This window comes from Passer montanus, unplaced genomic scaffold (genome assembly GCF_014805655.1).
Source record: "Passer montanus isolate IOZ18808 unplaced genomic scaffold, ASM1480565v1 scaffold17, whole genome shotgun sequence".
NCBI classification, from domain to species: Eukaryota; Metazoa; Chordata; class Aves; order Passeriformes; family Passeridae; genus Passer; species Passer montanus.
Window position 1 is genome coordinate 8,222,876 of NW_024364270.1, and position 119,534 is coordinate 8,342,409.

General features: G+C 35.0%; 1 protein-coding gene across 1 annotated transcript; it reads left to right on the forward strand.

The window, feature by feature from the left end:
• The first annotated feature begins 4,639 nt into the window (after positions 1 to 4,639).
• On the forward strand, positions 4,640 to 106,499 carry LRRIQ1 (leucine rich repeats and IQ motif containing 1). Its single transcript, XM_039704066.1, has 27 exons — positions 4,640 to 4,776; positions 5,236 to 5,398; positions 6,553 to 6,664; positions 7,608 to 7,678; positions 8,843 to 8,939; positions 9,627 to 9,832; positions 11,713 to 11,787; positions 11,965 to 13,167; positions 13,941 to 14,093; positions 15,269 to 15,419; positions 19,284 to 19,477; positions 20,413 to 20,540; positions 26,614 to 26,687; positions 26,987 to 27,080; positions 29,767 to 29,943; positions 36,164 to 36,640; positions 38,746 to 38,884; positions 41,355 to 41,474; positions 56,805 to 56,894; positions 57,604 to 57,728; positions 58,327 to 58,422; positions 58,763 to 58,848; positions 67,884 to 67,985; positions 87,672 to 87,795; positions 89,359 to 89,419; positions 94,261 to 94,381; positions 106,100 to 106,499. The coding sequence occupies exons 2-27, from the start codon at positions 5,270 to 5,272 to the stop codon at positions 106,237 to 106,239; spliced, it is 4,545 nt and encodes a 1,514-aa protein (XP_039560000.1). The 5' UTR covers positions 4,640 to 4,776; positions 5,236 to 5,269; the 3' UTR covers positions 106,240 to 106,499.
• Positions 106,500 to 119,534: the final 13,035 nt, after the last annotated feature.

Below are 119,534 nucleotides of genomic sequence, written 5' to 3' on the forward strand. Positions count from 1 at the left end.
ACTTATTTTTCTTAGGGAAAAAAAATAAAATATAGACACTATAGGAAAAAGGAATATCCATATGGAGAGGCCATATTCTTATTTATTCCACCCAAAATCCTCACCTAAAGGATCTATCATCTCATCAAATGCAGGTCAAATGCAGTCTGGTAAATGATATAAAGAAAATATGAATAGAGACAATTTGCTTCTCAGTGATTCATCTATAAGCTGTACACCAAGAGAAAGAAACAAATCAATTTCATAAATTATAACAATATCTAAATTGTAGATATAGTAATATTTTTTCTCCTGTTTTGATAATCATACCATGTAATGATGGAAAACATACTCCAGAGGGGAAAAAAAAAACCTTATAACCATGCAGCCCAATCCAATACTGCCACCTTGTGAAAAAAAAAAAAATCTATTACTTCTTCTGTCGATTACATAGAACCACACAACCTTAAAATAGTTTGGGTTGGAAGGGATGAGACCCTCTACTTCCAACACCCCTGCATGGACAGGATCACCTGTCACTAGACCAGGTTGCTCAAAGCTGCTTCCAGCCTGAATTTGAACACTTCCAGGGATGGGACATTTTTATTCTGCTATCATTTAAAACAAAAGAAAAATTCTATTTTTACTCAGAAAAAAACACTGAAAAAACCACTTTATTTGTTTCTGTCAAATAAAAGCCACAAGCCAAACGTCAAAAGCATGAGACACAGAGCCTGATGGGAAGGGGGAGAGGGAAGGCAAGGATTGTTTTTTTTAATTAAGAACATCTAAAAAAAAAAATTAAGCTGTTAAATAAGAAAAAGAAAACAGATTTCTTGCCAAGAAAATTCCACTGAAGATATATAAATAGCACTTTTGTATTTGTTTTTTATCTCTTATTTTAATTTTTTTTTGTTTTCGGTTTTGAATCACAGCTGAAAGTATAATCATATATTCAGTTCATTATGAAAAAAATATAAGTACTCTTATAAATCACACTGAAACTCCATTTCTCCAGATAATATTTTAGAAATTTTAAGAGTATTTTCAGATACATTGAACAAAAAATTAACAGCAGCAGTAGAAGCATCAAGATGGTGTATAGTCTCCATTGCCTCTGTTACACAATCATGTTTGTTCTGTGTACAAAACTGTACAAATACATGTTTGTTCTGTTTTGCTTTTGGTTTGGGTCTTTTTTATTTTAATCTGCTAAAGACATTTGGAAGCAGCATGTATTTTGGAAAATTTATATGGTAAGATTTATGTAGCCTGGCATACACTTGCTCTTCTATTCTAAGTGCACTTACTAAATAGTAAGGATAGCAGCTGAAACGAAGAGATGACAAATGTGAAGCTTCTGTAGTCAAAATTTGTCCTGCATTAACAACTTATTGTACATAGAAAACACATTACATATGTATCAAATTTCATTTTTTAGATGAAAATATTCAGCAAACACAAGCTTAGCCTGCCCTGTCTAGGTCCTCAGTGCCTGGATTATAAAACTTCTTCTGCTGCATTTCAGCACAAAGAAAGCTGTACTAAGTTTCTCAAACTAGCTCTGCAGTGGAGTGGAGTCAGTAATGGGGTCAACAATGCACCTTGTAAAACTACAGACTGTATGAGACAACAGGCTTTGCAATTTTCCTGGAGAAGCTTCACAACTTTTAACAGTCATTGAACTTTTTCTTGTTTTTCAACAGTAGAATCTATAAAAAAAAAAAGTGATGCAATTTTTTTAGGAAAAAATTCCTGAGCAGTTACATATTCAACCTGAAAACTGGAATCTGCAATAGTTCTCTTGTATTACCCATGGGGTTTCAAAGTTTTATTCTGAGAAATTTTAATAACAATTCAGTTCATCTTAAAATATTTACCTAAAAATTAAAAATATTATCCCTATAAATTAACTTACATTTCATACTGCATTGTTTCTACATAAGAAAATCCCTACCAGCATTGAATATTTCCATCCTACTTTATGAGAATGGTCAAGCAGTGATATATTTCTTCCTGAAGTCCAGCATAACCACATCCTTAGAATAGAGAAGTTTCCTTATGTTGCTCAGCCCTGACTTTCTCAAGACAGGCAACAGGTTTCAGCTCATTTTGATTCACTTCCTGTCATTCCATGCCATGCAACTGTTTTCCCTTCATTTGCAAATTCATGAAATGAAGAATTTTAGTTACAGCACAGCTCTGTTCACTCTACAGTTTTTGAATCGGTGCCAACATCTGATGGGGATCTCAGCAGCAACAACAAGCTACACTTAGGGTTTGTGTGAGGGTTCAGAGAGCTGCAGAACCTACAGCTTCAGGGACACTGGCAATCCAAAAGGATTTGCAAGGGCATCAGGGCATGGTGCCACAACTGAAAAATCCACACCTTTTAACCTGTGTAATCTATGGTGATGAGGATCTCTGCACAGTCCTAAATGTCTTTAGGATCCGAGTTAGGGTTAGTGTTGAGTGAGTCAAAGATCCTACAGCTCCAGGAACACCTGAGCTGTAAAGGCATGGCAAGGCAATCCCAGCATGGCCCCAACATTGCTGCTCCTACTTCTTTCTAAAATCAAGCACCCGTGGGGATTGGGACTTAAGGATTACTCTGAGGGTTAGGGCAATGTTTGGGGTTGGGGTTAGGGTTCAGTGAGTAAGAGAGCCTACAGCTCCAGGAACAGTATGGCTGTAACATGAATGGCAGTAGGGCATCAATACTGCTGCTCCTGCTTCTTTCTAAACTCCACCACCCACATGGATGGGGTTTTATTGTTAGGGTTAGTGTTGGGGTTAAGTTTAGGGTTTGGGTTAGGGTTAGGGCAAGGGTAAGAGTTAGTGTTAAGTTTAGCCTTAGGGTTGAGTGAGTAGTGATTTGACAAGTCTTCATTTCATTTGATAAAATTAAATCTTTCTATGATTCCTATGAAGCGTCTCTTTTATTTGCAAATTTTTTTGGTAAGACAGGACATGGTTTTTATTCAGTATGCGAACTGCATAACTGCACTACAAAAGAAGCATTAAGTGCACATTCAACCAGTGAATAAAGAGTTGATCACACTGAAAAGTTCACCAGTGATATGATTATATTAAAGGGTGGATTTCAAATGGAAGCATTTCAATTTTTTAATATTTCATTATCATGCTTATTCATAACACTGGTGAGAAAATGGTAATCAGTTGCCCTTGAAGCAAATATTTTTTGTTTAACACTCCTAAAGTGTTCAGAGAGGTACTCAGCTTATTCTAAGGACAGCAGATGGGAAAACCCCTACCACTTTTGGCAGATCTGTCCCGTTGCCCCCAAAATGCACATCTTCTATGCAAAACTTAAATTTATCTTTTAGCTCTTAATTTTTGTTATACCTATTTTTGCATCTTGGTATTCCTTATCAGACTCAGGGTTAGATGTGCTCCCTATAAACACACAAAAATGTTATTATCTGCACCATGCCTGATCTGTGTAATTTTTCTTAGACTGAATTCTATTTAGTCTCTAAATGTCTAAGTGGACATTTTCTCCAGCTTTTAATAACCAGTGAGGGACTTTTAAATTACTTTTAAAGTAATTTAAAGTCCCAGCGAGGAACCTTTCATCACAGACAGTTGTAGGACAAGGGAGCAGGTTTTAAGCTAGAAGAGGGCAGACTTTGGTTAGATGCTGCAAAGAAATTCTTTACACCACAAAGGGTGGTGAGGTTTGAAGAGAGGTTGCCCAGGGAAGCTGTGGGTGCCCCATCCCTGTGTTCAAGGCCAGGCTGGATGGGGCACTGAGCAACCTGCTCTGGTGGAAGGTGTCCCTGCCCATGGCAGGTCGTTTGGAAGAGATGATGTTGAGGGTTCCTTCCAACCCAAACCATTCTATGACACTGTGAATTTGTGTTTGTATTTACCTTCCTCTCACTTGTTTGGGTTTTTTTTTTTTAACTTCTAGTATTTGCTCCCTACCTGCAGCACGGGCAGGGCCATGCTGAGCCACTGGCCCCCTGCACCCGTGCCAGGCTGGCCATGCCACAGCGCAGTGCCCACCACGGCCGCAGTGCCAGCCAGCCCTTCTGAGCATCACCCAGCCCCAGCATGGGAAGACAGAAGGCATATCTGGTGTGTTTTCATAAACCACCTTTACTGTGGCTTTAGTATGCGTTTGTTTATATTTTTTTCCTGCTTAATTGCTCCTTGCAATTATTGTGAACACTAAATTCCAGTCTGTGACTTCAAAGAAAACCCCAAACACAAACATTTATATTTTTTTTCTGCTTAATTGCTCCTTGCAATTTATTGTGAACACTAAATTGTGAACACTAATTGTGAACACTAAATTCCAGTCTTCCTCCAGTGACTTCAAAGAAAACCCCAAACACAAACCAAAAGCAAAACGAAAAAACGAACCCAAAACCAAAATAAAAATACCCTCAAACAACAACCCCAAAACAAACAAACAAAACTACAAAAAAACCCCAAACCCCAGTATTAAAGAAAAAAACCCAAACAAAATCACGGAAAAGGGCGCTGCGAGGTGCTCGGCCTCACGCTGGGGGGCGCTGCCCAACGCCCCAAGGAACGCGAAACGGCAGCTCCTGGCGAAGTCTGGCTCCTCTCGCTGCCCGTCCGAGCCGCTGTTTCCCGTTGCCGTGGTGACGCTCCCGCGGTAGCGGCGCGGTGCGGGTCCCTCGTCCTCCCTCGGAGCTCCCCACCGTCCGCGGTGGGCGGGTGCGGAATTTCAGGGCGGAGGGGCGGCCGGTCTCCAGAGGCGTCCAGAAAGGCGGAGGCTCCGTGAGGTGCTCGACTGAACGACAGGTGAATGGGTACATGAAGTGGACGGGGGGGACCGGAGGACTGCGGGCGCTCTGAGCGCTGGACTACAACTCCCAGCATGCAAAGGGGCGGAGCCTCTCGCCTGTCAGGAAGCGGCCGTGGGCGGTGCTGCCCGTGGGCGCGGTGCCTTTCGGGAGATGTAGTTTCAGCCTGGATCCGCTTCTCGCTATTCCGGCAGGAATGTGCTCCGTGTGCCCGGTCTCCCGCTGCAAGAGCCGAACTCGCTGCCTCCCATTCCGCTAATGCAGGGGACAAGGGGTTTCGAAAGTGGGGAGGGAGGCTGTTTCCCCCTTGTATCCATCCACAAGTTGTTACCTCTCTAGGTTACATCATTTCTCACTGCTTTCTCTGTATCATTAAAACTTTTTATATTCTTATTTTGAGCACTCTTTTTATTTTGATTCATTGCTGTGTTGAAAGGTATTACTTTTTTTTGTGTAGCTTTCAAAACAGATAAGATCCTGTGGGAAGTAGAATGTCGGAAGATATTGAAGGAATTGAAAAAGAAGTAGAAATTGAATTAGGCAGAATCAGTGTTTCTTCGTTTGGAACAGATGAGGCTGACACAGAGGTATCAGAGGAGCCCTTGAGTGACAGTGAGTCTGTAAGTATTCAGTGAGGTAAATAAAAGTGTATTCAGTGAGCTAAAACTGCTTCTGGCATTGGAAATCCCGTTTGATGCGTGAACATTTCCCCGACACGCCTAAGCTGAGGCTTTGATCTGAACAGTAGTCTTGGTAGTATTGCTTCATGAAAAATGTAATAATAAGAGAGATGGATATCAGCATCCTGCTTGAGAAGATCAGACCTGGACATTTTGTTTTAGAATCCTCTGAAGCTGGAAGATTTGATGAGGTAGATTAAATATGGACGAATAAACTCATGATTCTTCACTGAAATCTGTATTTTAATCTTACAATAGCCTGGTTTAGGAGATTCCTTCTAAGATTTCCAGATACTAATTTTGTATAAAAATAGGTTCTTCAAGTCCTCTTTCTTAGATGATTTCTTATTTTTGAAAGTGGCTTTCCTAAGAAATAAAATCAATTATTTGGGTCCTTTTCTGCCATTTTAATCTTTCAGATTCATAGCATAGGGATTCGTTTGTAGGATTTTAGGGTTGATAATATTGATCATAAATCATGGTTCATATGGCATGGACAAAGGCAGTGATAAGTGGGTAAGCACTCACATGCTGAGCAATGTCAGCAATGTCCGCCACAATTTGCACATCTGAGAGAAGGCGGACCATTTTCCCAAAATCTTGACATTAAAGGCAGTCTTTTGAATAGAAAGTTTCTATGTAATAAAGAAAACTGAAGCATTGTTTCTACATGCATACTTTAAACATTAGTAAATTTAAAGTTTATTTATCCTGAAAAGAAAAAGATCCTGTACCTCACAAGTATTTGCTAATTGTTATCTTATCCTTTTTCTTTAATTTCTTGGTCCAACACAGTTATAAAAGCAGTAATTTAATGAAATGTGTTTCTGGAGAGAGTGCAAGATACTAAAATTTTATTAGAATGTAATTAAAATTGGAATTATTAATTGTTCAGTGGGTGGTAAGAAAATGAGAAGAGTATAGGAATTTGGAAAAATTTTGGTGGAAATTGCTGCTAAATCTCCATCGATGCTTTATAGGTGAATCCAAAACAAGTCTTTATTGTGTTATTTCAAGTATTTACCTATTTTGGTAAATACTAAAGCTGGTGAGACGAAAATGTAGAATATATGTCAAAGGTTGTGTTTTTCTAGATTTCAGGTGACTTGCCAGAATCAGTTCTCGCCTATTTAAACTTTATCAAGAGCAGCAATCAAGATGCTGAAAAGCTTATACTGCAGGACTTAGAAGATGAGCAAAGTAGAAGTAAGCATTAATCACAGTTAAAATGTCTGTACACCTCATATTGCGAGTGGACATTAGACTAACAACATCAATAAAATAATGCAAACTTTTAAGCAGAACAAGCAGTGAAACCTGTTCCATCAGCTTACGAATGAATGATGAAAATCTCTAGGAATAAAGCCATGCAATGCTATCTTCTTGAATTAACATCTGAGCAGAAATTAAACTTTTTAAAAAACTCATCTAATGCTAAAGAAGGCAAGTTGCAAGGTTAATCTCTGAGACAGAGCCCAGGCCAGACTCTTCATGGAAGTCTAAAATGAAGTCAGTAGGAGCTGAAATTCAGGGTTCAGGTACAACTGACTCCCACAGGATAAGTTTGAAGTCTACCTTGAGAGATGCCCAAGCTCTCATTGGATGAAATGACCATTAATTGGCAAGACAAATATTGCTGTCAGCTGTGTGACTGAAGCCAATCACAGTTTATGTGCCACTCCCTGTTCTATTAGTGTAATAGGCTTGGTGACTGGAAGTTCAGCATTGACTACAAATTTTGGTATCTGAGGAACATCCCTATATATTCTTTTTTTGTAATGCAAGTTACTCTTTTTCATTGTTTTGATACTTCTTTTCCAATTTTTGACCTATTTAGTACAAGTTCTACTGTATTTTTCTGCACAGAAAATGTTCTGCTGTGTTTCATTATGTGGAATTCTCTTTCATATTTGCTATCACTGTATTCTTACAGTATCATTGTGTCTGTTTCTGTTACACACATTTCCTTTTAATGGATATAAATGATTCCCATACATATTTAAGTAAAACTAGAGGAGAAGGAAAGGAAAAAAACCCCCTCTTTTATTTTAGTTTAAACAAATTGAGTCAATGAGTGTAGACCAAAACTGAGCACTCGTAAGGGATTTTCTCACTGTGAACTAAATGTTTTTTTTATTTTTTTCTTTAGATGACATCTATGAAGTAGTTTCTTGCCATCCTTCTGAATCGAATGAAGATTCAAAACAATTTAATGAAAAGGTATCTTTTGTTTATACATTATTTTTAGGGAATAAATTTCTTTTAAATAATCTAGATAACTTACCCTTGCTTTAGTGGCCTCCTAAGGAGATCTATAAATGTGTTCATTTGTTTTTCTGTAAGACAATCCATAAGGTATTAAGATGAGTTTCTATACAATTCTTTAGAATTAGGACATCAACTGCAATACACCATGTCTATAAGCTTTCAAATTTGAAATAAATTATCTGAGATATTGAGCACAAAAATCAACAAAATCAAACAAAACTGAATAATCCTTTATTGATAGTTGTTTGGAGAGCATTATCTTAATATTATGATAACACTTTTAAGCTTCTCTAATCTTATTTTTTATGATGATCAGGAAGATGTATTACTATTAATTTTTCTCCTAATATATTCCATTACTTTATAGAAAATATAAACATAGTAATCTCTTTCAAAGACAATTCAAGAGTTTTTCTATATTTTCATAGGATTTGACTGAATAGTTCGCTGAAGTTTTCTTAGAAAAATATAAAACTGTATTTAATTTATTCACTTTTAATTTGCTGCCTGGCTTTTATTAGTGAGCACTCTTGCAAACATGATTTTTTGTTCTCAAAAGACCATTGTTTAAAGCAGCACAATTACTTCATGTGACTTCAGCTGCATTACAAATATTAATATAGGCCCAAAGCATGTGATGAACAGATGATAAATGAGCAGGAATAGCTTACTTGCCAGTAAAGAACAATGAAATAAATATAGCAATCCTTGTGCCCATAGTATTATTTTGAAATAGTCTTCTTAAAAATTTGTTCTGTAACTAGTTCTTCCCCAGTGTGCATAACAGTATTCATGCATAAGTGCTTGGTTTCACAGAAAGTAAAATAAATCTCAAATGCAAGACATTCATTTTCCCAAGTCAAAATATTAAATGTATTTTAAAAAACATGTAGAAATATTATGTATTTTGCTAATACTACAATACTTGTTACTCTAGAAAACAGTAACTGATATGTTAGCATTATTCAATGTGTAAGGATTCTAGTCAGCAGTAAGTTTCACATTGTTGTACTTGTCATATGATAAAAAGCTTATCCTTGCTCTGGAAGATTTTTATAATGTTCTGCTTTTCAATTTTGTTTCTTGTTTTTTAATAACAATTTTAAACTATGTTAGATACTAGTTGGAGTTGAAAATGAAGACTTGCAGCTTGCTGCAACACCTGATTATAGTCAGTCCATCAGTGACTGCACTGATGACCACTTTCTTACAGGTAAGCAAGTACATTATTCATTTGGTTGAGTTGATCTTTAACATATAACTATTTCCTGCTTTTCTGTTGTCATAAGTATCATAGCATTTTTTTAAAGAATTTCACATTGCAGTATACAACAGGGCTTGATGGATTTGACATAAACAAACAATTTTGCCTTTATCTCATTTCAAGATCACAAAATCATCATAGAAATTAGTGTCAAAAAATACCACTTAAAAATGAAAGCTGCTCAGAGGCACTAAGTAGGTTCTGCTTTGGCCACAGATTTTTGCTGGTGTTTTTGTTTTTGAAATTTGGTTTGGAGTTTTTTTTTTGTGGTCACATTGGCTGAGAATGTTCCTTTGCCATGGCCTTTGGATGAGTTGGGCTGGAGCATATCAGTGCTAAAGCACTAAAAGCCACAGAAGACATCCTTTGCAATCCTGAATTGTACATTTTTAGAATACGCATAGTAGTTGCAGATTAGTAAGTGTGCAGAATAATAATAAGACATCTCTGATGGAAAGGACTTGTGCTGTAGTTCTGATTTCCTATATGTATTATATTATACATGTAGGAAATCAGATATATATTGCTGGCTATATAATCATAGGCTCTTTTTCTTGTCAAATACCTTAAGACTGTTTAATGTTCCCCAGTGCTTATTAGGAAATTAAATAAAATGTTTTCTTGGTTGATTAATAGCTGATCTTGAAATGAGCATAAGTCTTGCCCATCGTGAAGTAGAAGAACAGTACAGACGAGCACTTGAGCTTGAAGATGAAAAGATGAAAAAGTGGAAAGCTGAGAGAGAATCACGGGAAAAACAAAATGAAGAGGAGCATGCAAGAAGATTCCAGCATCTGCAGCAGTTTGAGGCTGAAAGAATAAAATTAGATCTTCTTCATAAGGTAATGAATGATATTAATCCAATCTGTTCTGGTCTAGACTATCTGAATTCTATCTCTGGTGTGAAAAGGACATTACTATCTCAAACTTCATGACTGTCCTAAACCCTATTTACTTGTGTTGCCAGTGAGTTGTAAAACGTATTTAAGTGTAGTCCATTGGCTTTTATGTGTTTACTATTTTAATCAATAGTGAATAAATTTGTTATGCTAAATTTTAAATTCTTCCTTAAGCTTTGCCTTTAAAAAGTTTTTATATTATTAAATCAGCCAAAGTACTGGAAATGAGAGTTGTGCTGAAATTAATCACAAATGAAAAATGGTCACTGTGTCCTAATAGAAAACACTTAGCTAAGTTGGACCTCCCACCTCAATTTCACATTTCAATGTTAAAATCTTAATAGAAGTAATCAGAGCTAAAATTATTCAGTTCAGCAATGCTGGTGCTGTTCTTCACTGGTAAAAGTTACAATACTTGCTCTCCCTACCTTTATCTGGGAAACTTACTCAGGCTTCATCTACTGAGTTCTGCCACAACAGATGGTTACTCAACACATTGGCTGGTTGCACTCTCAGACTATCTAGTCGTATTTTGCTATAGGGGGTGGAGCATCATAAAGGATAAAAGAGTGTAAGAACATGAAAAAAAATCACTCTCAGATATTATACTTGTGAGGCAACAGAATTCTATTATTTAGCCTAAATAAGTGTGTTTTGAAAGGTGCATTAACACTACATTTTCAGTTAATTAATTTGTGGCTTTCTGAAGAGGCGGGTGCTTTGGCAGCAGCAAGGTAATTCAACTCACCAGTAGTAAAGAAGGGCTTAGTAAATGAAAAGACCTTTGATCTCTGAAGGCCAGTTCAATGTCTGCTATAGCTCTCTTTTCAAAAGGTCAGAAAAACTGATAAGTCTTCTTGACTCTTTGCTGTCACAAAACATTTTTGGATGTAGGATGGCTTTCTCTAGAGAAAGATGGACATGGCTACGTTTAGGCACTTTGACACTCCTGTTGCAGGAAGGCTCCTTTTGGAGGTGACAAATAGAATCCAACTTTCACTGTTGCAGAAGGATCTACATGCCTGTCTCCTGCTGTCTGAACAGCAAGTTTCTGGATGCATGTGAAAAACAGTGCTTAGACACATGGGAGACGTTATGCTCCAAGCTGAAAGTGGTTGTTTATACTACTTCCTTCATATCCTCCATATTTGATTTGGTTGATATATCTTGGTTCCACCAGGAGTTATGTGGTTCTGAATTAGCCTGGATTTTAGTTATTTGTGTAACTAACTTTCTGGCTGCTAACTTATAGTCTGATTGAGGCTTTTGCCTGATTGAGGTTATACTGAGCAAGGGGGAAAATGCTATTTACTTACAAATAGTGAGAAACTAGAGTTGAACTTTCATTTTCCATTTAGAAGCAATTTCAGTCAGAAATTTTTTCTTAGCTTTACTGAACCAAATTCCCATTTGATGGATTTTAATATTATCAATACATACCAGTGCAATTAAAGAGAGATTGTACATGCTATTGTTCAGACATGTTTCTGTTTTCTGCCTGTACTTTGAATGGTTTGGTAACTAGTTTTCATCTTAGATGGTAGTACAGATCTTGGAGAGGAAGGTGGCAGCTGTTTGGGTCAGTACCTAGATGCTGACTTTCTGAAGGTATGCATCTCTCAGTGCATGACCAAATCTACATTACTGATGCAAGTGTCCTGTTGTTTATTTTGATCCACACATGGCTCAGTTTCTCATTTAAATTCAGGCATTCACAAAATTAGGTTGTTGGAAAGTCAAGAAGATGGGTGAGATTGGAGAGAGGATGTTTTTTGTCATTCTGGGTTTTGTACAATATTAATTTAAGTTAATTTGTTGTGCAGAAACGCCAGGCTGTAATGGAAGATGAGTTACAGAAAGAGAAGGAAGCTTGGAGACACAAAATTAGGCAACATGAGGTAAGGTTGTACAGTGAACTTTTGCCAAAAGACTGTGAGGTTACTGTTATATATTTGAGAATAAGTGTTATCGTGGAACGCTTAATATGCTAGATTCTGTTTATGAATGATGAATATGTGCCAATACCTGTCCCATTTTAAAAGTGAATGAAATCTATCCTAATTGTTTTGGCCTAGGAATTGATCATGAAGCTGCAGTTGCAAATGGAAGAGGAGAAAAAGGCCTTGGAAGAACAGAAAGCAAAAGAAAGACAGCAACTGGCTGAACAACAGAATATAGCAGCTGTGAAAATCCAAGCTAGATTTAGAGCATTTTTAGTTCGTAAAAAATATGCTCCCATTTTAAAACAATGGAAGTATGAAATGAGAAAGAAGCAAAAAATACTAGAGGAAATAGAGCAAGAAATGAAAGAAAGAGAGGAAAAACTGAACAGGCGAATGGAAGAAAACAGGTTAAAGAGAAAAGAGGAAAGAAAGAGGCAAGAAGAACTTGAAAGAAAACAATATTTGAAACAGGTGAGGAGGCGTGAGGAATATGAGAAAAAGAAGGAAAGCCTGAGACTGGAAAGAGAAAAACAAGTGCAAATAAGAAGAGAAGAACAAAGAAAATTAGAACAAAAGAGAGCAGAAGCTGTGATGAGTGAAAATGTAGAAAATAACATAGAAAACATAAAAAAGGATAATAAGACAGAAAATATGAAAGTAATTAGAGAAGAGAAGGAGGAACTAAATAAACAAGTAGAGGAACCAAAAGAAAAGCATGCTGAAATGATGGATGAAACAAATAATTGGATGATTCCAGCAGAAAGAAATTTGACACCAAGCGTGCTAGGCTCTGAGAAGGCACACCCTTCTCAAGTAAATAATGAAAACTTACACATTAATTCAGTAACACAAGTAGAACAAAATTACTCACAAACAAGTTATCTTGATAGAGTTTCAGATGGTTGTATTTCAAAGGATGAATCTCTTAACTTTGGTGCTAATGACATGGCAGAAAATAAGGCAAAATGTATATGCAGCAGCCCTCCAAATGTCCAACCAAATGCTAATAACAGAGAAACTAAAGATCAATTTTCTCATGGAACTATGAAGAAAACTTTATTTCTGAGGGAAAATGCTACTAAAGGAGTCAGAGACATCTGGGACAGTAATCACGATGTAGCAGATTCTCCTAGTAAAGTAATTTTTCCTGATGATATTGAGAAGAAGAGAATAAATTGGATGAACACATGCAAATCTTGGTCTAAAATATATGAAGAAAACCAAAGCAAGCAAGCAACTATAAGAAAACGACTAAGGAAAAGTTCATTTAGCAAGATGCCTCCACTAAGTACAGAAAAGATAATTCATAGTGGCCCTTGGAGTACCTTGCAACAGGTAACTATATGAAAGTTTGAGAATTAAACGGAAGACGTTCACTTTTTTTGTTATTGTCTGTTTTGGTATGTTGGCAGAATGCTGTCTATTGTTGGGCAGGCAATAGATATTTTAACTGTTCCTGTGCCCAGTGCAAAATAAGAGCAATGGCAATGACTGTTGAATTCCAGTGGTGTTGTGGAACAGACTGATATGGTATTAGTCTTCAGATGATTGATAATATTAACACTTTAAAAGGCAAGAGCTCTTACATTCTGCTAAATTAGCAAGGTTTTGCCTTTGTATAAAGGCCCACATTTCAGCTCCTGCTCCCTTTGGAGTTTTGAGAGGAGTAGTCTCTTCTAGAAACAAGATATTACTGATCAGCTTATAGATAGTGTTTTGCCATAAAGGACATCTCCTGGATGCCAGGACGTATTCTTCTTACCACTTATTAACTTATGGTATGCTTGCTCTGTGCTCTCATCTTGATATCCATTCTGAGATGGCCTACTAGCCTATACACACTTCTAGTCTGAGCAATTTTTCTCTGTTCTACACTCATTATTTATAATACTGTGACTATTGTTTTCATGCTAGCTTCTCCCATTGGACAGATCAAACCTATCATTGCCATTCTTTTCTATATGAAAAGATTACCATTAGTTGCTTGCATTAGTGGATTGTAGTTTTGTTCTCTTTTTGATCATAAAGAAAATTATCATAATATGATGTTGTGCAATGAATATTCAATATACAAGACGTTAGTTTTATTTATCAATAAATGCATGTAGGTCACAACGCTTACTCTTGAAGATTTGCCAGCTTGTAGCCTCTCGACCTTATCTGAGTGTTCAAACCTTCAAGTTTTGACGCTGAGGCGCTGTGGACTCGTTGCACTGGAAGGACTAAGTAGCTGCAAAGACCTGAAGTATATTAATGTGGAGGTACCAAGCATATTTGATTCTTTGTTATAACATGGGGAGAGCTGCCAGTTTTGTTCCTTAGTTGATTGTTCAGTTGTCCAACTGAATATGTAACTTTTAGCCTTAAGAGCATAGGAATAGCAACAAAATACTCCCAAATGTGAACGAAGTTATACGAGCAGATCTACAGTGCAAATAACAAAAAAAAGCATGCTGCAAATGATTCAACCTATACTAAGGAAATAGCAGGCTAAGATTAACATTAGTGTAGATCTTGGTTTCCTCAGTCTCTGATTGATGAGTGGACAGATGCTGTTCACCATAGAAGGTGTTCAGCTTGAGCAAGAATAGGTGGAAGGAAGAGTCCTTTGCCGCATAGACCTTGAATATTAATTAAAATTAGTAACATATATGCACAAGGAATAATCCATGTAGTGAGTTATACTAAGGGCCTAATGTTTAGGTATTTGCTACTGTGCAGTGTCTTACATGGCCCTGTTTTATGACTAAAGAGAACTTTTTCTCTGTAATGCATCTTTGTTCCAGAACTTGGCAATTTACATGAAACAGCTTTGTTCATATTTTTATTTTAATGTGTTTTAACAACACCATTTTCCAGATGAAAAGACCAAGCACAGCAAATAGTGAAAGAGAAATCTGAGGAAACATTATTAAAATGGCCTGGGGAAGGGGATTTAAAAAGCAGGATCCCTTGGAGGAAGAATCTTAGCTTAGAACAGTGTTAATGTTTGTGACTAAAGTACCTCTAAATGCAGACTTTTGCTATTAGTAAATAAGATTGCAGCAAATTGCAGCTGTCTTCATTAGCATCTAGTAAACATCATGTTTCTCTGCAGTTTGTAGCTCAGTCTCCCAGGGTTTTGGGAGGTAGGAAAATGTATATGGAAGAGACTGCTCTGTTCTTAACTTCTTCTTTATACTCTTTTTGTTTCAACTTCAGGCATTTTCAGAGCCAGAATGAAGCTCAAGATACATTCTTGTTCTATTTCAGCAGGACACAAAAGGTCATTTCTAGGACTCATCATTTTTTTTCCCAATGGAAAAATAAAGATGCCTTTACTCATAGATAAGAGTTTAGGATAAAAATAAGCAATGAAGGCAATCTGCTATATTTTACTTAGTTCTGCTACGTCACTTCAGATGCTATTTAATATTCTAATTTTCTTTTATTGCAGGAGAACAACATTCAGGTAATTGACTGTGCAAATCTGGAAAATCTCTGTATTCTCATTCTGAATAAGAACCGTCTTTCATCAGTTTGTGGCTTAGATGGATGCAAAAATCTTCAAAATCTTGAACTTTCCTACAATAGAATCACTCGAATTGGTAAGAAAATTATTCCAATTTGTATAAAAATATTTACATGGTTTATATTCAGAATTATACACCCCTTGGATTTAGAGCCAGTCAGCTGCTAAGCCCAAGGAGACAGACTTGGCAAAAAACCTGCATCTTAAAGCATGGCTTAGCTACTGCCATGTATTCCATCTAGCAGGTCATGTAACTATTGTCAGCCAAAGAGAATTAAAATCTTTCTGAAAAGGCCACTAACATTATCAGCGCTAAGTCAGCTGGAATATGAGAGCAGGCTGTGTTCAGCTTATCTACAGACATAATGAAAGCAAAGCCTAGCTAAGCAACTGCAGGGAGCTCCAGTGTGTTCCTGACTGACACAGTAAGTAGTTGTACAGAAATCATGTTGTCCATCTTGAGTCTGCTGAACAATAGGAAAATAATTTAAAACAATTATTAAGCTCATAGACTAAACAAATTCACATAAGACTTGTAAATAAGAAGTAGTTCCACTGTTAAATAACACTATGAACATGGATAATACAGTTCAGTGATAAATGGCAAGGGTGTAGCAAATAGAAAATGGGAAAGCTTAAAAAAATATTTGTAGATGTAGAGACTTTGATGAAGATATTATAAATATTTTTTGCTAATATGTATAAATGTTAGTACTCATGAAGAAAATTCTTAATACCTGAGAATAAAACTGCTGGGAAATCAGTGTTTACTGTAAAAGCATATCAGTACGAGGAACAATAAAATAAAATGGTTAAAAAGTTTCATCTGTATTTTTGTGACAAATAGTGCTTGATAAGATTCTTATTCAGATTGATCTAATTTGATAAAAATGCCTGCAAGATTCCTGTAAGAATGACATCGTTTTAGTGGATGACATTTAAGAATGTGGCATCCGTGTGGAGTGCGGTAACTTCATACAGGCCAAGCAGACTAAAATTCTCCAGTACTTTCTCTTTTGTGCAGTGCACTGCTACAATTACTGAGTCTCTAATGAATTTAAGTGGGTAAATAAATGTTCACAAAAGCCATAATCAAATGTGGGTTTTTTTCCTCTGGAATTGCTTTGAGGATTTTAGGTTAAAACAAATGCATAATACAGGATTTATTTCATATTGAGTAGTTGCACAGAATGCATAAAAATGGATTTGGGGGTTATAAAAAGTTAGCATATCACTCCCATCTGTAAATCTTGCAGGATGTCCCTTAGCAATTTTGGAAGCTCCAGTACTGTGTAGTAAAGCTTATTAACATTCGTAATATTTAAGTTTTAATTACTTATTCTAGGACATTTCTGGCATACTCTGATTTCTCTTTTTATTCTTTTCTCCCGTCATTGAAATATAACATCAGTAGGAGAAAAATTAGAGTTGCCAAATACCCCTTAAAAATAGCAGTAAGAGAAATAGTCTCAATTATGCTTTTTCCCTTACGAATACATGATCAAAAATTAAACAATTGCGACAGTAACACACCGAAGTGGAGTGCATATGTTTGTATTTTGAGGATGAATGCTTTGTTTAAAAATTTTCATGCACAAAGAAGTAGCATTTTGACTCAAATCCTCGAATATGATTCTGTAGGGTGTCTGCACTGCCATAGAGTGCTGGGTAAAATCCTGGAAGCTTGAGGAATAGCAATGCATAACCATGGTCATAAATGCTGCTTTCAATATACCCTTTTTAAGACAGCACAGAGAGGAATTTTTTTTTTTTCATCAGACACCTTTTTAGTTTTGGTTTTGTTGTTTGAGGGGTTTATTTTGGGGTGCTTCTTTCATTTTTATGTTCGCTGTCAACTTTCACTCTGTTGTTAGTTGTCTGTCACACATAGAAGTGACTTCAGAACTGCATCAATAGCTAAGAGTCCCTAGCTAGCAGACTTCAGCTGCCCTTTGCAAATTGCTGAGAACTTCCATAAAGGTTCTCCTTGAATCTTGCTGAAACCATGTATTTGTCAACAAAATGCTTTTCCTGTGGCTGCTATAACTTTTGTTTGTTGCATCGTACGTAAAACATACAATGTCTTCTGGAAATGTGACTTTCAGGCTTATATTTAATTTTGCATGTAGGCAGACGAACCAGTAAAATACCAAAGGTTTGTATTACATTATTCTCTCTTGTGTATTTTCTGTTGGACTGCATTGGATAATTCCAGAATGTTCTGAATGACATTCAGGTGAGGAATAATAAAAAAGTGCTTTGTGCAGCATGCAGAGAAGGAAACTTCCAGATTCTGTTTTACCTTCTTGCCTTTTCTTATTGTGTGTGCAGTCACTCTTCTTGGTCCCCCTCCAGGCTCATAGAGTGCTTTTAAAGTTTCCAGTACTGCTAAACATAAGGTAACTTAGGCTTAAGGTAACTTAAGCTGCTCTTAAGAGGAAGTCTTGGGAGCAAACACACGAAAACGTGAAAGTGTTTCTGAGACCACTAGATGGTGCTGGTTCCTTTTTTATTTTCATCCAAGCACGAAAGAAAAATATAGATAGGATCTTGCAGTCCGGGTATTATGTCATGGGCATGTTTGAAATTTTTCAGAATAATTAAAGATTTGTATATTTATTTGCTAAAGTACAGTTTTGAAGTTACATTATAAGACATGTGTGTTACATTTAAGATTATATCACTTTAATGTCACATAATTGTATTATTTTCACTAAATGTTTTCCATTTTTAAATTAAAATTATTGTAATGCCTATATTGGTAATTTTTTAAAAATTTACTGCTGTTTTTGTATTTAATGTTTTCTTCAGTTTTCTCCTTATTTTTAAGTCCTCTTCTGTAATCTCAGTACTCTATGGTGCAAACTGATCTCTGGTTTCATAATTTTTTATAAAATGAAATATATAATCATAAGGTTTTTTTCAGAGGACAGTCACAAAGAAATACACTATTGTGAGTCCAGCTCATTCAGATTCCTTTGGGCAACATATGAAATTTTGGGTGAGATAAAGATGAGACATAGTGTTCCCTCAAATAATCCTAAATTAACTAAATTATCTAAGAATACATGAAACAGATGTAAACTCAGAAATTCTTATTTTAGATCTGTTATGTGAAGGGTATCCCTTCAAAGGAATTTTTTACTACAGAGATACAGAAAAGTTGCTCAAACCTGTAGTGAGTTAGATGGATCAGTGCCATTGCATGTGTAAGACTATGGGAAGAGAATGGTAATTTTCTGTTGTAAGGATGATTTGGGTTACATTCTGTGAAAGAAACAAATGCTCATGGGAATCCCATTAGATTTCTTTTGTTGGTAGAGATTGCATGCTCTTTAATGTAGATGGCAGGAGTAAATTTGTTGAGAGTGGAATGGCTACAGTAGTATAGCTTTGTTCTTAAAGGCACTACATTTTCTTTATAAATTTTGTCGTTAAATTTATTTTTCCATAATTCCGTAAACAAGACTAATTTAAATAATAGTGATGAAACTGGCCTAAGTTTTCATATAATTTTTTTCTAACCTTGCTGATAAACTTAAAAAAAAAACTTTAAAAAATGAAATAATGAAAATTAACTTTTCAACATAGTGTTTTTATTCTGATGGATGATTTTAAGAAGGCTGTTAGCATTTCACAGCGTTCAGAGCAGTTGTAAAGTGGTTAAAGCATAGTAAGTATATTTTATCTCTATGAGAATGTTCTCTTCCAACAGAAGTACCAAAGTACTGTTTTTATTGCTTGATTAACAGGATCAGAGATTTGTGAACCATATTCGCTGTATATGTGATAGGGTCAAAACACTGTAATTAGTTTTAAGCCCTATACAGAAGTAATATTAATTGTTATGTCAGAGAATGCACAGAAAATTCAGAGTTTTCTTAGCACTTGAATGACAAGAGATTTTTATTTCATCGTGTCTCAAATCTTGAAATTTCAGGTGGTCTGGAGTCTCTGAAAAATCTTCAGCAATTAATTGTGGACCATAATCAGTTAATCAGCACAAAAGGTCTTTGTGAGGTACCTACTCTCATTCACCTAGACTGCTCTTTCAATCATCTTGCACAAGTTGAAGGCATTGAGAATTGTGGCCTACTTCAGGTTCTGAAGTTGCAAGGCAATAATCTCCAGGAGGTAAAAACTTTGACTTTAGTGGCTGTTGTACATACATCTTTGCTAAAAAAGTCATATTTTTAAGCATTCTGAGCATGTGCTCTTTGATTGGTGTGGGATGTTTCATGCTCTTAGGTAAGATTTTTTTCCCCCTTATCAGAGGGTGATTTTTCAAAGATACAAATGGCTAGCAGTTAATTGTTTTCTTACTCCCAAGTCCTTGAAAAATTGGACTCTCAGTGATTTTGGTTCTTCCTTCATTTATAGCATCTAGGTTTTTTTTCTAGTTATGATTCTGATTTTGTTTATAATGTAAGAAAATATTATTATTACTTACAGGCCCTGTTATAATAGTAAGATAATTATATCAGGCCAGTAATAATTATATAATTGCCATTATATATAAGTAATTGCTCCTTACTGTTACTTGTATCTAATGATAATATTATTACCACTCTGATGATAATCATGCTTATTCAATGTATGTTGATTCTCCAAAATTTGAAATTTGTGTTACAAATTTAAAATAGCAAAGTTGTTTGTTAAACTTATGCTTAATCATATTTACTAACATTTATTCTCCTATAAATTCAAGAGATGAAAAGCATTGTCAATAAGCAGCAAATAAAATAAATAATAATTAAAAAAATAAATAAACAAAAAGCATGAATAAAATAGTAAGGCTGTGACTCCTGGGCTCTTGAATTTCTTTTTCTTCTTTAATTATTTATATTGACTATTCAGGTGTGATAGAAGACATTAAAAAGTATTTATCACCTGATATCTAGAGATTATGTGTGACAATTGGTACATACATAATAAGGAAATGATACATATATCCAAAATGTCAATTTTTCTTGTATTTAGTAATGATTTATGAAAAGCATCTGGTAAGCATTCCATTGTTGTTTCTCTAATTTATGTTAGTCTTAAATAACCATCTCGTTTCTATTTAGCTTCCAAGACTGGAAAATCATGTTCTCTTAAGAGAACTATATTTGGATGACAATAGTATTTCTTCTATGAGAATGCTTTCTTCGTATTGGTTGCCTCTATTGCAGACTCTTTTGCTGTCTCAAAATAGGTAAGTAGGAAGCATTCTTTCTCTTACAGAACTGATCCAAAGGAATTTACTAACATAATACTTGTCTGAAAAGTATAATTCTCAGTATGGTTGAAATTTCACTATCTTTTTGGCATATTATTTAAAAGTAGAAATATGTGGTTGGCATGTAATTACATTGGCTACCTCTATCTAAGAAAATTTGAAACAGCATTAACTATGTAAATTAATTTGTTTCTCTTGGATATTATGTGAAAATAATTCTTGAGCATTGTGGCATTATTAAAACCATGGTGGGTTTCTTTCTTTCTTTAGCAATTGTTTCTAGAGTATGTCTGTCAAACTTCATATTTCACAGCTAGCTTATTCAAAACAGACTTTGAAGGCTAAGTTAAGGGCAAGTACTAGAGTTAGAAAGGCCAAATAAGAATGTTTTTTATTTTACATACATATGTTAATACCCTCCAAAACAAGTACATTTGCTTTAATTTTTCACTCTTATGGTTCTGTTTAAAAGGTATAAAATAAAGAAGAATCAAGACAAGCAGCATAAAACTGGATCATGCACTCAAGTACTCTGTAATTAGTTTTCTGTTTGTTTTCTAAAATAATCTATACATCTTTAGAGGTAGAATAACCAGATATCCTGGATTAAAAATCTTATTTTTCCCACTCCCCCCTTTTCTCTATTTAAATTCTGCTAAAAAAGAGATGAAACATTTATTACAGTTTACAATATGGTAATAGGAAAAATTAATTTTTTATTGCTATCCATTATTTTTCTATAATGTGATCATTTTTTTCCGAATAAGACTGATCTGAGCTTAACAATCAGAATACTGCATACCATATATGGAAATGCACTCTCAACGATTTACTTCACTCTCCTAGTAGTGAATAGATGTTTTTAAAGGGTGATTCATCTGCCATTTTTAGCTGCTTGCTTTGAGACTGATCATAGCCCAAAAGTGCCTGTTCATCTTCATTGACTAGTAAAAAAATGAGAATGACCACCTCACATGAATAGAAGAGTCCCATCCTATGTGACATTTAATTTGGCACAGCCAATTGTGTCTGGGAGCCTGTGGGAAAAAGGATGTGTAAGACTGAGTCCTGCTATTATAAGCAATGTCCTGCATGGGAATTGAATATGATTTAAGTATATACAACCTATATTTTTATATAACTTTTCAGGTTGTTTTCATAACATCTCTAATGAAGTACTATTCATGGAGACTCTTAGATGTAAATAAAATATCTACAGAATATAATCTCAAGTTTCTGATCAGGCTTCTAGGGTTTGGGATTTTTTGTTCCCTTATTAATTCTTCTAGAGTTTGGAGAAAGTGCTTCCTACCTGTGATTAAGCAAGAGCATTATATGTTAAGTGTTAGATTTTGAGTCACACTGCTTGATTTAATTCTTGTTTTTAGCTATTTTTTCTTTGTCCTCTTTAGCTTCTTTGTGGATAATGTGGCTCTATATTCTTGTAGTTTCCTCTTCTTCCTCCATTGTAGCTATCCTGTGTGTAATAAAGTGTTTACAAAACTCCTTGAACCTCTCACATGCTTGCTAGGGACTTGAGCTATCCCCAAGACCACAGTCTCAGGGATAGCTCAAATGAAGCCTCTGGATTTAGGTTGTGCTGGACTGGCTATGTAGATGTACTTACCTGTCCCATCATCTTAGAGTTTCAAAGTCCATTGTAGTACTTGCTCTGGTTTTCCAGTAGCCAAGCAGAGATGCAATGTTTGATCTGCTGGGTTTCTTTTGCTGGGCTGTGAGAAAAGACTTATTTTTGCATCAACAGACTGGATGTACTGAAAATAAGTACACATCTTGCCCCCAAACAATTCCCCTTCTTTCTGTGATGTATCTATAGCTTATGTGAAATCTTTGTGACAAACAGGACAAGATAGCCTTAAATCCATATTAAATGCCTTAAAATTCCTGGCATTTCAGTAGCCTGCTCTGTTACACTTACTTTATGTACACTTATAAGCAGCTCCATATGTGTGTGCTATAGCATAAGTAACTCGATGTCCTATAGAAACAATGAATGTAATGGAGTAAGCTGTTGAAAGAAAAGCTGTTTCTTTACTTTTATCCTACAGCCAGTGCAATTTTGTGAATTTTTTCCAAGTGTGCACTGAGTGCCATTTCCTCCTTACTGATTGCAGGAAGCCAATATAATGATAATGCTATGAATCTGTATTCTTTCTGAAAGTGAAGTACTGTGAAAAGAAAATTCTTACACTAATTTACAGGACATTTTTATTCCTGAGATGCTTTGTCTGCATCATAAACCAGAAATTATCAAAGGTAAAACTCCAAAAATTATTTGGTTTAATTTGTTTTAAACCTACAGTCTGACAAGCAACTAAAACAGGTAGTGATTAACTCCTTCAAATAGAAAAAAGCTATTTCATCACTGCTGCTTTTATTAACTTTTTTATTGTCGCTTTTATATACAAACCATATTCTTGGTCAATGCGTAATTGACCAAAGACAATGATGAATATCCTCTTGACTTGGTTTCTGCAGAGTTGGGACTATGAAGATCTGTGCTCTATTTTATAGCAGCTGAGGACACAACTGTCAAGTTAGTTTAAAAAAGGGACATATTCTTTTTTCTTCTGTTGTGGATAAGGATTTAGGTATAGGAGAAAACAGCCTTGTCCTTGTGTAAAATTAATAAATTTTTAATATGTGTTCAGAGTTCATGTGGCATTTATATTTACATGTAATCCCATTTAATTATGCAACTTACTAGTTAATGTCTTTTTCATTTAAAAGTTTTACAGTGAGATGCTAAACATGCTGTTCCGGTACCATTTTTTTCAACTTCAAAATAGACAGGATCCTTCCTAACATTTATATTTTAATGTGGTGTTAGTAAGACAAAGTTCTTTTTTCCTTGCTATTGCTTGCTTTTCACTAAGATAACCTGAGAGATAAAAATTTAATATTTACAAAAATGCAGTCATCTGCAAAAGTTCCTTTTTATTTTGGAAAAATGGTTTGGCCCAAATCAAATTTGTTGTGAACATGTTGCTCCCGTGTCTTTGCATCTAGGTGCATATTATTCCTAAAAAGCTTATATTAGAAATGCTAAAAACTTGGCTACATTCTTTCTTAGCATGCATTGTTCTCTCAAATTAAATATATATGGTATCTGTGTTTTTAACTGAACTTCTCAGATTATGAGAGTTGAACTCCTTGCAAGCCATGATGTTTTGAAAATTTGACCACTTTTCCAGAATTATCCTAACAAATCTAAATGTCATTGGATGTTGAAATAAGTCATTCATTAAAAAAGCTATACTGATATATAGTGGTTTTCTCCATCCTATCCTTACCACTCTAGATTTTTTAAAATAATTTTCAGTAATTCTTTGCTGGTGATAAGTTTATCTCTAAGTATGTGGGATCATGGATAATGTACTTGAAGTACTGTCTACTATAGTATTCAAGAAGCGAAGTGGGCTACCTGACAGATTTCCTATATTCTATATATTTGCTGCTTATAAATATGGTGATTATTGCAAACTGAACTGACTTTAATTTAAGGAATGAAAAAGCAACCTGGTCTTTGACTGAAGATCTAGATTATGATACATTTATTTTAGTTATTTTGCCCTGCTTTCTGCTAACTGCTTATTAACATCAATGCTAATTTTCCTGGGGAAATGCAGTTGCACAGGAGGATTTAGACTATCTTGAGCAGTAACTGCTATTCATGTTCAGAAACACAATCTTTATTTTCTGTGATGAATACTTGCAGCTATTCTTAAACCTTGTTTTCTGATATGGCCACATAAGCTACATAAACTCTATCTCTGACTGTTCTGCTAGCGCCTTAAATGGGAACAGAAAAAGGAAGCTATAGCTTGCTTTTTTGTGAATATCTTTTACTTTTGTGTCTTCTTTGTAATTTATATGTCTCTTATGCCCAGGGCTAATGTGACAAGGTCAAGTAGTATTAAGTTTTCAGTAATGTCCTTTGTCTTTCTGGTTTGAATTTTCTTAGGAAAAAAATTAACAAAGAATGTCGGTAAAGGGAAAGCTATAGAATGACCGAGAAATGTTTTAACTCTCATAATGCCAACGGCAGGCAAGGACAGTCCAGTAGACAATTTCTAATTCACCACAGCATATCTGATAAAGATCCAGAAAACTCATTATAAATAAAAACCCTGAGTTGTCTTTTGTCCCTTATGCATTTGTTTTCTGAATATATGAATCTATAGTCATGAAGTTTTGGTTTTTGCAGCCATACTATTAGCCAGTAATATCTATGATGATATTTGCTACAATATTAAATATACTTATGTACTATTGACTGATGATGAGAAACTAAAATGCTGAAATTTGTATTGCTATATAACAGATCTACATATAAGGCTAAGTGCTTTATAGAGTCAATACTTGTTCGTACTTGTTTGATTCCATGGAAAGCTTCCATAGCACAAAGGAAATAGAACTAAATAAGGTTAGAACCACGACGACTTCACAATGTAGTTTGAGAAAGAAATGGAAGTACAGTGGCACATACTCAGTTGTCTTTGCATCTGTTTCTCTGAATTTACTCTTAAAATGTTATGTTGTCATATAGAAATACTTCTCAACTGCATGTGGAAACTATTTTTTTTTCTGCTTTGAATTTGGTTGTATTTTCCAGGAGATTAAATAATATATAAGCAACATTTAGTTAATAATTAGTGCACCAAAGTAAAATTCAGCTCTGCCTTTCAAATGTAAAGCCTGTGCTGGACACACAACATAGTCGTACCTTTCAGCAACAAAGATACATTTTTGTCCCTCAATAATTTTGAGTACATTTCATTTTTTGTAGGGTCATATTTCTGACAAAAAGAATTCTGATTTATACCTTTCAAATAGTAGTTCCTTTCAAAGGAACTACACCCTCAGAAAATGCTATTTTCAGTTAAAACTAACAGTCAAAAACTGACCACATACAGTGCCATTTCTGTTACCATTCTCCTGTTGTACTAGGGCCTTGCCATTACAGGGATGTTACCTAAATGTGTATTTATTTAAAAAATATATAAGTGGTGTACCATGTGCTTAAACATTCTAGTTGTAGTTAATAATTGGGATTCTTTGCATCTTGATTTTTTCCCTTTTCCTCCCTCTTTCATAATCAATATAAACTAAGATAAACTTTAATCTGAAAGTTAATATTTGTCAATAGCCTGGCAGCTGGAAAAAACATTCGACATTCATTCTTGCATCAATGAAAGTTTGTAAGCAAAGAAATAACACTGAGCCTTAATCCTTTAGGAGTAGCTATAGCACACACCTTACAGCCCCAATCCCTTTGTACAGATGAATGTCAGCTCAGTTTCTTTACATTTACTCTTCAATACTGCCAACAAGAGTTCGTCCTGTTTGTAGTACTGCAGTCTGCAGCCTGCGTAGTTTTGCTGCATTATTGCTCAAGAAAAGCTCTGATAATCCAAGAAGAGCAATTCCATAACCAATTCCATAACTGTCTCAGTAATCAGCACCTATTTGACACAATCTGACAGAAGTAGTAAGATAGAGAGGAAGCACTAAAAATATATTACAGGATAGTGCATCCTTGACCTGTTGAAAAAGACATCCATGACAATGGTTATGCTAGATTTAGGATGTAGGAAGTAATGTGCTGATTGGAAGAGAGAAACAACCTGATAAGAAGTATGAGAAATAAGGAAAGAGGAAAGAAGCCAAGCAACTTTTATTTTTTCTGCTGAATTATGGTGCCTAAAGAAAAGCCAGCTGAGTCGCGTATTTTATAAATTTTATAAGACTTCAGATATTCAGCACTAAATTCGGGAAACAGAATGAAATATTTATCAGATAAAAAACTATTTATGAGAAAGTATTAAAATATGAAGTGCTGAGAAAATGAAGAAATATTTTTGGGTTAAAATTTCAGTAGTTAGTCCTCGCACCTTGGATAGATAAATGGGCATTTTCTTATATAAATAAGTAAATTATCATACCTGCAAAAGATTCTGGTGCCTTTCTGTTTATGAACTGCTGTTTAAATTTAATTTTTAAAATATCTTTTCTGGTTTGTTCTTAGATTAACTGACCTTGTGCCTTTAAATTCATTTGTATTTTTGGAAAAGCTAGATATCAAAAATAACTGCTTGTCAGGTGAGTTGTCTTAAAAAATAGAAACCCATTCTAATAATAATTTCTTAGTTGAATTATAAACTGATTTGAATGTGATTGTTCCCATGTATTTTGAAGACACATTTATGTCAAAAATATACAAATATTTTCCGAACATTAATGTTATAGATAATAATTAAAACTATACTATATAGATAGCAGTCTTGCTTTTAGGACTGCATGATGTTGGTACATTTTACTTTCATGTAAGCATTTATGGGAAATGGTTGTGCATGGTTCTCCATTCTGACATATTTCAGTTTCTTTCTACTATACTACAGATCTTAAAAATATCCATACATGGTTTTGTGGCTGCCATAAACTAAAGGAGTTGTCATTGAGTGGGAATCCTCTTCTCCAAGAAAAGAACTGGAGGTAAGAAAAATACTTTAATTTGCTAAATCAAGAAATCAAAATCAGACAACAGATTGTTTATGTATCTTAGTTAAATAGTAGAAGCACTCCCACATATAGTCTGAAGAGTCTCACTGCTGTGACAGTTCACATTGCACATAGCTGGTGAAGGGGTAGTATCTGTTAGAAGAAAAAGTCAGGATGAATGTTTGATTTTTTTCTCAGTAGTTGAAAATTAGCCTCTTTTATGCTTTTTCAAATTCCTTGTCTTTACATCAAAAATGTATAGCATTTATAATTATGGAAGAGATGTAAGAGTAATGCTGTCATTTGCCCTTCTTTATTGCCTGGAATAATGATTTGAAAAGTTAAAGAGCTAGTCCTGGAGATCATATCTCTCTATATCAAAAAATGAATAGGGTAGAAAAAAAACTTGACATACAAAATGATATGCAGTTACCCTGATTCCTGAAATGAGTAGTTACATAGTTTTGTAAACCATAGGAGTAAAATTGCAAATGAATAGGGTTTTTTTGTATAATTTGTTTGCATATTAGACGTAGTACTTGAGGTCTGGCCTCACTAGTGCCAAGTACAGGGGTATGATCACTGCCCTAGTCCTGCTGATCACACTAAAACCTAGAAAACCAAAACCACCCTTACATTTATATCTTCCATTTGACAATTATTGTACAAATTTAGGATTACTAATAAAAAGAAAAAACTCAACTATTTCAAACTTTTAGTTAGAAGTGTTTGACTAGTTTAAAAGATAGCTGGGCAAGTACATTCTTGATTGGTTTATGTGATTTTTTAAGGAACAGACTTATTTGCACCCTATGGTTCCTGCAGGTAGTTTCATTCATAAAATTCTGTGACTGTGACAGTGTTTTCAATTTCCATTTCTATTGTTTGAATTCCTACTCTTTTACAAACTAAGTGTTATTTCACTTCTAACCTAGAGGGGAAAGCTTTCTGAATTTCAATTTAGCTATGAGAACTGACACTTCAGGTTGCTTAGACCAATAGAGCTTTTATGATTAGACGAGAGATTAATTTGTCTAAAGGATTTAAAGTACGGGATACTATAAAATATGGATTTGCTGAATACAGCATTGACTGTAACTTCAGACAATATGTTCCAGTGAACTTTACATAACCCCTTGATACCAACAAAGGAATTAGTTGTAAAATTTCCCAATCGGTTTCGTACTTTCATGTCCAGCCAGCGATAACACCAACAAAAGTGAAGTAGTAAGAAATCTCTTTCTAAAAATTAAACCCTGAGATCCGTCTGAGCACTCCTAGGGGAATATGTTTCAATGCTGTAATGATTAATAGAGCCTCTTAAGTGACAGAATATTCACCAGGAAGTTTTCACTAAATGAAATATTGACTCAGCCCTCAACCAGGAGAAACTCATCTGGAAAAATGAGTGTTGAGATCCCACAGCTCAAAGAGACAGAACTTCCATCACTGATAAACTTTGATATGTCACTGTTTTGGTGTATTGCTATTCAACATCAGCTTTGACAATTTCTCTCTACGTGTTCAGGAACTGTTGCTTGAGATCCATAATTTTATTCCAAACATACTTGAGATGGCCTTAGCCTTCATTAATGGGCAGTGAAGAAAGAAAGTTTTCTGTGAAACTGATGTTCTATTCCCTTATTTGGAATATTATAACTTTGTGTGTTTTTAAACTTAGATTTTCTCTGATTTTAAACTTAGTGTATGCTGTCTGAGCTCAGTAGTAATCCTTTACCTTCACAGGGAATAGTCAGGCAGTTCCCAAATTTTGAAAACAATGCTATCTTTTTCAGTAATAGGGGGATTTACAGCCTACAATTGGTATTCTTTCAAGACTTCATGTTACTTAAAACTGAGTTAAGGAAAATATTGAGAGTTGATATAATTTTACAGTCTTCAAACTTTCAGCAACTTTGGTCTGTACAAGAAATATGTGAAACAAGATTGCAGTACCAGCTCACATCTCTTGGTAACATAAATGAAACCTCACTGATGATACATTTAAATTTATTTTTTTTTGGTTATTTAAGTTTGTTGTACGTATCTTTTGTTACATCAGTGGTCACAAGTGTCATTTTTCTAGCAAGGAAATTTCAACTTTGCACTCATTCCTTTCCCTGACCCAAATTCAGTATTTTTTTTCCCTGTCAAGCATACCAAATATCATATCAGTATATGTGGTATATGTGAATGATAAAGGGAGTAGAATTAGCAAGGTTTAGTATTTTGTGCCGTTTTAAAATTTAGGTTTTATGATGTTTCAACAAAATCAGACTGTATCTTAATCCTGTGACTTAGTTTGCCGTGTTGCCTACTAATCAAATGAATTACAGGTGCCTATGCATGAATGTGTCAAATTTTTCCATTAAGGTTTGTGTAGGTAAAATTCTCGCTCTAATGATTTGAGACTGGTGCCATTGTCTTTCTTGATGTCAGCATTTCATCAGTGTTCATTATGCTAATGAAGTATTAAGAAGTCTTGCTGTGTTCTGTGCTTTATTCTTTAGTTTAAATAGAAATTCTTAGTTAATATGTTAGCATATGAAATAAGGACAAGTACATGCAAACGTTTAGAAGACTATCTTCATGTTCTGTATTTTTATATGATTTTTATCAATAAAATGTGTGTTTTAGCATAATAATTTTTTTTTAATCTAATTAATCTTTTTTTCCTAAGGTCTTCCATGTTGAACGTCCTTCCTAGTTTACAGTTGCTTGATGGTGAAATCTTAACCCATCATAATTTACTCACAACTGAAAAAATCAAAGCATCTGAATTGGGAACTTTTCTGGAACTATGTCAAGTTCAAATTGAAGAAAATATTCAACTGAAAAAAAAGGCTGCTGAATTGGAGTACGTATTTATGTGAATATAAATTGCATTCAGAAATTTTTTTTTATGTATTGTTACTGAAGTTCTTGTTGGTGTATGGATTTTGCTTAGGGTTTTTTGCCTGGAAATGTATTAGGATAAGAAAGAGATTAGAATCAGTGACTTCAGAGCAAAGTTTGTTTTAGACAGATATTAAATTAGGAGGGTCTTGAGTTTTGTTTCTTTAAGTTTGAGAAAACAGGTGTCTCAAAACCTGCAGTTAGTAGTAGTTGAATGAATTCATACACACAGCATAGTTCAGTGCTATGCAGGAATTGTAGCTTAAATCCTGAAAGCTGGATAATCATATTAACATGATTTCCAACTTTAACTTAATCAAGTCTAATTTGGCTGTTGGTACAATATGCTCTATTTTTATTTCTGCATTTGTTTTCCATGTGTATGTAATTCACATTCTAAATAATTGCAAAAGATTTGACTGATTTGACTAATTCACTACCTTTTCTCTTAAAGTAGTGAATTAGATGGATCTGTTTACAGATGTTTAATTTTGTCATACCTGTTACCTTTACCACTATTACCATGGTTAGTTGTCCAGTAACATCAGTTTAGACCATGCAGATGGTAATTTATCACTTACACATGCTATGTTTTCATTTTTTGTAATATTTAAATATCTCAAACTTCTCATTTCTGTACTTTGTAATATTGCATGTTTTTTTCTTTCATAGTTCCTTTTAATTTCCTAGAAGGTTCACTAAATCATTATAGTGCTTTTAATATCCAACTTATGTTTTAATTTTTGGAAAAGTAGTTTTCTTCATTCTGTCAGGTACTGAACATTGGCCCAGAGCAGATGAAGCACATGCTGTTTTACAATGTTTTAGTTTAAACTTTGCCTTGCATACTTTGGTTGTTCAGGAAAAGTATGCACTTTTTTTTTTTTTAAGAATCTGGCTATTTTGTGTTTGCATGTAAGTCTATATATCCATGGTATCTTGTTACTAGCTAGCAGTTTATTACATTGTTGTATTATTGCTTAGTGAAAGCTGCAATAAAATCTTCATAGCTCAGAATCAGATTAAGTTGAAAAGAGGTTTGTATTAAGAATTAAATTGAAATTAGTTCAGAGAAGTTATATAGTGCATTTTTCTATGACAGATGTAAAATGTGTAAGTGGCTCCTAAAAGTCATATGTTTCTCCATTAAACCATCAAGATGTGTCTTCTCCACTTCTGTGATTTTTGGCTTCTGGTTTGCAGGTGGGAAGCTGATATTTCCTAATCTATTTACCATCCTGAAAAAGTGTTCTCTCCTTCCTTTTTCATAAAAGAAAATAAAGGGCTCCTTTTCTATGATTGAGAAAATTTTTCCATGTCTGATATTTAGACATTTCATCATTATCCTTTTGTAGAAAAAAAAGGCAGTTTATAATTAGGATATGGCTTGTGAGCAAACTGTAGTAATCTAAGGACCTAGACCTAACTTTCATATACATTTCTGCAGGATGGTACAAAATGAGAGGGAAAGATGATATTCCTAAAATTTAATTTAATTTTTTTTAGTCTACACGAATGGACATAAGAAAAATAAGAAACTTGTTGGGTCATCATACTCAGACCATTCATTAATTATGAACAGTATGAGGCTCATGCTACTTTCTGGAAGGTGACTTGTACTTCTGACGTCTTTTATCAAAGGCTGGGAGCAGGAGATGGAGTGCACACTTACTGTGCTTGCACACCACAAGTCTTCAAAGGCAACTGTTGAGGGGAGGGCTACCAGTCAGACACAGGCAAGATGGGAAGACAGGTCACCAGGAACCTTGTAAATTCAACAAGGACAAGTGCACAGTTCTTTACCGAGGAAGGAGGTAAAGAAAAGAGGCCTTCTGCCCACTCCCAGGCTACTTGCTGAGTGGAAGAGAGAAGGCCTTGTCTCTGTCCAAGCACTGTTCAGCAAAACGTTTTTGTATTATTGTTTTAGCAATACAGCTTTGGTCAAACAAATCTAAACAACAGCATTATATGGGCAGCTGCAATGGGAATTAATTCATTCCAGCCAGAGACAGTACAACTGGACGTGAGGAAAAGCCTTTTCAGGGTGGGACAGTGATGAATTGCAACAGGCTGCCCAGAGTGGTTGTACAGTCTTGTTCTTGGAGATTTCAAAGACCTGGCTGGATGAAAAACCTGAGCAGCCTGGTCTGCTTTGAGAGCTAATCCAGCTTTGAAGTAGAAGGTTGAAACAGAGACCTGAACCTGAGGTTCCTTCAATTGAGAATTTTTCTTATTTTATGTAAATTTTGCAAGAGAAGAGTTTGAAAGAGCCTGCAGATGTTTGAGAAGAACAGTAGTGGAAAGAGGTGATTATGTAAACATCTCTTCTTTCCTGAGTATATGGTTTTGGTGGGGGGAGGGCGGGGAGTGCAGAGGGAGAGTTGTGGATTTTTTAAGCTTTTGAGAATTCATTTGTGATCCTTTAAATGACTAAATGTGACATGATTGAAACATTTTGTATCAAATTTGGTCTTAAAATTAATTTCTTGTGTGTTAAAGCCATCTATCTTTTATTTTGACTGAAGTAAAATTTATGGATGACTTGAAAACCATTGCAAACTGCAGTTCATAAAAGGAACTCTAAACAACTTGTTTGTATGTAAGCCTTAGTGGCATAGCTATTATATGTACATATTGCAGTACTTTGACTGAATTAATGTTGCTAAACAACAGGCCAGCAATAGAGCAAACTTCTGTCTGTTTCACATCTTGCTAAGTTACGAGCCCCTGTAGGTGCGACCTCAAGTATGTAAGCTGCCAGAAGTAATCACTGCTTGCTTCCCTAATCTGTTTCATACACCAATGCTGCCCAGTTAAATTCTCTGTGCTGTTTCTTCCCAAAACTTCTCTGTTGTTGCCATGCTTAAGAATAAAACTGACTTTAAATTTTAATTTCTCTATTACACTAAATGTTTTCTGTCACATAACCTTTAGATGACTTGTAAAAAGTAATCGTGTACAAAAATATGATACCTCTGCTGCAGCAATTTGTTTTCAGCCATCAGATGTGCAGTTGTCTGGCTAGTGGAACTTGAACTTTATAAATACTGTATATATTTTACAGTGAAAATGACAGGAATTTCATAAATGGTGTTGCAAGGAGAGGCTATGTCAACAGTGACCTGTTTCATGTTTGTAAGGGACTTTGGTAAACTTAAATTGAACTTTGGTTCAACTTAAAGTTGAACATCAGTAATGATGCTTGTAGAAGTTTCCCTGAAAACTTTAGATTTTACCTCACACTATTGCAAACAAAAGCTCACATAAATTGAGGTGTACTGTTTGAATATTCCATGTATTATAATTCTGAAAGTCACAGTAGGGGAAAATATGATATTAAGCAAGGTTTTAACTAGCACACACTAGCATACGAAGGGGTAGAATATAAAGGACCAGGAGAAAACTGCCATTCCTGATGAGAACTGGCTTCTTTTTTCCAAGCCTGTCCTTTTTGCCTCTAAGAGATTTGTTCTGCTGACTTTTCCACACTTACTGTCTCGTTCTGACAAAATTATGCTCTTTGAATAACCAGGCAGCCATTGCGGGTATGATTGCAGTAGAAAATTCTAAAAAAAATGTGTTAGCTCTACAAGCAAGCCTCTGCCACCACTTTAAATTTCATAACTAGCAACATTTTGGCTGATTTAAACTCCACTGGAAGGCCTTTAGCATAAATAATTTGTCCTTTTCTGTACCTGTTAAATCAGCCTGTGCATGAATCTTTACGCATCCTAGGTGCAACCAGTGGGGTTTATTCCTTCCCTTCTCTACTCCTCCATTGCCAGACACTGCATGGGAATTGAGCAGGTTTGACACACGATCCCTGGTGACCACAAAATCATTCCCTGCCTGAATTTTTACTTCCTCAATCCTTCCATTTCTTCTTGACATATTCATAGCCACTGAAAGGATGAAACAGCTGCTTGAATACCCCTGCACCTGTCAAAGGGGAGGATTCACTGTTAGAATGGTTTGTTTTTCTTTCTTTCTGTTTTTGGTTTTTTGGTTTTTTTTACAATTAACAAGGACACTCAGGATTAAGATTTTCATAGGAATTTCTTTTCGCTCAATATATAAAACATTATGGGGTTATCTGCAATATTTAAATTTTCATAAACAAATAAACCAACAAAATAAGGAAAGGAAAGGAAAGGAAAGGAAAGGAAAGGAAAGGAAAGGAAAGGAAAGGAAAGGAAAGGAAAGGAAAGGAAAGGAAAGGAAGGATTTTTCTGATTTTTTCCTTTTTTTTTTTTATTCTTCCTAACATATTATTTTATGTGGAAATTTGGTAAGGATCGTGTACCAGACTTTTTTTTTTTTTTAAATACTTTAACTAATTCAATATATTTAACTAAAGAACTTAATTAATGCTTTAACTATTTTCTTTTAAAGTAATCATTATCCTTACTATGTAGCATGTTAGATCCTTAAACAAATTTATAGATTAGTTTAAATATTTTTAGGACTTGTATGTGTGGAATTAACAGGGGTAGGAGTAATATTTTAAAGTGGACAATCAAATTTACACAGTGAGTTGTGTGCTTAAGCTGTGTGGACCAATTTACCCATTCAGATTTTGTCCAATAGCACTGAAGTTGCACTAGCAGTGGAAGAGTTGGAATCCTTTTCACTCTTATAGGGTCTAATGGTTTATGTTCTTAAAAATCTAAAATGTTCACTGAGGATATAGTTTTAATGGTAGAGTCCCCAGAACTTTCTAAAAATCTAAAATGTTCTTAGTTGAACTTCACTGAGGATATAGTTTTAATGGTAGAGTCCCCAGAACTTTATAGAAATTTCACCTTTCCAGAATGATGAACAGGAAGGAAATTTCTGTTATTCTAACTATAATTTTAGGACCTAATTTTTCCAGACTAACAAGAAAATTGATCTTATTTCTACTTTTTCTCTTGGATTGCTGACCTAGAATTGACTTCATACTCCTCTGAAATTAACACCCTAATACAGATCTCTGCATCTATCTATACTATTAAAGGAAAATGTTTTCATGATCCCGGAACTACCTGCTACCTAGTAAAATGAACAAACACCATGCAAAGTACAGACAGCCATCTGAATCTCTAACAATTCGTTCATATTCACTCTTACTTGTCCTCATCATTTAGACAGTGTAACACAAAGAACTAATGAGTGCCAGACTTCTTAGATTGCTGTTGCTTCAGTCTAGCACTTTCCCTTATATTGATAAAAAGATCTGTACTTAGAAATTTGTCTTCCTGAATTTTCTTAAAGACAAAGACATTGTAGTTCATTGGTTTGAAACTAAGTTTGGGTTTTGTTGCTTTAGTTCTTATTTAAATTTTAAAATTATTGTTATTTTGATACGAGCTTTCATAGTTGCCAGATAAGATTGGATTGTTAAGGCAAATCTTGCCTCATATCTTCCAAAAATTTGGGCTTCACATGCCACTAACCACACAGAAAGTTAATAGTGAAATGCATGGTGTAATGGCTATTTTAAAAAAACTGAACACTTTCTCTTTTAGTTTGAAAATATAAACATACTGAAATAGTTTATTCTTTTTATTGATACTTTGGACTTTGAAGGCTCCTGTCATATGATGAAATTAATGCTCACATAATAATCACTACACAAATGTTTTATACTATTACAATCTCTATGAGCTAATGTGAGCAGTGACTTGAAGCTCCATTAGCCAAAATTTGTAAGTTTGAGGTGATGCTAGTGAGCAGCTAAAATATCATGCAGCACAGGACCACCTAAAATTCCCCAACTTTAGTTTGGTTTGCTTGCTTACCTCCTGGAGGGTCTACTTTGGCATCACTTTCTGAAGTTAAATGAGACTTCATTTCTAAGGGAACTTTATCTAGGCAGTCTTCTAAAATACAGATGCAAGAATAAATGATTTGTCACACAAAATAGCCATCAGCTAGTTTCACTTCAGAATCATCCTCTGGTAAGTAGGTAATTCAGAGTAAAATAAGAAATATGTGTGATTATAGTTTAAATATATCCAAAAAAAGCTAAAATTTGTTCGAATTCATAATTACTGAAACTGGATTTCCAATTGCAGTAATTGCTATTTGCTGTAAGGTTATGGAAATGTAAGTACACTTGAAAATACAAGCTATTTTAAAAATAGTAGAGGGAATTTTTTTAAAGCATTCTAACATATATGTAATTTATTTTTTTTTTTCAGAATTACCTCTTCTATTGATTCTGTAGTGGGACAATGCTGGTATTTTAATCAGTTGATGAAACTTAGTATTAAACATCGATATGTACATGAGTATGGTGAGCTAAACATTACTGACAGAGATGGACCAGAAGCACTTCAAAATCATTTAAAGCAAACAACCACTGGCTGCCTGCAGGAAAATAACCTCTTTATCATGGGTGTGACAGAAAATAAACATGTCTTGTTGGATCCTTCCAAAAGATGGATTACTACTGGCGATATTCAGGCCACATTCATTAACTCCTCCATACCTGTGCATCAGAAGGAAAATAGAGGAGATCAGAGAGTGAAGCAGAAGAGCACTGAATCTTGTATTAATTACAGTGGGGAGAGCAAAGGCAACAATAACATGTCAGGCCAACTCACATTGCAACAGTCAGTGATAGTAACAAGTGACATGGGAAGAAATCTCCAGCACTTTGAGAATGACACAGAGAGGTAAGAGAGGTGTCAGATTACTTTCAAATCGATTCTGTAGATAGACACTAGGAGTGAGGATTTTTTGTTTAAAACAGAGGCACAGAACTAAAATAATATTTTTAGCTTATTAGACAATAAAGAGTTATATTCAGGTGTTGCACACTAGGCTTCCATATTAATAATTAGCAATCCTTTGTGGTATGTCACATTTGGTATATTAGGATATAGATATTTACATACTTCAAATAACGTTAAGATCAGTTCAATGACACATACAGAGTTAGGAATGCAAATGACAAATGTTTTGCAGAAACTTTGGAGGAAATTAACTAGAAATTAATGTAAGGATATTTGCCAAAATTATTCATCAGACATTAAAGATTAATCTGTGTAAACTTTACAGTCAGTGCCATTTAGAAGGCAAGAAGAAAAAAATGCTTAAATCTACCATCCTAATCCCTTGATTTTGGCCAGTCTTCTGCTGTTGTGATGACTGAAGAGCTAATGGCCTGCCCTGCTTTTGGTACTTCTCCAACATGCTTTAACCTGCTTGTTAAAAGTAGAGGCAGGGATGAGAGGCCAGTTCAACTTGTTATGTGTCCCTAGATTTTCTCCTGCATGAAACAGACTGGTTTGTTACCTCTTTGGAATGTGTTTGCTGCTGATTTGTGTAGTTCTGGATGTACAGATAAGGGAAACAGAAGCTGATGTTTTTGCAGCAAATCTTCAAGAATTGAATTAAAATTTCTTAAGAATTCTGTTTCAAAAACAGATGTCTTGAGAACAGTATGAAAACCAAGCATGGTGGGTGTGCTTCTTTGAGATGTTTAGGCTTATGGTAAATAGGAAACTGCTTAGTAGGTATTTAAGGCACTAATAATTTGTCATAAAATTTATGATTAAGGAAGACCATGCAATTCATTATCCCCTCTCAGCAAGCTGAAAGCAAGAATACATTAGTCTATTGCATGAGATGAATACTTCAAAAAAATTTTTAAAAATAATTAATTTAGTTTTTTGATAATGTTTTGAATGAATTCTGGAAGTGTTTTTTGGAGAGTCCTCTTCAAAACAGAATGCAAACCATTTTTGTGTTTGTCTTGACCTCTGAAGCATGATTTTTTTTTTCTGACTAATAGTCCTCTATTTAAATAGATGCACTGCACAAGGAAAGGAATTATGTAAAGATTGGAAATTTAGATGTCTTTTCTTTAATGCACTATCCAATTGAAATTAGTATTTTAAGAAAACAATTCCAAGATAGTAAAGATATAAAGTCATAATGCATAGCTGACATTATACTTTTTCTCCATTAGTATTAATTAGTTGAACATATATTTAGAAATTGGAATCACTGAACAGGTCTAAATGGTCTGTACTTAGTTCTTGTTAAAAATGAGCAAATTAGAAAATTTACGCAAATAACCGGTGGTCAGAAGTCTTAATGGGTAAAAGCAGGCAGAAGATGAAATTGCACTTTCTCTGTTTTTCCTGTCTGCTCCATTGAAAATACCTGTGTCATTCAGTTTTCAGTATTTATCCCACTTTCATGCTTGGTGTTTGTTTTCTGTGGGTTTTTGTTTTGTTTGGTTGTTTTGGTTTGGTTTGGTTTTTGGGTTTTTTTTGTTTGTTTTTTTTTTTAATTTGGTTTTGGGGGGCTTTGGGTTTGGTTTTATTTTGGGGTTTTTTTTGGGTTTTGGGGGGTTTTTTTTTTTTTTTTTCTTTTCTTTATTTTTTTTTTCTTTGGTATGGTCAGTGGAAATAAAGGGACCCCTCCAGGTGTTTATTCAGTCATTGTTACACCAATTTTGCTCCTAATCCTCCCTTTGAGGACTCTTCCTCTACTGTGATTATTCATGAGGACTCTTCCTCTACTGTGATTATTCATGGAATAGAGCTCAGTGGAAATTAGTTCTTAGATAACTGGATTCAGAAGTTCTGTGATGTGAATATCCTCCAGTGAACACATATATCACATCTGGATTGTAATTTCTTGTTTAGTAGCACTTTTCATTTGTCTCAAAGAACAGTGCTATGTTTTATGGTTGAAGTTTGGCAGATATGGTAATCCAGTTGTATTGGTGAGGCTATGTGAATCATAAATGTATTCATTTCTCCTCGAGACTACATATGGAACCATCCTCAATCCAGTCCTTTTGGTGGCAGCACCATGCTCAGAGGAAAAATGACTGCAATAAAACAGAGAATCATCAGTTTGCAGAAGCTTTGAGACAGAAACATGAAGCTGCCACAGTAATCCAGGTTGGTTTGTGGTATTTTCTTATTTTGTAAGTTTAATAACAAAAAGAAGTCTTTCTAGATTTGTGTAAATGTCATCTTCTATCTGTTTTTCCTTATTATCTTATTAAGTTTTATAATTAAACATTTTGTTTTATTTAAGCAGCATACCCTTGGTGTTTCTAAAACAGATGCTTCTTTATGAAAAGCTTTATAGAAACATATTTTCCCTTTATAGAAAAATATTTTCCCTTTTTTCACCAAGTATTTACAGGAATTATTTTTATTTGATGTAATGCTAATATGCTTAAGAGATACTGTGCCCATGTTCTTACTGGGGCCTGTGTATGCTATGAAACTGATGGATGCTGTGTAACTCATGTTGTGTCTGTTATCTATATGACTAAATAATCTTCCTGTCTCTTCTATCGTACCAATCCATTTCTTTCCTTCTCTTCCCATCTCCAAAACCCAGGATTGCTTTATCTGTATTGTCCTTGGGAACAGACCATGGCCTAGGTGTCCTATGGTAGATACTGAGCTAATAACGGTTAAACTGAATGGGTTACGACAGGCAAGGGTTGAAGTCCACACCTTGACTCTGTTTAGCTTGGTAACCAGTATTTGCTTGCCAAGTTGACAAGGTTCATGGGGTTATTTCCTACATTTTGAAACAAGTCAACTCCGTCGATTTCATATTTCAAGCTAACTTGGAAACATTCCATAAAGTCTTATATACAAATTTCAAAAGTGACAAAGTGATTTAGAAGCAAAAATTTGTTATTGGACTATAATGTATAGCTAGCATATTAACAACTGATTTCCATAAACTTACTTAATCCATTTTTGAACTTGCTTATGTATCTGACCTCTACTATATATTATAGTGGTGCATTTGACAAATCTATATAATGATTAGCATGTGCTTCCTTTCATTTGTTTCAAACATGGTAATTCCAAAGAGAGTGTGAAAATAAAAGTGATCTATTATCTTCCGTGCATATTACAGATTCTTAGATCTGTCATACGTGCATCCTTATATCCACCTTTTGTAAATAAAATTTTAGTCTGTTTAGTCTCTTTGCACATTTCTCTGTAATTCTCTTTATTTTTTTGCTCCTGTCTGAACCTTTGCCATGATCTGTTACAATCTTTTTAAAGAAGCAACAAGAACTGAATTCCATAGGCAGATACAGAATGAATTTGTACCGTAAGAAAGTTTTTATTTTGTTTCTTAAAAACTACTGGATGTAATTTTTCTCTTTGATCATGGCTGAACACTGACCTGGTGCTTTCATAGATCTCTGTTAGCAGCTACTTCACAATTTCGCTTTCTGCATATATAATTAATATTGCTTTTCTCCTTTGAATCTGTAAAAGATAATTACCTTTGTTGAATGAAATATGTTTGTCATTTGATCACTCAGTAATATCAGGACATTTTATCTAAATGCTTATAAAGGTCTGTAGAAAAATAACAACAATGAAATTATAAGAAAGGAGTTCTAAAACTTTCAATAATTTTATAATTATCAGGAAATATGTGTGTAAAATAGTAACATTTTCAGTAATTTATGGGGTTAGACTTTTTCTAAAAATTAATAATCTAAATGTTAAACCAGATTAGGGGATTTACCCTTCTTATTTTAGTGCCTTCATTAGCTAGAGCCATTAAAGGTGTACAACAACACTTCTTTTATGACAGTGAGAATATTTTGCATGGTCTTTTAAACACTTGGGGCATCTTGAATTCAAATGATGTCACATACTGATTTGGGGGGAAGTTGCCATCTTGTATACAGTTTTCTTAATTCTTAATCTATCTCATTGTGATCTCTGAAGTGTTTTTGCTGGACACGGTTCTATGCTTGGCATGTGGTCCTAACACCCTTCCTAGTTTTCTAGCACTTTAATTCCTGATGTGGTTTTTTTTCTTAGAGATGATTATGCTTGCTGGTAATATTTTATTTAAGTAATATTTCAATATTTTATTTATTGGTAATATGATAATATTTTATATATTAAAGATCTTAGACAGTTAAGAGAGAGTAACTGACCTAGGTCAATTACATGAGATGTCTCCAAGAATTGCTACTTGTAAACCATAGGACATTTAGTACATCTGTATTTTTTTTCTCTTAATTTGACTGTTGGCACTCAGGTTTTTCTTGTGTAGGGTTTCCTTTCAGCTTTTAATAGTCCCTGAAGGAATTGCCTTATAATTAATTGGTTGACCCAGGTTTGTAGTTGAGGGAGTTGCAGGATTCCTTTCTGCTTACTTGGGGAGAGCCTCTTGAGTACTCTAAGCTTTAGACAGATGCTGGCATTTAATTTGTCTTGTAGTTTTAAATGTCACATAAAGTTCAAAAAACAGATCATTGAGCTATTAAACAAAGGCCCAAGATGTTTTATCTTCCTAATGGGATAACATAGAGAATCTGGGTTTGGGTTTGATCTATGGCTATGCATAACATGCTTTAAATTTTTTGTTTAGGCATCTTGGAAGGGTTTTCTTTTGCGAAAGAAACTGGCCAGTGCTCTTGCAGATGTTAAAAGTGATGAATTGGAAGATGAATATGAAGAAATTAATGTGGATGCTTTCACGTTTTCTGAAGTAAGCACAGTAATTAGTATAAAGTCTTCACTATTCTTAAGCATTCATGTAGGTGTTGGAAATAAAAAAATGGAAAGCACTACCAAGGCTGGAATTAACACATTGGATGTCCAGAAATAAAGAAGCATTTCTTATTTATAGCTGATTTAAATTTATTTGTCTTGGACTAACTGCTTCCTGCTCTTTGAGATGCTCTGGTACTGACTCTGCTATTAATGTCACACCCACTGTAGAATGCCTTATATTTTTTACAGCTGAAAGGCAATCAAATGAGAATAAGGAAACAGTTTCCTTTGTTCCAAAATGCATATCTTTTTAGTACTTCAGTAACAAATTATAATTTCAGTAATATTTTAATGTGTATTTTGTTCATTTTCATGATAGAATGAGATCAATTTAGAAAATAACTGCAACACTGAATGTCAGCTATATTCCAGTAAAAAGAGCATGTCCCCAAAGCAAAAGGTGAAGCAGGCTTATTGTCTTATGTGTAGTGTGCTAAAAAGATCAGAGGTTTAAATACAGTAATAAATTATGAAGAGACATATGGTTAAATCAGAAAAAATAAAAACAAACCTCACACTTAGAAGCTCTGTTATGCCAAATTACCAGAAATTATTACTAGTTATTTTTACAAGTTATATAGAGTTAGAAATGCTCTTTCAATTTCAGAAGGATTGAAATTGGATGAGAAGTTTCCATTCTAAAAAATAAAAGTGGGCTCCAGAGGAATTTGAGGAATAGCATAACATTCAAAACTGAATTTAGCTATACTTAGGTAAAAAATAAAAAATATCTATGGGATCAATATTGCCATTCACTAAACTAGAAAAATAATTTTTAAAGAAGTATTTTATTTATAGCCTCAAAAGACAATCTATATGGGAAGTTCTAGACATAGTATTCATATTATTTAGTAAGGAACTGTTGATGAGTCACCTGTGTACTAGTCTGGAGAACTGCTGTCTCTAATTGTTCACATTCATTGGTTGCCTTTTTTTTTAATGGTTTCAGGTAAAGCAAAGAAAACTAACAGCAATGTGGCCTTTTGAGACCTAAGAGGATATAACTAAGATTTTTTTCATGAACCCTTGTCTCTGAATGTGCTTATTCAGGTGCTGTGTCTTCACAAGAGCCATTTATCAATATTCCATTGTAATGTTGCAGAGGAGATTGATGCAGTAGCCCTGCTAGTGGCAGGACTAGGTCCCATTTATAATTAGATGTTTGTCTCGATCATGGAGTTATGAAACCAAGTATGCTGTTGGTTGGTGCAGTGCAATTTACACTTGATCAGTCTTTGGTCATCTGATACCAGGCTTCTTTTACCAACTCCTCCCCATAGAAAATAGCTGGGCTTTCTATGAAATTATTGCCAATGAGTTGATGACTTAGGGTATTTTTTTTTCTCCTTTTTAGCAAATATTTTAAGGTACATTTTCAGAATTGCTGCTTTATTTAAGAGCATGCAAAAGGTTTGAGGCAGAAGTTCCATTTGGTAGACAGGAAACCTGTGTGTGTAAACATAGAGATCTGGCTTAAATTTTAGGATTTTTTTATTTTAATTTGAAATACATATACAAAACGGTTTCATTAGTTGATGTTCTCTGATCCCTGGCTTCTTTCTAAAATAATAAAAAGCAGAACATTGAAGGTTTTATTTCTTCACACAGGAAGGAAGTATCTGTTCGTATATTACGGAAGGAAAATATCCTGTTTTGAATTACTCAGCCAGTAGGCCAGAATTTTACACACAGTAATTCAGTTGAGCCATTCTTGTTTCTCTCTGTCTGGCCCAAATAGCCCTGTCATGTTTGGTTTTGGGGTTTTTTAATTGCTTTACTGAAAACTACACAGACAACTCCATCTTTCTGTCAGCAAGACAATTGCATTTGGGCAGGTGTTCCTGAGGCCAGGGAGAAAAGGAAGGGATGGAGAAGGCAAGAGAAAGAAGCCCAGCTGATTTCAGAGCGATTTGTACTGTATCACCCTCTGCTGTTGCCACAAATTTGTTTATTTTTTTTTTCCCCCCAAATTATTATTGAGTTTATTAGTAATGAAATAAAACACAGATTTAGGGAGAAATTCTTAGGAAGTGTTTACATTGAAATGATGACAGATGAACCACAAGCTGACATTTTAATTTGCACAGCAGGCTCAAAGGCTGAACTGTGGACTGATGTCAAATAAGTTACTCAAGCCCTTAGCTTCTTGTGATGAAAAATATAACAACATCTGTTTTCTACAGAGCAGTGTATATGATAAATTTACAGTGTATATGTCTTTGAAGGATATATCTTTTTTTGGTGAGTGAATATTTCAATGTTCAACATTAATGAATTATACCCTGCAATATTTATCTTTTTTTTTTCTTTTTTTTTTCCAAATGTATATGTTGTCTGTGCTGAAAATTGATTTTAGAATTGTGTGGCATAACTATACTAGGCATGTAGTATAGGCATCATCTCTGCCTAGCCCAGACTAGTTACTCAGTACTAGGCTGTCTGTTTCCATGTGTCTGCAGTTGTTTCATTCTCTGCAGCTGGGTGATACCAAATCATATGGACTTCCTACTTCTGGAGAAACAAGGAGCAGAAACTTGGAACAGTCTATACTTCCTATTCCTTCCTTTCTGGTCTCAGTGTTTTATAGCAAACTGCTGAAGCAGAGCCAAGGAATGACACATGGTATCAGTGGCTATCTGTTGTGTCTCAAACAAGTGTGTGGGGAGGAGTACATATTGCTGGGCTAAGAGATCCCATATGCTAGGGTTTGAAGGAAGAGAAAAATATTTGGATACCATTTTGTACTGCAGATTTCAGTGTTGTGTTTTATAGGGTGAGTGAAATGAGAGAGAAGGGCAGAAAAACCTTTCCTTATTGGAAACTGATACAAATGTCTTAAATTTTGTCTAAAAGCTTTTTGAATAGTTCACTATTTTGTGTTGTGGTGGTTTAGGTTTTTCTTATAGTGTTATGTAGGTTTCAGTCATTATGGTTTTATTTGGTGTTATCAAACATTCTACAAAATCACTACGGTGCAAGCACCTTTCTAAACCATTGGTAAATATCACAGTGCAATAAGTCATTAGGCATCAGTCTTCACAAAAAAAAAAAGTTTAATATCTTTCTTATAAACTCAGTGTACCCAGTGTTCCATGGAAAGTGAGGCTGTGAAACAGCATGGGGGAAACCCTAGTCTTTGACAAAGATCTTGATTTATGCCCATTGAACAATAGTAAATTTTTACTACAAGTTAAACACCTTATCACAGGAAATATGTATTGCATGTGATTGGGTAGAGGAAAGGGTTTTATCTTTCTAAAAATTGTGTGAATAGTGGTTATTTCACCTGAACCATTGCTTGAACCTTTTTGTATTCATATCAACTCCCATACATTGCCAAAGCCATTCAGAGGCAATTGATGGCAGTAGTGTTTTGTGTCTGTTTGATTGCGGTATGTCAAACAGGCTATCCCAGATGACATGAATGATCTGGCCAGCAGATGTTTTACAAAGTATGAGCTTGGTATTTAGTGATATCTTCACGTCTTTTATGTGGACTTTGGAGAATTCCAGCCTACATGCTCCAGAAGGCTGATCTTAAGGCAACCTTTCATCAGCAGGCCATCCTTGTAGCAAACGATCTACAAGGCAGAGCTCACTTTACCTCTGGTGGATGAAATCTGACAGCACATTTGCTTGACACAGCTCTTACTTCTGTATCATCTAAATATTGTTGTTTTCTTGATGTAAATATGATACGAGCCAAATGCAAAATATCTAAACTTGCCAAGGTGTCAGAAAGCTGAATAAATTAAATGTGATGAGTTTTCAGACAGTTCTTTACCCTGAGCAATGACCACTGAATAAATTAACATTTTCTACACTGAACAAACATATGGACACATTCTCATCACGAGAAATATCAATATTGATGATTACATGGCACACAGAGTAAGTACTCTATTTTAAAAACTTCATTTTTAATTTAATTTAAATTATTTTAGTCATACTTTTTCAAAAATAGTCGCTTTGTAAGTTGCAACCAAGTTAAAAATAAATCCATTATTGCTTTGCTCATCAAAGGAGATAGCACTTTTGCCCTGAGAAAGTGTTGTTCTTTTTCTGAGCTTGATTATGTAGATTTTTTGAATTCCAGCCTTTTTGACAGCTTTTGAAATTATTGTTCAGGAGTTTCCTTATCTTTTTTTTTTGTATATCCACACTCAGACACATAGCCATTCCTAATCTTTTCTTGCCTTTCACAGCAGGTCGGTAGCAGTTTTATTTTTCTTTCTTCTCATTTTTTGTTTTCTGAGGGGTGGGAAGAATAAGAACTAGCTCATGTGTGCTAACTCTTAATAAGTAAACAGTAATTAGAAAAAAAACTTTCCTCATGTCTCCCATCTTTAATTTTCTTATCACATGTCCAAACTAGACCCATATGATGTGTTTTGTTTGCTTTTCTGATAATCCTTCATAATGTGGTTTGTCTCAGACTGGGAGCTCACGATTGTGAGCTTGTGACGGTGATAGCTGTTTTCTGGCTAGGGCCAGGAAATAAGTGTAGCCCATGGATTAGAGGGCCCCCATAACATTTCTTGTATCTTGACACTCTTATGTATGTCTAGCTCCTGTAACTGCTTATGACTGTCAGATCAGCATCCAACTTTTCTGTATTGTATGCTGCAAAGACTATGATCCATTTTTCATCAAATTTCATGTAAAGTTACAGTGCTGTATAAAAGCAGAAAAGTGTCTGTTGAAAACCTCATTAGAACCATACCCTTCTTTTTATAAAGAGGAAAAAACTCTCTCCTAAGCAATATATTGGATGATCAGTCTTTTTTCCATGAGTGTTTATCAATAATCTCTTGCTATGTTCCTGTTGCTTTGGCTGATGTGTTAGTAGGTTGCAGGCTATTCACAGTCTGTGGCATCTGCAGATGCATCGAACTTCTACCTTTTTCAGCAGTGCTGCTCATCTCATTTTCTAGTTGTCTCAGACAGTCTGGGCCTAGGAGCAGATTGTTGCTGTCAGTATCTGAAAAAACAAACACAACCCCAGCTACTAAAGGCTGTTGCTAACATTCCAGCTTCACAGCTCATGCAGAATGTGCTCTGGTTGCTTTCTGGCCTTCCACCATGAGATCTCGGTTCTTCCTACTGCCTGAAACACTGTTAATTTTTAAATAAAACCTATCGTCATCACTTTTCTCTATCCACTTCATGCTTGAATAGCCAGATTCAAGCAAATACTTCCCAAAGGAAAGACTACTAGTGATGCATGGTCCTACAGATATAATTTGGAACCTATATATAGCAAATGGTGTAGTATTTTTCTAAATTACATTTAGCTTCTATGGCCTACTAAAGGGTAGCAATGTCACTAATTGTAATTCCTAGACTTACATCTCTAAAGACAAAGTTAAGCATCAAAATTGAATAAGCAAGGCAAGCAATGGAAAAAGGTAGGTAAGTGAAAAAAATAAGCTTTAGTTCTTCAAAGTTTCTACTCCCTACTGTAGCCTCAAAGGAAAATTGTTCTAAGCCAAATGCATCATTATAAGTGGAATCAATAACACAGTCATAAGTTCTTCTCAATGAGTACATCTCCCTCTGGATTCTCTTGAAAGCTGAGCTAAGGATCTCTAATCACTGAATATATTTCCCCTAAATTCTTTAATTTTTGTGTAATGTCGAAACTGATGTTTTGATATAGGTATAGGTTGTATTTGAAATATCTAGTTAATTACCTGATATTTAGCATGTCCACATACATTGATTTCCATTGAAAAATAATTTTTATTAGTCCCTATTTACAAATTTCAGGAGCTAACCCATTTGATTTGTCTGTGTTCCGTGAAAAGCCATTGATTCAGTGAATATTGTTATTGAGTTAAATTGCAGTTCTTGTGGAGGAATGTGAGGTGTCAGCTTCTGTGATCCTCTACACTTGAATCTCTGCATGTCTCATTGCCTGGAGCTTGAAATACTTTGGGTTGAGAAGAAAGCAGATGTCATCCAATTGCAGCACATCTTAACTTCCCTGAACACATGCAAGTCCAAGGGAGCAGATAGGATACATCTAAGGGGGTTGAACAAGCTGCCTGGTATCATTTTGAGGATATTCTCTATCATCTTTGAAAGATCACAGCAACTGGGGATGTTACTGGTGACTGGAAAAGGGCAGACATTGCACCCATCTTCAGAAAATTGAAGAGGACGATCCAGGGAACTAGAAGCCATCACCATTATCTTACTTTATGGGAATGCTTCAGTAAATACATTCAGAAGCCGTTTCTAAACCCATAAAGAAAGTGATTGTGAGAATCTAGCATGGGTTTACCAAGGACTCGTCACCTTCATTGTTTTCTGTCACAAGGTGACTGGCATTATGAATAAAGGGAGTGCAGTGCATATTTCACACCTTTATTTTAGCAAGGCTGTTGTCTCTCTCCCAGAGTCTTATTCCCAAAATTTATTGAGATATGGGCTGGAAAAGTAGACAATAAGGTCATTGGAAAATTGACTGCACTCCCAGGCTTAAATAGTTGCACTTCGTGGTGCAAAATTACACAGTCATAATTACTGATAGACAGTAATTAATGGAGTCCATCATGGATGGTAGGAGGACCAAAACAGTAAAAAATTTAATCAACTACCTGTCTGATGGAACAGAATGCAATCTCAAGTCTGCAGATGCCAATGTATTGAGAGCAGTGGTTGGCATGCTGGAGGATCAGGGTGTTCTTTAGAGCTGCCTACACAGGCTAGATAGACAGGCTGACCAGAGCCTCATAATGTTCAACAAGAGCAAGTGCAAAGTCCAATATATGGGCAATACTGTTGGCTAGGGTCTGACTTTCTAGGAAGCAGCTTCACAGAAAAGGATGTGTAGTCATAATGGATTTTCCATTTAATGGTTTCGTTTCTAACAGTGTAAGCAAAGAATGGTGAAAAATCCCAAACACCTCATATGCTATACTGCAGTCTTAATTTAGTTAAAAGCTATTTCAGTTTATGTTTAGTTTGTCCTTGAATAGAGTGGGCAAAGGAATCCTGAATGCTAAATACTGCCCTACTACTCACTCTAGTACTTTTTTTGCATTAAAAATACTTTTTCTTTTTTTTTTTTAATAGATATAGGAGTAGCTGTTGATCATTTCATAAACCAGGAAAACATCCCAAAGAATCAGCTTCTTTCCAAAGAGTATCATTACATGTCCCAAAAGATTTGAGGTGTTGAGAATACAGACATGAATGAACAAATTTCAACTTGCAGATTCACTGGTGGATAATTTGTTTCAAATAGAAAAGACTGTGCTGGGACGTATAACGAGGACAGTATAAGTGAAGCTGAGAGATGATTTAGATGTACCTCTTTAGAATCAAGGATTTTGTAGTGTAATTAGATGTTGGTTAACATAAATTCCAAGAAACTTTTTTTTTTAACTTAGCCCTTCTTTGCTCTTTTAGCTTCCCAAAACCTTTTTTTGTTCTTGTTTCTGAAATAGGGACTTTTAAGCAAAAAGGAAAAGTTGTCTTGAAATTGAATCTAATCTTTCATGTGACCTGAACTTTGAAACATGTTAAAGGTTAAATGACTATAAACTTGTGACTAGTCCATTTTTTATTACCCTGTGCTTCTGCATGACTTCCCTTCTTTAGACAAAACTGCAAGCTGAAGCGCAGCTTTCTTTTCTATTGTGTTTTAGTATTCATTATCTAAACTAGATAAAACATTTTGGATTACGTTCCTTCAAAATTCTTTGAATGCACAGTATTTAAGGGGTAGGGTTGAGGGGTTCCTTGGCCGTTTTGTTTTTTTTAAGTTTTTAGCTCATTGCGCCTTGAAGTTCTGTTTCTTTGTTTTCATGGAAGTAGAAAAACTTCAGAAAAGGTTTATAGAGACATAGCAGCAAAAATTTGTGTCATGTGCCAGAGTCAGAGAGGGGAAGTCCTGAAGATTCCTGTTGTTTTAATGGGATAAACAATATCTGGGGTCTTACACCCATTTTGAGGAGTGGATTGAAGGTTCCAGGAGCTTGATGTTTATTGAGATGGATAGAGGTTTATGTCTCAAAAGATTTTTCAATGCATACATTTCTGATGCTTACTTGAACCATGTCTAACCTCTGAAGCTGAGGTTGCCATTTACCTATCTGTATTTTTTATACCTATATTCAAAAAAGGACACAGAGCTTCCTTTGAACACTGTCAGGAGTAAGATAAAAATGCATTTTTAGAAAAGTTTAGGTCACCTAGGTCTAAGTGACTGACATGAACTGCAATAAGATTCATATTTTTGGACCATTGATTATTTATGTAGGCATTCAACCTTTTATTTGAATGAAAACTTCTGTGGTTCTTGAAATTTTCATTGTTCATTTACTTTTCCACAATAAACTCTTCTCATTTTATTTGCATTTGCATTAACGCATTGGTAGATGTATTAAATGTAAGTGTATATATATATATATATATATATATATATATATATATATATATATATATATATATATATATATATATATATATATATATATATATATATATATATATATATATATATATATATATATATATATATATGCATTAGAATTTTAGAGAATGGCTAGTTTTCCAAGCTTATTAAAAATTATGCAATAAAATTTTCTTGAATGTTTTTGTTAAAAGAATGTTATTTTTCATAATCATCAATAATCAATGTATCCTTCTTAGAAATGGACAACTCTCCTTGTCTTCTCATTTTCCTACAAAAATGTACTCTAATAATTAACCAGTTTTTGTAAGTCTATAAAATCTCTTGAGGTCAATTAATTGTTGTAGTGTTTCTCTGGAATTCATGTGATACTCACTACTTTTTTTTGGCTTGAAACTTTGTTTGGTTTTAGCAGTAATAAGAATGCAGCTGTACCCAGATTTCTTTTCTAATTATATATATTGTCTAATATAAAAACAGGGTTGAAAAAGAAGCATTGCCAAAGGTTAAAATAACCTTTATTAGGGTGCTAACCTATTTATCTTCAGCACATAAAATATGTGAAAAATACTGGAAGACAAACTCGGAGAAAAGGAATGTTTTTCCTACTGCTTGAAGTTCAGATATATATTTTCTGTAAAATGTGTATCCTCTAAGCTATCTAATTAAAAAGATTCTGTAATTTTTTAGAATACTGTTAAATGCATTTACATGTAGATTTAAAACAGTAGAGTTTAGACTGAATTTTTGTAGTACTGAAAGTAGAATAATATTGCAGCTAATAGAAGATTCAGATGAGAATGTTTGTATCTGACGTTTTCTTAGCTTTGGAAGTTATTTACAAAGCCTGGATCTGAACTGATGTTCAACTTCCTAACATTGAGCTAAGCTTTACACATGAACTTGAGTTTCACAGAAAAACTAGTCCATAGAGTAATCTGATTCCTCAAAGGACTGGATGAAAGAAAAGGCTAAATACACAAATATATTCAGATCTTTAATTTCAAAGGAAGTTTTCAATCACAGTCTATCAACAATATACAAAAGAGCATAGAAAAATGGTCTGGTTCTTCTGTTTCAGCTATATGAGCTAAAAATTCATGATTTCTTAAGAAATTTGTTAAAACTTTTTTAGGATTTGAGAAGAATTTGCCAGCAAATACTCATGCCTTGGCAGAAATAATTTTAGTTTAAAAAGAAATGAAATATGTTTTCCTGGACTAGCATGATATTTAAATGAAATATCCTACAAAGTGAAATATGTTTGCCAGGAACCAAGAGAGAAAGTTACAGCTTTCTGCCAGATGAAAGACAGTTCAGTGGTCTGGCTGTGAGTATCTAGAGGGTTAACCTTCAGCGTAAGATCCCTCGGCTTCACCACTCCCCCTCCCACTCTAAGCAAGTATTTAACCTAGAGGATGTTTAACATCAGGAAAAGTAGTTCTTCATGTAGAATGTATTGCCCCAAAATAATTTTTGTAAGCTTATTTAAAATAGTCACAGAAGGATGTTGAAAGTTTTGCCTTTCATTTTTCTTTGCTTTTACCTTTTTTATTGTCTTTCAGTGAACTATACTTTAACTGCACTATTCAAATATACCCACTGAAAACTAGAAATTAGGAACATCACCAGCCTGAAGAACTTTATTCAAATTTGTATTCTATAGAGAAGACTTAATGGAAAGATTTGTTCTGATTCATTTATTTGTTTACTCGAATTACATTGTAGTCTTATTGAAAACAAATTTGAGTATGGAGAGGACAGATATTTTGTATCATCTGGTTGAAAAAAGGGTCATTACTCCTAAGGATGATGCTAATGGCCTACCTCACAGAAGGCAGCAGAAGTACAGAAAAACATACTGGGTAAAACCAGGCAGATGAACTGGAAAGAAGAGTGAATCTTTTTTCAAAGCACTGGGTGGTGCACACTATTTCTATGAAATTCTAATGTGGAAATACTGTTTATGGTAGCAGATTCTTTTTCTTTTTTCTCTCACCATTCTTCTTGTTAGGTTATAATGATCAGGAGCCAGTCATTACTCTTAGTTCACGATATGTTGTGGATGTTAGCTTTCTTCTGCTGGTCTATATTGTTGTGTAATTTACTTGTTTTTATCTTAAAATACCATATAATTAAATGCACTACATAAATGTCAATAATTTTTTTTCTGACTAAACCATCACTGTCCTGAAAACAGTGAATGAGTCAATAAGGAGATGAAAGAAGAAAGGAAAGAAATATAAAGAGTTAGTTTTCTCTGATTTTCAAAGACAGTTTCACTGTTTTCTTAGGTGGTGGTTCTGAGGTCCGCCACACTTGGAAACCTGGGATAGCTCCATGTCCCGTGGTGTCCAACATGATGTCCTTTTGAAGTTACTCTACACCACTTCAACAGTTACATTCTATGAGGCATATACATGGTTTGCATTCTTTCTAGGTTGACATGGAGGTAACATGGCAAACATACTGACCAGATAGTTACATTTGTTATTAGAAATTACGTAACTGTTTTAGGGTGAGGAATATTTGCCTTTTTTTTAGCAGAAAGATTTAAAACCACCAGTTTCCAAGGTCTAAAAGAATGTACTGCAGGAAGGATTGTCCTCATTGCGTCCAGCTTTTTTCATTCTTTCCGTAAGCAACTGCTGCTGAACTCTTCTGGAAGCAGAGTACTGATGTAAATGGATATTTGCTCTGACTAGAACAGAGTTGTTAGATGTCAAACGCTGGCCTTTCTTTTCAGCCTGTATTGTTAATGCCTTTTTGCTTCCACTGCTTCAAGCCATAGTGCAGTTTCAGGAATTGGTTTGGTTTCTATTATGCTCTTGTGATCCTCCTTGATCTCAGAGAGATGAAAGGCAATATGTGATGGCATTATTCACAGTTTGGACAGTTAGTCCAAAGCGCTTGTAGAAGCGCTTCAAAGCCTGAGTGTAAGTTTGACACTGTCCTGAGCACTATTTTTTGTTCATGGTGTAAATAGTACTCAGAACAGCCCTAATTACATGTAGAGTCATAATATATTATAAAAGATTACTTAGCTCCAGAATGTAATCCAGAGCATATAAAATATGCCTTGGATTAGATTTTGTAAATAACATTTGCACTAAAACAACTTTTGGGCAGCTCACTCAGACCCAATTAAAGTTAGCAGAACCATTCTCCCTCATTTTGCTTATTGTAGGATTGAATTCTGCTTCTGAGACTACAGAAGTTCAATGCTTGATATAAATAGTCATTGCATTTTGCAAAGGAAGCAATTGAGTAAATACTGAAAAAATGAAGGAAGAACAAAATGAAGAAGGCTATATATAATATGCCATGGAAAAAAAAAAAATCCCTAGAGCTCCAGAGTTTGGTAATGAGCTACAAAAGCAAAGGAGGAACTCTGTAGTAGTAGTGTCTCAAAGGATAAAAAATGCATTGTGAATCAGGATAAAAAATTCTTTATCCGGATGGATAAATGGAAATAGTAATATTATTAATGTTTCATTATTAAAATTCAGAAAGAAAATCCTGACACCAAACAGATTCACATGTCCTTCTTCCTGAAGAGTGGTGTCATGGATAATAAGATTGTGTTTAAAAATTTAAAAATTTGTTTCAAATGGGTTAACAAAAAAAAAAAAAAGGTGCAAACAAAAACAAATAGAAAGCTCTATGTATGTTTTGTGTGTTTGTGAAACCTGAAACTTAAAGTAATTAATACAGACTTTTTTGAAATAAACACTGGAAATAAAGCATGGAGGATACAAAAGCATATAAGATATCTTCAGGTGAACTAATATGTGTTAAATAAACTGTGTGTGATTTACACATATGTGTAAAGCCACATTCTATACCTGAGTATTCAGGTATTATTAAATACAAGTATAACACACCTATAGCTGTTAGTATAGACCATACAGTCAAAAACTGTCATTTTATTTGCTTTGTAGTTCCTCTCAGGTTATTGTTTTTTAATCTTAGTGAACAATATCTGTACAAAGAGATCTAGTTTTAAGCCTTAGGTGTTGGTAAATCTGTCATAAACTTTTCATTAGGACTGTTTATAGGGAAAGTGTGGGCAGATGTTTCTTGAGCTTAGTGCTGTGAAAATGTCCAGGCAAAACATAGTGGAAGGGAATGTTTGAAAATCAATTGTGTTTATTTTTGTGGACAAAGCAAACATCAGTGTGGTATATTTTCATTATATGCTGTACATTTATAGAAGTAAAATATGTACTTAATGGTAAATAAGCTGTCTTTTTTTTATTGTTGTGCATATTTTTACCTTTGATTCATACTTTTATCTGTTTACTGATGTTTCTTTTCAACAGTTAGGACACTGAATTACATTTTAGGCTACAAAAGAAATAAAACCACTAGTAGTACTAAATTAATAAGTGGCAAACACTGGGCTAGGAAAATATTAGAGACAAGTTTCAATATAAATATTAAGAGTTTAATTGGGTTATAGTACAACTATAACGCAAAAGGATTCAGTCAATGTACTTCTAAGTGATTCTTGTTCCCAAAAAATTGGCTACATCTTTGGAGTGTTATTTCTCTTTGGGATTTTTGGTTTGGTTTAGTTTTTTGTTTGTTTGCTTGTTTGGTTTTGGGGTTTTTTTGTTGGTTTTTTTTTTTTTTTCTTTTACAAACTGTTTCATCAGAGAAGTAAAAAAATCAACTAGCCAGCATGGAGGCTTGGCCTGAAATTTGATATTAGAGCTTGGATAATATTCACTCCTACTGGAAGACCTTTAAGTACTCCGGTAAATAATGGACACATCACTGTACACACGGATTAAGTTGATTGACATTTAAATTGTGCAACAAGTGGAAATCTACCTCTCTCCCACCTGTACGGATTCTTTTGCAAATAGAGGAGGAAGAAAAATTTCCAAAATTTGCTATTTTTATATACCTGTATATTACCAGCACTGTTGACTGGATTGTAGGCCCAGTCATGAAAAATAAGTGAAAAATTCTCATCTGAAAGATTCAAAATAGGATTTGCTTAGTGCAATTGAGAAGTAAATTTAAAGAGTACAAGGAGGAATAATATTTATTTTCACCAGAAATTTTCAATCAGATGTTGTACCTTTTCATAATTTTTCATTTTGACCAATCTGCTGGAATTATTGTAGCTTTGTCTCTGCTGAGATATGAACTTGTCAGTCTTCTATGTTCAAATACTACCAATGTCACATATTTAATTTATCACCTTTGGGATTTGATTTACTACAGTCTACTTTCTGGAATGAATTTTTTTTAATGACAATTAGGTGAGTCAACCACTCAGTGGTGATCAGCATAACAGTAATCACATCAATGAGGAAAGATAAATTAGTGGGTTGTAGCTAACTATTAAAGAATGTGATACATTTTATTTTTTACATGCCTCTGCAGTTTATTTACATAGATTTCTTAACATACACAACTTCCCAAGAGAGGAGGTAGAATAAAATGGATAATGTTATGTATTTATCATGAATTGAAATGTTGAGGAGAGGAAGAGTGGTTATCTGTTAATAATGAGGGCATAGAATTTTTCCAGAAAAAGGAATGAAGCCCAAAATATACTGTAATCAAATAATAAGGAATTCCAGAAGCAGGGAGTCCATCAGATGTAGGAATTCATCCCTTTTAAGACATGAAAATAAAATCAAACATTATTTTTCAAAGCTTGGTCAGAATGGAAGCAGAAAGAGTGGTCTTAGAGCCACCAAATCACATTACCAGTACCTGAAGTAACCTTTCAAAATACCTGGAATATGGTTCTTTTGTCTCTCAGAATTTCAAAGGCCTTGGAAGATCTTGTTTACCAATCTAAAGCTGTACAAAGTCCTGTTTCCACAAACTGTACAGTAAGGTATCCAAACTTAGCATCCTTTCTCAGGTCAGAAATCAGTACAACATGAAATATTTTGTGAATGGGAGAAAGATAGTCCAGTTTCATAAGCAGACATTTTCAAAAGAATGAACCCCAGGCTCTTTGCTGTTGAAGTAAGAAGAACCTGAATGACTGAGCCCTGTAAGTCAAGCCAAATTCTTCAGTGGTATTTACTTACTTTGTGGGAATGATTTGATTCTCTCACTTATCAGAATAAGTTGAAAAGACATGGTAAAAAACATCAAGGACCTATAAGAAAAACAAGTAATATAGAGGTTGGGTTTGAAACAATGCCTAGAGCTTGTTTTTATGAAAGAAAACTGAATTCTACCTTAAAGTGCTAAGAACACCAGTTAGCAACTAATTCTGTCACCCTTCTTCATTCCAACTATTATTTTAGTTCCCCATTTAATCCATTACATCAGAAATAAAACTACATAATTGAAGCATATCGCATTATATAGAACTTACTTTTTAACCCCAAATTTCAATGAAAATTACTCACCAATTCAGTTCAACAAAAACAAATTTGACAGAATCAGGAACCTACATCTGGACGTAAAATACTCATTCAAAAACAGCACACAAAGCACTTCATATTCCTTATGCCTTTAAGTATCTTAGGTCTGTATTTTTCAAACTTTGTCAGTCTTTTATAATACCTTGGGTTTACTAACAATCTTGGAATAAAATTACAGGAATTTGAGAAAGAGAGGTTGCAGCTTATACAAAACCCAAAAAGGACCTCTACAACCTACAAATGCTGTTGATCTGATTTGTTTAAAATAAAACAGTACAGCTCAGCATCTCCAAAGGTGCTTTGAGTCTGATTGCTCTACAGGTGGCAGTTCTGATGTACAGCTTGAAAAAGTATGTAAGACAATTTAAAAGAGACTTTGCAAGAGTTATCAAAACTAAACTGATTTTATCAGTGCACTATTTGACTTTGCTCATTCATGCAGGCCGCATTAGAGAAGGAATGGCTAACTCTGGATTCCACCCGTTTCCCTTCAAAAACACTCCTGCTCTCAAACCAGCTGCATTGGCCAAAGGTAACATGTCACAGAAACAACTTACTCTTCAGTCTTTATTCATTCTTTAAGGATATGCTATTCTGAGGTGATTAATATGACAATTTAGTGACTTAAAAATACAATTACTTTTAGAAGTCTCAGACTTCCTCCTCATCTCCAGATGCAATTTTTCTTTTTGATTTTCTTTCATTTGCTTATTTTTTCTTTATTTTGGATTTATTTCAACACTTTACTTCACAGTAGCAGAAAAAAAAGATGATGTGCTTCATCTGCACATTTGGCAATGGAGTAAAAATTACTAGTTGACAAACTACTTTAAAAATACTAAGATCTGCATTATATGACAACAGCTGAATGTTTTCAGAACAGCTAAAGGTCATCGAACTGTAATGTCTGCTAGATAAACTTTGAAGTTTTGGCTTTTGGTTTTTGTAGGGCTTTGTATTTGTATTACAAGCATAGTATTACTAATGTTTTGTTTCCTACAATTAAGAGAAAAGAGTCTTATAAATGTACAAATTATTATATTTGGGGATGTTAAGTGTAACTAAAGTCCCCTTTTTGTCCTATTCAGTTAGTTGAAAATAAGGTCAGTAATGAGCATATCACCATTAAGAATCCTTTTAGTTATAGTGATAAACTCTGCAAACCCTGGTGCAGATTTTCCTGCACACTTTAAACTCAAACTTATGGGGACAATCAGCTGCATTCCTTTTCATTCTCTTAGAAGTTTTCTAGGCCTTCAGATTCCAGTGGACATTCAAATAGTTTGCCATTAGCACCACAAGAAGTTTGGCAGTATGCTAACAGACCACATTCATACTCAGCAGAAAAAATCCATTTTCATAGCAGGTAAGTTAAATTATATTGGTTTAAACTGTATTTAGTTAATTTTGACAAAAATAAGAAGGAGAAGAAGAAGCTATTTTCTGATGCTTTTGCTGCTTTTGGTCAATGTGATATTACTGGAGTTAAAATATATTTACTTTCTAAAAATTTATTAAATGTTGTTGTTATTTTTTCATTGACTACTGTAATTAGGAATATAATAATATATATGTGTAATTTTATTTATTTAGATGTGACTATAAATCATAAAACTTCTATTTTTTCATATATGTTATGAAATAGATGTTGAAATAGAGATCTTGAAGACTAGATAAAGATTAAAAGGGATTTCTTAAACAGCTGCATTCTGTGAAAGGACTGAAATATGCTTCAAGTAATTGAAATGTAAACATTTCAAATTGATGGCAGACTTTTATTACTCTCCAAGATAAAACCTTCGTGGAGTATTAAAATGGATTTTTTTGGTATCATTTCCAAGCTTCAAAAGTGCCTTTAAAAGGCACAAACAAGTTTCAGAATAACAAAGGCTGCAAAATAGTATAACCCCAGACCCTTTCTTATTTACTTACCTTTCAGTACTGCTCTCATACTTTCTTTCCAGGTCAGGGAAGGAAACAAAGTCACAGCTTTCTAACTGGAATGAAAAAAAGGAGTTTTTATTTATGTCAGAAAAAGAAGAGAAAATATCAGAAGAATGGTATGTTAAGCTCTTTTATTTACACAGTGACTTTCAAGAATAGGTATAGTATAGTTGGCTGTGTTGCTTGGTTTTTTTAAGTTCCACTTTTGAAGAATCTCTGTTTTCTACAAAGTAAAAATTATTGTAATTATTTTTGTGTCTAGGAAACTATCTTAATGAGTTTCAATAATGTAATGTTAAGATAAGAATTGCAGGTATCTCTGTAACTCAGAAAGTTTCATACTGTGGATCAGTACTACACACCAGTATTCTTTTTTAAAAGTGTATTATACAATAATATGCAGCTGGTGTAACATAATACAAGTGAAATATTTAGTAAGTTATTTTCTTCCCTTAGGGGTTTTAAGGATATTTCTACTGCACAGCTAATGCTGAAGAGGGCCCATAAAATGAAACCTAAAAAATACAGTAATAAAAGTTTAGGTAAGTCAACAGTTAAATTAATGGTTATATTGATGTAATTTTTACATTCTTAAAATAGTACTTCTCTTTTAAAAACTTTGCTGGTACAACATTAAACATTAATTTGAATAAGGTGGAGTGTGATTCAGTAAAAAAAATTCAGTTTAAATCAACATATTTAGATTTTAAAAACTATTCTACTGGATTTTGAAGTTGAATATTTGACAGCTGTGGTAAGCAGAAATTATATTTCTTCCTGTTCATGTATCTCGTCTTCTAGATGTGGAATTTGTTTTTCTGCATTTTGTGTTTCTTGTATTTTCTTCTTGAGAAAATCTTAGGTTAAAAATTTTGACTTACACAAGAACTATTTATGCAAACAGCAGTTTGATATATTTGAAAGTACATAATTAAATTTTTTTAATTATGTATTTACTGTGGAAATAGATAAAACTTATACAGCTTCTCATCCAATTGTGTTCTGGTTCTTCTCAGATACTTCTAATGTCAATGAACCTTTCTTAGAGGTTGTTAATATGATATGCTAAAAGAAAAGTTACTGAAATATATTAATAAACATATTAGTCAAATACTGATAGTACAAGAAACATTTGAACATTTAAGATTCTTGTTGACAATAGGACCTAACACTAAATGGTCGTTAGAAAATGCACCCTTATTTACTTGTATTTTGTATCACAAGCAACACACTTCTGCATAACTTTGCAAAACTCTTCTGTATTAAGTGTTGAAAATATTGAAAGATGTTTTGCTCTTTGAAGGGAAAAAACAGCCTAGAGATATATCTAGGCAACATTTTTTCTGTAATTTTTTTTCTGCTTCAAATATCATAACTATGACTAAGACTAAATAGGATAAAAATTATCTATAGTTTAAAAAAATAATAAAAGGGATAGGTGATAAAAAGACGTGTAATCCACAAATCATGCTTTGTGGAAATGGGAGTATATGAATAAAAATTAATATATTGAAATCTTCATAGCTTTCCATGGTGCCCTACCATCTTACCTTATTTAAAAAAAAAAAAAAAGCAATAAGTGTCTGGTGTGCAGCTGAGTTTTTTTTTTTATATATTCCATTTTTGGGCCTCTCTATAATTTTTCAATGAATAAAACTTATTAGGTTATATCTTCTTTTCTCCATATGCTGTCTGTCTTATGTTAGTAATTAATCCAGTCAGAGATGTCTGATTGAGCATATCAAATTTGCTGTCCTATTTTTGTTGTAGTTCTAATGGATTTCATGGGTATGTTTATGTTCATTTTGTTCAGATTATTCGACATGATGTATGGGTGTTGAGCTTTTTAATGTAGTGCTTGGAATATTCTCAAAGTACATTGCTAGTCTAAAAAAAATTGAAAAACCTTTTGCCCAATGTTTTTATAGTTTCAAATTTTCTCCTCTTGACACTGCCTCATAGAAAATTTTTTTATCTTTCTGACTGTTACATCAAGCACAAAAATAACCTGTGTATATAATTTGCCTGTATGGGTTTCTCTGTCAGTCATTAAAATCACAGGGTTTTTTTCAGATGAACAGAAAGCATAGTTTAAAGTACCAAAAAATGTGATTGAAAATATTTCACTCCATCCCTTTGAAAAGGTTATCAAGCTGACTATTTTTTTTCATACAACATACTGACATACAGTCCTTCCTTGTTCTCTAAGGAAATTATTAATGGAAATTGATAATGGAAATCATCAATCAAAACAGTATTTTTATTTTTAATTGATCTTAAAGCTCTGATCTTATACTAAAAAACAAAATTATTCTGATCAAATATTCTCCGTGTGAAAAGAATCTTCACATACATAATTATGTTTTCCATCAGGTACATCTTCTGAAAGAGGAGTAAATCAGGGTCTTTTTGAGGGTCTGGTGGAAGAGAGGAACTTTTGAGCATTATACAATTTCAGTATAACTGGGGAGAGGCAGTTCACACTGAGGGAATTGCTTAGAGTTTAACCCTACTGAAGCAGGAATTACAAGAGAGATTTGATTCCTTCTAATATTCAAAAGCAGATTAAAATTCATCTGAAAGAGTAAATGTCAACATTGTCTTTTAATGTTCCCATACAAGTTACCATCCCATTGCCTTCATCTCCACTGAAATGAGGTTCATTTGTCTTAGTGATATACATATGGAAAGTTGTAAGATTTCATTTTAGCAATACTATTTCTGTTCTTTCTTTTGGATTTCCAGGTCTTCAGTGCTGTAATTACAACCATTTCTTTTTTAGCTTTCTAATTGAAAGTAGCTGAAGTATGCTAACTGCAAGAAAATAATTTTGTTTGTGATAAACATTCATACCCACTAGAAAGTAAGTAACCAGCAGCCACTTAGAAGTGGGAATTATAATGTATAAAGAAGCAATTTTCACTGTTATACCTACTTACACATCTGACTTGGAAGTAAATCAAGCTTTGAGAAAATGCAAAGATTCTAGATGTAAATAAATTATAAGCTCTTAACATTAAATCTGTAGTTTTTATGTTGAGATTGCAGTGTAATCCCAAACATCTTTTCTATGCTGTAGATCATTCTGTGTAAAGATCTCATTACTTGCAGGTAATAATAAGGTATTGATGGATCCTCTTGGAACAAACTAGCTGTCACTGTTTTCTGGTTCCATATGCTGTCAAAGTCCTTTATCTTAGAGCTGAGATTCACAAATGCTTGCATTCAGAGAGTTACACAGTTGCTTTTTAATACTTTCAAGACATCTGCTGGGTTGGAACCTGGACTGGACAGCCCTGAACATCTTTGATCCTTACTATATTCAGGTTCTGGGAATTTATTCCTTTTTATTTTCCAAATAAAACATTTGTCTTCTACTAGTGCAACAGTGATGGCAACCATTTGCTAATTATAGAAGTCCACATCTGAGTTAGTCATCTGCATTGTTTTATGGAAAAAAAATTCCTCTGAGAACATAATTCAAAAACAGGCTACTTGAGTCTTACTGTAAAAGCAGTTATAGTTCTCCATTGCCTAGACTCAAAAGCTAGACTGAATTGCTGAAGTACAAAGTTAAACTGTAGATATGTAAAAGTAACTGAGAAGTGTCTTACCTCATATGTCTGGCCACATATCTTCACAGTAAAGAAAAAAGTATGGAAAATATGAGCAAGTGCAGTGAATTTGTATTGTATTGCAAGGAAGAGTGAACTTAAAGTAGCATAGCCTTATGATAGGGAGTGATTCAGGCAAGGCTTATATTGCAGCAGACCAGTCCCACCAACTAATGGCCTTAAGGCCTGTGTGCCCTAATCCACTACTGTTATGTATGCTTGTTTATATAGCTGAAGAAAATTGTGGCGTGCATTTTACTGATATGAAGTGTATGCTGGGTCTGCTTCAACTATTTTTACCATATATTAAGATAATACAAAACATGTAGGCAAGAAACCAGAAATTTGAAGCCAAGTAACACTGGCATCATGTCAGAAATGTTTCTGTTAACCTGGGTGCATAATATTCTATAGAAATTCTAATTCAAAATCTAAATACAGCAGACATTATTGCACCTCATGGTGCTTAAGTGGCTGTGACTCATAACAATCTTAGCTTCCTAAAGATGTCTTGGCACAATTGTACCAAATTTCTTGCTTAACTTGGAATTTCCCTCATCCCGTGGATTTTATATTAGCCTCTCAGTTAACTTCTTTTGCTTCTAAGATTGTCTCTTCTAAGATTGTCTCTTCTAAGATTGTCTCTCCTACATTGGTGTATTACTTCTTGCTTAATGTTTTCCTCTCCAAAAAAGTTTTCTTATCAGTGGATCAGGCCCAGCCAGCATAGGTTTAGAAAAAGCAGGTCCTGCTTTGGCCAGCTTGATCTCATTTTATGACCAGATGACTCACCTGCTGGGTGAGGAAAAGGTTGTGGATGTTGTCTACCTGGACTTCAGTAAAGCCTTTGATACTTACTCCCACAGCATTCTCCTGGAGAAGCTGGCTTGGACAGGTGCACTCTTTGCTGTCTTAAAAACTGTCTGGATGGCCAGGCCCACAGAGCAGTAGTGAATGATGCCCCATCCACTTGGCAGCTGGTCGATGGTGGGGTTCCCCAGAGCTCAGCACTGGGGCTGGTCTTCTTCAGTCTCTTAATTGATGAACATGGGTGGGGGTGGGTGTGCAGAATCAAAGGCAGCCTCAGTAAATTTGCTTAGATGACACTTAAGTTTTTCTGCTGGAGGGCAGAAAATCTCTGCAGAGGGATCTGGACATGCTGGATTAATGGGCCAAGGCCAATTGCATGAGGTTCTACAAAGTGAAGTGCTGGGTCCTGCACTTGGATCACAACAACCCCAGGCAGCGCTGCAGGTTTAGGAAACAATGACTGGAGAGCAGCCCAAAGGAAAAGGACCTGGAGATGCTCGTTGACAGCAGCTGAACATGGGCCAGCGTGTGCCCATGAACATGGCTGAGAAAACCAATGGCATCCTGGCCTGGATCAGCAATAGCATGGCCAGCAGGAGCAGAGCAGGATTGTGTCCCTGGGCTTGGCACTGGCGAGGCCACACCTCGAGTCCTGTGTCTGGTTCTGGGCCCTTCACTGCAAGAAAGACATGGAGGTGCTGGAGAATGCCCAGAGAAGGGCAACAGGGCTGGGGAAGGGTCTGAAGGACAAATCCTGTGAGGGGCAGCTGAAGGAACTGGGAATGTTTAGCCTGGAGGAGAGGAACCTTAGGGGAGACCTTATTGCTCTGTACAACTGCCTGTGAGGAGGCTGTGGTCAGGTGGGGATTGGTCTCTTCTCTCAGGCAACCAGCATCAGAACAGGAGGAAATCACCTCAAGCAGTGCCAAGGCAGGTTTGGGTTGGACATCAGGAAGAATATTTTTCACTGAAAGTTTAGTTAAACATTGGAACAGGCTGCCTAGGGAGATGGTGGAGTCACCATCCCTGGAAGCGTTCAGGAATTTACTGGATATGGCATTTAGTGCTGTGCTTTAGTTGGCACAGTGGTGTTTCATCAAAAGTTGTACTTAATGATCTTGGAGGTCTTTTCCAGCCTTAATGGTTCTATGATTCTATGGTAATACTTGATGCCACATAGATAGGAAAAAAAAATTTTAAAAGGTAAAAAGCAGCAGAAGTGGACCTTGGTCATTAGAACCAGAACAAAGGGATAAAGATATTCATAGAGGTCAGCAAATATTTTTCATTCAAGTTTAGAATTTTAGACAGCAATTCAATACTAGTTAAAAAATTAAATAAAAACCAGTAAAAAACTCAACCCACTTTCCTCAAATACACAACCCCAAAACAGATAATCCATTTTAACAGTCAGAATGAAAATTTGTGGCATATTATTGTTCCTTATTACTTATTACATGAATGACCATTGATCTACATTTTCTTGGTAACAGGAAAAAAGCTACTTTTGTTGTGATTGTCAGTTCTGCATAGAAGTATCTCCTGGGAACTCCAGCCATGGATGAGTTGGAATTCTAATTGCTATGCCATTATGGAACAAAATCTGGTCTTTTTTCCAAATGAATTTACAGTATAGATAAACATCTGTTGCTGTGTGCAACTTTGTCTTATAATCTCTTTAAAGTTGTCACATTATCTTTATGTTTTCCTAATTACAGGTATTGCACAACAAAAATGAATAGCAAATATGTTAATTTTTCGGTTTCATGTATTAACAAGAAGCTTAGGAATGTGCTGCCAGATCAGGCAGTAACTACTCCTTCCGTATTATTTCTATAACATATTTTGTGTTTGTCCAGCTTAACTTTGATATTTGGAGGCAGCCAAGGAATGTACATTAAATTACCTCCCTGGTTTCTAGATTGAGAGCACAGATCATCATCTGATAAGCCATATTTAAATCATTATGCCTGAATCCAGGAAGATATTTCTATGATTTTGAACTATTGGACTCTTTCACAGTTCTCTGTGTGAAATCTAAAACATTTGATTGCTCATCATCAAAGCATATATGTAGCTCATTTCCCTAGCTCACTCAGAGACTGAAAAGCACTAGTATTATGAAGTAATCTATGTAATATTGCTTACATTTGGGACTAGATAAAGAAAAGGACTCATTTTTAATAACAGAAGAGCTGTAGGCAATGGTTGAGGTGATCCAGGTAGGTACAAATTCAAGTAGTCTGGCACTGTGTTAAATCCATGTAAATTCTTTAAGTTATTTTGCAAAGATTCAAAGATAAATGTTCTGACGAAAATCTCTTAGAAGAACAATTTCTATTATTTCCCCTTCTTCCCAGTTCACAGAAGACTTTGCTGCTCGTATCTTTGTGCACAAATAAATGTTTGAGAAATCTAACTTAGGAGTAATAACTCTGAGTGACTTCACCAAAAATTTTTAGTATAGTTTAACTTTGGACTTGGTGTTTTCATAGAATGGACAGGAGTCTGGATAAGGAAAGATGATACTTTAAAAGCATTTTGGAGCAATGTTGATAGACCCACATAGGAAAAAGTATATTACTTCAGGAATTATTTTAAATGAATCAAAATTACTTTGGAAATTTTCAATTGCATTTTGTCTTAGGAGTTTTATTTAATTTTGTCACTTTGGTCTTTTATTGAAGACACTGGTTTTTGTAACCAGCATAAACCTGGAAGAAGTTAGAAGTCTTTTTTGTCAACACTGCATGCTAGATGTTGGAGAAATTACAATTATAAAAAATTGTATTTGTCCATTTTTATCCATGTGCGGGACGTGGATGGCCATATACCTTAGAACTATACAGCAGACAATAATAATTTATGCTTAAAATATTTTTTTAACTTCTATTATCTAAAATTTCAAGGAGAACTTTTAAAGTGTAATGTAATACAATTTCAAGGTATTTTAATCACAAATATTACAGTGATTCACTATCCCCAAAAATTGTCGACGCTGATGAACACTAGTCTGATAATTTTTTTTTTCATTTGAAAGGCTACTTTATCCATTTATATAGAGAGAAAGAATCTACAAACCTGGCAATACAGTTTGTGAATAAAATTATCCTATTATCAGAATAATTCTAATAATCCACCTTTGAAACTAATGGAGCTAATCATTATTTATTTTGCTTCTTGGATGGTTTAATGGAATTTAGCTAGTAAAAGTGAGTTAAAATTACTCTAAATATGACATCATCTGGGTTAATCTGAAAGCTATAATCATCCTACAACCACATGAGAGAAGCTCTTAGCCAATTTGAGATAACAAATTGTAAGGTATCACTGATTCTGCCTTGTGAAGAAGGCATGACCTAATTTACTCCTTCCCCACTTGTCACCATCCCTTCAGCAGTAAAGTTTGCTGCTTTGTGAGAGGTTAGCACTATGAAGGCCATTCTGCCAACCACACAATGGTTGTTGCAATGTGGGCTGGCCAAGAACACTGTGATATCTTAACGTGTTTTGCCAATGCATTATCTCTTAGAGTGCCATTCCCCATTAGAGAGCTTCTCCAGGCTTGTCATTGATCTTCTCATTCTCTGGGAAAAAGCTCTTAGGATCACTTTACGTACCATTAGTTTGTAATCGATGTGTGTACTACAGCTGTAGAGGGCTAGTCAAAACCAAATTTACAAATTGTTGTTAAAATTCATAAGAAGTTGCCCACCATCTTAACGGGATATTCTGGTAATTCAGAAATAAGAAAATGACAAATAAAAAAGATATTTACTTTGCTGCAGTATTGTCATGGTCTTATAAACTCTCTCTAAACACTAATGAGATAATGTAACAGACTCAAAATGAAGCACCAGATGTAACTAGTAATTTCAATGTATTGTGTCTGAATGCTCTTTGAGTATTTCCATAGCCTGTTTTCCTGCTCTGTCTGTTCTGGCAGTGTCTCATATATTCACTTTTGCTACAGGCACATTCTTTGAGAAAATTTAAATCCTTCCCTTGCCATTTCAACTTTCTTGATGAAGTTCCATTACTTTTTTTCTCCTCATTACTAATTTCTACCCTTTCTGGACACTTTTTAGTTGTCTTTGTAGACAAGCTTCTTCTGCCTCATTGTTTCTCATGAGAGTGGATATATCTGGGCTACTGCGTTCTTTTAAACATATTTATTTTATCTTTTCTTTGGCATTCTGTTAATCATATTACCTTGCTTCATGGCATACTTACAAAACTTTCCATACTTTGCTCATCATTATCTATCTGCTTTTGTTTCTACATTCTTTTCAATCTTTTTTTTTTTTTTAGTATTATCTCTGGTTTATTATGCATTGTGCCCTCAATTTTCACATTCCTTCTAATGCACTGTTTCCCTTAAACTCTGACTTTACTCCTGTGCCAAGCAAAAAATTCTTCCTTCACATTGTAAATAATGTACGAAAATCACTTCTCCTGACTTGTGGGGTTTTTGCATACGTGTAGCTTTTGTTAATTAAACTATTTTTTTTTTTTTTTGGCCAGTCGAGGAACATGTCATATATAGATTTATACACAGTTATCTGCTCATCTTTACCTCTTTGCAAACTTTTAAAAGTAACAGTTAAGAAACAAGCAAGATTTCACACTTCAGCATGTAGACTTCTGGGGTATTTTTTAATTTCAATTTTTAAATTTCAATTAGGGTGGCAGATGGAGGAAGACTAGGTTTTTATCTAAAAACATAGCCTCAAAAAATAAGTTAACCCTTGTTAACATATTTTAGGTGTAAATATCTTAATTTAGACTGCTGAATAATTCTGACCCAAAGCTTTTAGAAACACTTCTTGATATGTACCCTTTTAATATTTCTGCTTTAATTTCAAGCTTAAAATACAGATTTTTAAAAAATATTATCTGCAAATACATGCTTTAGAGTTTAATTTGTAGAGTGAGCTGAAAGATCAACAGTGTTAGAATTGCAAACAATGACTTTGATTCTCAGTCACATGTGTATTTATATGGCTTTATTTTAGAATGTGTAATCCTTTGTGAATATAAAACCTACTTTTAAAGGTATTTTCATTTATTAAGTGGCTAAAAGGTGAAAAACTGCTTGAAGGAATGAATGAGCCAGGTCTGACCTTTGATTTTAACTTGTTCTTGTCATCTAGACCCAGCTGTGCGCCTGGCGTTGTTCAAAAACAATGAAAATAAACATCTCTCTGTGAAACCACCAGGGAAGACACAGCCTATAAATGCTGAATACTTTGAAGGTATGAACAAGTATTTCATTTTATGCATATAAGCATATATATTTTGCAATGTCTTTTAAACAGGCTTACTCAAAATATAAAACAATACACGCAAATAGAAAAAAGCAGAAGTTTAAGGAACTTATCTAATCCTCAAGTCACGGCAGTGAAACATTTCAATTTGAATTAATTGCCAAGAGCAAGAGGTGCTCTTAGAGCTTAATTTCTAGATGGAGCCTAACTTATTTATTTATTGTTTTATTATTAAATCCTCATCATGAAAATGTCAAACATGTCAGAGGGATATAAAATACAAAGTACTAGAATAAAACTTCATAAATGAAATATCACTTCAAATTCTTCATTAAATTACTACCTTTTCCAAAGCTACACATTGACTTCTAAAAATCCTTAACATGTTTTTTGGAAAGTACTTTAATAAATATTCCCCAGGAATTCAGCATTTAACAGAAGGCAAGGAAAGAGCATTCTGCATGTAAATATTAAATTCTTTTTCATAAATATTTCACAAATATTTAAATACTGATGTTGCTCGTTTACTGTTGAAATTCATGTTAAAACACTCCTTGGTATCTGTATAATTAAAATAAGGCCAAGTCTATTTAAAATGCCCTTGTTATAGGAAGACAATCAACTCTAGAGATGATTTTATATTGTTTTGATTATTTTTGTAACTCAATAATGTACTCAGAAAGTTCTCACCTGTATCTTTCTGTCTTTTTCAAAGACATAGTTTTATGCTATGTGATCTATTCCCAGTTTCTCAAAGTAAAATTACAGATTATACTGTATTATCATTCACTGTGTGAGGATAAAAATTAGAACATGTCTGAGACAGGTGTGAAATAAATCTGAGTCTACATGAATTGCAATTCAGTCAATTAACTTAGCTGTATGGAAGCCTAAATTTGCCTCACATTCATGAGTCCATGCTCAAATTTGTTTGGAAACAATTCTTGGTGAATTCTGAAGAGGAAATATTTTTGCAGTATTACTTGCCTTGGATCCAGGCATGAAATTACCTTGAAAGTCTGTGTGTACTGCACCTGACTGAGCATTTCCCAGTATCTCATATATGTTTCTGTGGCATATGCTTATATACATCAGAATGCATCATATGCTGAAGAAACAGGACAGGCAGGCTGCCAGTGAAAAAGTGAATGTCCAGTAAAAACAACTGTAGGAATGCTCAAAACCATGTCAGAGATAATACAACTTGAATACAAGTTCAGTACCCTAAAGTCAGTGTAGGTTTAGGCTAGCTTTCCTGCCACCAGTTTTTTTGCTCCTGCCTGAAACTTTTTTCCCTTTGTTTTGAAAAGCCGATGTATGCATTCTAAATATTACTGAAGTCACTTTTTGAATTTATGGAGAGAAGGTACCAAGGTAGATTGAATATCAAAAGGCAAGCGTAGTGGTGGTGCTCTGAATTGTCTTTCATGTCAAGGACCATTTTACTCCTCTGGCACGCTAATAAACAGAAACATTTTTTCACCACTCGTGGCTGCTCCCATCCAGTCTGCTGAGCCTTCAAGAAGACAAGCAGTACTTTTCTGCTTAACCAGAATAGAAATTTGTCCTTCTACCAGAGGCATTGCTACTTCAGACACTATGTCCAGAAAATCCTAGTTTGTGAATTAGAGAGTGCAACACAGAGCATTTATTTATATGAATGTGAGGTATCATCAGACAGAACTAGGAGTATCTAAATGTGGAATTAGCAACACTTCGCACCTGCATAATAACTTCACAGACTTGTGTTATCAGAGATGTCTTCTCTTGTTTCCCATTTCCCCTCTTACCTTTTAAGCATTTCTTCCTCTTTTGCCTGCAATAGATCTCTTTGAGTCTGTTCAGTCACTGGAGTTCTTTCTGTAACAAAAAGGTGGAATGTTTTCGCTTTGTATCCATGAATCTTGTGGTCATTGTATTTTAATTCAATAGAAGCAGACCTGTCCTTTGTGTGGTGGAAATAAACTTTCTCCATTCAAGATCTTTTACTTTCACAGACTCGTAGTGAGTCCTTGGGTAGAAAATTTGAACTCCAAACTATCTTCTTCATAAAAAAATAAATAAAATTTTTAAAAGCACATTCTATATATTCCTTCTTTAGTTCTTTAAATTGGGAAATAGAGGAGAGAAGTCAACATCAACAGCAAAACAGCAAGTACACACGTGTTATCTGTTAAATAACAGAATCACTACTTTTGAAAGGGGATGCCCTAGGAAGTGAAACAATTAGAACAGTTTTAGATTTTCAAACTGGAACACATCATGGTAATGAATATTTAAGAAATCTAGTTAAAATGAATGTCTGATGAATGTCTTTTGTCTTCATTGTGGTTTTGTGTGTAAGACTACAAAGAAGACAAAAACTAATTAAAGCATGAGAAATATTAAAATAGCGAAAAGAAATGATGTTAATATCTGATGATCTTGTTTTCCTGAGATTATTGTTCTGTCATAATTTTCCTTCTTATTTTCCTGCTACAAAAGTTTTGGTAAACTGATATGCAATATGGTATTAACAAATTTTGAAAACTTGTGCATAACTTTATCCCATAGGATAATGCACACAATATTAAGTTGACATACATGTTGTTGGAAAATACATTTTCAAAATTGTAGTTATTTATTCATAAATATTCAAAATTTATTCATAATTTTTTATTACATTTTGGATGAGTCATCATGCTTTGCTCACTGATGTTGGACAAATCCCCACCAGGGACCGTTACTTCACATTTGAATCACAGCAACACAGAATTTAGTCAGAAATAAGCCTCTTTGGAATACAAACACCATGCCAATGGCATGAGGAGATATTATTCTCACAGAGAAGAGCTTACCATTTAAAAATACAAGAAGCATGTGAAGGAAGAAACCATGGGAAGGCAATTCAATACATTAATGTATGTGTCAATATATCTGTGTCTGTATGTGCACAGAACATGTGTCTGTACTCACACAAATATATAAGCATATACCTGGAGTAAAAGTAGGTATAATAATTCAATAAATGTGGCACTTGTGAATTTTTATTTGTATATTTTGAAAGGAAAGTAAATTATGAACACTTACCCTCTGGTGTAATTACTAGTATCAACATGTGTTTTGTAATCCTAACACTTTCTGTCAGATGCAGTTTCAGTTTCTTTAAAATTAATTTAATGCATGTGGTCATTGTAGTATAGATACATTAAAACTATTAGTTAAATAAAAATATATTTGAATCTTTTTTGTGACATTGACTTGAGTAGGTTGTAAAGTGAGCCAGGGAATATGCAAGTATAAATATGTATTTACTGTTTCTCATAACAAATTATACCCTCATCAAAAACCTGAAGACAGATGAAAACCTGACTTGATGTTCTCCTGATGATTTGCTGGATGTTTTGTGGGACTGTGTATATTACACTGCTCTCTTTGGTGAGATAAGGTTATGCTTTCCTCATGGTTGTTGAGTTTCATTTAGTGTCAGGTAGCTGACAAACAAAATATGCCTTCTTTAATGAATATTCTGATTCAATGAATGCTCTTGGAGATATTTTTGTGGTTTCTAGATGGTGACATTTCAAAGATCTCCAAATTTTGGAAACTTTATAAGACACACAGATAATTGTCATAATGTCCCATTTTGCATCAAAGCATATCTTTTAGGAAGCTTTATGACTACTTGTCCACTTTTTGTCTGGAGGCTATTTCAGTTGTTAACTTAATGTAGAATAGTCTTGACTGTTTTGGGTAAAGTACATCAGGAACTGAAGGAAAAATCTATCCTTGACTCCTCTTGGGAAGATCCAATTAGTCCTGGCTGAGCGTGTAACAGAGCATCTCTGCCATCTGTGGGTCCGTAATTACGGGATCTGTAATTTCAGATACATAGAGGAAGGATACTTTTCTAGCCAACAGTGTGAATACTTAGTCCCAGTACAGCAGCTGAGAACTGAAGAATGAGCCCTAAGGCCAAGCACATTTTTTTGCTACAAGTTTTGCAAACAGTGTGTCTTTTTGGGTCCTCTTTAATCCAGTTTCCTCAATGGTTTTGGTGGGTTATCCAAATAATTTTTGTTCAGTGGAATGGGAAGCTGAATTCCAATCTGTAGAGTAAGTTGGAAGAATGCAGAAGATCAGATGAAAATCCATTCAAACTATCCAAGTATTATTTGGATATGATTTACTTTAATTCACAGGTTGTGCTCTATTTAATTTCATAGATTGTGCTCTATTTAACTTTGTAGGTTACGTGATTTATTGGCATATATACAATATTTATTTTTATTCATATCCATATCCATCAGTGACACATCTATACCATACACTTCAAAGTGAAAACAGTGCAATGCTACTTCACCCAAAATTGTGAACAATGATTTATGCCTGGAGGTTTAACTATATTAAAAATGCACCTGGCTGTGTTGACAAGATATGTTTGCTGTAGTTTGGGAACCTGTAGTTCTACTTGGCAGTACTGTATTTCCTGTCATTTTATGCTCATGGTGACCAAGGAAAATGTAATGAGTAGTGTTAACACTGATTTCACCAATACAAATTTGATAATGAATAGATTATGCTTTCTCAAGTGACTTTTAATTATGCCAATATTTATTTATTTCTGTTGAAATTGTCAGTAGAAATAACATTTATTTTTCAAGAATAAGAAGTAAAGTGAGCTTGTGATTATGTCATATGATTTGAAGATAAATATCAAGGGATCCACTTAAGTCATCTGTTTTCTGGCTTGATAATAGTTTCTAATTATGAAACTCCTTATAGTCTCAAGCAAAAATTATTGCAAAACATTCTTATAGATTATTATTACTAGTGATAATTGAAAGTGCAAATGTGAGACTTTGGAAAGTTGGAATTTAACATTGTCTATTAGTTAATTCTGTGAGTTCATTAAAATATTGTTGCACTTGATCAACATAGTTTCTTAGGTTTTCTGCATTATAAAATATGAATACTTTTTTTTGAACTACATGTGACATTTAATAGAATTTGTATTGATTCGAGTCACTGATGCTTGACAAATCACATCTACATGACAGTTAAGGTACTGAGGCTGGAATGCTAGTATTCATCTTTATATGGGCTTTAAGTATTCTGTTGTTTGTTATTTATGAGCATGTAAAAAGACATTGTGAAAATTTCTGTTAGTTGTTTTCATCTTTTAGAAATCAGCTCTTTTTAATGGAGAAATATTAATGGCATCAATTCCCAGGAACCGCAGTGTTTGTAAACATTCATTTCTAAAGCAAGTTGTCTTTTATTGATCTGTTGTCTCAAAAGGATTAATAACCACATTTGAAATCTGGGCTTGCTGCAATTCTATGAGTTGAATTGCCATGTTTATAGTAAACTGTAACTGTTGCATATCTCCCAGGCTCTAAATTTGTATGCCACATTAGGGAAGCAGTTTCTAATCCGTACAGCACTGACAAAAATGACAAAATAATGCATTTTCAAAGAATGTAAGATCTGTCCTGAAATGTAATGAAAATGTGTTACAGAAACTTGCAGTGCAGAAGGGGTTGTATCTTTTGAAATCATAATTCTATGGCTTTGTTTCTTATTATTTAGTTTGAGCTCACACAACAGAACTCTTGCATTGAAATATTTTCTCATTTTAAGGAATTAATGGCTCTCCACCAGCCCTTCAACATGTAAAATGAGTAGGTTACTTGTGTCCAGTACATCCAAAAAGAGCCAGGATAAAATAAACATAAGGAGTTGGATATCTTGGAAAAAATCTGTCATGGGTTTGGGTTAATCATCTCCAGAAGAAATTCAACTTGATGCCTGAAATGTAAGACTTCTTGGAGAAAGCAGTAAAGCCTGAGGCAGTGTTGATCTGAAGGAGTGCTCTCCATGGGTCAGAGCTGCTCTGCTGGCAGAGTGCAAACCCAGTTCACAACAGCGGTACGCTGAAAACTTGTAAAGGACTGCAGGGGCCTTACAGTGCACGCACTCAAGCTTCAGTTACATAGTTCTACTGGTCCAGTTTCTTATTATAAAATAAAACTGAAAAATAAAATCTGTGCCTAATTTTCTAGCCTCCTGTCTGTCAATGATAGCGTAGGATTTTTTCAGTATTCATGGAATGAAGCAATCCTGAAATTATGTTTAAAAATAAATATGTGAAACGTAATTTATATGGGTTTATGCAGTGCACTTCAGTGTCTGAGTATTTATAAGTGATCTAGACATATGAATTTTTTATTAATATTCTTGCTTTTCACTTTCAATTACCAAAAAAAACCCCAAAACCAAAAATCACTTTTATTTGCCTGAAGTTCCTGGACAGGATGTACTTGCCATAGATACATACCAGCTAATTCTTATTGTGGTTCTAGTCTTCAGGCTTCCTATATTCATATATTCAAGGTTTCTGACCACATATTTCACCTGCCTGTGTACTTTCTCTTTGTCCCTGACTTTGCTATTTTGCATACTGTTGTAATTTGTGGTAGCATAAGGATTTTATTAGTGTATCAGATATGAATGTGGTCTCTAACCTAGAGAGTGTGTTTGTTTGTTCCAATAAACTTCCAAAACTAAGATTTTGTACAATGTATAGCTGGTTACCTGTGCTTTCATAATATATGAATTTACCCATTTTTATGAGCCTAAAAGGAACTCCACACAAGAAAACAAAATCTTACTGTTCTTTTGCTAATAAGTACCCAGTGATTACTTCAGTAGGAGAGAGATTTCACCCAAAATGTCATCAGAGGTTGAGAACTACTTTTTCTCATTGTTGAATAAGATGATATAATAGTTCAGATAGTTTTATTTGCATCTCCTTCAATTCTGCCTTTCTTTTTTCTCCTCTTCTTGATATCTTAGGTCCAAAATTTTTGTAGTGTGACATCTGCATCTCAGCCAGTGTAAATGTAAACAAGTTGATTCCACATTCAGATCCACAGCTTTTAGTACTGCATAAGGCAATAGTTTTAGATGAATAGATCCCTGAGTACCGAAGCATTTCAAATCCTTTTTCATTTGACCATTCAGTGACCTGATAACTATTTCCTGTCCCTAAGTAAGGTCATGACCCAGGTCTTAGAGTGCAAAAGACAGATAATTTTAGCAACAAGTTAAATCCAAATGGATTTGGTTGGAGGGGGTAAGGGAGAGTAGGTTTGCTTAATTTCCTTTAAAATAAAGTGCTACAAAACTTGTATTTAGCATGTCCTTTTAAAAGTAATTATTGAATTTGTTGCTGTCATGTTTGGATGCCTGGGGACTGCAGTCAATATTGGGGTGGTTTGTTTATTTGCTTTGCTTTCACTGGACAGTACCCAATACATTTTTTTACACTTCAAAAAACAATTGCTAATAAAGAGGTCATTAAAAGTGCATATTCAGATATATTCAAAGTGCTTTCCAAAATGAGTGTTTCAAACACTAAAATAATATTACTATGCAAATGTTTTTTAAACACAGGTCACGGATTCTATGTCTGTAAAAGTGTCACAAATGTTACATTGCACAAATGTTCCTCTTGCAAAAAAATTTCCATTTGCTATGATGATACGAATAAAGAATATAATGTAGCCTTAGAAATATTTTATAGACACAAGTCTTGCTTCTATTGGAATCTATGGCACATTTTAAATCCCAATTAAAGCAATGTTTCCTGTAGCTATAGATTTTAATAATTGCATTATTCTAAGCACTTTCCGAGATGAAGTAAAGGAAAGCCTTCACACCAGACCTTTTAATTAATTTGAAAAATATAATTTATTAAAGTTTGCTTTACAGAAATTTCTTTTTTTTTTCCTATTCTGTAATAGGAAGTATGGTGTTGTGTAGAATTAGTATTATTAATGAGGTCAGAAATCTACAGCATTCCAAAGAGGCCATTTTCACAGGTTTAATATTAAACACACATTGAATTATCTTTCTGTTTTTATAACTAATAATGTTGTTGTTTAGATACATTTTTCAAGCAAAATATCGAAACAACACTCTAAAATTGAAATAGAGGAATTTAAAATTTTATGCTGTTCAATACTAACTCTTAGAGCAAAGTTCTATAGATTTTATAGATTTCATAAAATCCAGAATTGAATGTGAGGTGGACCTATCTAATTTTACAAGGAATTCCAAGTAACTCAAGTATTTTAATAAAAATGTACAATCATGCAGTGATGCCTATGTAACTTTTGTGGTGTGTTATTTCTGTAAGGTAAATTTTCCTACTTCATAACTTTGCAATTCAATTCTTATCAAAACATGTTAGCAATTTCTGGAAGTTTATAGGTTTGTGCTAGTTTGATCTATGCACTGCAGATATTTTATCTGGCTTGTGAGTATAAAAAAGGTAGAAAAACTGAATTTTGCAGTTATATTTTTTCTCATATTGATAAGAAAAGCTGCATTCCAAGACAGTATTTTTTATACAATTTTGTTTACATGACATTCTAGAATTGTTCTCTCTTTTCAGGTTTATTGTCAGATTCCCAATCCAACATGGTTGTAACTTCATAAATAAGCACATTTATAGAATGTTGTAGACAACCCAGTCCAGACAACGAGATAAATCCAAGTACCCAGACAAAAGAACTTCATTTTCCTAGTCATCATTAAAGAATACATTGTGGATAACTGTTTTTTTGATGGTTTCTAATTGCACATAGAGCATCAGGCTTACTAAAACCCTGACTGTGGAAAGACATTTCTCTAAAAGGCATGCTTTTTATTTTCTGATAAGCAAGCTCAGCAGTTTTCACTTTACGACATAGAGACCAGTGATATCTCTTGTGAAAGATAGAATGTGACTTGTAAAATGGAGGAATTTAAACTCTACTGTGTATTTTAAGTTAAATTTACTGAGTATTTGCTTTAGTACCTGATGTGTATTTTGTAATGGAGAAATTAGCAATGAATGCAAAAAGAAAGGAAGCTATGTGCCAGTAAGCCAGAAAGTTCTGATTTAACCTACCAATGACCTGGCTTTGTTTGTTCAGATGACAGTTCTAAAAGTGTGCAGAGAATATTCCCTTTTAATACAGTTATTTGCCGCAAGCCGTGACCTCACTGCCTGTCGGGGAGCAGGTCTGAATTGGCCCTTTCTCTGATATCGTGACATTGCTTCTGTTGCCTCGATTGTGACCTCTGATTGCATGATACCCCTGAGAGTTCAATTTAATAAGCGTGACTCCTGACTCTTAGCCAGGTCTGCCTTCTTAGGTTTTGTCAGACTCTACTTGTAGTCTGGTCTACATATGCTAAAACACTGCATAGGCTGTCATCATAGCATGTGAGTTGTGTGCACTGTATTCAAAATTCTCTTTCAAATGTCTTTCATTTATTGCAAATGCAAATGTTTATAAAGTCTTTCTTGGAATAAATTTTAGAAGTTGTTTCTTTCACATGTATGGCTGCATGGGATTTTTGGGTTTTATACCTTTGTATCCTTTATACAGATAGTTACCACTCTTTCACTAAATTACTAAGCATGTGTGTTATCCGTGCATCTTTCTTTCTTCCAAATTTTATTTCTCCTATGAGAGTGTTGTATATTTTTATGACTTCCCATACAATATGTTTGTTCAATATAGAAATATTAGGGGCAAATCCCTTTTTCTCATTGTATAATTAGTACAGTCACACAATAAGGCAGTACTACTGAGCACTCGCAGCACTGCAAGGTGTAGTGACCCAGGACCAGTCAGGTGAAAGCTGAAGAATCTGTTTGGAATCCAGGAGAAGGTGAGTAGAATTAAGACATTTTAAGTACCATTGAAAATAAGTTATCTTGGGTTTAGTGACAATTTTGCTATATCATTGCATTCTTTTCTCCTGTTTTCCTCCTCTTCTAGCCAGAATGCTGAAGAAGAGTCTGTTCTGAGACCTGGATGCCTTGAGGGTGATGATGCTATTCAGATATTGCTCCAATTTTAGTGCCCCTTGGTGCATTCACTGAACCAGAATATGAAGAAGTTTAAAGATTGAAAGAAAGTTTCAAGAACTGTGGTACAAGTAACAGACAAGTTTCTGTATTTACTTACATGCATTTTCTGTATTCTCATTGCAGATATGTACCCATTTTTCTAGCCTCTGTATCAGTACTCGTAACGTAGTGCTTCTAAAAAAATTGTCATTTCAGAAGAGCAGAAAAATCTTGTTGAACAAAATAATGCTTTGGGCTTACTTTTGTAGTTACATTAAAATTTTTCTGTAAATATTACCATTAAATACTTCTTTATTTCTTCAAGTGCTTTAAAGAATTCTGTTAACCTTTTCAATGGGATTAATTTTTATTAAAATTGTTTATTTTGTATGAAAACTATTACGATCTTTCTTATAAAACAAGTTCTACATAAGGCAGAAAGTGGGTGTTTTCTTCTTCCACTCAAACCTGACAATGAAATTCTATTCCTTCTTCTTCATGACAGTGACTGTTTACAGTGAAGTAAAATGAAATAAAATCTTGGTTTGGCCAAGTTTTTTTTGGGTTCTTTGTTTTTGGTACACAAATTCTCATGTAAGAGTATGTAATTTTAATAACTCAATTTAGTCTCTAAGATTTTAAAAGTCCTAATATAATCATCTGTTTCCTTCTTCTGGAGTAAATAGTATAAGATTAGCTACTGAATTTCCTCAATCTTAACTGAGAGTTTGCCTATCTAATTGAAATTAATGAGATTTCACTCCTCTCTGGATCAAACCTTAATGCTCTCTAAATTCCTGTGCTATTGGCAGGAGATTAGATCATCAGCTGCAAACAAGCAAAGTAACAAGTGAACAACTGTTTTAACCTGTTGGTAGACAACTGGTAAAACAAATTACACTTTAAAATTAATTAGTTATGGCTGTCTTGAAAGCTATTGCAAATATAAACAGAATGCATATGAGGCAACTCACCTATTTGGAATGATCATGATATTTAGGTTTTTCCTTCCTTTTCAAACAAATTTTATATATATGTATATAGAAATACATATGTAAAGACAGTGAGTAGGAGAGTTTGGTAGCAAGTTTAGATTAAAAGTTTAGTAAAAAAACTAATTTAAATACACCTACAATAAGCATAAACTGTTTAAACTCAAGATTAGGGACAGTTAAATTATGTTCACAAAGAGAACTGGGGGGTTTGTGTTCATCTTCTCACTAAAGAATAATTTGAATAAAATTCTAAACAAAATTCTGTAAAAGAACAGGAGGAGTCAGATCTAATTTATTCCTTTTTCAACTGCTTTGTTCATTCAGTAGGTAAATCATTCAAACCTTTTCTGCATGGATAGAGAAAACCTGTGCCATTTTAACTATAACTGATCCAAAATCTATATAAGTCAGTTCCATACCTGGGGATATGTGTTGATTTCTCTATAATTATATACAGTGTTTCATTTCTTGTTTGTTTTCGTGTGTTTTCCAGCTGAAAAATCACAGTTTAATTAATGAAGAAATCTATACAAATGCTAAGCTCTTTGAGACATATGTATTGAGAATTAACCTGAGGGAACTCGTAAGCAAATTGTGGTTTACTTTTGCTTTTTTTGCCTGACCTTCTTTACAAATGGAAGGGTTGGGGTTTTATTCATAGATCTACAAGACACTGGAATATCATATTGTTTATTGTCTTCCATAGTGTATCAACTAATTAAATATAACTCAATAAGAAGAATTAGTACTTTTATGTCTGTATTTATTTATAAACACTCATAAGTTTAATGTTTATGGTTGTTTTTAAGCTGGATATAAATATATAAGAATTACACACAATTGGGGATTAACTAATTTTAGATGCAGAGTCTTAACAAAAAGAAAAGACTCTGAGTCTGAGACTTTTTTTCCATTTAATTCAATGAACATTAAATCAAGTCTTGTTTATACAATGTTTGGCATAATGATAGGCCTGATCTTTAGTGTTACCTCTTGGTTTTGCTATGAAGTAAACTAAACAGCAGCCTTGCACTCGGTGTAGACTTTGTGTATTTGACAATGGGGAATAGTTCTGCTGTTACACATTACTGTGCTGACAGAGCTGTGAATTGTTGTCACACTATGTTCATCACATACCAATAGGTACTTCAAGTCAGCATCAGAAATTGAACCTGAAATAGTTCTGCTCGAACAAAACAAAACCCATTTAAATAGAAAAATATATCATATTTTGATCCATCGTATATATGTTAAGTATAAGATATAGATAGAATGGATAATCAATCCAGAGGCATTCATAACTAAACTGCATATTGACATTAGTGCAATAATTTCATTATTTCGCTTTCAGTGTTGCTCTGCAATAAGTACCAATAATGCACGGTACCTTCGGCACATCATATGTGTTGATGAGCATGAGTTCTTAAAACAATTTCTTCTATTTTTCAGATAACTTTCTAGGAAAAAATCTGTATTCTCAAGAGTAAGTATAATAAAGACTTTTTAAAAATGAAAATTCTAAAGCTGTGACATGAAATTACGTTTTAATTATTCATAGAATGTATGAAACAATTATGAATGTGATGTAAGTCAGCTTTATTGACTAAATTCATGCTGCTCCAGAGTAATGACAGTTTTTTTGTTCCATTTAATACTTGGCATATGTAACTTCTTGCCACATAGAAGCCTCCAGTTTTTATTTTGAACAAAAGTTTTGTTGGGTTTGAATTTTTCAGTTCCTTTCTTGTACTTTTAATATCTTCACTACAAACAAAACCTACCCTAATGCTTGTCACACTCAATAAAATTGATTGTATTGTGTAGATTTTGCCCTCTTTATAGTGAACAACATAGTACTTAGACCTCCTGCACTCTTACAAAATGTTCCTTTGTACTTGTTATTTTGAGAATTCCTTTGGAAGATCTTATGTCTTAAATAATTTTACTTGGTTTATTGAATTTAGAGAAAGATATTCCTCTGGTTTGGACTACATATAAAGTGATATCTCTTCTTGCTTGGAAATACCATTTCATCACTGAGCAATGAAACACTTGTGTTGAAGTTCTTGATTGCTTCTGTCATTTAATTTTAAGTGGTAATGGATAGAAATAAAATCTATCAAAATATTCTGTAAAAAAGGGGATTTTATGTTAAGCATCTCTTATTTTTCTCCGCAACAGTAAAAAATCCTCTATTCAGTAGAGAACATCCATCATTCAGGGGTTTATTAATTCACAAAGCTTATGAAAAAAAAACTAGAGATAGGGTGTGTACTAAGCAGATTTGAAATATCAGATAAGAAATTCTGTGAGAGTGTAGGCACTAAGGATAACAAAATAGGGTCAATCTACCTCCATCTTATTTATACCTCGCATTTACCGATGTATAACTAAGCACTGAAATGCTTAACGTGCTATTTCAAACTGTTTTTTACTCCTCTTGATTTCTTCGGTTCTTCAAGAGCCTTGACTGTGCAAAGAACTCTTGGTAACTCTTGGCTGTGCTCCAAACTCACTTCTCAGCAGTGCTGTTGATGAAATTTGCCTGTGCAGAGTGGCTGACGCGGGTACTGTATAGGCTACGTAACACTGTGTTCATAGAAGACTACACAAAAGAATAATGTGCAAGTATGCTATAGTATTGTAAAGTCTTTAATGTTCTTTTTGGATGTGTAAATGCCTGAGTGGATCCTGAAGCATACTGATTGCAGGTAGTAGTTTACATCAAGAACTCTTCTCTTACTCTGCATGTGGATGGCATATCACCTCTGTAGTTTCTTCTTTTGGTTTTGTCAGGGATGTTTTGGTTTTTTGTTGTTTTTTTTAAGAACCAGCTTAGTTTTTCAAACATAAAGCAATTTCATATTCAAACAGTCATAAATTAGTAAAAAAAATTGAAATGAACAGTTGCTTGTAAGGCAGCTTCCTGTACATACCAGGTGAAATAGTTTTTTAAGTTTATACATCAATTCAGAAAAGTGTCATAGGTCTTAGGAAATATCACAACATGAAACTGCTGTTTGTAAAGAAAAATTATGAAAGATAAATAAGAAATTGTATTTAATGTAAATGTTGTACAGGAAGTGATAACAACCCATAAAATTGCAAGAGTTGGTCAAATTAGAAGGAACAGTGTTTAATGGTGTCTTGGTGTCAGTGCTAGGAAAATGAGCCTTATGAAGCAATTCAAGTGGAAATGTACCCTGTTACAAGAAGAGTAGAAGAAGTGAGCATTTTAGTATAGAGCAATGTATTTGTGTGATCAGAGGGTTGCAATAAAAGGCGTTAATCTGGAGGTCCTGGAAGAAATTCTTTGATATTACTGGAGTATGAATAGAGAGAGAAATAACTTTAAATGATGTGTTTTAAAAGCAGGCCATTGAGGATGAAATAAGACTTAGATTTGCCTCAATGTCTGAAAAAGAAAATGTTGAGTTTAAACAGTAAGCTGGGGACAGATAAATAGTAGTGGTGTATTCTGCAGGGGCAGAAGTAGCAAAACAAGAAATAATGGGAAGGTACAAGTATGAAATCCTGTTTTCCTTGAATTCAGAAACTGAAATTTGTACTTTTTTGGTGATGTAGGAATCTCAACTAAAATATTCAGCTTTTGCATAATCTAATAATAAGACATCAAAGAGAGAACACAAAGCACAGTCTGAAATATGATAACTGCTGAAATAGCATTAACTTCTTGGGGAAGACATTAGAGAAGAAAAGGAGGTCTGTAGATCAAATAGTAATATAGTAGGCATTATTTGTAGTTCAAAAAAATTGCAAAATACCTGGTAAAAAGAGAAAAAAGGCTAAAGTTTTAGGAAAAAGCCCTCTTTTTGCTTTTTTTTTTCCCTTTCAGTAGCTGCTCTTATAATTTTTGAAAGACATTCTCTTATACATTGATCTGCATTCCCATGTTCAAAACTCCTTATTGATTGATAATTGATAAAGTATTTGATAAAGCATTTTTAAGCATTAAAAATTATGTAGGTCATAACATGAGGTAGTATTCTTGTGATACAGTTCTATTTCATATTTTATTCAGCAATGAACTCACGTAGACACTACTATAAATATTTTCATTTCATTCATTTTGGTCCTAGAGATGGAAGTCGATATTGTCAAAAGTCACTCAGATTAAAAAATATCTTCTAAAAGTAACTAGTATATGGAAAGAATATGTTTTTTAAGGTGGAAATGTATGTATCCCATTATCTGAAAATTCCAGACCTTAGTTGTAGGTCACCATCAGGGGATGCTATAAGTTTCAGTAAGAACTCTGTACCAATTTCTGCCACACGATGTTGCCAGCTGTCTGGAAGTCACCTAAGTATTGCTACCATAAATGAGTCACAGAGTACCTGTAAGCATGCTAAAGACCACTCTAAATACCATTCTTTTTCAAAGGCAATTTGGGGCTTGTTGTGATTGCTGTTTCATGGATGGCAGTATTTAGAGACTCCTGACAAAGTACACTTCTGACAAACGTATTTTAATTTCTCTGTAGAAAAAAAAAAGAAAAGAAATTCCTATAATTTCTCTTACGTTCTAATATATGTGTGGGTTTGGGGGTGAAGGGCGGTGGGGATTTTTTAATTATTGTTGTTTTCCTATCTGTTTGCAAATACTTCACTTTTTTTGCCTTAATAGCAGGAACAACTCATGTCATTCTTACTTTCTGTTCTGTGTGTATTATACAGACTGTGTCCGAAATAAGGCTTTGTTGTTGTTGTTGTTGTTGTAACATGGAAATATGAGATTAAAAAGTTGGGTTTTAGATTTGGGATTTCAAGGTAATTTTTAAATGCGTAATGCACACATTATATGAATGTATAGAAGACAGTAGAAATTATAAATCCTCACAGGGTAGATAATTTTAATTCTCAATAATTTTTTTTTTTTTAGATTTTCTGCATTCATACGCATACTTACACACATATGCCCTAATATTATATATATTTTTCAAGGCACAGAACTTGAGTTCATCCTGAATGCAGACATTGTGTAACCATCCTCCTTCCTTGGCTTGCTAACAACACTTGTCCTACCACAGGGAACAGGGGTTTCAAGTACCACTTATCCTGATCAGATTTGAATCTCCAGCTTCCACATGCCAAGCTATTTCTTCGGCTGTGTTTCAGTCCTCTTAACAGTGACAGCTACAGCTGAGGGCACAAGATCCGTGTATCTTGGAGGAAAGAAAGAAAACTGACTCCATGTAAAATTTAGGGCACTTCACCTGAAGCAGTTCATAGATTCTTTGCTCTTCTCCTTTAGTTCACTTTATGGATTACCCGGAGGTAGTCTAATTTAAAGGACATAACAGCATCCATTTTTTAAACTGAATGTGAGTCGTCCTGGCTCTCAGCACACTCAGGAAACAGATTTGACTGATGAAGGGTGACATTTTTTTTGATATCAAAATTCAGGTTCTTATGGGTTTGCATGTGGATTTGTTGACCCAGAAAAGAATTTGTTGCTTTCCTGTAATATACAGTTCCAAAGATATTTCAGGTGCCAGGGCTTTTCTAAGTTCTCCCTATTTAGATACTCGGATTTTGTAGGTAATTGCCAGTAGGTGGCCCTGACTGCTGCATAGTATCTGGCCTAAGTGCAGAGTATCTGTGTGGATGATTATTTGGCAACACCTAAAAATAGTTACTGTATTAATGCCAAGTGTAAGACAATTCCAATCTTAAATTATTAACATGTGTGTCATGTAAAAAAAAAAAAAGGTCAAAAAGATTGAAGTCTTAGCACGATAATCTAATGAGGGTATGATACTTTAAATACTTCTGAAATTAATTTGGGTTTTGATGCCTTCTTTGATGTATTACTATTTTCTTTGATAGTCTTAGAGTTGTCTGCATTTAACAATTAAAGAGTATAGGTCTGATCCATTTCAAAGATGCAGAAAGCTTACAGCTCTTTGGAACTTCTATGAGTGTTAATACTCCTACAAAATCAGGTCCAGGTTTTTAAAAAACACATAGCCCTAATTTAAGAAAGCTACCAAGCAAATGCATGTTAATGATACTGGTACACCAGATTCTTGAACACATGATGTTCATAAGTGGAATAGAAAAGTGACAATGCAGTGTTTTAATTCATAACATAGATTTTTTGGGGGTAAGAATTAAAAAGCTAGATACTATTTTAAAAAGCAACTATATGAAAGAAAATAGAATACCGTTTTCTGCAATATTATAGACAAATTATCAAAGATCATCTGCCCATTTGAAAAAAAAAGCCACCATTGACACTAATACAAGCAAGAATATTCTGTCTAAGAGAATGTATAATTTTAAGGAAGAAAACTCTTGTTTGTACTTTTACCTTGATGAAATTTTTGTTTCAGTTATGTTTCAATAATCAACATGGAAAAATAAAAATAAATTAAAATAAAAGTTTATTAAATAAAAACTGTTGTGCTTCAAACATAATTAAATCAAAAATTGAAACTACAACTAAGGAAAATTATTAAAAAACATTTTGGAAAATAAATTGCCAAGTTAAAGTATTTACAATTTTTGTAACCTTTATTATAGCTTATTGTATGTTCATCTTTTATAAACCATTGCTGACACATAGACTCAGACATTAACTTCTAATACTGGTTTATCCCCTATATTGATTTCCCTTTTAATAGAGAAAACAATAAAAACAATTTCGTGAATGCATTTTAATTGCAATACCTATTTATCCTTAGAAAGATAGGAACACTAGGCCAACTTTTCTGTAAATACAGATAAGAAAAAAATTAAATCTGTTTTCTTGGGAGATTATTCCTCATTGGAGAACAAATGTGGAAGGTTTAATCTCCAGATGAAATGCTCTTAGGAGGTCATTCACAATGTGTCTTACTCTTGTTATAAATCAGCATCTCTCTTCGAATGAAGACATAAGGATACCAGTGGACTTGGAACTTAATGTATTTTCAAAATGGAAAGGTTGCATAACTGTACTCCTGAACCAGGAAGGCAATATTGTAAATTTGAAAAAAATCAAATAGTTCCCACTTTATTAAAGGAAGCTGATGAACAATGTAATCATCAGTCTTTTTATATTTGGCACTTATTAAATAATTCACTGCTTGACTTTTTCAGTCAGCCCTCACACCCTCATTTCCATTGATACAGTGACTATCCATGCAAGATTTTCATTTTCAGTCTTTCTAAGCTGGTAAATGGGAGTTCTTTACATCAACTGGGGATAAATTCTTCTGCCTAAATTCTAGTCTGTGAGTGACTAGCAAGACATATAGGACTTTATATTCTTGACCAGGACCTTGCCTTGAATACATTCCGCCTAAGGAGTAGATTTGGTTTGAATAGAGACTCCCTATACTAAGACAAATAAACAAAAAACTTCTGTATTTCAGACTATGAAATAAGCAGCTTTGATACTTTAACTTAGAGCTAAAATGTGAAAGCAATGAGCTCACAGCAAAGCTATGTAAAATGCCAGTGAGGCAAAACCTGCATATTTTGCAGTTTCGCAAAGTAAATTATACATTTTAATTTTACATTTTAAATTTAAAAATATTATATGTAATGTACCAAAGCCCAAAGGTGAATTGGTGAATATCCTATGAAATTCCTATGAATGAAGACTATGACACTTCTGATATCTCCGTCCCCACTCCTGCCATCCCTTTAGAGTTACTGAAAGTTAAATCATCCACAGTGAGAAAATGGACTTGATGTTAAGTGGTCTTTGCTGGTTCAAGTGTTCCTGCAGTTTGCTAAAAACCTTCTAGTAGCTGCCATATTTACCTGTCAGTGACGAAAGAAGAATCTTTGAAAGAAAAACAAAAGGAATAATTAACAACAGGGATGATAACTCAGTGTTATCTGAAATTATATCAAAGAGAAAAAAACAAATATTTGTACCAAATAAAAAAAGAAAAAAGTTTTCAAATGTCTCATAAAGGCCCTGATTTGAAGGTGCTAAAAGGATTTAACCTAAACAGTTTATGTATGGTGATAGAAAAAAAAAAAATTATTCTGATCCATGAATGTTGCTATGCAATAATGGTGGATCCTCTTTGCACCCTTCCAGTTCTGGCAGCCTCTTCCTGTTGCTCCTTACCAGTCTGTTATTCAGCAGAATGGCCCAAAAACTGGAGGATCTCCATAATTTTATAATTTTTCCCCATAATGTCACTGTTTTATTCTCTATCTTTAGATGTTGTTTGTGATCCAAAAGTAGGTAGTAATTTCTGAAAAATAATATCATAGATGCAATTGCTTTGGAATCCAAATCAAAAATTGCCATTAAAATGCCTTAAATGTCTTAATAGATCACATCAGTAAAAGACAGATAAGAGTAACAAGATTGCCATGTGTCAACTCTTGCATATAATGGTGATTTGTTTTGTTAACATTATAGATTGCTAAGCAGAAATGTAAGCATAAAAGATTGCATATTTTTAATTATGGAGATAGCACAATAAGCAACATTCATGGCAGCTGTGACAAGCAATTTATGTATAATATATACCTCTATATGAATTTCATAACAAAGGATGGATTTGTTTCCCAATCAAATACATTTATGCAGAAGGCTGATATTACATCCTAAAAGAGAAAACAAACCATAAAATTAAAACTAATATAAAAGTATTTCTTAAATATATATGAAAGTAGAAATACTTGGACTCTGCATGAAAATGAAGTAATTGCCTTTTGTCTTTTCCAAGAAGCTATAGGTTCCAAGTTTATCAAGGAAATCTTAAAGAAAATGCATTTTGAAATAATGGTGAAAGACAGGAATATCTCTCTTCCTCCCCAGGTAAAAAAAATTCTCAGCTGGATGCTACTTTAGATGAGAAATTACAGAGAAAAGACTTCACATACCAATGGCTTCGTGCACAGCTTTTGGATTATGAAGAAGCCAGTTCCAGAAACACAAAGTGGTGAGGTCATCGCCTTTAAATTAGATTTTTTTTTTTAATTTGTCTTGTAAAGTGAAACCTAAGTTACTGGTTCTAAAGCAAACATGACTTTGCAGCTAGCAGACAGTACACCATATTTCTGGGTCCCAGATATGGCACCCTTTACAACTGGCTTAGTAGTCATTGTATAGATACTTCTTCCACATTAAAATTGAAATGATAAAATGTTTAGAATCTTATCATAAATATCATAAATCTTATCATAAATAACTAATTAGATTTACTTTAGCAATGCAGTGGGTTTTCGACTGAAGAGTGTACAAAAAAGTGCTTATTCATCATATATTTTATAATGTTATTGATATATATTATGGTTTTATGTAATTAAATCAACTGTAACATTAGCTACATTGTTAGATTTGATTAAGGAAGTAAAAAAAATACTTTTTTAACTAAAGAGTGTGTATTTATATTTTGTCTTCAAAACATAAACCCAGCATTTGCATCTTTATACTACACTGTACTAAGATGTTGTAAACATGTTCCTTCTATGTTCTGTTTTGGTTATTAAACAGGTAAAATATCAATACAATTAAGGGAAAGGTTCATATTGCCTAAACTAACATGAAGATATAGTAAGTGTATTTTGGTCATAAATTCAATATAAGACATTAGTTATCTTAATGAAGTCATTAGTAGACACAATGCCAAGCATCTCTAAAAAAACCAAACAAAGTGTCAGGAGGCAAGCAATGGGTTTAGGATATTAATTTTATCATTATTTTCATTAAAAATATATTTATAATTAAATGGGTTACAAATTGTTCTGTCTTGCGCAGAAAAATATGTCACATGTCCTGTTTGTATTAGTGATTGTAGAAACTATCTGAAAAATATGTTCCTTAAGAAATATTTATCTGGCTTTGCAGAAATACTTATCTTTTAGTCATGATCCATAAGAGAGAAATACTCAAAGTATTTGTTTAAGATAATTTCCATGGCTTTTAAATTGAATGAAAACACTGGAATACAACAGGCAATATTGTTTAAAAGTAAGAAGACACAGAAATTTATAAACAATTTTCTTAAATATTATTGTGCTACCTTGCAGGTGTATGCTATGCCCTGGTATTTGTACTGACTTTTTTAAGGATCATTATATAATTTTTTAATGTGCCAAAAGTCCAACTGATGTCCATTCAAACTTCATTGGTAGACAATTTAGAAGAGCTTGTGTATTTATTCAGCTGAAAACAATTTTATTCCTACAAAAAGTAATACGAAAACTGGCTTTTCTACAGTTTATGTCAACACATACAAAAAGTCATGCTGCTTAAAATAGTTTAACTTAATATTCTATTATTTGAATAAACAATTGTTAATTATTTTTAAAACAAGTACAAAAAAAATAAATAGTAATTGCTCTGATACTTTGTCAGTTAATATTAATTTCCCTGATACAACTTAATCATGGCATTATTTTAAATAATTAAGCAGGATTGTTTTCTGAAAAGGTTCTGTGCAGGTATTTTAGTGAGCCAGTACAGTGGAGTTACTGATATTTCTATTCTGCATTTTTCCCAGCTGTCGTTTTTTGCCTGAGTTAGATCCTGCAGTATGTGACAACAGACAAGTACAGCTTGTGGTAAGAACGTGTTTCTTTGTGGGATTTTGCAGAATTCAGGTTTTTCCAATCAATACCTGGTGTAAAATCAGGAGTATTTTTTGATTAATATAATTCAGTAGTGTTATCTCTGTTTGGCAATCAAGTCATCCCTGGTGGAGATGAGAAGAAAGTATTTTAGCACAAAATTCCATGTAAGTGCTTTGGGTTCTAGCTTCATGATCTGACACTGAGGGGTTTTTTTAAGACATCAAATGCTACTGTGTGTTTTTTAAAGCTTCTCTATCTGCATTAAAAAAAAAAAGTTTAAAAAATTAAATATGTATCAGTACCAAATACATGATTTACCAAAAATGTGTATTCTTGTAAATTAAACAACTTTAAATATTCTCAAGTTCTGTATATAGCATACCTAAATCATTTTAGTATGCTTTCAGTCTCATTTATTGAAATACAGTAAGTTGGAATTGTATATTAATATGTGGACATCATTGAAAACATTCTATTAAGTCAGACTTATTCCTACAATTTCTTTTTTATATTTTTTTAGATCTTAAAATGACCTCTGCTCTTTTAATGATTCACTCTTTTTGCAGCATTTTAAAAAACTGGATTTTCTGAAACAGGTAGTCATGTAAGTTGGCAGCAGGGGAACTATGAGCAATTTAACAATTTGAAGATTTACAAAATTGAAAGACTGCGTCAAAGATACCCAAAAGTTCCTTTAATAGCAAGCAGTTGTGATGCCTCCAGGCAAATGCATACTCACTCTATTTCTATATATATTTTAACTTTACATTTTAATGCCATGTTAGCAATATTCTTATTGATAAAATTTTGTGCATTGTAAAAATGGGTCAAAATTTTAGAAGCTAGACAGAATTAGTATTTCACGCTCATTTACATGATGTAAAATATTGCATAAAAATTATTTCCCAGTTAGATTATATGTCATATGCCTCATTTTGTTCTCTGAGCAATCTTGCCCCTATCTAGCCTCTTCCTTCTTTAGCTTCACAACCTATGCAATTTGCATGTTTTGGAAATGATTCCATAAACTCTCATAAAATTCACCTTTGAAAAAAATTATTTTAAGCCTTATGTCTTACTATTACTGTTTTCTTTAAGACAGATTTTGTCAAATATTTTTCTCTGGAAAATATGTGGCAATTTTCTATGGCAATTCTTCGGCTCTTCTGAAACTTAAAGGGCTGAAATCACGAACCACCCGACTGTTGTAGGGTTTGATAGGTGGAGTCTAAAGCAGTAATTTGAGCAAATCATAATTTAATAGTGTTATCTAAATTGCATATTATGTAATTATTGGTAAGCATATGTGCACATAGGTAGATGGTATGTTATTTACACTAAGCGGTTCTGTCCACAAAACACTGCTGCAATCCCACAATAGTATTATGTGGTGTGCCCACATAACTGCCAAAGTTATGGAATTGTCACAGCCTGTGCCACATAATAACATAGCTGTTCCACATGAATGAAATACAGAGAAAAATGCAATAGAAGATTCAAAAAATAGAAAATAGAATAAAATGTATCTCTAATGCAGAAAGCAATACTATACAGGCAGTGAAATAATGATGTGGTTTGTACACACAGAGGGCTGGAGAATTTTGGTTTTAAAATTTATATGAGTTCTCTCTTAAAGGTTGAAATGTGAACATGCTCCTACTGCTTTGGCACAGTAGCATACTTAAAAGCTATGAAATCATGATAAAAATCAAGTTAACAGCTGCAATCATTATTTAAAAAAACATTATTGTAAACTGAAAGAAAGTGGAAAATATATATTAAAAGCAAAGAGAGAGAGAGAGAGAGAGAGAGAGGAAGCATTAGAAGTGGAAAGCATTCCTGGACATTTCCAGTAGTTTATTCGTATGCCATATGATCGATCATGAATCTTTCTGATGTGCTTTTAAAATCCCTGCTTTTTATGTGTTCCATAAGCCTGCATTCTGGAAGTTTCATATAGTTTTCTAAATGATATTTGTGGACATTCCGGTAACTTAAGACTTTCTTCTTCATGGATACAAAGTTGCATTTCAGTGCTTGCATATAAACAAGAAAGTCTTCTCATTGGAGATTATTGCTTTGTAGTAACCTGCAGTAAATCTAAGACCTTATTATGTTAATCTTGGTAATTTTGATGATTTTTCTCATTAGTAATACCATTGAAGCGCTTAGGAAGACATGCTGACTTACAGTTTAAATTATTTTAAATTAATATGATTTTGTGGAATAGCCAGTAGGATAGACTTCCTGATTCTTCTTTTGTATGAAGTTTAAGTTACCTACGGGATTAACCCCTTCACTGTTGATCAGTATCTCCAATCATTTATATGTAACTTGTATTCAAAAGCACCTTTTATCTCTGAAGGTGACAGAACATCTTGATAATTTTACCTAGAAATAGAAAAATATACAGATGCAAAGCTGTGTTCAAGGCAAAGATTCCTCCTGACTGATATTAATTTTCAATTAATTAATAAGAAAGGTTTGTGGTAGTAAAAAAATGGCAGAAAGTCTGAAGAGTGTCTGGACTATGGTGATCACTACAGATGGAAGTCTAATACTACTGTCTGCAAAAAACTGTGCCAGTATCTTAAATTTCTTCCAAATTCTGATTCTAAATCATAAATGTGAAAGGGAAGACTTTAATTAGCTTCAGAGGACTTTCACTCAGCTTCTTTAAAAAGCCAAAATTAAGTTTGCTCCAGTGATTAATACAGCCTTAACTATTAGTCTGTCTGTAATTGGGTTAAAACACTTACCTTTATTCAAAATAAAATAACAAATATTTTACATCAGAGATCAAGATAGTCCTAGTAAAATCTAGCATATAATCCTGAATATTATTGTCTACAAGATGATGAAGCCTTAGTTTCTGTGATGGTAGGGATTGGATAATAATACCATGGAAACTAGCTGTCTAAAATGTAGCCTTGTGGCCACAAATCTTTGGGAATTGGGACATTAAAAAGCCTTTTGTTGTGTGTTGAAACAGGTTAGATGGAAATAAGAATGATCACTTCCATTGGTTTGAATCTCTTTGAGCGTCACAATCATTGCATTACTTCTACTAATGAAAGACTAAAAGCTTTCAGTTTAAAGATTTTGAACATAGGAAACTCTGCAATCTTAAAACAACCGTAAATATTAAGGTCAATAAAATAGAAACAATTGGCAGGATAAAACTTTTTTTTTTCAAAGTTTGTTGGCACTGCTATGGAAGAGAAAATAAAATATTGATGTTAACAGCAATAGTAAAGACTAGCTTTGCAAAGCAAAACTTTAAATTCCTCGTCATTAAACATATAAAAGGTAAGCATCCAAAAACAAGGGATAAACTTTCTGTGCGGACACAAAGGGAATGTAATCACTAAGGAAGAGTGTAAAATCTCTGTATCTTTGGAGGTTTTGGTTTGAAAATGCATGGACTTTTTAATGAATTTTACATTAAACAGTGACTGAGTAAAGACAAGGAAATGAAACAGGTCTCCATTTCATCTGAGTTCTCTAAGTTAGACTGGACTACAAAGCCTGTTTGCATTGGTGCAGTGCTGCTTTTGGTACAGTGAGGTAGTTTGAACAGGAAGTCTGGAAATCGTCTCCTCCAGAATGGCCTGCAACTTCATAGTAACAGCACTTTCCTGAGAAAAAGGGAACTGTGGGCTTTAGCCCCCTGAGGAAGGAGTTGAGACCCAGTCTCTCGATACCTGGTTGAGCAGTCTTGCCACTACAGTGCTGGGCAAAAGTTTCATGACACTACCACTAGCAGAGTCTTTTCCTTTCCTGTAGTTTGTTCTGTAGTTTGTTTTTAAAAAAGAAATACCCAGTTAGACACCTAGTTCTGAAAGACACCTAGCTCTTCAGCCCAGAGAGAGGAAAGACTGAATCTGCTTTTCTGGACTTCACTTCTGAAGGTTCAAAGTCTAGAGAAGTAAATCTTTGTGTTCAGTACTTCCAGCCGACTGACTCAGGAACGCTGGGAATTTTGTAGACTGTTCATCAGCAGTGTCTGATTTTTCCCCATCATTGTTACTGGCCCTCAGTATCTTGTTATTGTTAGGGGCTGCTTTTATTTCTGAATAGCTTTTCGTTTCATTCTTCAGTAAATGTGAACTTGTTTCTGCAAAAATAACAATCTGCAATTTGCAATGGGAGGTATCTTCCAGGTCGGTTTTTAAACTTTGCCCTACCTGTTCCCAAAACAGCAATGCTAAAATGAAACAAGATTTTCATTTTTCTTTTGTCATATTTGTGTGCAGGTAACATGCCTCATGTCAAAACATACCACCACTGGATGTCAGAAGTTTATAATTAATATAATACTCTTGCCTAATGTATAATTAAAATGCTGTCTGATGGTTATGGTTAATTAGCAAAAACCTTAAAGATTAAATTACTCACTGGGCCCATGACTGATTGAAGTGATACGTGTCCTGGATAAAGCATAAATATTGCAGGAAATAATCCGATATGACATCTCTGACATTCAACTATAACTTAAATTATAGACTGGTCAGTAAATGATCTTAAGCTGTTTAAGGTTTCATCAGCCCTCTGCAAGATTGATTTTCTTCAAAATTACTGTACTAAAATGTTTTCTTTTGTTGTTGCATTGACTCAGATCACAAACCACAATTTTAAGATCGGCTCTTATTTACAAAAATGCTTTGACATAGTGCATTTGTTCAGCCTAGGCAACAAAAAAGGATTGTGGTATCATTTTGAAGAAGGTTGTTTGACAGACCCTGTTTGTTTATTTGGAGTAACGTGAGCTACATTCAGAAAATGTTATATTTTGTTTCATGATTGTGTACATTCTCTCCCACTGCTTCCAGGCAAGCCCTGTAAGCAGAGAAGACATGGATTTAGACCTTGTTTCCATGGCCAGTGGAAGTGCTTTGACTGAGAACAGAGAAAAAAATAAGCCGCCACACAGACACTCAGCAAGATCCTCAAGTAAGTTATGGTTCTTTTCAATATCAGTATTAAAGATCACTTTAAAATGCTAGGTAGAACTGAGCATGCTTGGAATCCTTAATAACACATGCTTATCTTTCTGTCTCTTTTTTATCTAAAGCCTTTTCAAACATTTACTGCAGTTCAGTTTAAAAACTCTAATGTCAATAGACTTTCCTCTTGTGATTTTAATGGGAAGTTCCCTGTGATGTATTAAAAGTCTTCTCATGAGTCCTGAGAAGATTTTCTTTTTCCTTAAGTATGGGAAAGATTTGTTTTTAATCTTCCTCTTATTTTATTTCCAAAGAGCTTTGAAAAATGCATGTTTTGTTACCTGAGTACCAGAACACATACACATAATCAACATGATTTCTGTCATGTTGATTACCAGTCATGCTGTAGTTTATGACCCCACTGAACTTATTATAGCTCAGTATTAGAGAATCCTTTTAAACCCTTTTATCTTTACCACTCTAATACCATGGAAGGCAACAAAAGAATCTATATATAGAAAAAAAAAATTCTTGAATGTCATAAAATTATAGAATTTTAAGTTTCATGTTTTATTTTGCGTAATGTAACTGAAGAAATGTTAATATATTTCTGATAATATGACATACTCTATTTTTATATTTGTGTACAATGTTTTTTTCAAATAAATAAAGATATAAACCCTCCAAAAGCACATTATGGAAAATTTAAGCTGTATTAAATAACTTTGGCAAAATTATCAATCCTAAAACTTTTTAAATAGCGAAGTTTCTTGAAATGTTGTCAAAATAGTAATCAGGTATTTAATATAATTTATATATATATAAATTAGTGTATTTACTTTTTTGATTATGTTTTCATATATGCTGAATTTCCACTTTCAATAAAAAAATTAAAATTAAAAAAAAACATTTAAAAATACTTGAAATCTCTATTTTTCTGACATACTTTGTAAAGGCTTTAGAATGAAGATTTATTTACATTACTTCACCGCAAGCAAAAAATATAGTGACTGAATATGTTTGTGCTTATTCATTTGTTTTACATTCCTAAAATTAGATTACATAAAATTTATCATCATAGTGTAAGTTAATGAAAGTACCAATGAAAAAGAACCTAATTCTGTCTTTTTGCCTGCCATCTTAGAAAAGAATGAATTGTGTCCTTAGTTTTCTTGTTTCTCTCCATTGGCTAGTGATGAAGCCACACCATTTAAATTAGACGAGATTTCTAGCTGCTAAGTTCCTGAATTTAGGTGAGGTAACTCTAAACTACTGATGTCAATGACAAAATTATCGTTGTATTCATATATTCAGAATAAAATGTGTCCGTATCTTGAATAATTGAGTTAAAGTGTATAAACTGCATTCATATTTGTGTATGGCTGTTGTTTAGACTGTAACCTATATTGTAACTCCATCCAAAAGTAAATTAATGTGAATTCTTTCAACATGTAAAACTTGCCTGTGTGGATCTTGGGAACAGGTTTTTCTTTGGAAAATAAAAAAGTGCCATTGATAATACCTTCAAGAAGGAGAGATTAGGAAAGGAGCAGGGAAGAACAACCAACTGGCAGAGTCATAAATGTGAGGGAGCGGGGGTGGAGAGACAGAGAGTTTACAATATCTGCTAATATAGGTATACTTTCAAAAAATGCATCTTCTACACCATACCTACGTATTCAGTAGTCCAGGAACTAAGGAAAAAAAAGCCCAGGTCTTATGTCTTTTTAAATATGTTTCTGCTTACGTGTCTTTATAAATATTATCACCATGGATTTAAGAAATTAAACAGCGATGATACATTCAATTGTGTCACTTATGATATATGAAAGCAAACATTACTATCACCTTTTTACATTTCATATGCAGTATAGAAACATGTTTATTACATTATTTCTCTTAAGACTTGCTTTTCAGTGATCAGAATAAATCATTAGGCCCATGATATCCTCAACCTGAAAACGTTATAAATTTGGCTTTGCTGAGAATGTGCTTGTTACAGAATGCTTTCTTGTTCTATAGTCTCTCTTGGTTTTGCCTTCTGAAATATTAAATGAAGATGCCTAGGAACTGTTTCGGTGATTTAGTAGGTGTGTTCCCTGTGAGTAAACCTGCAGTTGTATTATATTACTATAATGATTCTGTGACCTTAGAGGTGCTGTCACTTCAATAAATTCTTAAATCAAGTTCTTGTACCATTTTTCCAGAAGATCTCAACCTCAATGATTTGACAAGCTTTATTAATAAAATGTTACTGAGTTCACTTTCCAACATCCATAGTTGTGCCTGTTCCTCAGAATTCAATTATTGTTAGGAATCAAGACCTCTTATTTGAGAGTATCATGCATGTTCCTTATATAGAACTTGTAATTTAGAAATTGTATGAATAAATTTTTGAGATCTTACGGGCTGAAAAGTAAAGTCTAGAAATACAAAATAATGGTTTCTTAAATATATTTACTAAAAAATCCTGCTCAAATTCATAGCTTTTATATATGTAGGGAAATGTATGAATTATCATGTCTTTGTTACGGCAAAGCATACTACACTTCAAAGTTATTATCTTTTTATTAACAGGGGATTTTAGAAAGGCTACATCGAGATTTTAAGAAATATTTTGTGACCTTCCCAACTTTTATGTTCTTTCTATAGATTTTTTTTCCAAAGGCAGGTTCTTTGAATTCTGAATTAAACTATTATAAGTTTTTTAAAAGCCAAATTTCCTATTTTTTGTGAAACATTTGGATGGGATAGATTAATCCTAAACTAATTTAATTCTGTTCCTTGACAAAGCTAAATTAATTAAGTAATAAAAGGAATGCTTTTAACATAGTATATCTCAGTTTAAGGAAAGCATTTGTTTACTTAAAAGTATTTGATTTGCTTCCCTGTTACATGTTTAAAGGGAAAACTAACCGTTCATTAAATTGACCAAATGTTTTAAAAAATTTATAACCTAAAGAAAGAATAGCCATTGTTCAGCTGGAGTAAATAGTTATCTGTCTAATTTAGGACTTTGCTTCTGTTAATGTCCAGTATGTTATGATCTTAGAACGTACTTATATTATGTTCTAGAAGGAATATAATATTCCTTCAGAGTTATTGCTTTATGCTCCCTAGTAACTATTTTTTCTTTTCTATTTCTTGAGGTTATTTTTTGTGGTGGGGCTGGTTGGAGGGCAGGGAGTCTGACCATTCTTTATAATTTTAATTAACTCCATAAATATTGGTGTAAATTTCTGGTTGTATTTTTCATCTTAATTCTTTCCTGAACACTAGTACTGTAGTCAGCATTAAGTTGCAAGATGGGCATAGAAATATTTTGTAGGAGTTAGAGGACAAGCATTTTTTGTACCTAGCTAGAAAGTATGGTTTTTGGCATATCCTAATAGCCAATTTGTGACTAGGCTATGATGATCAGCTACCTTCTGTCATCCTAATCTGTTTATTACCAACCATTATTGGACATGCAGATGAGTCTACCAAATATTTTACATTGCCTAACATGTCATAGTACATGGTTACATGATGTACATAGTCATCACAATTTTGTGGGGATTTTTTCTCTGCAAGTTTAAACTTAATTTTCTTTATATTTGCCTTGGGAACTGCAATCTCCTGACCAAAATTTGAAAGTGAAATGCAATGGGATCTGTGCCTCTAACTTTTATTTGAAATACTGCCCAGAATTCTTAATTCTTGTCTTCCCTGAATTTGAGCTTTTCAGGAAGTCTCTGATATCAGTAAAACTGCTTTCAAGGAAAACAAATTAAATAAATTAAAACCTGAACCTTGTTATTCCTTCATTAGCCTTAATTCAAAAAATGGACCCATGTATATCTCCACTAAAAAACATTTGTCAGTTCTAGTTTTCCAATAAATTCACACTTTATATTCTGCTAATCAGTGAAAATAAATTAATGAAGTTTAATTGTTTCTTACAGTGAAACATCTTCCAACTCAGAAAAAAACACAGTAGCTTTTATTTCACTTCCTTTTTAAATCTTACTCAATTCTTTTTGCTCTTGACAGAACCCCCACCTTGATTTTTTTTCCCTCCCTTTCTTTCATGAGAGTTGTTAAAAACCCTTCAACTTTGTTATAAGCAGTGTATGGTACAGCTTCATGTTAAAAAATTCCTGCTTTCCTGTTCCTTTCTTCTTAGTCATCACTATTGTCTAAATATTCTAGTTCAAGGACTGCTGTCTTTCATTTAGGATTTGTAAACTCGGTGTAATAAGCATCTTGTTTTTAAGCACTCTATGAATTTCCTCGTATTTTACCAAGGGGTTTCTTGTGCATATTTCTTTCATACATATGTATTTTTCTCTGTATTGGTTGACTATCATCAAACAATATATATCTAATCTTTTTCAACAGACTACAGAATGACATCCTAAAAGATATTGCTGAATTGACTTTGAGGTTGCATATTAAAAATTATCTAAATGCAGATTTTAAAGGCATATAGAGCTTGCTTTTGTTGAATTTAACAGGCTAGGGAGAAAAAATTATACAAGATCTCATGTAATTTCATCATCTGTGCGTCCAATTATAAAAATAATTCAAGAACAGATACACAGAGGCATATTCTAAATTTTAAGTGCTTCATTTTACCAGCCTCATACTCTTCTACTAGGGTTTGGGAGTTCTTCAGTGTGGATTTTTTTGAAGAGAAACTAGCTTAAATAAAAAAGTCCATTTTGAGACATTGGCTTACAGTTCGCTTAGATATCCACTTAGAGCTATGGAACCATTAGATCAACAATAAGGATTTCTGTCCTATGATTTGAGTAAATAATAACAGTGTTATGTTTCCTTTGCTGTGGGATGTTCGTTAAGTAGATTCAAAAATATTTCTCAAGTCATTTCACAGAAAGGCCCAATAACTTATGTTTGGCTACTTCACAAGATTTTTGCACTGGATGGTAAAGATTTGTCTATAAGATCTTCTTTCCCAAAGCACTCTTTCTTTCCTTGCTTTTTCCTTCTAATTTGTCTCTTTTTCTTTGCTGTTTTTTCCATGGCTGTGCTCTGTAATCCTTTCTTTTACTACGAATGGTTCTTGTTTCTCCCCTCCAACTTATTGCAGCCTAAGCTTCCTCTCCCATCCACTCTTCTTTCTCACATATGCCATCAAGTCTTCTGTTTGTTTCTACAGATCCCAATCTGATTACTTTTTTCCCTCTCACTTTCTGTTTCTTTTTTGAATCCAGATTATTCCTGACATTATTCCTCAGATTCACCATCTTCTAGTTTTGACTTCCTCCAAATACGTCCTGGTTTAGTGTACTGTTTAGGCAGATCTTAAGTCCAACCCTTAATGTACTTATTCTTTGTGTTCTTTCTCATTATTACCTGTATTTTTACTTCTTTTAATTGTATTAATTCTGAGAGTTAGGAACCATCTAGTGCCCCGTAATCCATCTTCTTTATTCTTGCACAGTTCTCTTTTGCCAATTCACAGTTTTCTTCTCCAAGTTTTTCTCACTGCTCTGTGTCAGTCTCATTGTCAAGTCATTGTCAAGTCATTCCTGTGCCAGGGCATTGTTTACTTTAGTTTCTCTCACCTTGATTCTGAGTCAGTCTCATTTCTCACTCGGATTTTAGTTGCAGCCCTTTGCCTCTTCTCTCAGTCTTCTTCCTGTTGGAGTTTTAATTCTTACCCTCTGCATGGTTCCTGTAGTTATTCTCCATCTACCACAGACAGCATGAAACAAGCAGGCTTTTAAGTTCCCTGACTTAGCACCATTATCTTCAGCAATAGCCTTGCTTAGCTCTATGTAATATCATGGTAAAGCATGTTTCTACTGGTATTTTAGTGACTATAGCCCAAAAGGTCAAAAATTCCTTCTCTGTTCATGGAAATACTTCAATCCATATATACTTGATCCAAATTTGGACTTCTCCTAAAAGGAAGGCTCTGTTATTCGATAGATTTCAGATCTGTCTGCAAAGGGAAGCACAAATATTTTATATATTTTCTTAGAAGTGACCAACCTTTTGGAAAATTTCAGGCACACACTCAATTTAATCCTAAATGGTCAAAATTGGAGAAATAGATAGGGAGCTGAAACACAAAATAAATATTGAACTTTTATAAGCAGTGGTGCTGAAAATATTTTTTGTAATTAGAAAAGAGTTGTATTTTACAGGAATGTATTTGGAGCACTATGTTTATTGTGTTTATTTTAACTGTGTGGAATGGTAATTAATAAATGTTTATAATATTTTTTGTACATTGTTATCTCTTATGACTGTCACATTTTATAGTTCAGATTATTCAAGTATATAATTGTCAGCATGATTTAGTTAGAAGAGCATCAATGTTTGATAAACAAAGAAATTTAAGTTCATTTTTTCTATAAAATTTTAGAACCAGTCTCTAAACCTACCAGCATGAAGTCATGAAGATTCATAAACAAAATTCACCATTGACTTAAAAAAAAAAATAATAATCATGAGTATAGCCTTTCTCCAAATCTCCATAAAAAAAGAGATGTATCTTTACATATCATGTGGTATTTCATATAAATTGATCCCCAGACTTTTCAATGCTATTTAAATATTAATCTTGAAGTTAAAAATATAATGCAAAGTTGCAGCGCAATAACTATTTTTATGCAAACAATGCAACTAAAAAAAATTCAACTTCAAGATAGGCATAAGTAACATTATTAAAAAGTTAACCTTTCTGATATTGTAACATTTGCCTTTTTCACAGACCTGCTGAACCTACCTTCTTTCCAGAGCTTAAATTGATGTAAATGCTTTGCTGCTAAGGATTTGTTCTGGTCACTTTCACTAAAATGTTGAGGTTTTTTTTTCTCCATGCCTTCTTATGCTGTATTTGCTTTTAAGTAATACAATATGGTAAGGACTTTGGAATAAATTATATCTCCAGACATACAATGTTAGGTGAATCGATAAATGTCCTATGACGTCTACTATGCATCATAAAATTTCTATCATAACCCTTTTAACAAAGCTTTTCTTCTTGGACACCAAGAATTTCATTCAAAGCATTTTACATATTGCATTACTTATCAAAACAGTGGATATGTAAACCTTGACATTTGTTAAAAGACCCAGGCTTTAACAAAAAAAAGACCAGAACAAATTGATAGCAGAAAACAGATTAAACCACCAAAAAGTGACTGCTAGGAAATAGAAGCATGTGACTTTACCCAAGACAAGCTTTCAGCACATACTGAAAATAGTTTTTTGCTATATGCAGGCATCTGAATGTCTCTCAGACTTTACTGGAGCTTCATATATTACGTTGTTACAAGTAAATGAATGCACAGTAAATAAGTGTTAGAGCCTGCCTTCCAAAGCCTGCTTTAGTGTAGCAGAAATTAAATTGCTTTTCTTGGCTAAGATTTGTTCCCACATCAGTTGGTATTAGAATGACCATGTACCCTGTTAAATTAGACTTAATATACTTGCCATTCTATTTAATTCTAGTACAAGTAATGGTAATAATAATAATAGTTGTTGTCAAAAATATCAGTACTGTATATAGTAAACCCGATGTAATTGTTCTAATTTACATTTAGTAAACATGTTCATTTACATTTAATATATTAATCTAATTCTGTTTAGTAGATACTAAATATAGTATCTTGAGATGCTGTGAATCTTTCTGCTGTTGCCTTTGGGCAAGGCCCACTACAAACACACTTAAGGAACATAACATGAACTGAAAGTATTGTGATTATGCTTACAATTATTCATAAATCACAAATGCACTCGTGCATACCAATGTGTGTATTTATGCCTATTCATGAAATATATGCCTCTTTACAGTAAAATATGATTATGTCATGTATGTCACCTTTATTTTACCAATTAAGCAATTATGATAGCAGTAATGTGATTCACTCACATGCTAGTATTCTCTTAATTAGCTCACAAACAAAACCATTCATTTGCAGGATACATTGCAGTTTATGGGAAAATGGAGATTTTGCAAATCCAAACATGCTATAAAACTGTTCACATCGTTAGTAATGCTGTAAGAGAAATATGTAAGGTCCCTCAATAAAACCCCCAATCAATAAATATAAGAGAAAAAATGTAATAAGGATTAATTTTTATATATTTTGAGGGTTTTCAGAAAGTTAGGTTTGTTTTCTGGTTTGTGACTTTTTTTTCTAACAAGACTGTTTTTAAGGACTATTTCTAGGTTCAGTCTATCAATTCAAAGTGCCACTGTCATCCCTTACCAGACTCTCTTGTCTTCTCTCATTCCCTTGATTTTGACAAAATTCTAACCATTTCCTAATGGAGGTGTCTTTATTGAATATTTCTGAAGAAAAAAAATTTGCCTGGTTGTAAATCAGAATCAGAAAATCTTTTGTAAACACAAGTATTGACAACAAAGTTACTGAATTTTTTTAGTTAATATGCAGTTGTTTTTTTTTTACTTCTTGCAAAATTCTACCTAGATGCTCATTTTACACTTAAGTGCAAAGCTGCTCTTACTTGAGCACTGTGAAATATTCATACCTAGATTTTCACTGGAATAGCAAAAAACATGAAGTAAAAGTAAGCGTAGTAATTTGTGAGCATATGTATGATCAATCAGGTAAGTCCCATATTTGCAACACATTCCATTCATTATTGGATTATCATTATTGGATTAGATATTAGGAAAATTTTTTTTCACCAAAGAGGTGGTCAAGCATTAGAACAGGCTGACCATATAAGTGGTGGAATCACCATCCCTAAAAATGTTCAGAAAACATGTGGATGTGATGCTTAGAGACATGATTTAGTGGTAGACTTGGCAGTGCTGGATTAATGGTTGGACTCTATTATTTAAGAGGTCCTTTCCAGCCTTCATGAATCTATGATTTCTATTCTTATGTTTTCATTAATTTTTCTGTTTGGTCTTGCATTAAACTCTAGGAGAAAGAACTGCAGCAAAACCCTTTCTCATATTTGACTAATACCTTCATTATAAATTAGGTAATTAGATTTCTTTGCTTTAGGACACAATTTTTCAATCATAAATAATGTTTAGCCACTAACAGTTACAATGACCACTAGTATAACATCTGAGAAGTAGCTGTGATCTGAATAGGAGTAAGCAAACTGCATTATGCTGGTGGGATTTATCTGTCCTTGAGAACTCTTCTTCAGGGAATAGGCTTTTGATATTCCATGCCAGCTCTGTCTTTTATCACTCCACCACTGATAAGTGGAACAGCAGCATTGATAATAGTACCCATCTCTTAGTACTTTTTAGCAGATATCAAAAGTGCTTTACCAGAAGTGCAAACATGATTATGGCCATTTCAAAGATGGAAAGATGGGACATACAAAGCGAATGATTTACAGTGATTTACAGCAAACCCCTCTGTAGATATTTCATTCCAAATTAGTTGATCTTTCTCTACAATGGCTTTCTTTTCTTTGGCTTAATAGTGCTGAGAACTGTCTAAAGGGTGGAAAGAAAGGATACAGAGTTAGTCTGTGCTTCAAGTCAGTTTGTCTAGGTTACAATTATATTATAAAGTTTAAAGCAGGTGCTACAAAGTCTAATCAGAGTAGGTTACAAAAAAAAAAAAAAAGACCCATGACTGTCAGACTTTGGGACAGCCTCTGACATGTTAAACCTGCACAGAGCAGGTCTTGTGGATTTTTTAATGGAACAATAATACATATTTCATACCCATGTAAGGACAATATATTCCTTACAATGGATTGTATGTAATTACAAGGGGAGAGATAAAAATCTTACGTGTACAGATTACTGAAATCCATCATAATCCAAAATACTATTTAGCAGTGCACATAGGTTCATAAACAAGTGAGGTTTTTAGTCCAGAAATAATCCAAATCAGGCAATTAGGATTAGGTCAACTGTCTTCCTATATTGACTCTATCACTACTAGATTAGTTTTCAAATTCATTATTGGTTATCTTTCTAGCATCGGTTTTTATTCTGTTTTTAAAATAATGTAATAAAATGTATTTTTTGTCAAAATATAGAAAAAAATCTGGTATGTCTTGTTTACCTACATTGTGGATACCTTGCTGAAGATGAGTGCACAGAAAAAGCATAAGCTAGCCCCAATTTTGTTTTCCAATTTAAGTGTGCAATAGCTATTTCCTTTTTATTTTAACAAAAACTTCCATTCTTAATTATTTTTCTTGTTTAACAATGTTTTCAATTTCATAAAATATTTTTTGAAATTCAAGGCATGCAATTAAAAAAATATTATTACTATGTTAGATTTATTTTTAAATTTCTCTAATTAACCACTTAATTTACTAATTTGAGGGTTTCAGTCTTCAATGAACATGTTATGATTCCCAGGCAAAATAATTAATGGAAAGTTTACTTCTTAATTAAATATTTTCTTTGCTCTTTAACAAAAGCCTTTCTGTACTAGAGAGATCTACTACCATTTGAGCTGTTAAATGAAATAATCCAAAGGGAAGGAAACTGGGAATGCTGTAAAGTCAAAATATCAGAATTTTAAATCTTCAGGAGATATATCTAGTGTGAATTATATATTTTAAGAAAAAACAATTGACTACATCTGTAGAGCCATAAGAAGATGAATGGAGATAATTTTAAAAATACTTGAAAGCTCTTGGTTCAAAAGAGAGAAGTGTTTATTAAGATACATTTGCAACAATTTAAGAATTCATAAGAAAGGGAACTGTAGGCTGGGAAAACTTCCTGACATTTAGATCTAGAAGGCTGCAGGAAAGCATCCATGAGAAAACAAAGAAACTCTTACTCTTTGAAATTTATAGCTATGTTTTATACAGCGGTACAGAGAAGGATGTTCTACTTTTTTGTCACTATGTATTGTGAGAAATTTATTTTTTCTATTGAGAAATACTAAAAAATTAAAATATCAAAAATACTGAAACTATATAGGTAGTAGTATTTTCCTTTGGTAAGTGGCAAAAAGTTGTTCATAAAATACGTATTTGATAAGCTAGCATGTTAATTTTGTACATACATATACTCACAGACATGAACTGCTGTATTGTGAACATCATTGTGAACTCTTGTGAAGTTTGGGTTGTATTTCACAGATTTTGTCACATGCCAAAGAAAGATATTATCATGTGTAAAATGTTTATTTATTTTAAATAAATATTATACCTTTAGTCATGCCTACTGGTTATTTTATTTGAATAATTTTCTGAAGAGTTTTTTAGAAACCACTGTCTAAATTACTCAAGCATCTGTATGCATGGCAATGAAAGTGATTGTTTCACATATTCCTATGTGTTCTTAAATTTTTCTGTGGCACCATCCAGCATTTAAGTATTCCTGAGCTCTGAACAAAAGAAATCTCTCTTTTATTTGGTCTATTATAACCAGAAAACTTGTTAATTAGATATATCTTCTGAACTAGTTTTTCATCCACTTGAAGGATGAGTTTCTGTGCAAAAGCATTGAGTATCTCTGTAAGTGTTTAAGTTCAAAATGGATAGATAATGACACTTCTAAAAATATGATACTTTTGTTTAGTAATTTTACTGTCTTTTTTGAATAAGGAGTTAATTTTTTAAAAGTACTACCTTGTGAAATTACTTGTATTACTTTTAAATGGTGGGTGATACTTAACTATAAAAATTGTGTGCTTTCTAATTAGACCTAGAAATATCATTGTCTTGAAAATAATATGGTACAGTGAAATTTAGGGAGTTTTGGTTGGTTGGTTTTTAATTTCATGTCTGTTTTGTTGTTTAGAAAAGAATATTTCTACTCCAGAAAAATCATGTTTTGGTCCATCTCATACAGAACGGATATCATTTCGAGACCATCCTGTGCAGCTAAGTGGAGGATGGGGAGCAGGCAAAAAAAGGCAAAAGTTTAAAAATATTAGCTGAATATTGGAAATAAGTAGTTGATTTAATCAAACACAGCCAGCATATGGAGATCTGTTTCTTTTTAAGCCTCTGAATATCAGTTGTTGGATTTTCATTTATTACCAATAAACCAGTTTCAGTTAACTACTTTTGACTTATTTTATTATACATGGTTACAGTGGTTGGGGTTTTGTGGGATTTTTTTGTCAAAGTATTTTAGACCTGTCAGTAAGTTATCAGAGTTTGTGTTTTCAATTGCTTATATGTTCATGTGGTATAGAATGCAGAACTGATTAACTCTAGAAAGTTTGTTGTACAGTGACTAAGTTTAGGCTTGCTTATAAGAACTGGATGAGAAGTCCGAATGTAACAAGGGTTCATGTTCATGTGATGTATATCACATATTGAAACACTGAATTCTCATTTTCTCACAAAATAAAATGCAAGCTTGCAAAGTGTGTTGTGAGGTATAACAGCCAGCAATGCCATTCTTAGAGAAGTCTGTTCAGAATATTTTACTGAACCAATATACCAATGATGAGCATGCACTTTCCTTTTATTAGGAAGATGAGTAGTCCTCTAGATCTTTCATCATAAATTATTATTATAATATGTTAAAGCAACCTGTTATGGTTTTATACTTTCAAATACTTCTGATTCCTAGAGGATTTTTTAAAAAATAAAGGTCCTCATCTTGTTCTTGGATACTGTAAAATTAGATCTGTATGTTACTGTTAACCCAACCTAATTTTTTCACATAGACAGGCTCCTTCAGACCCATGTGTAAATGTTTTGTGGTGCAAGGAAATCAAGAGAAAAAGAAATGCTGTTTCTACTGTTCATGAGTATCTTACTCATTATTTCTAGTCAATGCTTTGTCCATCAGCATACAGGACAGAAAATGTTCCTTGATTTCAAAGCCTAACATTACTTTAATAATTTCCACTTTGAGGGTATAATTTGCTAACTGGATCTTTAAAAAGGCTGTCTTTGGTATTTCCTTGCCTGTTTTTATAAGCCACAACCCCCTGTAGATGGAGAAAGAGCTGGAGAGGGTAATGGGGCTTGAAACTTCAGTCAGTAAAGAACATGAATTCTTGCATTGTGGCTGTTTTTAAAATATACTTAAATTAACATATGATGTTATTTTGTAAAGTGATTTTTGTGCTGACATACCTATCTAACTATGGGTTAAAAGCATTTCTCTCCATTTTTGTGAATACTTGCATTCATTTTCAGATAAAAAGATGGCTGATCTCTTGGAAAACCTCCAGTAATAATTTTGCTTGTTTGAACCACTGTCCTGTTTTTATTATCACTTTGCTTTTGAAAAATCAGTGCACAGACACTATTTCAGAAAAGATTTCTTTGCCTTTCTGGGGAATTATGGTCAGGTTGCTTAACCTGACTATAGAAATACGGTGGTTGTCAACAGAGTGTAAAATGTGAGTAGATGTTTATCTTACCTGGTTAGTTTCCAAATGTATGAAGTTAGTGTTCAGCTTGATTTCAGGATCTGCAATATAATGACTTTTAAATGTCACCAACAAATACTGGAGCTTTTCTGATTTTGCTTTTAACATCAAGGTTATAAGTTTTGTAGGAAAAACTTTGTTATTTCAAAATGTCTGCCACTACACCTGGCAGTGTGTGTAGCCACTGTTACAGGTGTTAACTGGAAATCGAAATACAAAATCAAGAGGTTCATAGCTTAACACCTCTTGCAGATTGTCCCCTCTATTTGTCTAGAGTATCCATAATATAGTGCACATCACCAAAGCTGTAAATAAGGGATATATTAGATTTTATGCTTCTTTCTATATCTGTATCATCTGTATCTACATCTATATATAAAAAAAAATCTGCTTTATAAAAATTATCATGCCTAATTAATCTCTTTGTTTTCAGGGTGTTTCTGAATGAGAAATACCTCCCAGCCTAAATAAAATGTTTTGGCAACATTTTTAAGGCCTTTTATTTTGCAAAGACAAATGGTAGCTTTTTAATATACAGTTTAATAAATTATAAATTGGAGTGACAATATTCACTGACAAACCTTTTAGGTTCATAATACACTTAGTCTGCATAAGTTAAGCAATATACGCAACAGAAATTAAGGTATAAAGTATGCCAAAACTTGTTGCTGTTTTCATTACATAATATTGCAATGCATAATAATGATGTGTCTTATTGTATCCAACACATTTTTCTCAGAATTGCAGTGTTCAAAGTGGAGTATGTCTGACCAAACACAAAAAAACCTGCAAGGTGCAACTTCTGTTCAAGCTAGCAGAAAGACCTTTATTGCATTCAGGGATAAGGTGAAGCAACCCACATGCCTTGGTGTTCATCATCACATCTTAGGGTATGTAAGGTCAGAGGTAACACAGATGATACACGTGGTGGATATTTATGACACAAATTTTTCAAGCCCTACTCTGCAAGCAGTTTTGTGGGGGTTTTTGTGTCTTTTGGGGATTTTCTTTTAGTTCTCTCTTTTCATTTTAGGCTTTTTTTTCTTTTTCCCCCCCACCACTTTTCTTTGTCTCCCCCACACCTACCCCCTGATGCTGTAATTCCCATTTAGGACAAGATCAGATTCTTAAAAGTAAGTTTCTCTGTCTATCTGTTCTGATGTTGAAGTGGCTATGAGTCAGTAACAGTCCAGCAAAATTTACATCACAGAACCCTGAAACTGCATTCCTGCATGCGCTCCTGCCTTTGCGGTGCTTCAGAGTTCTTCAAGGCTAGCTAGCATCATCTCCTCCACCCTTTTTTCTCTTCCCTGAAGATCCTTTAACATGAAGGAGGAGGGACTTCGTATGAATGAGCTCTTTTTAAAAATTTGCCTTGTACGTATGAAGCTTGAGACTCGGGAATGTAGAAAAGCACTCATTTGAAAAAAAGAAGAAAACAACAAGGTGCATTTCCGTGTTGAACCGTTGATGGGTGTTACTCGCCAAAGCAAAGTGAAGAGCTTTCTACGAGCTCTCCTGAACACATCCCTGAACTGTCTTTTCCTGTGCAACTTACATGAAGGTGTGCTCAGGAGTTCTCTAAATCCTCTGTTGTTTCAATCGAGGCATCTGGAAAAACACCTGCAGCAACAGGAAAGAAAAAAAAAGAAAAAAAACCAACAACAACAAAAAAAACCACAACTCCCCAAAAGGCACAGTCTGCATGTTAACGAGGTGCTAATGTCAGATCACCCACACCTGAATGACAAAAGCCTGTGAAGAATGTTTCTCGCTGAATAAAGGGCAGGTTTACCTACTTCAGACGCAGTACCCGTGCTGACCCAAAAGAGAATTGCTCAAAGGCATTTCGTATTTGAACAGATATACAAATAGCCAATGTGTAGCACTGACATTGTTTTGGTGCAGGCTGTTAGTGTTACATTTTGACTGAGTAAATCGCTATCTTTAATTATTAATAATCCTATTATCCGCACATGCATTCATTAAAGGTGTGTCCACTGTACAGTGTTTGCATTTTTAAAAACTTTGCCACAGGTGGCATCCAAATCTGGCCTGAGACACGTGACTGCAAAACTGTCTCTTGGTCTTTCATTACAATAGTTAAAAGTACTACGAGGAATATATTGGATTAATATCTCTTTGATTTTCATTTCGGATTCTCATAACAGCGATATATGTTTACGAAGGCACAGTCTTTCCTTGATACATATTAAAATTCCTTCTATTAGCATCCATGGAAGCCAGACTAATATTGTGGGATACTGTGCAATCTTAATTGTCAGAAAAACACATATGAAAAGTAGCTATTACCACATGGCCCCAAAAAAGCAGGAATAGAACTCTTAATTATATTACAAAATATTGAATTGCCTGATGTTACATCTGAGTTCCAAGCACTTTGTACTTAGCTATATTAGCTGGATAAAAAAAAAGCAACTCCCAGCAACTTGGGGTTTTAATGTTTTGTTTATTTTTTTTCCACAGTCATAACTGAAAAATTAACTATTTTTTTATAGCAGTTGTGAAATAGTTGCATTTGAATGTTAATCTGTGTCAGTCACTGCTGTTTTAGAGCCTGTGTGAGAAATATATATATGCATTCATATACACTTTCATACATAGTTTTGCACATACTTTCATATATCTATATAGATATGAGATTGGGATGTCAACTGGTCACAGATGCAGGAATGGGATGCCTCTCTTCTCACACAAAGTCAGAAAAATATGCCAAGTCTGGGGAAGGAGGCAGGTATGGCCTGCAAGTAGCAGTATACATAAGGCAGGGTTGGGTCTTGGGGACAACTGGTCTCCTGGTTTTCAAGGTAGACGATGAGGAAATGTTGACCACATGCCCATGGCTACATCCTGAAGGCACTTTCTGGTGCCAAGTTGTGCTGAACTTTGGTTAGCAATAAAATAGCTGTTGGAGAGATGTTCATGAAGTTCCATGACGCCAAATGAACAGAGATCTGAAGAGATTTTTACTGGAAATATTGACTAACTTCGCCAGGCTGACCATCCTTACAAGGACTGGAAGTTGAAATTCATGACACTATGAGCTACACTGTTATTTACAGGTCATTTAGACAAGTGGATTGTCCTTTATGGTCACTTTCTCCGTTATTTTGGTGACAGATGCTGACACCACAGGTTAGTACCTAACTAGCTGTCAAAGACTAGCATTTGTTCCTCCCCTGGTCTTCATACCAATGTTAAATAGATTTGTTTGGAGTTAGTAACCTTTTCTTAATTTCATAGTTGATTGATTGCTACTTATATAGCGTGCTTTTTTTCCCCGTTCAACATTAAATAAGCCAAATACCTAGGAAGATATAAAATTACATCTGACTGAAATGCAATTGATAGCTCTTTAGCAATAAAGCAGGTAAGAGCATTTTATGTGGGTAACAACAAATGCCGATTTCACCAAGTTAAGAAGTGATAATAAACACGTTTGTTAATAGCTAAGGGTCGGATTTTCTTTATTCCAAACTTACTCATTTGTTAAATTACACTTGTACAAAGGAACAGGAAGTTAGCAATTTTTTTTTTTTTTATGAGGCACTACTTCAATCCTGAATGCAAGTAAGCATTACCAAATAGCTGAGCCACAGCCAAGGTGTTCCACATACATCCTGAGATGGAAGACAGCTTTTCAGGAGAGAATGCTACAACTAGTTAAATTCTGATACCGGATAAATGCCTGCTTCATATCGGCACAATTTTCTGAGCTTGTGAGCAGTAATCTGAAAAAAGAAAGTACACAAATAAAATGGGCTGTATATTCCTGCTACATTCCAATCATGAGATGAGATCTGTCCTGTCCAAATAGTGTGGGTTTTGTCACCATTACCGGGAGGGGAAGGTTCGAGAGGTTATTCATTGCAAGAACACAGGTCAGCCGTAGGCTTGGCTCGTGTGTCTAATCCGTTGCTATTCGTGTGATTGAATACAGTTCTCCAACAGTTTTTCTTTCAATGAGGGTGTCCTGTAGAAGAAAAAAAGGATTGTTGCGGGATTAGCACGGCTAGGAGATAAGAGAACAAAAATATCGGCCTCGCAGTCTCAAGAAGTGTCAGTTTCTGGTGGCTTTTTCTCTCTCCTCGCAGTTTACGTTCTAGTTTTCAGGTTCTGTGAGAGGTGCGGCCGGTGCCAGCTCGGAGCGGCTGCGTGCGCCCCGCTCCGGAGCGACACCGAGGGAACCCGGACAGGTCCTGGCTTCCCTTCCTCGAGCCGCAGCTTCATTGCCCAGCGCGGGGCCAGACCCATGGGTTTCTATGCGACATTTGGCCAAAAACAATTTTTTTTTAAAAGCATCAAACAAAACAAAACAAAAACAATTGCAAAGAGCTGCATTTTACACAGCCCCTTCACGTTCATGCCGTTTGCATTCGCATTTAATTTCAGGTAATGACTCGGGAAGTTGTTGCTTTTCATGTAATGCGCAGTCTGGCCGTGTGCCGGGTTGAGCTCAGAGCCTCGGCCAGGGCGATGTGGGAAGGACTTGCCCCTGCTCAGGAGAGATGCGCTGCATGTGGTGGCAAATGGTCGAAGTGAAGGATTTGCTTTCACCTGGTGGGCACCCCTTGCCCTGAGAACAGGAGGCAAGGCAAAGATTTAAGCTTACGCAGTTTTGCTTGATTACGTGATAACATTAAACATTTTGTGCCTTGCCACAGCATAAATGCAAACAGAAATAAGAGAATTTCCTGCTGGGTCATGTCATCTCGCTGCCCATCGCTGTCTGATACAGTCTAGAAAGAGCCAGCACGCAAACGGACTAGGAAAAATGTCTCTCATGGTGACTGACATATGCCGGGTATGGGTTTTGTCAGGAAAAGTGAAATATTTCGAGGCAATTTGTAATACAGTGGATTAATTTGGATTGCCCAGGGTAGAAACAAAAAGAAGACTGTCTCTAACCAAATGCTGGGGGCTGGCTTTATTTGCCAATATCAATATTTGTGTGGAAAGCTTAAAATATTATGTTTTTCCAAGAGCTGAAGTTTTTAAGGTGGGGGGGAGCGGGGGGGGTGGGGGTGGAAGGAGGAGAAGGAGGCCCGTGGATGAAATATTAGCGCCATATCGGTTAACCACTAAGTTCTTTTTCGTATCCATCTAGGCGTTTCTGGTAAGAAGGGCAGATCTAAAGGCTCGGGGATAGATGCTCCTTAATGCAGGCTAGCGTTTCAAAAGATACAGGCAGCTCTCAGCAAATGACAAAATAAGGCTGAAGCTGTACAGAGGCGGTGCTGAAAGACCGGGATAAAATTGCCCTGTGGCTTTCAGCATCGTTGAATTACACGTTTTTAATCGCATCTAGCACACATCGCATTGGAGGAAAAAAAAAAAGGCAAAAAAAGCAAGGGCTCTTTCAAACGAGGTAGCCTTGAAAACCGGCAGTCCTTGTCAGAGCAGCTCAATGCATCCATTTGTTAGTACCTCCAACTTGAACAGGGATCTATTTCTTAGACCCTGCCCCTTCTGTCTCACACCTTCCTTTACCTTCGTGCTTAGAAACCACAATGTCGACCCATATTTCATGCCTTAGAAGAAATCAATTCATCTAGAGATGACAAGGCAGCCCCCCACGCACTCTCCAGGCCTCTCGGTACATTCAGAGCCTCGGGTCGCTCCGGTAATGTAGCCCTTATATTTTCGGGGTGGTCCCAGTACCAAACTGCCGTCAGGGAAGGCTGGGTAACTTGCAAAGGACGGCTTTCCTTTTTATTTGCTCCCTTGCGTGGGTACGCTAATGCTCAGTGTCCTACAGCGTGGGTTGGCGATAGGAGAGCGAAAGCGGTAATTTAGAATTGTTCACTACAAACTCGCTGTCAGCTCCTTTGGGGGTCGGCCCGCTCCTTGGGAATAAATTCCAGGGGTAAGGGTGGGAGCAGAAGCAAATGTTCACCCGTAAAAACCTAATAAAGTGCTTTTTCACGTCAAGATTTTTCTTCTAAGGCGTCTGTTTCTGTGATATGAAGAACGATGTTTGTCTTTTGCCTTGGGAATATGTCTATAATTTGTTGGAAAGCTTGGCAGAGGGGGAAGGGACGAGGATTTGGCTTCTGAAGGGCCGCTCCGGCTGCTGGAGCCCGGCTCGGCCGGAGCCGCCAGAAGCTTTGTCCCCCGGTAAGGGCGGGGGGACAGCCGCCTCCTCCGGGCTGCAGACAGAGCAGCTCTGTGCTTGCCTTACCTAACATCCCGAGCAGAAGCCAGATATCCTGCTTTTAGTCGAAGTGCGGCGTAGGGGGGAAGTGGAGGGCAATAAATAAATATATCGGACCGGAGAAGCATCTTGAGGAGCAAACCTCTTCTGTGCGGTGGTGCCAAACTGCACGGGGCTTTGAGTCCCACGACCCAACTTTCAAATCCTTTCTAAACTTGATAAAGGGCTACAATAGCAGTCCGATGAAGCATAGATTAAATTCGTGTAGGATTTGTTTTTATAACACATATGTAAGTAGGATTCATTATAATTTGAACTAGATCAAGATAAGAGATTAATGCTTTTATAGAGCATCTCTGCTGAGATTTCCTATGGGTCTAAGATTAAATCAACACACTAAATATTATCTCATTCAATTTTGAGTTTAAAAAAAGAAAAAAAAAAGGAAAAAAAGGAAAAAAAAAGAAAAAAGGAAAAATGTTTAGGAAGCGTCACTATCTGTTGCAAGAAGAAAATTGTCGAGGTTTGTCCAGCCCTAACAGCAATCAGCAATCCTGCTTCCCTAACGGGGTAGCTTTCCCTTTCACCAAGTTTCTTGCCTGTCCCCTGAATATGCCTTTGAGGCGCATGGAATCTTCATTTTATCTGTGCAGGTGTCATACGGGATGCCTCCCGAGCAGCTGAGGTACTGTCAAAGCGCCAAACTGCAGGAACCGTGAAATGGTTGCTGTCGTTACGTTCGGGCTGTTTTGTGGACTAGACCGGGAAACGTCTGAACCTCGAGCCTGGCTGGGAAAGTGGGAAAGGCTCCAGGCTCGGGCCCAGCCTAATGAGAGGTGACACCACTTTCCCTGTGCGAGGTGAGCGGGGCTTCATAGACCCGTCCACTGCCCTCGCAGAATTAACATTAAGTTGCCGAGTAGAAGTGCAGTCGATTTGCTCCTACGCTTTCACTGATCTCTGAACCTACAGATCCCAGGTTTCTGGTAAAGTCACTCCAAACAGTGTCAATTAAACATTTCCTCTCCGAACGGAAAATCTTAAAGCTATCCACGTACACCAGAACTGATTTGTGTTTGCTCAGGTGAACAAAACCTGCCTGCTAGGAAGAAAGTTCGTTAGAGGGGGCTTGGATTGGGACCTTTTGTAGCCTGGCTGCTGAAATCTGAAACACAGTCTTTATTTTCAAGGATTAAAATAGTGATGTTCCACGTAACACCAACCCCCCAGGAAAAAAAAAAAAAGAAAGAAAGAAAGAAAAAAACACACAAAAAACCCCCCCAAAACAAAAAACTCAAAAAAAAAAAAAACACCAACAAAAGAAAAAAAAAAGAGGAAATCCAACAGTCCCCAAAACTCAACTTCTTTCAAAATGTATGCACTTCTTCTTGCTGGCAATATGAATATTTCACATGATTCTTCTCACAAACAGGATGTCTGGAAAATTATTACCTAGTCAAGCTATGTTTTGGATTGTAACTTGCAATTCGCCGCATTCCACTGGGAGAGAGATATGGAACGAGTCGCAGAGTGTCTTTTTACACCTTTTTTTTTTTTTTTTTTTTTTTTTCCTTCTGCACACCAGTGGCAGCACCGAGTGGCAGAGACCGAGAGGCTGATTTTTCAGAGGGTCTCCCTGGAGCCTACGCCCATCTCATGCAATAAAATCTCCGTGTCTGAGCACGAAATGAGCTCCTAGGTAAAGCCTCAGCAAAGAAAACAGAAGGCTTATGGAAATGCTGAACCATTTGAGCACCTGCTTTTCAAGACAGACAGTTCTCTTCGTGTTTCACACGCCCTCCCCCCTCCCCCCCGGCGGCTATTGGGGTGCTTGATCCCATTCAAGAAAACATGTACACTTCCCTTCTTCCCCTATAACCATCCCTCAGCCGCCCCTCGCTGCGGGGCCAGCCCTCCCGCGGGAACACCCAGCCCTTATCTTCATAGCTTCACCGTCCACTTCCCCAGACAGCTGGAGTGTGCGTATGTGGAAGGAATTGAATAATACCCCCAAAATTCGTTTAGCCGAGTCCCAGGTAGCGCGAATTTCCTCCCGTTCAATCCTTAAATAAATTTCGTGTTTTAACTCTTCTGGAGGGAAGAGAAGTGTTGGTGTAAAGAAATTAAAAAGCAAAAATCTTCTTTCTGTCCATAGTTAAAAACCATATTAGAAATGGGGAGGAGGGACGGGAGGGGATAGGGATTCCCGGACATTTGAAAGGGAGATCATCGCCCGTATTACTGCCGTTCTCACTTTATTTAAACAAACGCCAGGGTGTGAGGAGATGCCTTCAACATGCAGTAGCCCTGTTTCGGCTGGAAACTGCCATCACGAGCAGCAGCGACCGCGGACCCAGAAACGGAGGTCCGAACCGCAGTCACACACTTCTTTTCCCAAATTCTTTGACTGTTCGGCAGCGAGACTTTTGAAATACATGCGGGATCCTCTTTACTACGCTTGGTCTGTAACTTCTGATCTCAGGAAGGGAATGAATTCCAGGACGGCGGGGGTAAGGCAGCCTGCCGTCCCCGCGGGAGAGCCCAGCGGAACCGCCGAGGCTCCCGCGGTGTGAGCGCCCGGCTCGTCCCGGCGGACAGGCTTCCCCCAAGGAGCTCCTATGCGCTGCAGGGGCGAGCTCCTTCACACCACCTCTGGTCACGAAACGTCTCTCCATCACACATAACACCCTTTCACAGAAGGTTTGGGAGATACTCCATCTCTGGAAACACAGCGGCACATCTGCATGCAGCTCTTAATAACGGGGCTGCCTGGCGGAGGGAGTAGGTCCCTGAAGAAAGATGCTTTTCAAAGCTGTCTCACCTCAGCACAGAATTTGTTTTCCCTTTGCCGCCTTCTCCCTCGGGATCTGTCCAACCCCTCTCAAATGGTTTTAGCCCGCTGAAGTCAGCTTTCTGTTTTCAAGCTTTTAAGGAGAACGAATGCCATACATGGCGCCAATTCTCCCCTAGGTTACATCTCTCCTTTCCTTTGAAGTCCGCTGTGTTGCACAGAAGTAAATGAGAGTAGAATTTGGTCCCTGGAGCTAAGAGTGATGTGGAATCAATCTGATTTTTATTTATTTATTTATTGTTTCCTGTTGAGGAAGGACGGATTTTAAGACCCGGTTAGAGCCGGTATTGCGCTCTATATTTAATACTCAGATATTACAAATATATATATATATTCATATATGTAAAAATTCGGCGCTAATCTCGGCGGGGAGACCTTCGCAAAGACGAGGTGATTAGGGAGAGGAGTCCCCGCTGCGGGGAAGATGCTGCAGGAGGGTCGTGTTTTCTCAGAGGAGCGGGGGTGAAGAGCACAGAGGACGCCGCAGCCTGTCCCCATCTCGGTCCCCAGACGAGGCCGGCGCTTCCACGGCCCCGCGGGTCAGCAGCCGCCGCCGGGGTGGCCCGATGCTCCCGGGAAGGAAGGGCTGGAAGGGCTGCCGGGGTGCGGAGCAGCTCGGTGGGGAGCGAGGACTGCCGCCGCCGAGGCGGCTCCTCTGCGCCAGCGGGACACGCGCATCCCCGCGGAGGCAGCCGCGCTCCTCCAGCCTAGAAAGAGCCCTGCTGCTGCTGGCAGCTCTTGGGGGGGGGGGGTTTACGTTCGTAGGAGATGCTCCTTGTCCTCAGCTTTCCTGGAGTTTAATAGTTGTCTTTAAAGAGGGACATTTATTGGGATAAAAGTCGATTGGAGTCTGCAAAAACTTTGCATGTGTCTTTCATTTAAAAGACATCCAGAGCTCCATTTTTTCCCTCTCCCTCTCTCTCCCTCTCTCTGTCTTCCTCCCCTGCTCCCCCCCCCCTTTTTTTTTTTCCTTTCCCCAAGGCATTTAGTGCTTTTAAGGCACAGTGATAAACACGCTGCCGAAGTGCCAGCACACGGAGATGCGGGGGGCAGGGAGAGGATCCGGAGAGTCCGGAGCGGGCGTTGTTCCAGAAGGTGCAAGGAGGAAACGTGTCGTTTTCCATGAGAAATCCGGGGACGGGAGCAGCCCTCGGAGCGGCCCCTGGGGCAGGCTCCCGCCTCTCTCCCGGGGCAGGCAGGGAGCCGGGCTCCGCCGCACCTGGCTGCCCAGCGCGGGCGCCGCTCGTCCTCCGCGCCACTTCAATTCCTCTTCTGCCGGGTCTTACGGAAACCGCTTTCCACTTCTCCCTCCCCGCCAAAGCGACACCCCTACGCCACAAAAAACTCGTCCCACCCCAAGTCCCCGAGCACCACCTCAGCGCTCTGTCGCCACGGGGCTCCGCAATCCCCCTCAGCCCCAGCTCGGTGATGGCGGCAGGTAACGCTGGGAAAAGCCACGGAGGGGTGGGGGTGGCAGCCCGGTCCTGACAGATCACAGGGAAGGGCAGATTGTGCGTGTGGCGGATGGTGCCCACAGCTGCTCGACAGTGGTAGCTAAAAAAAACTTCCCCCTACCCCTTTCTCCGGGAAAATACCGAGTTAGAGACCAGCTGAAGAAGGAAGGGAAGCTGCCTGCGGGGAGATATGCTGGACCCGAACTGGCCTTCCCTTCACCTTTGACTGGGTTCACAGGAAAGGTCTCTAAGCTGCTCCACAGCCCCGGCCGGCCAGTGTTGCACCGCTACTTCAGCCGCTCATTAAAGCCTCGCTTCTCCTGCCCTCCCCGCCCCAGCGGGGGAAGGGCCCACCGAGCTGGGTTCTAAAACAGCCTCGGTAGAAAAGACAAGAGCGGGCTCACAATGCTGAAATCCTCATCTGAAGTGATTGCAATCGTGTTTGCTTTACTTCCCAGAGCACTCATTTCACGAGGAAGCACGGAAGATCTTGTCCGTAATGCGTGCCTCTTCGAAATAGTCCACTATCACTCTCGCCTGTGTTTTAAATCTTATCAATGTGCGAAAAGACCAAGGAATTCAACACTTCAAAGCTCACACATTGGGTGGAAACCACCCGCTTTCCCAATATCCATAGGAATGCATGCATATATGGCTCATTTCGTTTTCTTTTTATTACCTAAGACTTTAATAAATACTTTCATTTAGAAACAGTATTGTTCCTTAAAGATAATATTTTAGGAGATTTAAAATAGAAGTCCATTTTAACCACTTTGCACAGACACATACACACCCCCAACCCCAAACACACACACAGAGACAGACTGGTTGAGATCTGTTTCATAGCAGACAAATTCTCTTTTAGGCCGGTTTTCTGATGTGAGAGAGTTCTAGTTTTAAGTTTCGCTGGTTTACATTCCCTCTACACAAACAACTGCCTATAACATTTCTTTCTCTGTTTAACTCTAGGACAAAACTTCTGAGCTGTTTAATAAGGAAGGAACACCGGTTCTTAATTTTACAGCTTCAGAGAACAGGACTGCAGCTACCGACGTATCAGTCAAATTGATTAAAGAAGATCCTTTACTTAAGGGTATGTGCCCCTGAAATTACCTCGCTCTAAGCCTCTCAGGGAGCTGGGAGGAGAGGGAGGGAAGCGAGGGATTACTCTTTCCAGGATCCCTGGAGAAATGAGAATAGGTCGTACAGGGGAAATGTCCTTTTTATTTGTCCTCCCTCCCCTTTCTCCCTCCCTCCCTGTCTCCCCTCACCCTCCCCAAATGCGTGTGTGTGTCTGTCTGAAACAGATCTGTCTGTGGAAAATGGGCCTGGAACTCCCTCCTGTGTTGAGATTAGGTCTT

Bases quoted from the DNA above. Each gene is read 5' to 3' on its own strand.
- LRRIQ1 (XM_039704066.1), top strand. From the start codon at position 5,270: ATGTCGGAAGATATTGAAGGAATTGAAAAAGAAGTAGAAATTGAATTA. The intron at 14,094-15,268 runs GTACCAAGCATA...CTTTTATTGCAG, and splicing joins TGAAGTATATTAATGTGGAG to GAGAACAACATTCAGGTAAT. The intron at 41,475-56,804 runs GTAAGCACAGTA...TCATTCATGCAG, and splicing joins ATGCTTTCACGTTTTCTGAA to GCCGCATTAGAGAAGGAATG.